This window comes from Mustela lutreola, chromosome 3 (genome assembly GCF_030435805.1).
Source record: "Mustela lutreola isolate mMusLut2 chromosome 3, mMusLut2.pri, whole genome shotgun sequence".
NCBI classification, from domain to species: Eukaryota; Metazoa; Chordata; class Mammalia; order Carnivora; family Mustelidae; genus Mustela; species Mustela lutreola.
In genome coordinates, this window is record NC_081292.1 from 108046982 (window position 1) to 108162116 (window position 115135).

At 42.0% G+C, this 115135-nt stretch overlaps 2 protein-coding genes across 10 annotated transcripts; one reads left to right on the plus strand and one right to left on the minus strand.

Annotated features, from left to right (window-relative positions):
* Window positions 1-3259: 3259 nt before the first annotated feature.
* Window positions 3260-9050, minus strand: DBI (diazepam binding inhibitor, acyl-CoA binding protein). Its single transcript, XM_059166659.1, has 4 exons — window positions 8902-9050; window positions 7746-7863; window positions 4986-5048; window positions 3260-3558 (listed from the first exon to the last, which is right to left on the minus strand). The coding sequence occupies exons 1-4, from the start codon at window positions 8908-8910 to the stop codon at window positions 3485-3487; spliced, it is 264 nt and encodes an 87-aa protein (XP_059022642.1). The 5' UTR covers window positions 8911-9050; the 3' UTR covers window positions 3260-3484.
* Window positions 9051-9086: 36 nt separating this feature from the next.
* On the plus strand, window positions 9087-65941 carry C3H2orf76 (chromosome 3 C2orf76 homolog). 9 transcript variants are annotated; one of them, XM_059166651.1, is made up of 8 exons: window positions 20611-20638; window positions 21036-21131; window positions 25031-25106; window positions 33379-33523; window positions 48970-49020; window positions 52770-52807; window positions 57416-57497; window positions 65767-65941. In XM_059166651.1, the coding sequence occupies exons 4-8, from the start codon at window positions 33391-33393 to the stop codon at window positions 65841-65843; spliced, it is 381 nt and encodes a 126-aa protein (XP_059022634.1). In that variant the 5' UTR covers window positions 20611-20638; window positions 21036-21131; window positions 25031-25106; window positions 33379-33390; the 3' UTR covers window positions 65844-65941. The 9 variants fall into 9 exon arrangements, with proteins under 9 accessions (XP_059022633.1, XP_059022636.1, XP_059022638.1 ...); XM_059166653.1 differs by lacking the exons at window positions 20611-20638; window positions 21036-21131 and adding an exon at window positions 9118-9175; XM_059166654.1 differs by lacking the exons at window positions 20611-20638; window positions 21036-21131 and adding an exon at window positions 9256-9274.
* Window positions 65942-115135: the final 49194 nt, after the last annotated feature.

Genomic DNA, 115135 nt, shown 5'->3' on the forward strand with positions numbered 1-115135 from the left:
GATACATAGGGAAGTTTGTCACCAAAGGCAGACTGAAGGTAAGAAATACCACAGGGGTGCTGGGGATGCCTCACAGGGGAGAGGGTGAGGTTGGGTGCCCTGCCCTGATCACCCCTGCCAATCTCATTTGTTCCCAAATGATAGCTTGTGAACCATTCCTGGGCTGTATGTGCATTTCCTAAGGAGCCATTGGAGTGGGCATGGTCCCAGAAGCCACTGGTGACATGTTGTCAGAACACCATAGCTTGTGGGACACCTGGGTGGCTCAGTTGGCTTCAGCTTAGGCCATGATCCCAGAGTCCTGGGATTGAGCCCCGTGTCAGGCTCCTTGCTTGGCAGAGCGTCTGCTTCTCCCTCTGCCTGACGCTCTCCCTGCTTGTGCCTTCTCTCTCTGTCAAGTAAATAAATAAAGTTTTTTTTTTTTTTTTTTTTTTTTTTTTTTAAAAAAAAAAGCAAGAACACTGCAGCTTGTTACTTTTGGAGAAACCGGTACCACTACTTTATAGGGGCGGGGCATGCTCCCAAACCTGGAAGAACCTCAGAATCACCTGAGATTCTTGAAAAATTATGGCTAGAAAAAGAAAAGAAAAGAAAAGAAAAGAAAAGAAAAGAAAAAGTATGGCTCATTGGGGGCCCCTCTTCAGCCTGGGGGATATGATCTGCATCCCTAAGCTGTTCCTCAGGAAGACTCGCACAGTAGGTGGGGGACTTCTCAGCACCTTCTGCCAGCCCAGTGGGGCCCCTGTCATTGGATGGACAGGGGCACCGCAAAGCTGAGCGGCAGCTGGTGGTCCTGAGAGAGAATGAGACAGAAGGGGACAAGCAGGGCCTTCCTGGATAGAGCCCTGGGTTCGGATCCCTCACCTCACCTGAACCTTAATCCCCTCATCTGAATAATGGGTCCAGGCATTTCCATCACCCAGCACTGAGGTGTAGCCCCCACTTCAAAGCACTGCGGGGTTAAATCCTCCAACCGAAGCGATGAGCCTGTGTAGGAGGCTCACCCCACAGGTTCTCAGGAAGTGACAGCTGGTAACTGGAGGCCACGCCAGCTGTGGGCTGATGGGCCTTTCCACACCCATGGTGGTTCTCTCCTCTCTCATCCACACCTGCATCTTGGGGAGAACCACAGAGTAATCCTAACACAGTCTGAGTGCACTTACCCTCGGATGGCCAGGCTGTACTATTTTAATCAGGGCTTCTCTGGGCTGAGGCGGGTTCTCCAATCCTGGCCCACAGCTGGGCAAAAACATGGAGCCTGAGCACAAATCTGCCTGGCTCTGGCCTCCTTTCACGGACAGGCTCCAGTACCGGACAGGCTCTTCTGCCCACACCCCCGCTGGTGTGGCCACAGGGAGCGATCATTTGCTTCTGGGCTGGGTTTTGACTTGGATGGCCATTGCAAGGGATGCTGCCAAGGGACAAGGGTTGGTTGAAAACTGGTGGGAGAAAAATTCCTGACGCAGAGTCACGCACCGGGCACCCCCCTGGAGTTTCCCACACCATTTTCTATTTCACACTGACTGTTGCCCTCCAGGGTAAGCGAGCAGAGGCCTGACCCTGGAGCCAGTCTGTCTGGATGAGAACCACACCCGGGACTCATGTAAGGGGCTTTCTTCTTTGATTTACCCCTGAAGCAGCCAAGAACTGATCAAAGGAGAGAAGGCAGGTATGGGTAGAGTTGAGTGGCTCTGGCTCCCTAGTGCCTCCCTTTAGGCTCAGAGATGCCTGGGAGTTCCGTGGCCTTGGCAGGCTGGGTACCGTGGAGCCAGGTGTGGGATGGGGGTTGGGGGGAGAGCAGAACAGAGAGAATGGAAGGACTCCTGTCTCATAGGCCCTCAGTCACCTTAGTGCCCAGGGAAAGCTAACTCCCATGTAAATGACATTGTTGCTCAAGAAGTCACTTCACTCAGGTCAGAGGTCTAGGTTTTGAACCTTGGCCCCAGTGGGAGCACTCCCCCCACCCCCCATCTATACCTGAGCTTCTGGGTTCGTTTTCCATGCACAGGCTGGGCTGGCACAGGACCATCACCATTCTCATCACTGGGATGCCGTCAGGCCCACAGTCTGAATGCCTGACTGTGTCTACTTCCCAGCAGCCGCCTAGTCCCTTCATTGACAAATTCTGTACTTTCCAACTTGATTATCAAGGTTTCTATTGGTGCTACCTCATGCTGAAGGTATGCTGCCCTCCCTGGTGTTCTGGCTTCTCCTGTTCCAGCACAAGGCACACCTTTTTCTTTTTTTGAGAGAGAGAGAGACAGCAAGCGAGGGAACTAAAGCAGGGGGAGCAGGAGAGAGAGAAACAGGCTTCCTGCTGAGCAGGGAGCCTGATGCGGGGCTCAATCCCAGGACTCTGGGATCATGATCTGAGCCGAAGGCAACAGGCCAACAACTGAGCCACCCAGTTGCCCCCAGGGCACACCTTTGAGGCTACCTTGTGTGCGACCAGCATCTGAGCCAGGGGGATGAACGCCAGCTCTTAGGTTATACACCAGCTGAGTGGCCTTGAGCAAGTCAACGAAACTCACCTCCCTGTTCTGCCGGCTGAACCAGGCCTAAGCCCAGTGCATGGGCTTCGGAGGGAATAGACAGCTGTCTGGCTTTAAGGGGCTTCTCCCTTGACCCCTTTCAGCCTCAGTATCTGCCAAGGAGGGCCTGCCAGCTATCTTTTTTCTTTCTTACTTTTCAAAAACCTACAACGCCCAGGGTCAAGCTCTAGCCTTTCTTCTCTGTAACCTTCACCCCTTGCCTCCTGGGTCCTGATTTCCTGTCTCCTTGCTGAGCACCGACATCCCCACTCGGTTTTACCTGCTCAGCTGCACGTGGGCCTGGGACCCTGCACATGCCCCGTGGCAGCTGAACATTTCATTCCTGACTGGGGCTTCTTGCCTTGTTCCTTCACTCTGGAACCAGGGACGGGAGGGACTTCAGACAAACCTCAAATACCTGTCAACTCCACTTTCCCTGGAGCTTGAGGCCAGCAATGTCCCCTGCAGAGGGTTGGCAGTCCCTGCGGCCTGAAATCTCAGCCAGCCCACCCGGTCAGTGTGGCTGGAAGGGGGAGGAAGGAGGACATAGGAAAGGCTGTTTTTGTAATCATTTTCCTCACCACCAGGGGCGTTTTGCCTGCCTTGCACCCCCGGTGGAGTAGAGGAGGGTGAGCTCCAAGGCTTCCAAACAAAATCTTCAGAAAAAGGAAGTGAGGAAGAGCACTCGGAACAGAGTAAACTGTTTCAAGAACCCAGATTACCAAAGATTTAAAGTAACAAATGCACTTTTAATAGGTCTATGGATAAAAACTACTCAGCGCAGGTCAGGAACCCAGGGCAGCCCCTACTTCTGTTGGAGCCATGCCCTGCATGGTCTTTGGGTCTGAGGTTAACAGGCTATTTGCATTATTTCATGTGATCCACAGTATTAGAAAAACAAGGCATTAGATCAGTTTTGATGAAATGCACTGCTGGCAGCTGAATCCGGTCCATTATATTCCGTATTTTTTCTTTAGTTCTTCTACTTTGTTGATGTAAGCTTTCATGGCGTCTTCCTTGGAAGTCCCTGGAAGCAATCAACAGGATTATCTGTCACAGAGGCAGCACGGTAGAAGAGCAGCAGCCTGAAAGCCCTAGATAGCCCCAGTTTCATGCTTAGAGGCTCAGTTTCTCACCTAGAAAGTGGGGTTTCTCTTACCTGCACCTCACAGGCAGTGGCCAGGATTCCCCTTGAAATACTGAAGGAGCTTGGCCCATAGTAACTGCTCCCTGAAGCACTGAACCCCTAATGTGTATGCAGCTGTCCTGAGGCCCGTCATTGGCCTGCTGGCCATGTAGGAAAGGCAGGACGCTGCAGACACATCAGAAAGCCTGTCCATGGGAAGCCACAGTGACTCTCCTGGCCCTGCTTCCTTGGACTCTCATGGCTGGCTCTGCCCTATCAGGCGTCTCTCTGTGGGGCTCTTCTCTGGTGGAGCTGCTATGTTGGCAGAGAGAAAGCAAAGCCAGGCACCCTCTTCTCCCCAGAAAGGAGCTGTGGGAAAAGTCTTAAGAACTCTGAGCAAAAGCGGCTGGGCCGTGGAGGGGAACGAGGCAGCTCTCTGCCTTCATGCTGCCATCCAAAGGACACAGACCATACCCCTCAGAGGCAGTGAACCCCGGGTTCCTGGACGCTGTGGTAAGGGAGAGACGCTGGGAATCAGGATGTTTTCTGAAACACTGCAGAGTGCCTGGGCACTGGTATACGAATGGCCAGGGACAACGGGCAGTCAGCCGGGCATTCCTGTTCCTGTTCCTTGCAAATCCTAGGAGTGTATTTCTTGTATGCTGGCCTTTTCTGAATCTGAGGGTTTTTCACTCACAGGAAGACAGAGGGCTCATTCAGAAGCTAGCTAGGCGAGAACACAAAAGCTGGCGGGCCCTTCAGTGCCAACTTGTGGGTCTTGCTGCTGCAGGTGGCACGTGATGAAGTCAGAGCTGGGATACTTCCTGCCTGCTGTTGCTTAGCATAGAAAAGCTCCATTCACGGGGCCTACGATGTGCCAGCAGCTTGCCATGCATTAGCTCATTCCTTTCCTTTATGTGCCTTTCTGGCTGGAAGGGAGCTGGGGAGAGCTGCTTGGGCTAGGGGATTGCTGCCTGCCCTTTTGAGGAAGAGAAGGGTATGAGGAGGAAACGACTCCTTCTTGTAAAGGTGTGGGCCATGAAACCACTCCAGGTCAAATATTCACACCCCCCACCCCTATTCTGGTCTCCAGCTCCTCCCCTCCAGAAGACACCACTGCTCAGAGACAGTGCTCTTGAAGAAGGCATAATACATAGGTATTAGGAAAGAAAGTAGGTGGCCCAGTTTTTTCCATTTGACCAGGCCAGGCTGATTTCAAGCATGTGCCTCACCCACTCTGTTTTCTTGCCTCACCCCTTTCACTCCATAATGAACAGTATTTTGTTACTGGGCTTCACAGACTAGGGACAATGATTATGAACAATTACCTTTCAGCTGATTCCAGGCATCCCACTTGGCCTTGCCTTTGAGATCCAACAGCCCAGGCCGTTCTAAAACAGGGGAAGGAAAGACATTAGATCTGCTTCAAGTTCTAATGGAGAACGTCATGGACTCTCTTGTCCTGAACTCATCTTTCATTTCCCTGGTTCCTTCCAGGCTCTGCTATGGAGTTAAATGGGTCTAGCATAGTGAGTTCTGCCTTTAGAAACCCAGATGTACAGGGGTACCTGGGTGGCTCAAGCCCTCTGCCTCTGGCTCGGGTCATGATCCTGGGGTCCTGGGATCGAGCCCCACATCAGGCTCTCTGCTCAGCGGGGAGCCTACTTCCCCTCCCCCTCGCTGCCTGCCTCTCTGCCTACTTGTGATCTCTGTCAAATTAATAAATAAAAAAACCTAAAAAAAAAAAAAAAAAAGAAACCCAGATGTACAGAAATCCAAACTTTTTTTTAAGATTTTATTTTATTTTTTATTTATTTGACAGAGAGAGAGAGAGAGGAGGGAGAGGGAGAAGCAGGTTCTCCGCTGAGCAGGAAGCCCAATGTGGGGCTCAACCCCAGGATCCTGAGATCATGACCTGAGCCAAAGACAGAAGCTTAACTGGCTGAGCCACCCAGGCAACCCCAGAAATCCAAACTTAAGATCTAGAGAAAACAGGAAGGAAATTGTTCTCATTACTGAGCAGTTATTTTAAAAGTTAAATAACTCCAGAATTCCTCCTTTTAAAAACCATACTTAAGAGTTTTTTGTTTTTTTTTAAAAAACAAAACAAAAAAACAAGCACTACATCCATTCATATGGCTTAACCTTCAAATGCTGTCAAGGAGAATACTAGTTTCCCTCCTACCCTTGGTCTCAGTCATGCAATTTCTCTCCTTCATATTGTTGCTATTGGTTTTCTGGGCTCCTCTTTCTGTGAACAGTTTGTTCATATCCTTGCCCCATTTTTCTACCAAGTTGTTGGTCTAATTCTTGTTAATCTGTGTGTGTTTTTTTTCCCAAAGGCAAAGCATTCTTCAAGTCAGGCCATGATTTTGTGCTTCCAGACCTGTCATCAGCTGCACTTGAGAAACACATTGGCTGCTTCCCTGCTGACCTATTTTACTGCTACACTGAGAACACAGGCAAGAGGAGCAATCCTGGTGCCCATGCCCTGGACCACTGTGCCTGAGACACCTCAAGTCTCCTTAGAGGCTTTCAGAGCAGCATTCCCAGAAATGCCGGAAAGGGTGCCGCGGAGTCGTCACCTAGGAAGAACGAGCACACCCCCGTAGCCCTTTTTGTGATGATGGACATGTACATTTGCACTAACTCAGGGCCACTGGCCACTTCTGGCCCTTGAGAGGTGGCTTGTGTGATGGAGGACTGAGCTCTGGATTTTATTTAATTATTTTCAATTTAAAACTCAATGTGGCTAATAGTGACGATCTGTGGGACAGCGCAGCCCTAGATTGAACGGACACCTCCCTACTCAGGAAGTGACAGATTCCCAAGCCAGTCTACATACTCATGTAAAAGCAGGGCAGAGACCAGGGTCTGGGAAAATCCTGTTTGGCAGAAAAGCATGTCAGTCCCTCTGGTCACCCCCACTTCCTCTTTCCTTTCCTGCCATGGGAGGATATAAGGTTTATAAATCCAGCGCAGAACTCACCTTTGCCCCAAGACTTCTCTCAGCTAAGCCCTTCCTGGGAACTTTGATTTGGCACTGCGCTGGGCACCATTTCCTGCTTCCAGATGGCTGGCAGCCACCTACCTGCTCCACTGCCCACCCCAAGCTCAGTGGAATTGGCCATGCTCATCCTCCTGAACAGAGGAGGGGGTGACCTCTTTCTGTGCAGCCATGGACATTGCTTCTGAGTCCCTGCCTAGATTGCATTGTGCTGTTGCCTCAGTACACATCCGAGTTTCAGGGACTCAGGGGCAGAATAAAAACAGTCCTAAGCCAGAAAGACTGTATCCAAAATACCGTAGTCTAAACTACTACCTCAAAGCTATACCAAGATTTTTTTCAACAGGGAAGAAACGGTTAGCAGGAACCGTTGTTAGCAAAAATGCTTCTGACCGGCCACAGGAAGCTAGCTGCTTCTCTGCCCCTGTTATCAGGCTTGGCCTGGCTGCCAAGGGCTCTGACTTTGGTTCTGCTGGTCTGGGGTGGAAGTAGTATGATTCAACAAAGCTACTACTGAGCTGAGAGCTTGGACTAAGTCTCTTCCAGGCTGGGGTCTCTGCTTCCAAAGATGGAAAATTTTAGTGATAACCAGTAAAGTACTTCCAAAAACTAGGATTTGAATTCTGCTACCTGAGCCACCAAGAACAGTGCAGGGTCTGTGAGCCCCATTCAGGGGCATGATCTTAGCCTGGTGGGGGTGGGACCCCCAGGAGCTATTACCATGTTCCATCTGAAGAGTAAGATTTTGGGTGGTTTTGACTGTGCAGTTCCCATAGATTAAGAGTTCCAGCACCCATCAAGGCTTCTGAGCCTGCCTTGATGAGTAGGGCCTTCCCAAGCTCATCTCAGCATACCTGTGCTTTTTCATTTTTTTCCTGAAGATTTAACTTATTTATCTGACAGAGAGATAGAAAGACCCAGAGAACATAAGCGAGGGGAATGCCAGAGGGAGAGAGAGAAGCAGCAGGGAGCCTGACATGGGACTTGATCCCAGGACCCTTCTGGGATCAGAGGGTCCTGGGATCATGACCTGAGCTGAAGGCAGATGCTTAATTGACTGAGTGACCCAGGAGCCCCATACCTGTGTTTACGTCACCCACAGTTACTTGTTTGTAGTGGCCATAGATGAACAACATCTCATCATCTGTTGGCTTGGTCTTCAGGTGCTTAACGTCCTCCGCAGCTTTGTCAAACTCAGCCTAAGCACGAGGGAAAGAGGCCTAAATAGAGCTCAGTAATGGGGAGACACAGGTTGGAAAAGCAGCACTCCTGGGATGCCTGGGAGGAAAAACAGTTTGTTTTCTCAGCTCCCCAACAGGCCAGCCAGAAAAATTCAGCAAAACAAGGAGGGAAGCATAGGCATTCACTGGTTCGATGGACAGCTACATACTGGACCTGTCACCATACCAGGAGCCAGGTGCTGGAAACACAGCGGTGAAGGAGGCATGCTGGGAGTGCCTGCAGTAGGCACACAAGTCACCAAAAAAGCGTGGTCAACAGCCTGACCATCCCTGGGTCAGGCCGGCGTCCCAGTAGAGCCGGGACTTGTGGATAGAGCCAGCGTGTTTGCAACTGGTGAGAGGGAGATAGGGTTTGAGTGCGGAGGTGTGGGCAGTAGTGTTTGTTGGACCCTCCACCCCCACCCGCCCTCTGGGACTGGCCATTCAGCACCGACCTCTATTTCAGTGTTCTGATTGGAGAGAGGTGAAAAGAGTCAGAGGTCATCCCACTCAGTTCAGTTTCCGCAAAGCGGCTACATTCGAAGGAGGGAAATGGCCTCTGGGTCACCTCCCCCCAAGACATCCTCTTCCCGAACGTTGGACACTCAGCCCCTATGTCCCCTGACCTCTTAAGTTGTCAGCGACGGCTTCCTCGCTTCCCCATTCTGCATGGCGTCCCTACTCCTGCCCTGACCTTCCGGATGGGGAGCCCGGTCTCTGCTTCTTCCATCCACGAAACCCTCTACCTGCCATCTTTCTACCTAGGACCCTAGCCTCTGTCCCCCCCGCCCCGTTCCCGCTTCATCGCGCAGTACACCCCACTTTCTAGCAGTTGCGGGTGGGTAGCAGTGTCCGCTCACAAGGCTTTGTGCAAAGAGTCAGAGCTGGGCACGAGTCCAGGAGGCACAGCGGGGCCGAAAAGGGAAAGACCCTGCGGAGTTCTGGCTGGGAGATACCCACCCCCCCAAGCCTGCAGCCTCGCCATACCTCTGCAGCCAGGAGAGGTACACTTTATACCTGAGACATGCTGGAGGTGTCTGGAGAAAACCGGCGAGCCCGCGGAGGCGGCGAAGAGCAGGAAACAGTAGCACACGACTCGACTCGCAGCGCCTTTAGAGGCGCAGCCGCAGGCGGCTCCAAACCCTGCCAGGCCAGCGACGGGCAGCCAATCAAAAGCCAGCTCTAAGCTGCGGGGCGTGTCCAGCCGCTGCAGCGCCGCCAAACCCGCCCGAGCCCACGTGGGTTTGCTCGCACACGCGCAGTGAGAGACCGAAGGGGACGCCGGGTACAGGTGGGGCCCGCGGCGGGCAGGCGTGCCTGTGGGAGTCAGAGCTCGGCGGCTGTGGGGAGTGGACTGCAGCGGTAGAGGGGACGGGGCGGCGGCTAAAGAGTAGAGACTTCTAAATTTGTTCAGTCTTGTGTCTGGAGTGAGGAACCCGGAAGTTGCGCCTCAGGCGCAAGTAACTTCTCAGGCCTGGGGAGGACGAGTGGGCTCCGCCCGTCGCGGGGTTCTAGAGGAGACCTTGCTGGTCCGGTCGGTGGACAGCCGCGCGGTGGTGGGATGCTGGACTGGTTCCCGGAAAAGCGAAGCCAAGGCCTCTTCTCTGAGCCTTTGGCCCGTTTTGTGACCTAGTAATCTTAAGTTTGCAGTCCTACACTGCGCATTTTATTGTGGTACATATCCTCCACCTGGTGCATGAAAGGCAATGCCAGTGACTTATTTGTCTTTAACAAACTTGCCCTGGACCCGGTACCCAGCAAATGTTTGTTTGTTATGTTCATTCATAAATGTTTACTGAACTCTTAGCTACCTAACTGGGACTAGTTTCGACATTGATACAGCAGAGTAGGAAACAGATAAATTCCTGCATTCCTGCTACTTATATTGGAGATGATAGTTAATAAAATAAGTAGAAAATTTGTTAGAGGGTTAGGGAGTTGGAAGTTTGCAGTTTTACGTGGGAGGGGGAGGGTAACATTTGAGAAAGGCCCTCAGTGAGCGGAAGGAGCATTCCAGGTAGAAAACAAGTGTAAAGTTGTGAGCAGAGAGTGGAGGGAAAGAGTAGAAAGAGATGAGACTGGAGAGTTAAAGAAGTGTCAGACTGGCTAGATGATGCAGAGCTTGGCCTTTATAGGAACTATAGGGATTGGGACTTTTATTTTGAGATGGGAAACCAGAGGCTTTTAAGCCGAGGAGGGTGAGATCCAGGGGAAGCACAGCTGCAGAGTTGTAGAGGCTGATGCTCCTGGTGGGAACAGAAAGGAGCAGCACAGGTGATGGGCAGAATTTAAAGTTGATGAGAATTTTCTGGTGGTTACAAAGCTGGGTTTAAGTGAGGTTGATTTGTTGCTTGCTTGTTTGGAATATACTCCACTTTCCCCCCAAACAAACAAACAAACAACAACAACAAAAAACCAAATTTCTACATGGTAGTTTTGTGAGCAAGTGAGTCCACAAAAGTTGGTTAATGGAACTGAAATATTTAACTGGTAAGGATTGTGGGTCCCATGGAGCATGGTGCTAAGTGGTTTTCCTTGCTCCAGGGCCCACTCTAGGCCAGGTTTTGAAATAACTGAAGATGTACTCTTTAGCCTGTGTCCTGCTTTCTTTCCTCATTCCTCAGGGACCCATTTTTTGTGATTTCCACTTAAGAAAATGCTGCCTTAAGGCCTCCATTTACTGTTTCCTAGGCAATTGGCACTTAGCTTTTAAAATAAAGAGATAACAAGCCAGCATCTGAGATTTAATTTTTTATAGTAAATTTTAGAGAATATTTGGGGGTCAATAAGTTGTATGAATTTTTAATTCTGTATTTTGATAGCATTGGAAAGGTAATTGCTCTTCATATCCCCAGAAAATGCAGCTCTTTTTCAGCTTTTTAAAAAAATGATTTTATTTCTTTATTTGATAGAGATCACAAGTAGGCTGAGAGGCAGGCAGAGAGAGAGGAGGAAGCAGGTTCCCTGCTGAGCAGAGAGCCCAATACAGGCTTGATCCCAGGACCATGAGATAATGACCCAAGCGGAAGGCAGAGGCTTTAACCCACTGAGTCACCTAGATGCCCCTCAGCTATATTTATATCCTTGCTAAAAACTAGCACACTTCATAATAATTTTACTTACAATCATTTTTATTTATTCTTCTGTCTGATTTTTCTCCCCTACATAAGCCAGGGAAAATAGGGATCATCTTGTATTGGTTTGCGCTTCTATCTCCCAAGTGCCAGGAACTTCTTAGGCACTGAGCAAATGGCAGGTGATGAACGGAGTCCTTGGCTCTCTATGAAATGTTATTCTTCTTAGCCATGACCTTGGAAACTTAAGTTTATGGAACTGAATGTGCAACTATAGACTGTGGTAAAGTAGATGAATTCTGATGCAAGGACCATGTAATCTCTTTGTATCACTCCTAGCTGGGAACAGAACACAATTATTTAGGGAAGATGGGGAACCTGATAAGCCACCTAATGCACCTACTTGGCTCTCCCCTTTAGTAGAAAGGCTCTTGTCATTGCTGTAACCTGCCCTCGCATCCTTGGGGTGCCAATTTCGACTACTCCTAGGCTACACTTGCTGGGTCTCAGTGTAAAGCCAGATGGGCAGCATATATTAACAGGTGAAAGCTGTTCTTACTTAGTGGGTGTGAATAGTAGTTTTTTAATATTGGGTTTCTTGGTATGAACTAAACCTCTAATTTCTAAAAGCCTAATCATTAAAAAAATGTACTACAGTTACAGTAAAGCTTTCCTAGAAGGCAAGGGCTAGAGTTCTCACAAATGCTGAATTCTATCCCTTTGGTATTTATTTTCACTTCTTGAAGGTGGGAGGGTATTAGTGTGTTTAAAGGGAAGGAAGCACTTGGGAAATGCTTCGGGGATAGGAGGTAAGCAGAGTTGGGGGCGTCTGTTTTGTGAAGGTGGAGGGAGTTAAGAGCTGAATAGGGATAAGAATGCAGCATTGGCTCCCCCTCCCCATTCTTTTCGATTCCTCTGTCTCTTTAACTTTTCTGATGGTATAATTCCTTTTCTAGCAGCTGCAACTCTTTTTTTTTTTTTTTTTTTTTTAAGATTTTGTTTATTTATTTGACAGAGATTACAAGTAGGCAGAGAGGCAGGCAGAGAAAGAGGAGGGAGCAGGCTTCCCGTTGAGCCGAGAGCTGGATGCAGATGCAGGGTTTGATATCAGGACTCTGAGATCATGACCCAAGCTGAAGGTGGAGACTTTTTTTTTTTTTAAAGATTTTATTTATTTATTTGACAGAGAGAGATCACAAGTAGGCAGAGAGGCAGGCAGAGAGAGAGGAGGAAGCAGGCTCCCTGCTGAGCAGAGAGCCCGATGGGGGACTCGATCCCAGGACCCTGAGATCATGACCTGAGCCGAAGGCAGCGGCCCAACCCACTGAGCCACCCAGGCGCCCGTGAAGGTGGAGACTTTAACCCACTAAACCAACCAGGCGCCCCTGGCAGCTGTGACTCTTAACCAGCCCCTCCCATCTGCCATTCTCTTGTTCTTTTGGGTGTTTAGATTCAGAGGAATTGTAGCAAGCTGGGTGTGAGAGAAGTGTGTGTGTATGTGTGATCTATGTGTGTATGATTCGCTCCTTTCCCAAGTACTGTTTCTATCCGGCTGACATGGCTGACATGGCAGGGTTGTGGTTTGGGCTGAGGTGAGACTTAGAGACCAGGGATTGGGAGCAGGGGAGCAGGGACGCTTGGGGGAAGTGTCCTATGCTGGAAGGTGAGAAGGCCTCTTTTTAAAAAGATTTTATGTATTTGACAGCACAACCAGGGGGAGAAGCAGGGAGAGGGAGAGGGGGAAGCAGACACTCCTCTGAGCAAGGAGCCCAATGTGGGGTTCATCCCAGGACCCTGAGATCATGATCTGAGCCGAGAGCAGATGCTTAACCCACTGGGCCACCCAGGCACCCTGAAAGAAGACTTCCTGAAGACTTACTTAAACATAAGTAAAGATAAACACTGCTGAGACGACTCCTGTATCCCGTTTGGAAATACAATTATGGACAGGAATAAGGAAGCACCTTAGGAAGATATCTTGATAACTACAGTCGGTTACTCTAGTTCTTACTCAACCTCATTAGAAGTATAAACCCTTCTAAATCTGTTTTCATTTTGCCTGTTTCCCTGGCTTCTGGTTGCACATGACAGACCCTTGGTAAAATGCTTTGAAACTAGGTTGTTAGGTGAGCCAAGCCGAAGGCAGCCGCTTAATGACTGAGCCACCCAGGCGCCCTGACAATGCCATTTAAAAAACTTTATTTTTGACATGATGCACTAAAAAATGACAACAACAAGAACAAAACAAAACAACCCAGCACCCTAATTTTTATTTTGAGGCAATTGTAAGTTCACGTGAAGTTTTTAAGAATACATAGATCTCTTATATCCTTTTCACATTTTTCCCAGTGGTAACATCTTGCAAAACTATAATACGTACCATAATCAGTATATTAACATCGAGATATTTAAGATAAAGAAACTTTCCATCATCAAGAATCCCTTATATTATCCTATGCTAAGGAAATCTGTGTGATTTTAAAAGGTTAAAGCTTTTGCAGGTGCCTGGGTGGCTCAGTTGGTTAAATGACTGCTTTTGGATCAGGTCGTTAACCCAGAATCCTGGGATTGAGTCCCACGTTGGGCTTCCAGCTCCGTGGGGAGTCTGCTTATCCCTGTAACCTTCTCCCTTTTCATGCTTTCTCTCACTTTCTCTCTCAAATAAATAAACAAAATCTTAAAAAAAAAAGGATAGTATTTTAAAAAGTATTAAAAAAAAAAGCTTTTGCAACTTTATTACTGGTTAAATAAATTTGGCCATTATAATGTCCAAGCAGTTAGGGGGAAAAAATCAAGTAAGTGCTTGTTTTTATAGTAGTTTTCATTAAAAATATTCATATGATAATGTCTACAAGCATCATCACTTTGATTATTGTAGATGTAGTATTGTGATAAATTGTTTAATGGGGGAAGGCTTTTCATTATTGAATATGATGTTAGCAATGGGTTTGTCGTATATGGTCTTTACTGTCTGCTCTCTTCATTGAGAGTTTTTGTTTTAAACATGTTGAATTGGGACGCCTGGGTGGCTCAGTTGGTTAAGCAGCTGCCTTCGGCTCAGGTCATGATCCCAGCGTCCTGGGATCAAGTCCCACATCGGGCTCCTTGCTCCGCAGGGAGCCTGCTTCTCCCTCTGACTCTGCCTTCCACTCTGTCTGCCTGTGCTCGATCTCGCTCGCTTTCTCTCTGACAAATAAATAAATAAAATCTTAAAAAAAAAAAAAACATGTTGAATTTTGTTAAATGCTTTTTCAGCATCTATCAAGATGATCATTATTTTTATCCTTCAGTTTGTTAATTTGGTTTATCACATTGATTTGTGGATGTTAAACTATAGTTGGATGCCTGGAATAAATCCCACTTGATTGTGGCATCTGGTCTTTTAATGTATTGTTGAATTGGGTTTGTTAATATTTTGTTTGGGATTTTTGCATGTGTGTTCATCAGGAATATTGGCTTGTAATTTTCTTTTTTGGTGGTATCTGTCTGGTTTTAGTATCAGGGTGGTGCTGACTTTGTAAAATGATTTTGGAAGTATTCTGTCCTTTCAGTTTTTTTAGGATAATTTGAGAAGGATGGGTACTAACTCTTTAAATGTTTGGTAGAATTAATCTCTGAAGCCATCTGTCCCTGGACATTTGTTTTTTGGGAGTTTTAAAATTACGGTTTAATTTCATTACTTGTAATCAGTCTATTCACATTTTTAAAAAATATTTTTATATATTTATTTGACAGAGAAAGAGAGATCACAAGTAGATAGAGAGGCAGGCAGAGAGAGAGGGGAAGCAGGCTCCCCGCTGAGCAGAGAGCCTGATGTGGGACTCGATCCCAGGACCCTGAAATTATGACCTGAGCTGAAGGCAGAGGCTTAACCCACTGAGTCACCCAGGTGCCTCTGTCTATTCATTTTCTATTTCTTCATGATTCAGTCTTGGAAGGTTGTGTGTTTCTAGGAATTTATCCATTTCTTCTAGGTTTTCCAGTTTGTTCAAAGTATTCTCTTTGATCCTTTGTATTTCAGTGGTGTCAATTTTAAGTCTTCTTTCATTTCTGAATTTATTTGGATCCTCTCTGTTTTTGTTTTGTTGAGTTTTTGAAGAGTTAGTCTAGCTAAAAGTTTGATTTTATTTTTTCAAATAGCCAGCTTTTAGTATTGTTGGTCTTTTGTTTTCTTATTGCTAATTATTTTTGCTCTGGTCTTTATTAGGTTCTACTAAATTTGGGCTTTGTTTGTTCTTTTTCTATCTAGTTCCTTTAGGTTTAAAGTTAGACCATTCATTTGTGATTTTTCTGGTTTCTGGAGATAGGCCTGTATTGCTGTGAAATTCCCTTTTAGAACTTCTTTGCTGCCTCCCATAGATTTTGGAAAGTTGTGTTTCCATTTTCATGTGTTTCAGATATTTTCTGATTTCCTTTTGATTTCTTTGTTTGACCCATTAGTTATTTAGTCTGCGTGTGTTTGTGTTTTTTTCTACTTTTCTTCTTGTGATTGATTTCTAGTTTCATACTGTTGTGGTCAGAAAAAATTCTTGATATGATTTTAGTCTTGAATTTTGGAGACTTGTTTTTTGGGCCAACATGTGATCTGCCCTGGAGAATGTTTCATATACACTTGAGGAGAATGTATATTTTGCATTTGGATGAAAATGTTCTATATATATCTATTTAGTCCATCTGGCCTAATGTGTTGTTTAAGGCCAGTGTTTCCTTACTAAGTTTTCTCTCTGGATGATATATTCATTAGTGTAAGTGGGATATTAAAGTCTCCTACTGTTATGATATTATTGTAAATTTTTCCCTTTATGTCTGTTAATATTTGCTTTATATGTTTAGGGACTCCTATGTTGGGTGCATAAATACTTATGAATGTTACATCCTCCTGTTGGATTGACCCTTTCATCATTATGTAATATTTCTCTTTGTCTTTTGTTACAGTCTTTGTGTTAAATTCTTTTGTCTGATACATATATTGTTACTCCAGCTTTCTTTTCATTTCCATTTGCGTGGAATAGCTTTTTCTATTTTTTCACTTTCATTCTGTGTGTCTTTAGAACCAAAGTGAGTTTCTTGTAGGTCACATATAGATAGGTCCAGTTGTTGTTGTTGTTGTTTTTTAACCCAGTCACTCTGTCTTGATTGGTGCATTTAATCCATTTACATTTAAAGTAATTATTGATACCTATGTACTAATTGCTATTTTTGTTGTTTTTTTGGTTATTTTTGATGTTCTTCTCTGTGCCTTTCTTTTTCTCTTGAGCTCTTCCCTTGCGGTGTGATGGTTTCCTTTAGTGTTAAATTTGGTTTCCTTTCTCTTTATTTTTTTGTGTGTATGTGTTGTAGGTTTTTGGTTTGTTGTTACTCTGATGTTCATGTTTGAGATATGTTTGTTTTAACCTGATAGTGCTTACATTTGAGGGCATTCTATAAGTTTGTTCCTTTTTATTGCTAAGTAATATTCTATTATATGGATGAACTAGTTTAACAATCATCTGCTGAAGGGCATCTGTATTGTTTCCATTTTTGGTCATTACCAGTAAAGCTGCCACTAGTCACTTATGTACAAATTTTTGTGTGAAAATATTTTCATTTTTCTGAGATAAATGTCCAGGAGTGCAATTCTGGGCCATATTGCCACTTCATGTTTGGTTTTGTAAGAAGCTGCCATTGTGGCTGCATCATTTTACATCCTTACTAGCAACAAATGAGAGATTCAGTTTTCCCACATCCTTGCCAGCCTTTGGTGTTAACACTCTTTTTTATTTTAGGTATTTTGATAGATTTGTAACAGTATCTCATTGTGATTTTAATTTTCATTTCCTAATGGCTAATCGTGTTGAACATATTTTCATGTGCATATTTGCCATCTGTGTATCTCTTCTGTGAAATGTCTCTTTGTGTCTTTGTACATGTTTTATTTTTATTTATTAAGATTTAGACACGGGGATGCCTGGGTGGCTCAGTTGGTTAGACGACTGCCTTCGGCTCAGGTCATGATCCTGGAGTCCCGGGATCGAGTCCCGCATCGGACTCCCAGCTCCATGGGGAGTCTGCTTCTCTCTCTGACCTTCTCCTCGTTCATGCTCTCTCTCACTATCTCTCTCTCAAGTAAATAAATAAAATCTTTAAAAAAAAAAAAAAGATTTAGACACGGCAAGAGAGGGAACGCAAGCAGGGGGAGTGGTAGAGGGAGACCAGGCTACCCACTAAGCAGGGAGCCTGATGCGGGGCTGTATCCCAAGTCCCTGGGATCATGACCTGAGCTGAAGGCAGATCCCCAGTGACTGAGCCACCCAGGCGCCCCTCTTTGTATATGTTTTAATTGTGTTTTTTCAGTGTTGAGTTTTGAGAGTTCTTCATGTATTCTGGGTACTAGTCCTTTGTTGGATATGTGGTTGGCAAATATTTTCTCACTGTTTTTAGCTTATCTTTTCATCCTTTTCCAGAGTCTTTCATAGAGCATAAGTTTTTTTATTTTGACTGAAACCCACCTTACCCATTTTTCCTTTTATGGATTGGACTTCTGGCATCTAATAACTCCTTACCTAATTCTATATCCTGAAGATTTTCCATTTTTAAAATTTTCTATTTTTTAAAGTTTTATAGTTTTATATTTCATAAATGCAAATAATACTAAAAACATAAATTTTATATATAGTGTTTAAGATTTGGGTTGAGGTTCTTTTTTTTCAAGTTTTTATTTAAATTCCAGCTAATATACAGTGTGATACTAGTTTCAGATGTAGAATTTAGTGATTGATCACTTACATACAACACCTAGTGCTCATCACAGCAAATGCACCCCTTAACTTATCCCCCTCACCCACCTGAGGTTCTTTTCTTTTTTTTTCCTCCTGCTGTCTAATTGCTTCAGCACCATGTTGGAAAGATAATCTTTTCCCCTATTGAACTGCTTTTCACATTTATCAGTAATCTGTTGGGCATATTTATGGGGTCTTTTACTGGGTTTTCTCTGTGTTCTAGTGATAAATGCATCTATTCCTCCATTAGTACCACAGAGTTGATTACTAGAGCTATGTATTAGATCTTAAAATTGGATAAACAGATTCCTCCAACTTTATTCCTCTTTTTCAAAATTGTGCTAGCTATTCTAGTTCCTTTATTTTTCCATATGAATTTTGCAATAATGTCTATGTCTACAAAAAAACCTATGATTTTGATAGGAATTCGATTAAATTTGTATATCAGTGTGGGGAGAATGGATATATTTACTCTTGGGTCTTCTGATATATGAACTCTATATGTTTTAGCTTTTATTTTGATCTTCTTTAATGTATTTGATCAGTAGTTTGTATTTTTTAGCATATAAGTCCTGTACATATTTTGTTAGATTTATGCTAATTTGTTTTTGAGTGATTGCAGATGGTATAGTAATTTTAATTGTGTTCATGTGTTCATTGCTAATATATAGAAATACACTTGGTTTTTATATGTTTATCTTGCATCTGTGACTTTCCTGAGCTCACCTATTCTAAAAATTTTTTTTCTTGTACATTCCTTTGGATTTTCTCTATAGATAATCATGTCATCTGCAAACACATACAGTTTTATTTCCAATGTATGTGTCTTTTATTTCTTTTTTTTTTTTTTGGTCTTACTGCACTGGCTAGAACTTCCAGGATTGTGCAGAATAAGAGTGATGAGAGAAAAAAAAAGTGATTAGGTAGATATCCTTGCCTTGTTCCTCATCTTAAGGAGAAGGCATTTAGTCTTTCACCATTAAATATAATGTTAGCTGTGGATTTTTTATAGATTTGCTTTATAAATTTGAGATAGTCTCCCTCTATTCCTATTTTTCTGATAGTTTGTATCATGACTGGGTGTAGACATTTGTCATATGCTTTTTTTGTTTGTTTGTTTTTTGCATTGATTATGCATTGATATCAGTGATTATGTGATTTTTCTTCTTTAGCTTTTTATTGTGGCAGATTACACTGATTACTTTTCAAATATTGAACTAGCTTTGCTTCCTTGGAAGAAACCCCAGTTGGTCATGACATATAATTCTTTGTATGTATTGCTGAATTCTGTTTGCTAATATTTTAAGGATGTTTATACCCGTATTCATAAGGCATATAGGTCTGTAGTCTTGGAAGATTCTGTCCCACATAACAAGCCTGGCCAGGTCCTAACTTGAATGCCCTTCATGGCAAGGTAGGGGTACCAATCACTATAGCTGAAACTGGGGACAGATTTCATACCACCTTTTCTAATTGGAGACTCATTATAGGGAAAACTACCCATAGGGTACAGTTGACATAATGAGCCTGGAGGGGCCCCCCCCCTCCCCAGTAATTGAGATTAGTTTTGGAGTGATTGCCACTATTGGCCTGCTTGTTTGTTACCCAGAGCTTGCTCACGGTGTTTTTAAAAATACCTGCAGGTCTAAGATGCAAATAACAGTGTTTTAGGGAAGAGGCAAGTTAATACTGACTTCCACAAAAAAATCACAGGCCCATGGGTGCACATGGTGTCCTTGGAAAGAAATTGCTTTACAGTTTATGACTGGGACCCACGTGGCTCACAGGGCACAAGGCGTCAAGACTTCCAGTATAATCTTCGGCCATCTGGTAGGCATGATGGTTTTCACTTGAATACACATCATTGCATTTGGAACTTATTTTTGGAGGGACTGCCTAAGGGCAGTCAGTCCGGTCTGCCTTGTCTGTGCCACTAGCTGAGAGATGTTTGTCCTTTGGGGTAGCTATGGGAAGTTGGGGAGGCACAGTGGTGAAGAAGACACCTGGAAATGTGGGCAGGTGTTTTGCGTGGGAGCCATAGAGGCTGGGATATGTTTCTGATAGACTGTTCTAGTAACAGTGATCCTATTGTGGTCACAGCCATCTTTCAGGAGTTGGGGGATTCAGGTATCAGTAAATTGGAGGTGCTTAGAATCGTTGGGGGGGAAATTCAACAGGGTGTTTTGCTTCATGAGGACTTCAGCAGGGGCAGGTAGTTTTTAAGACAGGAGACCTCTAATGAGTGACACCCCCCCCCCCTCACATCTCCTGTGGTAGAATTTGTTCTCTATGGACATGTCCTAGATATTAAGTTTGTTTCCCTCCCTCCACCCAGACAAAAAACTGTGTTTCTCATTCTAGTGCTATAACTTTACCTTTTTTCTGATCAACTCCTATTCCTTGAAGGGATTTTTTTTTTTTTTTAAGATTTTAAGCCCCCACCCCCAACATGGGGCTCAAACTTGTGACCCCAGGATCAAGAGTTGCACACTCCACCAACTGAGCCAGCTGGGCTCCACCCCCTTCTGAAGCGAATTTTTGTAAAACTCACAGAGACCTGTTATGTCCCCCACTTTGGCCTGCAGTGTGTTTGCATGATAATTATGGTTGCAATCTAGGACCTGGTCCGTTCAACAAGAGAATCCAGAATTCAAATCCCCCAAGCCCCTTTTGGCTCCTTGTCACATGGAGGGTGTAGCAATTCGGCTGGTGGGGGGCTTCTGTAGAGGAAAGAGAGAAGCATTATAAGTAATGGCCAGGGTGGAATCCCACGATTTCACATTGGTCTGCATAAACCACTCTCCCCTGCCCAGTCCTGTTTGTTCAGGTCATTACTGGGAAATGGCTGCAAGAGGAAGGTCCTTTTCTGGGGGCAGCCACGTTCGGAGCAGACCGCTGCGCCACCTCCTGGAGGTTGTGCAGGTAGATGGAGAAATCTTTTAGAGTTGTTTTTTGGGAGGTTTTTTCACTGTGTCATGATGCCAGATGGCTGTGGATGGTGGAGGAGGGGGAAAGTCTATGGACTACCTTGACTTTTAGCCCATTGTTCCTTGGCATTGGTGATAAATGTTGAACCATGGTCAGCCTGCAAATAGGGTGGAATACCAAACACATGGCGCAGACTCATTTCAAGGGTCACAGTGGCATGACTGGAGTCAGGTGATTTGGAATATTAACACCCAAACCTGGGAAAAACTGCCATTGGGAGAGTGGCATCCCGAGAGGAAGTCAGAGGTTGAATGTTGTACATCTTCTGGGAGTGGGTCAGGGCAGCGGTGTGTGCCATGTGGCCTCCCTCACTGTGGGACCAACGCTTCAGCTTCTGGCAGGAGTCCCAAGTCTGGCGGAGGCCCTGCCTTGGACGTAGAGTTCTTCTTGTGCCCATGCCTGAGGACAGACCAAGGCGGCATCCGTGGTAAGTCTGGGCGGTGTGGGCTCCAGCAGTGGCTGGTCATCAGAGAACAGGCCCTTGTGTGGGCATCTAGGGGAGTTGCCCCGGTGGTTCAGCCAGCAGCTGAGAGTTGTCACAGTTCACAGCCCAGTGGATGGTTTTACAAGAGGCAGATCAAACCACTAGACCCTTGGTGACAGCTCAAATGTCAGTAAAAACGCAAGCTCCATCTGTGGGAACATTAGCCAGGGCTGTGGGAACGGACTTGAGTTCTGCCCACTGAGCAGAGGGACTGTGTGCGTTTTTGGTTTATCACAGGGAGGAGAGGCAGGGGAGCTTGTTGCAGTGGCATTTCTCTACCTGTAGCTCTTCCCGATTGGGGAGAATCCCCTCAGGTACCGCATATAGGAAAGTATAAGCAAATGTAACATACCATTCATACGGAAGAATGACAGTACTTTGAATTGACCTGAAGGGCCCCGATCCATTGGGTCATGTTAGTCTCTTTCCCATTATGAATCCTGTCCAAACTCCGTGGGCTGAATCTGAGTACTTCCTTCCAGCACAGGACCAGGTACCTGGGTGCCTGTGTCTACCAAACCATGAAAGTTTGAGCCCCTCCCCTCCCGGAGTTCCCCAGCACTCTTGGGTGCATAAGGCCTTTGGTCTCTCTTAGGGACAGGGAGACCCCAGCCTACCCATAATCCTCCTCCTCCTTAAAACAGATGTCACGGTAGAGGGCGAGGGGAGGGGATGGGAATACATAGCAGGAGAGCAGCTCTGTGCCAATCAGAAAGGCCCACTTTTAGTTCCAAGTGGCCTGGTGGCTATTCGTGGCTCAACTTAGTGACTAGTCTCTAGATCCTCATTGCTGACCTCATTTGTTTCGGCTCTGGGGACTCCTTTGGTGTTCAACAGCTACAGCCACGTCGCCCCTCATCAGAGAGGTGGGCAGTATCGCTGGGGGGAGTGACTGACTGACTGCTAGCCAAAGCACCACTGGACAGCTCCTTTCAATCCTGCCCTTTGCTGCTCACCCCCTAGAAGTTAATTATCCCTTTCTCCTCCATACCCGCCACTTGGACAAGAGCATTTGCTACCAGATTTCAGGGGATCTTCTTACAGCCCCTAAGCCCACGAGACTTTTGCCTGGTCCAGATAGCTATGTCTGTGGCAGCATCCATTCTTGTCAGCAACAGCTGCCAAGAACTGTGAAGAACTTGAGATTTTACCCTATTTGAAAGCTGACAGTCAGACCGTCACAGTTTGCCAGACACCGGCAGAAGACAAGGCACTCTGGGTCAGAAACAAAGGATTGTCTCTATACAACATGGCCAGCAGCAGTATTTGCATGTTTTTGTCTGTGCTTCTTGCCTCACAGATCCCATGGGGGCAGTGAGAAGGTCTCAGAAGGATGCTGTCCACGCAGTGGGTTTGAGTCAGGCTGGAGAGCCCTGAGTTCGGGTAGTCCTAATCTCTTATAAAGTGCTATGAACAAATCTGCCCAACCTTAGCCTGGAGGGAGACACGACTTTTATTATACTGGACAACCTTCCCCTCTGGAGGGAGAGGGAGAGGATATCTCTGTGTTTCTAGGCTGTTTGCTAGACACACTCCCGTGCACAGAAAGTTCAGAACCAAAGCAGCCAGTTCCTCATAAGAGATGCAGATGTATGAGAGATCTGTGAAGACTCACCTCTCAGCACACAAGGATTAACATTCTTACCAATGATTGTGAATCAAGAAAACTAGAATTTATATTCCATACATCTTGTTCAAGAAGGAAAGCATGTGAAGTATTCATTCCAAAGAGTTTAGTGTCTCACCCCTTTGGAAAACTCAACTGTCCAGGATGAGTCAGTTCTCTGGGTCTTCCTTGCCTTGAGCAGAGAACACAAATTGTGATTTTGTGTATTTGCCCCAACTTGAGGGTCACAAAGGCACATCTGTGGAATTATAGTTGTTGATTTTTCAGGGGGTAATATACTGAGAGTGAACAGCATTCAACAGTTTGTTGATTAGAATTGCTTATGACCCTTCCTCAGGAAAGGGCAGCTGCTAATGGCATTATGCAATGAAGTACAACACTGAGAAGCATTTGGTAGCTGTCAGATTTAGCTAATATTCTAATATTTACTTTGTATGTATTGTGCTATGTGAACATCTAAGGTGGAAAACTTTTTCTTAACCTATCTAAGAAAAGGTTGAGGTTAAAGACTTTAAAATCACTCATAAATTAATAGATTGAAAACGACTTTCTCAAAAGTTTTATGTCCATGAAAGATGCATAAACTGAATTTGCCTTTTCTATTTTTAAGATATTGTTTATTGACTTGACGGAGTGAGAGAGCATAATCGGGAGAATAGGAGGGGAGAGGGAGAAGCAGGTTCTCCACTGAGCAGGGAGCCTGATGCAGGACTCAATTCCAAGACCCTGGGATCACGACCTGAGCTGAAGGTGGACGCTTAACTGACTGAGCCACCCAGGCACCCCCTGAATTTTCTAATAGTGATTTGATTTGAATTATACAACTGAACACCTAGAAAAAGGCAAAGGGGATTTCAAATGTTTATTTAATCCTCACATGGTCTCAGTTTATAAATGTATACTTAATTTCATATTTTAAAAATTATGCTTTTGAAAAAATTTAAAGCAAATTCCTGTTCATTTTTCCCCATTTTTATAATGACCAGCTTTTACTATTTCATTGTCACTGAGATCTATTTTTATTTTTATTTTTATTTATTTATTTTTTTAAAAGATTTTATTTATTTATTTGACAGAGAGAAATCACAAGTAGGCAGAGAGGCAGGCAGAGAGAGAGGAGGAAGCAGGCTCCCTGCTGAGCAGAGAGCCCGATGCGGGACTCGATCCCAGGACCCTGAGATCATGACCTGAGCCGAAGGCAGCGGCTTAACCCACTGAGCCACCCAGGCGCCCTATTTTTTTTTTTTTTTTGACTTAATTTTTCTTAACATTTCATTTATTTGAGAGAGAGAGAAGAGCACAAGAGGGGGGAGGGTCAGAGGGAGGAGCAAACTCCCCACTGAGCAGGGAGCCTGATGTGGGACTCCATCCTGGGACACCGGGATCATGACTTGAGCCAAAAGCAGATGCTTAACAAACTAAGCCACCCAGGTGCCCCCGAGATCTGTTTCTAGAATAAAATTTTGTTCTGCCTCTAAGAGTTAAAAAAACATAAAAAATGCTTTTCAGGTAGGTCAGAGGAGATTAAATTAACATTTCACTTTTAGTCATAATCTTCAATGTGATGTGATTTAATTTACGAATTTCATAAATTTATTCTTAAGAACTTTAGTTATATAGAAATGTAAAGTTAGTAATTGGCCAAGGTTGAGTTCTCTTTAAAAGGTGGACATTTATCGTTGACCTACTTTATTTTTAAGAGAAATAAAAATAATGGTTTTTATCTTTTTCTTCCCTGGTCTTAACTTTTTTTGTTAAAATGACCTATTTAGATGATATTTAGCAATACATATGATTATTTACTCCACAATCAGTAAGGTGCAATTTTGGAATCATTTGCATTTCAGTGACTGTCATCTTAGTAAAATTCCTTCTTTATTCTACTTTTATACCTGATTGTCTGTACTACTTTAGTTTCCTCACATAAAGGAACAATAAACTGAATTTCTTACCCTCTTTTTATTGATTTGTTTCAAAAGGAAGACAAATGGACTTTTTGCCCTGTAATATCAGTTCCTAACTCTAGAGGAAAACTAGGCATTTGGTACAATATACAATATACATTTATATTCTTTTCTTTTGTTTCTTTTCTTTTTTTTTTTTTTTACATTTATATTCTTTGTATTTGGTTAGAACAGTACTTTGGAAGTTGTACCTTTTTCATGTGGGCAACACAAACTTTTTAATTTTACTTTTAAATAATCTCTACACCCAGTGTGGAGCTGGAACTTACAACCCTGAGATCAAGAGTCACCTGCTCTGCCGACTGAGCCAGCTGGGGCCCCGTACTGGTAAGACAAACACTGAAGCCAACTTGTTATATGGCAATTTTGGTTTTATAATATTTACATTGAGGAAAGAGATACAACTTTACAAAGATTTTTAGTTTTTTTCCAAAATGATTTACCCTAGGAGTCTGTTAAAATTCATGTCCTATCTCAGAAACCTCCGTGTTGCAGGAAGGAAGGTCACCCAGTGCCCTCTTCTTTCTGGTGGTTCTAGAATATTCTCCATGTTAACTGCTTGAATGTTGAGTGCTTTCGTACTCTTACAGCTTCTAATACTTAACTGATTTTGGATTCCATTCTCTTACAAAAAGGTCAAGAGCATGCTTTCTTCTAATGCTTTCAAAGGCACATGTCCTTTTTTGGGGTTGATAAAGTCGGTCTTCCTTATTCACACATTCTTTGTGAATTCACCTACTACTAAAATTTATTTGTAGCCCTGAAAGCAAGACTCAGAGTACTTTTTTGGCTGAAATGTGCAGAACAGTGAAAAGTTTGAGTTCCCACCATTCCCAGCTGAGGTCAAACCAGAGGACCTGCTTGTCTTAGCTCTCATACTATAAACAAGTTTCTGGTTTACACTCTGTATACTACCATGCTTTTCACATTTTTGTGCTTTTTGTTGGCAATCTCACTATTTAAAATGGATCCTACCTGGAGTGATGAAGTGCCCAGGAAGGCTGTGATGTGCCTGAAGGAGAAAAATACGCGCCTTAGATAAAACTTTTTTCCCCAGACCTGAGTTATAGTGCTGTTGGCTGTTGAGTTGAATGTTAATAAGAGATGAATAATATATAAAATAAGGCATCTTCAAACATAAACACACGTAAAACAAGGTTATGCATTGATCAGTTGATGAAAATATTGTGACCAGATATACCAGAGACTCATGAGAACCTCACCCTGTATTTCTGCAGGAGCAGTGGTTCACTATTCACTAATTCAGTGTTCACGACCACTGGATAGATCTTATTTACTGCGAATAATCAGAATTGACTGCAGTTAGTTGTTTCATTTATTTTCTTTGGGCTGATGGAGATCAGTCTGATGTCTTCAAGTAAGTGTTCTGTGAGTATGCCTGTTTTGTACTTGTCATCGTGGTGGGCTCAGAGCCTTTACATACTGTGCTCAATTTTTTTCACCTCGGGAACCTGTGCCACCTGATTGACAGTCCTTCAACTCAGAATTTTGCAATGAGGAGAGCAGCCAACTTGGAATGAGCACAGTTGGGTCTTTAAGGAAGTTGGCCTGCAGCTTGACTTGGCTTTCCCTGACCATTCCATGCTGAATTTCCACCTCAGCCATCCATGCTGCTGGGGTCTGGGCCATAAAAAAAACAGCTCCAACCTGTCCTGTAAGGACCAGGGAGTTCTAGTTCAGGAGGGGAGGCTGCTGGGCTGCATCCATTCTTGGTTCTGATGAAGCACTGGTTACCTGTCAGGGACCTGGGAGCTCCCTGTGAGGGCTTTCCTACACAGATTTTGTGTTTCTTTGTTTTCAAGAGTTGAGTTTGTTTTGGATGTGGTGGCTTCTTCATTATCCCAAACCAGCTGGGTGAGTATCAGCCAGAACAGGTTTTTTTTAGGCAGGGAGGTTTAGAGACCTTCCTAACCCCTAGGCAGTGTCACTTTCTCTCCCTCTTTCTCTCTCTTTTTTACACCTCTCACTTGTCTACACTGTTCCTTTTCAAATCCCCACCCTCCATCATATTAAATACACCCATATTGTATATTAAACTTAACATATAATTATGAATAGAGTTGAGTTGCCGTTGAAATGTTATATGGTATAGGTATTTGATTATGTGTTAATTTTGATTTTTCAAAATTTTCATATTGTGAAGCAATAAACCTTTTCTTTACGGTCTCAAATATTTTTTTCTTTTTAAAAAAGATTTATTTTTGTAGGGGCGCCTGCGTGGCTCAGTCATTGGGCATCTACCTTCAGCTCAGGTCATGATCCCAGGGTCCTGGGATCGAGCCCTGCATTGGCCTCCCTGCTCAGCAGAGAGTCTGCTTCTCCCTCTCCCACTCCCCCTGCTTGTGCTGTCTCTCTTTCACTGTGTGTGTGTCTCTCTGTTAAATAAATAAATAAAATCTTTTTAAAAGTATAAATAAAAAGATTTATTTTTGTGAGAGAAATCATTTGCCTGCACAAGCCGGGGGAAAGGTGGGGGGGGAAGGTGCAGAGGGAGAAGCAGACTCCCCACTGAGCAGGGAGCCCAAAGTGGGACTCGATCCCAGGACTCTGGGATCATGATATGAGTCAAAAGCAGACTCTTAGGAAGCCTGGGTGGCTCAGAATGCTAAGATTTCAAGTATTCTCATGGGCAGTGGAAAAGCTCATAGGCCGAGGTACTGTGACTGCAGTGCAGGCAAGGATGCAGGTTTTCCCCAGCCTGTTAGCTGCACTCTGTTCTGCTGACATTGCTGAGGGCTCTGATGTGCCTCAGGCCATACCTGTTGCTAGGTGTCCCAAATAAGCCGCAGAGCATTCTTTCTCTTAAGGGGCTGATAGGCCAGACCCCTTCAACAGCTGTCTTCTTGTGGCACAGCCAGGTGCTATGGGCAACCAGACGGGCTGGTCGCTGAGCCTGGGGCAGAGGAGGAGCTGACCGCAAGGGTGTCCTGGAGCAGGAAGTCCCGACTGAGTTTTGAAGGCTGCCTGTGTGGTGGTGCAAAGGAGCGCAGGGCAGCGGGGGTGTGGGGTAAGCGGGGGGCAGAAGGGTATGGCCGAGGCTTGGAAACAATGTGGTATGTGTTGGAGACTGTGCGCTGTCTTGGCTGCTGGAAGGTGGGTGGTGGTGGTGACAGAGAGCGTCAGAGCGGAGGGAGGGGCTGGCAGTGGAGGGCTTCTGTGCCATCTTAGACAAGACCAGACCCGTCCTGGGTGTGTGACCTACTTCTGGGACCTCTGACTGCTGCATGCATTTGAGATTTATTGGTATTCCTCAACTGCATGTCAGATGCATCACCAAATTTCTCACCCTCTCCATCCTTAACAGCATTGATAAATTCTGTAATGTTTAATTTTGTCCTGGTACCTCTTAAAAGGAAATGGGTTGGTTTTGTTTTATTTTATTTTATTTAAAGATTTTATTTATTTATTTATCTGAGAGAGGAAGAGAGACAGAGAGAGAAAGCATGAGAGGGTGGAGGGTCAGAGGGAGAAGCATACTCCCCACTGAGTAGGGAGTCTGGTGTGGAACTCGATCCCGGGACTCTTCGTTCATGACCTGAGCTGAAGGCAGAGGCTTAACCAGCTGAGCCACCCAGATGCCCTGGAAATGGCTTAGTTTTGAAAAATAACTTTTTGTCGGGGTGCCTGTGGCTCAGTGGGTTAAAGCCTCTGCTTTCGGCTCAGGTCATGATCCCAGGGTACTGGGATCAAGCCCCATATAGGGCTCTCTGCTCAGCAGGGAGCCTGCTTCCTCCTCTTTCTCTGCCTGCCTCTCTGCCTACTTGTGATCTGTCAAATAAATAAATAAATCTTAAAACAAACAAACAAACAACTTTTTGTCCATGCAAATCACACCAGGGAAGCACACATATACAGTGAAACAGCTTAACTGAAAAGTACATAATCATTAAAACATCCAGCGATATTAGAAGTGCATAAAACCGAGAAGTTTCTTATATTTCTACCATTCAGAGATAGGCACTGTTAACATTTTGGTAAATGCCGCTCTGGATGTCTCTGTGCTTATGGAAATACTGCCTACCTGTGGTTTTCTAGCTTGTGTTTTCATTCACTGGTGTGTCTTAGCCGTCTTTCAAAGTAGTGTCCGTGGATCTGTATTTCCCTTTAGTGACTGCAGGGATTTTATCTTATGGTAACTGTGTGACAGAGTTTACCTGAGCAGATCTTCGTTGATGGGCATCTAGACAGATTCTAATTTTATTTAAGTATTAGAAGCACTTCAGTGAAAAACAAGTTCCTTGAATGTATGTCTTTGTGCACTTTTCTTAAAATGATTTTATTGTGAGAAATTTTAAACATATTAAAAAAAATAGGATAGCATGGCAAGTTTCCATATATATCCAGCTTGAGCACTTAACAATGTTCTGCCATTCTTTCCTTTAATCTACTTTCTCATGCTGCTTTTTCTTCTGCCAGGGTATTTGAAAGTAAATAATTCATACTGTTTCACCTATTTATTACCTTACTCTTAAGATAAGAGCTCAAAAACACAATAATATTAAATAAAGAGAACATTAATTCCTTATATCGTCATCATTCTTTTTTTATATATTTAAAATTTCTCACAATAAAAACATTTATGCATATCAGAACCCATCTAAAATGTTGCATGGGTTGATCTCTTTAAGTCTCTTTTAATTTCTAATCTTCTTCTCCTTTATTTCTTGTGTTATTTATTTATGAAGAAACCAAGTCAGGGATGCCTGCCTGAGTGGCTCACTCCATTAAACATCTTCTTACAGCTCAGGTCATGATCCCAGGGTTCTGGGATCGAGTCCTATATCAGGCTCCTTGCTTAGCAGGGAGCCTGCTTCTCCCTCTGCCTGCTGTTCCTCCTGCTTGTGCTTTCTCTCTCTCTCTCTCTCTCTGACAGAAAAAAAGAAAAGAAAAGAAACCAAGTCATTTATTGAGCAGAATTTTCTAGTCTGAAGTTGGGTGCTGACCTCCTTTTTTTTTTTTTTTTTAAGATTTTATTTATTTATTTAGATAGAACACAAATATGCAGTGAGAGGCAGTGGGAGAGGGAGATGATCCTGGGCCACAGGCAGATGCTGACTGAGCCACCCAAGTGCCCCTAAAGAGACCCGAGCCACCCAAGTGCCCCTAAAGAGACCCGATTACCTTTACTCATGTTTCTACTAAGGTATTGGTCTTTTCTTACATATTTCTGTTGTTATGCCTTTCAGCCTTTTTCTGGATGGTTGCTGATTTTTATTCACTTAGGAGGGCCTTTCTTACCTTAAGATTATAAAAATATGTGCCCCCTTTTCTGATGCCTCTCTGTGATTTTACAGTTAAATGTAAATATTTGTGCCATGTATGATTGATTTTTGTATAAGGGATGAGGTAAGGACCTAATATTACTCTTCTCTGAATATCTGACCATTTTTTCCCAATTCCATTTATTAAATAAACTGTCTTTTTCCCACTAATGTCAAAGACCACTTTTATACTCAGATCTCTAATTTTGAGTCTATTTCTGAGTTTTCTGTTGTGTTCCACTGATTTGCCAGTTTTTCGTGCTTTATTATCACTGCTTGAATTACAACAGCTTAATTGTCCTTTAAAATTTTTATTACTGACTTTTGTGAATATATGAACCATACCAGCTTATTCATGTATACTATTTTATGTCTGATTATTGCTTAATAATGTGTTTTAAAAATTGATGCTGTCTTTTTTTTTTAATAACTTTGCTGACTAAGCTCACAAGTTTATTCTTCCAGCTAGATTTTAAAAGTATTTGTGATAGGTCTCCCAAGGCACCCTTTTATATTTTGACTGAGATTTTATTCAGGTTCTAGATGAATGTAGGGGAGAGTTGATTTCTTTACAACTTTGAGCCTTCATAGTTAACAACATGGTCATTTCATTTATTAAAATTCTTGTCTGTCCTTGAATTTTTTTTATTAATTTATTCCAAAGTTTTTATTGGTTTTGGCTTCTCTTTTTTTTTTTTTTTTAAGTAGGTTGAACCTCTGGGGAAATACCACATTTCATAATCTGTAATATGAGCTTTCAAAACTCTCTTCAGTATGCCTGTCTCTCTGAACTAACAATCTGTAATTCCTTTTTTTTTTTTTTTTTAAGATTTTTATTTATTTATTTGAGAGAGAAAGAATATAAGAGAGATTGAGCGGGAGTGGGAGTGGGATACAGGTTGGCAGGAAGGGCAAAGGAAGAGGGCCAGAAAGAGAAGCTGCCACCCCCCGCTCCATGCAGGGCTGGGTTCCAGGACTCTGGGATCGTGACCTGAGCCAAAAGCCGACCCTTAACGACCGAGCCACCCAGGCACCTCTACAAGCTGTAATTCCTATAGTCCTTAAGACAAATCAGATAATGGTTGCCTCCTGTAGCTGTTATTCTCCAGTGACTGAGTACAAAGTATAACAAATTTCTAATGAAGATGACAATGCATTGCTGGCCAAAATTAGAGATTAATGCAAATTCAAAATTTCAGCTATTTGCGTATGACATTTGGTCAGCTTCTTATTAAGTGGAAGGAACAGACCTCTAATTATACAGGTTTCATAAGGCATGCATGTGCTAGTCTGCGCAGACTCCTTAGACCATTTACATGATTTATTTATTGCATCTGGGAATCTGGGATCTTCTATCTCCGTGAGCTGCCCTTATGCCCAAACCTGTTTTATCCCAAGTTGACTATTGCTAAAGGCGGCTACTATTCATTAAAAGTCTATTACGTGAGATCCAATTGTGTGTTGCCACACACAGGTGTAGTTGATTTCTAGGTAGATCTGGCCATGTCTGAACTCTTTGGGGACCAGGACTATGCAACAGGGCTTCATAACAGGTGTGCCTGGATGTGTGTGCGTGTGCTTTGGAGGACTTCTTTGTTGTTGTGGGAGCACCGTGACAGGAGGAAGAAGTGGTCATGATTTTAGCAAACCTGTAACACTGTTCTGAAGTCTTTCACAAAAATCCTGTGCAGCATCCCTTTTTCAAGAAGTATGCTTTATCAAATACTTCAATATATCTTACATTATAATTATGTAGGTGTCTGCGAGCTGCTATTACTAGATAGATTGTAGGATTAGAATTTTGGGGGAGCATCGTAATCCAAATTTAAGAAGAAATACTGTCATCACTAATATTGGAAGTATCCATTCTAGTTGATAATTTGAGGTCATTAAGTACTTAGCAAGATTATAAGGTGAGCCCTTACTTTGTTTTAGAGTGGGGAAAAATAACTAAGTTCATTAAGAACCATTCATTTAAATATAAACAATACAAATTACAATTATAAATTTTTGTGTTAAAACAGCTTGAATCTTTGCTTTTCACATATAATGAGCTATATATTCTCTCAACTGTAGTAAAATATTTGTTTAAGCATTCTATGATAGAGAGACCCTTTCTAGGCCAAATTGGTGTGGCTTGTTTGTGTATATTATTAAATAGTCCAGACACCCTAAAAGGCATAAAGAGTAACACACTATCCATGTACCTAATATCCTGCTTAAGATACGAAATTCTACCAATATAATTGTCCCATGTGCTTCTAATTGCATAATCCTTCCTTCGCCTCAGGAATAACAATTACCTCCTTTTAAAGGTCATAGAAGCTGCTTTTGAACTTTAGTATAAGTGGTGGGGTAACCCTGACTCTTCTGCAACTTGCTTTTTTTTCATTTGCCATAATATTTTTGAGATTCATTTATGCTGATGCATAGGTCTATTCATTTTTGCTGCTTGTATTCTTCCACTGTATGCCATAAAAAAATTTCCTTATCTCTTCTGTTGATGGAAGTGTTTCCAGTCTTTGCAGTTAATAAACAGTGTTCTTCTTGTGCACCTATTTCACAGATTCCCTAGGGTGCCTTTGACTGAAATTACTGGATCAAAAGATTACTGTTGGGGATGCCCACTTTCCTTGATTAAATTCTCATTGCTCTATATGCTTCCTTGCTAACACTAGGGATTATTAGATTTATTCTTATTTTGTTAGTTTGGTGAGTGATAGGTCTCATTATCTTGAATTCCTCTGATTACGAGTGAGGTTCGACATCCTTTCTTATGTGTAGTAGTATTACAGGTATTTTTTCCTGGTGTAATTGTATATTATGGCAGAAAATTATATGTAAAGTTGGAAGTACCATGAAGTAGTTCCTACTAGATAGAAATATACCATGGTTGTATCTTTAGAACATTGGCAACTTTGCAGATTTTTTTGGAGGAAATAATGTGGCATGATTTTCTGATAGTATATGAGAGCATGAACTTGGGAATTAAACTGATGCTTGAATCCTCACTGTATTGTTTTTTGTTTTTAAGAGGGGAAGGGAGGGACAGAGGAAGAGGGAGAGAGATTTATCCATTTGTGTCATTCAGGACATTAGCGACTGTGACAAAGCTGTCGTGGGTCACAGTGGATAGGTGGGAGTAACCTTGGGCCCTTGTGGGTGCCCGAGATCTGGCCTGGGTTTGGGGACTGTCACTAACTATACGATGCGAGAGAGATGGCAGGGTGCCCTGGAGTTCATAATGGAAAAGCAAGCTTGTAGATAATTGTGAATTGATGTTATTATTTAGAGTGTTCTCATGTCCCTTGCCACAGGAATAGCTCCACATGGCTTCCAAAGACGTGACCGTTACAGTTCGCCTCATTCGTTCATTCGAGCATCGCAATTTCAAGCCTATAGTATATCATGGAGTTGATTTGGACCAAACTACAAAGGAATTCATAGTATTTCTAAAGCAAGGTATGAGATGTCTTAGTCATTTTGCTTCATTAGCATTTTGAAAAAATAGCTGACTATTACATAGATGGTAATCTTTTAAAAATACTTTGGAAGATATTAATCTAGGTTCTAATCCAGGGACTAGGTCAGCTCCTGTTCTGTTCCTTGGTGTCAGCAGGAAGTACCTTCCTGAGGCTCATTTAGCCTGTGTGTGCCCACCTCAGGAATTGCCCTCAGGAATTGCCCTCATGTTTGGTTTCTCCCTTTTTTTCTCCTTTTTTGATTTTTAAATTATTTATTATTTATCCATTTATTAAGATTGTATTTATTTGAGAGTGTGAGAGGGAGAGCACGAGCATGGGGAAAGGGACAGAGGGAGAAGTAGCCCTCTCCACCCGCCCTGTACTGAGCAGGCAACCCGATGTGGGACTTGATCCCTGGACTCTGGGATTGTGACCTCAGCCTAAGGCAGATGCTTAACCATCAGAGCCAACCAGGCACCCACCTTTTTTTTTTTTTTTAATTAAAAACAATTAAGATCTAGGTTTTCTTACAATGAATTTTTGTATTTGGAGGTTGATTAACAAGGAAATGCAATGTGGCTAATTGTGTGGCCTGGCTGAGCACACAGAGGGCCTTACAGGGCAAGGTAGGAAGGTGGCAGACCTCTGTACAGCCAGAAAATCATTAGGGCTGTTGGTCATTGAGATCACAACCAGACCAACTGGTGCTATTTTATCATTTCGAGCTTAAAATTCAAAAGGCATAAAGTGAGTGAAGTCTTTTTTTCCCCTCCCCAAAGATTTTATTTATTTATTTGTCAGGGACTGGGGTGGGGATAGAGAGAGAGAGAGAAAGAGTGTGCAAGCACACAAGTAGGGGGAGCAGCAGGCAGTGGGAGAGGCAGGCTTCCCGCTGAGCAGGGAGCCTAACGTGGGACTTGATCTCAGGAGCCAGGGATCATGACCTAAGCCTAAAGCAGATGCTTAACAGACTGAGCCACTGGGTATCCCAAGTGAAGGATTTTGATAGGACCTCAATGGGTTTCTAACCCCTGTTCTCAATTATTGAAGTGTTCTAGTCATCAGCATTTGATAAAACATCTAGAATAAGCTTTTATTATTTTAATTGAAGTGTAATTTACGTATGGAGTGCAGATTATAGTTCCATGAGTATTGCTTTATACCCATCTTAATTTTTTTTTTCTTTGACAGAATTTTAGACACAGAAAAGTTGCAAAAATCAGACAAGGAATTCCAACTTTGGGCAGTTTTACTGCTCAGTATTACCTAAGTAGGGAATAGGCAAGGTAGGAGACCTATAGAGAAGACAGACCAGTCTCCTTTAGTGACTATAGTCACTCCTGTAGTGACTATAAAAGATGTCATAAGGAGAACATAATTACTCCTTAAAGTAACTGTAGGCTGACATATGGAGCATATATCGTGTTCTTAATTGTTAGGGAGGAATTGAGAGTTGGTACTAAGATATTGCCAATTACAGAGTGTCTTGCTTTTGAAAAGATAACACTGGCAGCATATTTGGATTTCAAAACAAAAACAAATCCCTCTTTCTTAATTTGAAATCATTATGCATATTGTGGATTACAGTGTTTCTTGGTATGTCATAGAATGTGCTATGATGTTCTTGGTACAGTGCAGGATAAGTTCTTCTCAAAGCCCTTGAGAATGGGGTGTAACCTTTAGGCTACTGCAGGGGCAGGGGAAGATGTACCCACCTTTCCCCTCACCGTCCCCTCTCCCCACCCCCAGTCACTATGTTCTTCTGTTCCCAGGTACCATAGGTGCCTTCCCCATCAGATCAGTGGTATAGATCACAGCTAGATGCTCAGCCCTGCCTGCCCAGATCTTTCATCCATGTTAGTTATAAAATTACTGCTGCTTTTTAAAGTTACACATGTAGGAAATGTGTCCCACTGATTAAGAGGTGAACTTTTGGGATACGGGCTCTTTTGAGATATGGACTCTGTGCCCAGGCCTATCTGACTAAAGCACTATGGAACTTCTCTGAAAGGTTGGTGAGCCACATATCTACCAATTATAATTTTGTACATAACAAATGGTTTATTTCTGGGGAATTTTTAAGGTAATAATAGCAGCAGTTACTGTGTGCCTGGTACTGTGCTGAGAACTTAAACTAGATGATCTTACTTCATCTTTTTTTTCTCCCCAGATTTTATTTATTTATTTATTTGAGAGAGACAGAGGGAGAATGCAAGAACACAAATAAGAGAAGTATTAGAGGGAGAGGGAGAAAGAGACTCCCCATTGAGCAGGGAGCCCGATGTGGGACTTGATCCCAAGACTCTGGGATCATGACCTGAACCATCCACATGCCCCTTATTTCATTCTTCTAAAGTAAGAACCATTTTATCCCATTTTATTTATAGGTGAAGAAACAAAGGAGCAAGGAAGTTAAGAAACTTGCCTGAGGTTACATGGCTAATAAAAGGCAAAGCTGCAATCCAACCCAGGCAGTTTAACTGTACAACATGTTGTCTTTAAAAATTTTTTTAAATTTTAAATCCAGTTAATTAATATTTAGTGTATTATTAGTTTCGGGGTAGAATTAAGTGATTCATCCTTTGCATATAACACCCAATGCTCATTCCTTCAAGTGTCCTCCTTAATGCCCATCACCCACCTTCCGTCCAGCAACTCTTAGTTTGTTTCCTATAGTTAGTAGTCTCTTATGGTTTATCTCCCTCTCTGTTTTTATCTTATTTTATTTTTCCTTCTCTTCCCCTAGGTTCATTTGTTTCTTAAATCCCACATATGCAGGAAATCATATGGTATTTGTCTTTCTATGGACTGATTTCACTTAGCATATGTACTCTTTTCTTAAAATTTAGATTCAATTAGCCAGCACATAGTACCTCATTAGTTTCAGTTGTAGGGTTCAGTAATTCATCGGTTGCATATAACACCCAGTGCTCATCCCATCATGCAGCCTCCTTAATGCCCATCACCCAGTTGCCCCATCCCCCCCACTCCCTCCCCTCCAGTAGCATATGTATTCTACACACCACACTAAGTTGCCTCTCTTATGTTCTATTGCTTGACTAGTAGAGTGGGGTCTCTAAAGTAAATGGGTTCACTCAGTGTCAAGAGTCTTTGCATTGAGTTCCTCTTGCTCTAGTGTTTTGAACCCTGAAAGCTAGAAGAGTGATGTGACCCCTAGTGAATTTTGCATACAGCCAGAAATGACCATTGTGATGAATCCTCTTTGGGTGGGGGGCAGGGAGGTTTTAGATGCCTTCTTGCCTTTCTAACTGTTCACCTTTTGCCATCCTTAATCTAACTAGTCTCCTCTCATTGTTATCTGTTTCTCCCTCAGCAAAGGAACTTTGGTTAAACTGGATTCATACTTATTGAGAATCAGTTTCTCAACATCATGCTATTAAAATCTTAAGTTGTATAAATATTTATAATAAGTATAAATACATCTATAAGTATAAATAGAAATATATAAGATTATGTATAGGCATGTAAATATAATAAAATAAAACCCATTATTAACATACGGGGAATAGGTGTTACATAATCTGATCACAGACATACTGTGTATACCGTTTTACAGAGATGACTAATTTTTAGATTCAGAATAGTGTACAAACCAATTACCTAGATAATATAAGACATTTTAATTATTCTTTGATTTGGAAGCATTTAAATATTTTGTAGTCCTTTAGGTCTTGATTCTGAATGTAAAATCAGTCCACCCATGAAACAGAAAAAGGCTGTAGAGGATTTGCCAGACCTTCTAGTTTGGAACCTTCCTATCCCTCCTTACTCCTGGTGGTATGTTACTCTGGAAAGCAGCTGTTCCATTGGGTGAATACTAGAAGAGTTAGTTTCTTTGTTTACTTGTTTCCGATGCTCCCTCCTGTCCACACTTTGCACTGTTACTAATGTCTTACCTTAGTCTGCTACTCCTATTCCAACGAAATGAGCAAATAGTGAGGCATCATTAACTAAAGTCCATGGTTTCTTCTGGTTTCTGTAGTTTTTACCTTGTATCTTTATTCTGTTCCAGAATCTCTTCTAGGATTCCACACTACGTTTAGCTGTCATGTCTCCCTAGATTCCTCTGGGGTCCTGTGGGTTCCTCAGATCTCTTCCCCGCTTGATGGCTTTCAGTTTTGAGGAGCACTGGTCAAGCCTCTTGGAGGATAGCCCTCTAGTGGAATTTGCCTGCTACATTTCTCATGATTAAACTGGGGTTATGCATTTGGGGGAGGAAAGCCATGAAAATGAAGTGTCAGTTTTATCTCATCATACAGCTGACAGTTTTATCTCATCATATCTTTCTATGTGATGGTGATCACTGCTGTTAGCTCCCCTGGCTGTGGCAGTGTTAGGTTTCTCCACTGGAGAGCTAGCCTTCTCTCTCCTCATCTCGTGCTCTTTAGAAGGCAGTCACTGTGTAGAGCTCACACACAGTTCATGAGTGGATAGTTCTGTTCCTCTTTCTTTTCTTTCCTTTCCTTTTCTTTTCTTTTCTTTTCTTTCTTTTCTTTCTCTTTTTCTCTTTTTCTCCCTAAATCAACTTATGGATTGTATTCATTGTAAGCATACAGTTCAGTAATTGTTCCCCCTTCTTTAGGGAGGAATATCTACGTCATTTATTTGGAATTATTCTGCAGGGGAGATGTAGTTTGGTTGTGCAAGCTCTTCTGGCTCTGGCCTTTGGGGACTTTCAGTTGTCTTCTGTGCCCCTTTGATGTGTGCCTTCTCTGTGTGTCTGCTGAGTACTGTCTCACTTTCTGGTGCTGTAAGATGCTTCAGGCTCGTCGTGTGTGTATCCTGCTCCAGTCCCAGAATCAGCCATTTCTCAAAGCAGCCCTGGTTCCTGAGAGCCAGATCTGGGTGCTGGATGTGCTCCCTCATTCCTAGGGTGTTGTTTTTTAAAGCTCTCTCAGCTGACAGAGCAAAGAAACAGATCACCCTGTGTACACACACATATCTGTATCTTCATGTCATCTATATCTGTATATTAAACCTGAGTCCTTCCTGATGTTTTCCAATCCATTCCAACATGTATCCTTCTGGCTTCCTCCCCTTGCGTATTTGTAGTCTCATTCTAAGAATGAGAAGTTTAGCTCCCATCCTCTGCCATCCATTTACTTAATTCTTTAATTCCAGTATACAGAGTCCTTCATCTGTACGCTCTGGGAAGCAACTTGATATCAACTCGAGCACAGTGCTCTTGTGCAGTTCCTTTTGCCTTAGACTTAAAAATGTCTTCATTGCCATAGTTACTGAGGTCAGCAGCTTTGCTTCCACTGCCCTTAGGAAGGTCATTTCATACATTTGCAGGATGTCTAGATTCTCTTGTCACTCTCTGCATTCTTGCCTGGGATCCTCTGTCCTCCTACATGCTGTTGGGGTTTTTTTGGTTTGTTTGTTTTTGTTTTTTACTTTGCATACGTTAAAGTCCACTCTTTGTGCTGTAAAGTTCTGTGGGCTTCAACAAGTGAGTAATGTTGTGTCACAGTACCCTGTGGTACAGAAGAGTTTCAGGGCCATAAAATCCTCCATGCTTTACCTCTTCATCCTCCCCCACAAGCCCCAGGCAACTGCTGATCTCTTTATTGTCTCTAGTTTTGATTTTTCCAAGATACCATGTGCTTGGATTTGCGCAATATGTAGCCTTTGCAGACTGGTTTCTTTTACTCGGAAATGTAATGAAGGTTCCACTGTGTCTTTTCATGGCACATCCTATCTTCTTAATTTCCTTTAACCTGGAACAGCACCTCCCCACCCTGCCTTTTGTCTGTCATTGCATTGATTTTTTTTTTTTTTTAATCCAGGTCCATGTTCTTATAGAATGTCCTATGATCTGGATTTATTTGATTGTTTTCTCATGAGTAGATTCAGGTTAAACATTTTTGGCCAGATTACTCTGTGGGTTGCATGTCCATGAGCTTTGATAAGCTAAGACTGACCTGACACCTGTTTCTGTAAATGAAGTTTGTTGGACCACAGTCACAGTTGTGACCCAGACTCTATGGCTTATAAAACCTATAATGATGATTAGCAGGCCTTTACATAAATAGTTTGCTAGAATCGGTGGAGGTAATTCCTTGCTGTTGCATCACATCAGGAAGGGTTTGCTGTTGTTTTGCCTTGTTACTGGTCATACAGATTTCAGGCATTTGGTTAAGGCTCCATCTATCGGATTGCTCCGTTATAAAAGTATCTTTCTGATTAATAAGTAGTGTGTGGAGTGATAAACATTGAAAACATTTACATATCTGGTTTCCAGTAGTTTCAGTGTCTCTCGATGAGCCTTACCTGAATCATTGATGTTTACAGAAATCAGCGTTTTGGGTGCCTGGGTGGCTCAGTGGGTTAAGCCTCTGCCTTCGGCTCAGGTCATGGTCTCAGGGTCCTGGGATTGAGTCCCGCATTGGGCTCTCTGCTCAGCAGGGAGCCTGCTTCCTCCTCTCTCTCTGTCTGCCTCTTTGCCTACTTGTGATCTCTCACTCTGTCAAATAAATAAAATCTTAAAAAAAAAATCAAGGTTTTTCTTCCTCTGTGATTCCTTCTACATTTATTATTTTGCATTCTGCTGTAAAGAAGCAGGCCTCCCGTGCCCCTCTTTTTTAGAAAGGAACAGGTTAACTTTTCAGTGGCTAAGTCACCTTATCCTCTTATCACAAAGAGACTCTTCCTCCAGTGTTGTGTTGAGGCGATGTTCTCTTGTTTGTACTATAAAATACACTGTAGATTCCTTGGTTTAAATATCTAACTCTATAAACTCAAAACACAAACTAACACTCTATAGTAATGGGGGGAGATAAAGGGATTAGAGAAAGAGAAGTTTCAACTGTATCATATTGTTTTTATTTAATAAAAAATAGTAAAGAATCTGAAGCAGTCATGACCATATATTAAATGTGGTTGGTGGGTTAAATGAATTCTGTTCTATTCTCTGCACTTTTTTTTTTTTTTTTTTTTTTTAAGATTTACTTTTTTACTGAGATAGAGCAAGCAGGGAAGCTGGGGGCAAAAGGAGAGGGAGAGAGAATCTGAAGCAAGCTCTGCACGTGCCCAGTGTGGAGCCTGACATGGGGCTCGCTCCCACGATCCTGAAATCACAACCTGAGCCGAAACCAAGAGTTGGACTCCTAACTGAGCGCCCCAGGTGCCCTTATTCTCCACACTTTTTATGTTTAGATAATTTTGTATTTAAAGTGAAAGATCTTGATAGAGCAAAACCTTGGAATCTTACTATAATATCACACAGGACCCCTTATTAGATTTTAATGTTGGCACATTGTTCTGATTAATGGTATTTAGTATTCTTGCTTGTACATATTTGTCATTAAAGTAGTCAATTTCTTTTTTTCCTGTAGGTGTTTATGCTTTCCTAAAAGTCTTCACAATGTAGAATAGATCTAAAAATAAGTTAGAGGGGTGCCTAGGTGGCTCAGTGGGTTAAGCCACTGCCTTCGGCTCAGGTCATGATCTCAGGGTCCTGGGATTGAGTCCCGCATCGGGCTCTCTGCTCAGCAGGGAGCCTGCTTCCCTTCTTCTCTCTCTGCCTGCCTCTCCATCTACTTGTGATTTCTCTCTGTCAAATAAATAAATAAAATGTAAAAAAAAAAAAAAGTTAGAAATTGTTTCTCTTCTATTTTTAGAGGCTTTACTATGAGGTAAAGAATTATTTTATTGCCCATCAATATTTTAATAATTTTGAAAGCTTTATTGATTTTTACATTGAAATGTGTGTTGTAACATTTCAGACTTTTAAAAAAGATTTTGTTTATTTATTTGACACAGAGAGAGAGATCATAAGTAGGCAGAGAGGCAGGCAGAAAGACAGATGGGGAAGCAGACTCCCCAATGAGCAGAGATCCCAATGTGGGGCTCGATCCCAGGACCCAGGATCATGACCTGAGCCGAAGGCAGAGGCTTTATTTAACTCACTGAGCCACCCAGGTGCCCCACATTTCAGACCTTTTTGGTGGCATCCTAACTGCCAGCAATGTATTTATTAAGTTGCCTTATTTTGCTAATTAATTTTTCTATAGACGCTTTTTATGGTAACCAAACTGAATGAGTTAAGCTAGTAGTTACCTTCTTGTGAACTTTACAATAATGAAATATTAAATTGATTTATTGCAGAATTCATCCTGTAATCCCAAAATCTTCTATAAAAGTTCATTAGGTCTCAAAGTTAAGTTCAAAGTTGGGAAAAGAAAATGAAAGGAAAACTCTATGCAAAATGGGAAATATTTTCCAGAATGTCATAGATTTGTCACAGACTTTTCCTTTCAGTCAACATGAACAAGAGGGACAAAACTTACTCTTCCATCTGAAATAACTGAAAAAACTATGCAAAATTTATGAAGCAGTGGTTTTCAGATATTGGACATGAGGGAGCATGAGACAGTGATCCCTGGAGTAGGAGAAACAAGGTGGTTCCTATGATTGTGCCACCTTACCACCTGGAGAGAGTCTTTAGGCCATAGAGCAGGGCAAGGGGAGTGCAGGTAGAACTTGGTTATTAGTGTCATGAGTTCAGGAGTCAGAGCTGGCAGTCGGGAGTGGAGCCTAGAGACTTCATGGGACAGAGAACTGGTATGGAGGCGCTGTTCAGAGGGAATACTCTGAACATTTGCAGAGCATCTTTGAAGATGGGCAGAGTGTGTATCTTTAGTTGAATACAGTTAGCACAAGTGTATGAGGCCAGGTAAAGAACAACCTGAAGGGAGCAGAAGGGAAAATGCTCAGAGCTCATATAGGCCTGGGAATAGTTGACCCCCACCCCCCAACTCTGGCCAGAGTGGAAGACCTTGTAATTTACAGGTTATTAAGCGGGCTATCTAGAAGGGTATTGCTGAAATTGTGAGGCAGAATTTAGAGTAAATTCCACCCTGCTGTCATTTAACAATGCTCGAAAGCAAGACTCAAATGAATCTAACAGTTTCTAAGTAATTTAACAAAGCTCAGGGTGTTTATAGAAATACACAAATATCCAGCCCTCAAGCAAGATAAGATTCACATTGACCTGCATCAAATCAGAACTTACCAGGCATGCAGAGAAGCAGGAAAATATGAATCATAATTAAGAGAAATCAATCAGTTGATGCTAGCCCAGAAATGTTGCAGATGACAGAATTAGTAGACAAGGACAATTGAAAGTTATAACTACATTGCAAATGTTCAAGAAGGTAGAGGGACCATTGAACACATTAGAGATGGAGGCTATGAACAAAAAAAAGACCCAAAAGAGCTAGAGATGAAAAATACGAATTTGAGATGGCTATGCACTGAGTAGGATTAACGAATGTTTAGATCAGATGGGGCAGAGGAAGAGATTGGTGAACTTGAAAATAAAGTAACAAAAGCCATCTGAAAGTATAGACAAAGGACTGAAAGAAAGATAAATCGAACAGTAGAGAGGGGCAGGGCAACTTCCACCAGCCAAATATACATGTAATTGGAGGCCATGAGGATGGGAGCTGGAACGGGGGACAGAAGACATATTTGAAGAAATGGTGCTTGGAAATTTTACAAATGTGATGAAAACTATAGACCCACCTGCAGTTCAACGAATCCCAAAGCAAAAGAAACATGAAGAAAGCTATACCAAGGCATATAATCAAATTGTGTATAGTTGGTTATAAAGAAAAGAAAGTCTTAAAAGTCTTAAAAGAAAGTCTTAAAAGCAGCTGGGGGAGAAAACCACATTGCATAAGGAGGAACAAGGATGAACGATATCAGACTTCTCATCAGAATCAATCCATGTCAGAAGACAGTGGAGCAACATCTTTAAAATAATGAAAGAAAGTCAGTCTAGGATTCTATTCTGGTCTTTCAGAAATGGAGGCATAAGAAAGACTTTCAGACATGCAAAAACTGAGAGTCCATCACCAGGAGACCTGAACTATAGGAAATGCTAAAGGACCTTCTTCCAGCAGGAGGGAAATGATACCAGATAGAAATTTGGAGGCACACAAAGAAATGAAGAGTACAGGAAATGGTAAACATGGGTAAATATGAAAGCTTTTTTTTTTCTTATTTTATAATTTTTCTTCAAATAGATTTCATCATGTAAAGAAAAACAGTAACAGTGTGTTGTGGTTTATGGAAAATACATGAACTAGCACAAAGGCTTGAGGGGGAGAAATGGAAGTACAGGGTTCTTTCACTATAAAGTGTTACAGTATAATTAAAGATGTATTACTACAGACTTTAAAGCAACTGTGTATGCACGCATACACACATCACCTAAGAGTTACAGATAATATGCCACCAAAAAGGTTAAAATGGATAATGAAAAATTGTGAGATAGGTTAATCCAAAAGAAGGTATAGAAGAGAAAATAATAACACATGGAGAGAACAAAAGAAAACCCAAGTAGCAAAGTGGTAGATTTAAATCCAAGCATATTAATAATCACATTAAATGTAAATAGTCTGAACAGCTTAATTAAAAGACAGATATATAACAGGAAGTCCTAAATTATATGTTGTCTATAAGAAATGCACTTTAAATATAAAGATAAAAATCAGTTAAAGGTAAAAGGATGAAAAAATTACACCATGCTAATACCAATCAAAAGAAAGCTGGAGTGACTCTAGTAATATCAGATAAAGTAGATTCCAGAGTAAAGTATATTACTAGGGATAAAGACTATCATTTTATGATGGTAAGGCATCAATTAATCAAGATGCATGATTCTAAATGCTTATGCACCTGACACAACAGAACTTCAAAAGTATGAGGTCAAAACTAACAGAACTGCAAAGAAAAATAAATGAATCTCCAATCACTGGGAGATTTCAGCATCTCTCCCTTAATAATTGATGGAGCATGTAGATGGTAAGAATACAAAAAATTTGAACACTGTTAGACTAACTTGACCAAAGTGACATTTATAGAACACTCCACAAACAACAGAATACCCATTCCTCTCAAGTACCCACAGAACATTTACCAAGAGACTATATTCCAAGCAATAATACAAGTCATGACAAATGGAAAAGGATTAAAGTCCTACAATCCGGGATGCCTGGTTGGCTCAGTTGGTTGGATGACTGCCTTTGGCTCAGGTCATGATCCCGGAGTCCCAGGATCGAGTCCAGCATCGGGCTCAATGCTCCATGGGGAGTCTGCTTCTCCCTCTGACCTTCTCCTTGCTCCTGCTCTTTCTCACTGTCTCTCTCTCTCAAATAAATAAATAAATAAATAATCTTAAAAAAAAAAAAAAAAAAAGTCCTACAATCCATGTTTTCTGACCACAGTGGAGTTAGATTAGAAATCAGTGACAGAAGAATTTCTGGAAAATTCTGAAATACTTGGAAACCAAATAGCATACTTCTAAAAACTTGTGTCTAAAACCAGAGATCAAAAAGCAGAGTATTATGAACTGAATAAAAATGAATATACAACTTTTCAAAATTTGTGGAAAGCAGGTGAAACAGTACTGAGAGGAATAGTTACAGAATTAGAAATGTCTAAATTAAAAAAGAGAAGAGGTCTCAAATTACTGATTTCAGCTTCTGTGTTAAGAAGGTGGAAAAAGAAAAGTAAATTAAATCCAAAGTAAGCAGAATAAAAGAAATCATAAAGATTGTAGTAGAATATTGAAAAACAGAGAAAAATCAAAATCAGTCAAAGCCGATTCTTTGAAATCTATTAAACTGATTAAGCTCTAGCTGGCCTGATTGGAAAAAAACAAAAGAGAGAAGACACAAATTATCAGTATCAGCTTTGAGAGTTGTTACATTACTACAGAATCTTTATAGAATAAAGGAATACATTAAGGAACTTTATGCCATAAATATGTTATCCCAGGATAGTGGACAAGTTCCTTGAAAAGACCCATACTACCAGGACGCCTGGGTGGCTCAGTCATTAAGCATCTGCCTTTGGCTTAGGTCATGATCCCAGCGTCCTGGGATTGAACCCCACATTGGGCTCCCTGCTCAGCAGGAAGCCTGCTTTCCCTCTCCTAGTTCCCCTGGTTGTGTTCCCAATCTCTCTGTGTCTCTCTCTGTCAAATAAATAAATAAAATCTTAAAGCAAACAAAAATGACCCAGACTACCAAAGCCAACTAACAAAGAGACAACCTGAATAATTCTATATTTTAAAATAAACAGTAGTTAAAATACATTTCCACACATAAAACTCCAGTCTCATATATTCGAGGAAGAAATAATCCCAGTTCTTTAGAGACTCTTCCATAAAACTCAAGAGGATGGAAATATTCATCACCTGATTTTCTGAGGCCATCCTTAGCTTGATATCAAAATCAGAGAATGTAATTAGAAGAAAAAAATAGCTGCCAACATCTTTCACACAAAGAGATAAAAATTCATAACCAATGGGCACCTGGGTGGCTCAGTCATTAGGTGTCTGCTTTCGGCTGGAGTCATGATCCCAGTGTCCTGTGATTGAGTCCTGCATCTGGCCTCCTGCTCAGTGGGGAGTCTCCCTTTTCTGCTCCCCCTGCTTGTGTTCCCTCTTTCCCTGTGTCTCTCTATCAAATAAATAAATAAATAAAATCTTTTAAAAAATTCATAACCAAATTTTAGCAAATCAAATCAACAATATTTAAAGAAGAATAATATGACTATATGGAGTTTATCTTAGGAATGCAAGAATGGTTTACTATCAGAAATCACTGTGGGTGCCTGGATGGATCAGATGAAGCGTCTGTCTTCAGCTCAGGTCAACGGTCCCAGGGTCCTGGGTTCGAGCCCCATGTCCAGCTCTCTGCTCTGTGGGGAGTCTCCTTCATCTGCTGCTCTGCCTGCTTCTACTCTCTCTGTCAGATAAAATCTTGAATAAAAAAGTCAGTGGAAAAACAAGAAAGGGCAATCAATGCAATTCATTATATGAATAAATGAAGGAAGGAAAACCAGAGGACTATTTCAGCAGGTAAGGACAAAATCCAGCATCCATTTCTGTTAGAAACTCTCAGTAAAGTAGGAATAGAAGGGAACTTACTCTACCTGACTAAGGATATCTGTGAAAAATGGACCTCCAACATCATACTTAATGGTGGAAGACTGAGTATTTTCCTCCTAAGATTAGGAACCAGCCTCATGATCACTTCTATTCAATCAACACTGAGCTGGAAAATGAAAAGACAAGCTGTGGACTTGGAGAAAATATTTGTAAAACATACAACAAAGGACTTGTGCCTAGGAAAAAAAACAAAACTCTTCCAACTCCGTAGGTAGGACATAACCCCATTAAAAAGTAGACAGTAGGGTCTGAACAGACACTTGAGAGCAAAGAAGATACATGGTACTCACCATTGTTAGTCTAGTGAAGTGCAAGTCTAAATCACAATGAGAACACAACACTCTCACTGAAATGGCTAGAGTGGAAAGGGCTTATTAATTAAAACCCAGTTTGGCTAGGATGTGGAAGGACTAGAACTCTGATGGTCTGTTAGTAGCAATGTAAAGAGGAACCCCTTTAGGAGGTGACTTGGCAATTTTCTTAAAAGGGTAAACCCACCGCTACTTAGAACCCAGCCATTCTGCTTCTGGGTGAAATGGCACGTCCACATGGGAACCCACAGCTTAATTTGTTGTAGTGCAGAATGAGAAACCGCCTCTTTCGTAAGGAAGGTGTTTGTTCTTTTTCTTTTCCTCCTCTGGCCTTTTTATATGTTTGTACACCAAAGCTCTTACCTCTCACCATAATGGGTTGAATGGCTGGTCTCTTTTTGCCACTGCAGAAAAGAACCCCTTCTTCTTGCTGCAGAATGGGGGGGTTGGATTCAAGCCCTTAGCTCAGCCACCCTGGGCCCACCGGGACCTCAGAGTTCTTAACTGCCAAATGGAAGGCTTAAGTTCTATTTATTTATTCATTCATGAATATTTTTGAGCACCTGACACGGGCCCCACACTCTTCTGGGTACTGGTAACACAATGAGGAAAATCGGCTATGGTCCCTGCCCTCCCGGAACCAGTTCTCTGTTAACCTCTGATGGGCTAGACACTGTCTTCAGTTTCAAGAGCTAGGGCCTAGAGTCTTAATCTCAAGGAATTTATGAATTAGGAGAGCAGGAAGACCAACTTCACTGAACAGACTGAACTATAGTTGTAAGGAATGTTATGAAGGAAATTATTGGAGGGGAGAACCCCTTCCCCCACCCCCCTGCCCTTAGCAGGGCTGGGAGGGCGGGCCTCTCCATGGTGTGGCTCTTGAGCGGACACCTAGAGGAAAAGGGAAGGTGCCCTCATTTGCCTGTCACTGTCTCTTCTCTCAGAAATCCAGACTGAACAGAAGACAGTGATTTGATTTCTTCCAATGTAAGCACCTCTGACAGTGAGCAGTTTCTCCAGGCCCTCTGCGTCTTACCTCACACCTTTGCAGGGCTGCGTTGTCTTGTTTGGGAACTATAAGTGCTAATAAATGAACAGATCTAACTTCCTTTTCTGGTGTTTAATTAACACTTCTTCGGCCCAGAATTCATAAGTGAGATCCGGGCTCTCTGTCCCTCTTGTGTTCTCCCACCAGTGTACCATGCTCTCCCCCACCTCACGAACATACAGGCAAATGGAAACATACATTGTTTCTTTTCCCCTGCTTTACTTGAAAGGTGGCTGGCTTTAAAAATAATGGTCTGCCTTATGCTTCCCTTTACCTTTAACATATCTTGAAGGTATCAGTAGAACACTTCTACTGCCTCTTTTTTTTTTTCCCAGTTGAAAAATATGTTTCATTTTTGACGCATGTTATTTATTTAATAAGTCTGCCTACTGGAGGACATTTGGATTTTTCTGAGTATTTGCTACTGTAAACAGTGCTACAGTTAGCAGCTTTGTATGTCATATTACACACACGCACGCACGCACGCACACACACACACACATGATCAGTCTTGAAGTGGAATTGGTAGGTCTATGCATATGTAATTTTGATACATATCAAATTGCCCTCTGATGTACATGCCCTCTCAGACATTTGAATTTCTGTTTTAAAAACAGTATTTAATTTGTTCTTCTTTTGTTTTCTTTGCTAAGTTAGTTAGTTTTATTGTAGGTTGGGTGAGTTTTGCTAAGAGTAATAACACTCATCTAGATCATTGCTTTCCACTACTGGCCTGAACAAGTTCTCAGGTTCATATGCTAAATGAATATCAGCTGTATAGAAAATAATATCTCACACATGAATGCTGTGTATTTCAGATGTACATAGATGCTATTATATTTAATAAAATGACAATTCATTTAATAGTGTTACTGAATTCTTAGTTCAGCTAGTGTTACTGAATTCTTAGCTCAGCATTTCCTTAGTGGTCCCATTGTTTTAGATGACCTTTGGATTTTGATGGCATGTTAGCTTCATTTTGTGGTCTATCAAATTTCCCAAAGTAGCTTAGTCTGGAGATCTAGGAGAATGTAGTGAAAGACTATGCATATGCTACAAGTGTCTATTTGAATATAACAAAAATAATATTTCTCTTATAGATATTCCTTTAAGGACCAGCCTGCCACCACCATTCAGAAATTATAAATATGGTAACTAATTTTACTTATTCTTTAAAAATGTATATTAATATTATTTTGTTAGTTTTGTGTTGATGGCAGTTTGAATTTGGTTTTCAAAAATGATTTTACTATCTGTAAATAAAAACCAGTATGGAAATTTACTTAGAAATAGAGGAAAAAATAAAAATTAAAAAAACCAGAGGAATCATGGTGTATCATTGAAGTAAATTGTAATAGTGTACGAAAGTGGCCTATTTGTGAGGAACAAATAACGTGTTTGGGAAATGATGTCTAAAATGAATTTGTCAGGTAACCAGGAAGGAAAAATGATTTCAGACTAGGAATTAAAAGAAGAGATTAAACATTTTAAATACCAGTAACTTGAGCATAGTATTTAGTAATTTTGTATGTTGCAGTGGTCGATTAAACAATGTAGTAATGAGGCAGGAAGTTGGGTTCCATTACTTGGTGTAATAGTTGGTACAGTTATTAACCTTCAGCTTAGTGACACTTACCAAACTTTGAGTTTGAGACCTCACTTGAAAATTATGACGCATCTAATAAATATTTCTTTTAATTGGTACAGACATTTTTTGAAGTATAAATTTTTTATTACCTTAGATCATTTTTTGGAGTGGCTTTTAATTCTGTTCCCATTTGGTAGAGCAACTTATGACCTAAAATACTTTGAAATCACAATCTTCACCGTGTGTATGCATTTTAATATCCAGAGACTAATTGTGAGGTCATAAGGGGTAGTCAAGCAGAAGCTGAAGGCACTGAGTGGAAAGTACTTTGATTTATTGGGCTTAAAGAATTTACATACTAAATATTGAATAAGAGAAAGGAATAAAAAGCATGATTAAGTAAATATGAATCTTCTCAATTTTGGCTTGCATGGCTTTCAGAGTATAATGACTCGCAATAAAACCTTGAACTTGAGTCAACCTACAGATGCCATTTCTGTTTCGTCATGGTGTGTGTGTGTGCGTGTGCACATGCGTGTGTATGCATATACATTCTAACTTGTGTTCCCTGTAAGTCATTTTGGAAGATAAGTTTTAGGTACTGAACGCGTTAGAATATCTAACTGTTAATCATCATAGTGGTAGATAGTGTACCTCTTACATTTTCCCCACCTAATTAACACTGTTTTGTCCTAGGATTTGCATACTATTCAGGTGAATTGGCAAGAGAAATGAACACATTTATCTGGGAGATGAGAAATCGGAGAACCACTGGGCTTTTGATAGACTTTCAGTGACTCGGTCTAGGCTTGGCTTTGGAAAAATCTGCCACTTTGTTCAAGAAGGAAGGCCAGATGTTAGTTTCTCATCTGTTCTCGTCCTCCGGTATTGCTACCTGCTCTGTGGGAACAGGATGCACTGGGTGCTGCGGAGTGGAAAGGCTGCAGCATCAGATTTCAGCTTTGCTAGTTGAGGTCTCTGTGCCCTTGGGCAAAGGGCTGGCTCGCTGGCCAGGACACAGAGAGTCTGAGATTTCTCAGGGCCCTTCCTTCTGTTTAACTGGCATCTACATCTATGATGGATTTATCCCAACCAGACTGTGTTCTAAAGCACACTGGATATGGTCTTATTTTTAAATCCTTATCACCTAGACACTGTGCGTGTGTGCAGTAAATATTGATGGCTGTGCAGTGTGGACTGCTGATCCTATTTGTTTCATAAGGCCGGTGAGACTAAACCACATTTGTGTGAACACATCAAATGCCTCACAAATATTCTTTTTATTCTTTTTTTGTTTATTTATTTATTTTATTATATTTTTAAAAGATTTTATTTATTCATTTGACAGACAGAGATCACAAGTAGGCAGAGAGGCAGGCAGAGAGAGGGGGGGAAGCAGGCTCCCTGCTGAGCAGAGAGCCCAATGCAGGACTTGATCCCAGGACCCTGGGATCATGACCTGAGCTGAAAGCAGAGGCATTAATCCACTGAGCCACCCAGGCACCCCTATTTATTTATTTTTAACGATTTCATTTATTCATTTGAGAAAGAGAGAGACAGAGCACAAGCAGGGAGAACAGCAGGCAGAGGGAGAAACAGGCTCCCCACTGAGCAGGGAGCCTGGTGTAGGACTCAATCCCAAGACCCTGGAATCATGACCTGAGCCGAAGGCAGACGCTTAACCGACTGAGTCACCCAGGCACCCCTATTCTTTTTATTTTCATGAGGTTACACTCCTGTAAAAGAGATTATTCAACAAGGAAAAGGACATTATTAGTACAATATTGTTTGCTAGCTTGTTGTTTTCCTGACCCTCTTACCAAGTCTTGCTGGTTATTGTTGGAGGGAAAAATCTGAAAATTTCTGTTCAAATCATTTCTTCTGCTGCTAAAAAAATTTAAAAAAAAAATATATATATATATAGCCTTCTTATTGTGGGTTTGCCGGGCCCATCAGAGCAAGGATATTTCTAATAAAGGCTCATTACCAAAATATGTAGAACGTGACTGGTATTTGGTAAGGTCAAACCACAGTTTTGCTTGTTAGTTGTAACAGACTTTAAACAGGATCCTTTTACTTAAAAAACTGTTATTGGCTTTTCTAACTTGCCTTTTGTAATAAACCAATATCTATCTATAATGAGAAAAAGATAATAACTCAGAATAATAGATAATCCAAAGCCAATTTGTTTATTTTCTTGTGTACATTCTGAACTTATTTTTACAATTGTGGTATATTTACATCCCTAGGATGCATTTTTTCACCTAAATTAGGTTTATTTTTAGTTCTTAAGAGTACATAGTTGCAGTCCTAGAATTAGGCTGACCTTGTGTTTAAAATAGTGGGTAATTCAGAGTGCCAGTTCTTAACTCAATAGCCACCCTATTCTTTTGTAGTATTAGAACAGAGTTAAATCAAGGCCCATTTTTAAAGTAGATCCTTTCATTTCATTTTATTATTGGAGCTCTTTATTGAATCGAATGGCCTAATTGATAGAAAGAAACGTTAATTTAAGGTTAGGAGTTTATCCAGATATAATAATACATATCATAATATGTTAATTAATAGTTAAGAATTAGAGTTAAGAATTGGAAGCTTTCTGACTTGAAACCCGTTGAGTGCTGAGCCTCTGCTATAATTAAGAGCTCACTGTTGCAGAGTCGGACTGCACCCAATGTGGAGAAATGGCTTATTGGAAAAGCACAGCGTAGCCTGACATCAAGGTAAACAGATTAAGGAGTGAAGGAGGATGGAATAAAGCAGATTAGGTGGTGTGAGTCTGTGCAGCATGTGAAAACCAGGAGGCAAATACTGATACTCTTTGGGCTTTAACTGCAGTGCTCACATTACCAGTGAGCCTGAGCTCGGAGCGTGGTAACAACTTGTCAGGATGGTGGTTTGACCTCCTGTCACTGCATGTATTCTGAGAGATCACTAGGCTTTTTGAACTGCTCATGTTAACATCTGACATGTTTTACATTATTTGCTAATTATAGCCTTCTGCGACTCCAAAAAACAGGATCGAGTAATATCCATCTGTCTTCTGTTCTAAGGGAAGATGTGCCAAGTTCATTGCAGGTTATAGCACCCAGTTTTGTGTGTCAGAGACCAAGGCTTTCAGATAACTTTATAGAGCAGTGACTTTTAAGGTGATGATATATATAAGTAGTTTTTAAATTTACTGTACACTGGATTTTTAAGTAAATGGATCATAAGGCAAGGACTTAAGTTTCTTACTGTGACCTCCTATTTCAGATTACTCAAATGAAGTTTTAAAATAATCTTTTACAAAAACTTCTTTTTTTCTTTCAGATAAATTAAAGATTGTTCATCAGGCACATAAAGCAAAGGTATGTTTCATATGTACAGTATCTGGCACATAACAAATTATCACTGTTGGCTGTCTCAGTGAATAAATGAATGAACACACATACTTCTAAAATATTTCCCATTATTTTTTAGCATTTTTTATTTTGTGAGTACCCTTTCTACAGCCATTAAGGGGAAAAAAAAACCACCAAGCCTCTATTAGTGGTAGATCCTTTTAAAAAGTGTTAATTTTTTATTTTTTTTAAATTTTTTTTTTATTTTTTAAAGATTTTATTTATTCATTTGACAGAGAGAAATCACAAGTAGATGGAGAGGCAGGCAGAGAGAGAGGAAGGGAAGCAGGCTCCCCGCTGAGCAGAGAGCCCGATGCAGGACTCGATCCCAGGACCCTGAGATCATGACCCGAGCCGAAGGCAGTGGCTTAACCCACTGAGCCACCCAGGCGCCCCAAAAAAGTGTTAATTTTTTAAAAAGCATGCATTTTCTATATCAAGCAAGTATTTACTGTAAAAATATATATGCAAAAATATGTTTTTTGAAATTACTAATTCACAGGCGACAGCCATATTCTCATGGCATTTTCTTTGTAATCTCTGGTATACAGTTACTTGAAAGCTGATTGAGTTTATGGTGGGTATCTAAGACTAGGGAAGACAAGGAAATTAGGTGAATTCAAAAATAAATACTACTTGGGGTACCTGGGTGGCTCATCCGGTTAAGCATCTGTCTTTGGCTCAGGTCATGTTCTCAGGGTTCTGGGATCGAGCCCTGCTTTGGGCTCCCTGCTCAGTGGGACTCTTCGAAATGCTAGTGAGGGTCATTCAGTTGTCCAGACTCATTGAACTGAACTCCCCTTAGGATCTGTGCATTTTGTTTATGTGAAATTCTACCTTAATTTCACAAGACTGTAGATGTGCCAGAAGGGAGCCAACATAAGACTTAAATGGAAATGCTTAGGATATTTGGATGGAAAGATGCACCAGCATGAGGATGTCCATTTTTTCTTAGTTTATGAATTTAATGCCACCCCATATATATAAATGAAAGAAGCTGATTATAACACTAATATGCAAAAAATATATAAGAATAGTTAGGAAAAGGAAGAGAAAGGAGAGTGACTAGCTCTGACATGTATTAGCCATAATCATTAAACTCTAGTAAATAAAAGCATGTAGTGCTGCTATATGAACTCTTAGGTCAATGGCACAGAATTAAAACTCCAAAAATTGACCCAAATATATATCAGAATTTAGTGTATAATAAGTATAACATTTTAAAGCTATGGAGAAAACATGAGGATTCAGTAAGTATTAGTGGGACAATTGTGAGACATCCAGAAAACAGTGAGCTGAATCCACATTCTTTTCTTTATGCCAAAATAAATACCCGTGGATTAATGACATAAATGTGAAAATGAAGCCCACAGGTGAGGACTGAGATGAAACTGATTGAACATGAGTATATCATTTGTTCAGGCCGGATGATGGGCGTGTGGAGGGTTCATTGTGCTGTTCTGTATGTTTTAAATTCTCCATAATTAAAAGCTTATAAAAAAAAATGAAATTGACAAAAACATTTGAAGAGAAGGTAGAATTTTAAGGTAATCTTAGAGTGATCCTAAGTATGGTAGAAAACCATAGTATCCTAAGTATGGTAGAAAACCCAGAAACTATAAAAAATTGATAATTTTACTTATTTATTCAGCCATTCAGCAAATTTTACCAGGAAAAAAAAACACTAAGGAAAATTGAGGAATGAATGAAAACAGGGGAAATTTTCTAGCTTACATTACAGAAAAGACTTAATTTTCTTAGTATATGATGCTATTTTATAATTCCACTTAAAAAATGATCCTTCAAGTTCATTAAAAAACAAAATATTTACAACTTGACTCAAAATAAATGCAGATTAAGACCACACTTAATCTCCATCTGTTAGGTTGGCAGGGATCAGATGATTTTGATAAGACATGGTGTCAGCGACACTGTGGGAAACAGGTACTCTCAGCGATCAGTAGCTTTCCTGTAAAGTGGTACACGACTACTCGGGAGCATAGTTTAGTGACATCTGCCAGAATACAGTTGCACGTGCTTTCTGACCTAACGATTCCTCTTCTAGAACTTATGTAGAAAACTCGTACATAGGGCGCCTGGGTGGCTCAGTGGTTAAGCCGCTGCCTTCGGCTCAGGTCATGATCTCAGGGTCCTGGGATCGAGTCCCGCATCGGGCTCTCTGCTCAGCAGGGAACCTGCTTCCTCCTCTCTCTCTCTCTGCCTGCCTCTCTGCCTACTTGTGATTTCTCTCTGTCAAATAAATAAATAAAATCTTTAAAAAAATAAATAAATAAATAAATAAAAAAATAAAATTAAAAAAAAATAAAAAAAAAAATAAAAAAAAAATAAAAAAAAAGAAAACTCGTACATAGGCAGAATGACACCGGTTATGAGCATGTTTGTTGCTGGGTTTTTTTTATGGTAGCAAGAAACGGAAACAACCTGAATGTCCATCCATGGGGACAGAGAGAGAGAGAGTGTGTGTGTGTGTGTGTGTGTGTGTGTGTGTGTGTGTTTGTTTGTATCCCTTCAGTGGAACAGCCCACAGCCTTGGTAAATTGAGGCTGCTTGTGTACTGATTTTGTGAGATTTTAAGCTATATATTAAAAGGAAAAAGTCAGGAGTTAGAATATAGCGTACAATAGGCTGCTGTGTGTTTGAAAAAGTTTGCCTGCGCATTTCTGCCTACATGAATGTGTACAGAGACAGCCACTGGAAGTATTCGTCAGAATTAGCCTAACTTCTCTGGGAGAGAACTAGACCTGGTAGATAGGGCTTGTGAGGAGACATACTTTTCACTCTTCCCTATGTGCTTGGAGAATTTTGTATCATGAGTATGTGCTACCTATTCCAAAATGATTTTTTTGAAAGATTTTATTTATTAATTTGACAGAGAGTGTACAAGCAGGAGGAGCAGCAGGCAGAGGGAGAGGGAGAAGCAGGCTCCCTGCTGAGCAGGGACCCTGGTGTGGGACTCAGTCTCAGGACTCTGGAATCATGACCTGAATAGAAGGCAGATGCTCAACCAATTGAGCCGCCCAGGAGCCCCTAAAATGATTTTTTTTAATAACGTTCTCCCCACCTTTAATCTGTGTGCTCCAGAGGTCAAGCCCCTGCACTCTCTAGTGGGTGAAGTTGTGGACTGTGGAGCATGCCTTCTGGGCCTTCTATTTTAGCTACTGAAGTGGCCTTTCTTTTCCCTCTTAGCCATATTCTAGAAATAGATGATGTTGCTGAGCAGCTGCATTCTGTTGACAGGTGGTACTGTGTATCCAACTAGTAGTTACCTCTGTGTGCTTTTTAGGGGCAGATATCCACTCAGAATTTTCTCCGATACTTACAGTGTTTAGCTAGATTTGTAAATTTCACTGGAGGGCCAATTCACCCACTCCCACCCCAAACCTCATAGAGGAAGGTTATAGTCAGTATGACATGGGATTAAGTTAATATGACGTGAGATCAAGTAAGTTAATATGACGTAGGTAGGACAAAGTTTTTAGATAAATGGGCTTTCAGCCATTCAGGTAAACTTGCTTCTCTCCGAAGTCAGGCTAGTCAGAGCTCAGGGGCCTCTGTGTACTCTGGGCTAGCTGGCTGGCTGGCTTGCTTGCTTTCTTTCTCTATCCCCTCCCTCCCTCCCTTCCTTCCTTTTTTTTTAAAGTGTCACTTATTTATTTATTTATTTATCATGCACTTAGAGCATGAATGGGGGTGGAAGGAGGAGGGAGTAGTAGAGGGAGAAGCAGACTCCCGGCTGAGCAGGGAGCCTGCCATGGGCTGGATCCCAGGACCCTGGGATCATGACCTGAGTGGAAGGCAGACATTTAACCAACTCAGCCACCCAGGTGCCCCGTCTAGGTCTGTGTCTTACCCTCTCTGACTCTTGGAATATTGTGAGGAAGAGACAATGACGATGACGGTGAGGGCAACAGGCACAGCACAGCAGCTGACATGGAGAGGCCTTGCTCTGTGACTGACACTCTGTTACGGTTTTCTGTACTTCATCTCATTTCATCCTCACCACAGGGCAAAAGACAAGATTCATACCTCTCCCCTTTTTTTAGAGTGAGAGATTGAGGGAGCAGGGTGTCAGGACGGTGACAGGGACAGGGAGAGAAAGAATCTTAAACAGGCTCCATACCTAGCATAGAGCCTGCCATGTAGCTCCATCACACAGCCCTGGGATCATGACCTGAGCCGAAATCAAGAGTTGGATGCTTAACCGACTGAGTGACCTACATGCCCCCTCACTTTTGTTTTTTTTAACGGAGGAGGAAACTGAGTCTTGGAGAGTCTGTGTGGTTCGTTGAGAACACACAGCGGGACATCAGTGGAACCCAAATTTCCATCCAGACCTGGCCCCAAAACTTTGTGCTAGGGCGCAGTTTCCTCAGCACTTACGGAGTATGTATACATGTATACATCCATTTGCTTCTGTCCCAACGATGATGGGAAGAGAATGTGACTTTGGTTACTGCTGTCACACAGGGTAAGAATTCTGTGTCTTTGAAACGTCTTAACCAAATATGAAGCACATACGAGTATTGATAAGATGCAGGTTTTCTTTCCTCCCAGACCAACGAGCTTGTGTTGAGCCTGGAAGACGACGACACGCTCATGCTGGAAGAAGACTGCACGCTGCGAGCTGCGGGAATTGGTGAGAAAGTGCGCCGCACGCTGCTGGAGGGGCACTCAACGTCCCTGGCCGCCCCACCGCCGACGCCTGGCTGATTGTGTTTGCATAAGTTGCTGCAAAGTAAATGCTACCCTGGATGCCCTTTACACTCCCTGATAATTATTCAGAGGAGGAGGACAAGAATGATGTACATTCAGATCATTTGACTGAGGGCAGGAGATAGCTGCTCTCCAAATGTGCAGAATGCAAATAGTTCTTTCCTGCAGGTCTGCTCAGAATCCTGCAGAGGGTTGCTTTAAGTGATTGACAGGCTATTACTCACTTAATAACCTACTTACTCTTATCAGCATCATTTGAATGGATGGTTTGAGAGAAATGGACCTGGTAGAACTAATGGGGAATAATGAACTGAGATGTTGTTTGTAGAAGGTGTAGCGCAGTTTCTAATAGTCCTCCCGACCACTCAGGGCCGCCCCGATGTGGGATTTCAAACAGGAACCTCGCGTGTGCGCTTGAAAGGGGGCCCGAGTTAGCTTTTCAGCCTAGAATGTGCAGGTAGTTCTATTTTAAAGAAATGCCATGTGGCGTGTTTTGTGACCATTAGATGTCACTCTAATTCTGTGTATGTGCATCTGGAGATTCTCTGGCAGCTGGGAGCGAGGCTTTTCAGAGAGATGGGACTGTTGAAGGTGCTGTGCCTTTGTCGTACCTCTGTGGTCCGTGACTCCAAGGAAACAGCACAAATCACACTTACTTTGTAATTATCCAGACACACTGGTTAAGGGGCACTCCAAGTGAGGTCCATGTTAGGAAGCTTGAAAGCTTGACTGGTTTTTTTGTTTTTTTGTTTTTTTTTGACAGGTGTTCTATTGAGTTATTTTAGTGACATATATCAGGAATCCAGTTTTGAGTGACACATGTGCCTAAAGTGAGTTCCTGACAGGTCTTATTTATTTATTTTTAAAGATTTTATTTATTTATTTGACAGAGAGCATGCACGCATTAGTAGGGGGAGCAGCAGGCAGAGGGAGAGGAAGAAGCAGGCTCCCTGCTGAGTGGGGAGCCCAATGCACACTCAGTCCCAGGGCCCTGGGATCATGACCCCAGCCCAAGGCAGCTGCTTCACTGAGTGAGAAACCCAAGCGCCCCAGGTCTTCTAATTTAAATAGGATCCTAAATAACAATGTTACAAAATCTTAAGCTTGCTTTCCTTGTTTGTCTACACTATTGGCTATTTTTAGTGTCTTTTCATAGCATATGGTAACTATTGCTCTTATTGGAAAACACAGTTTTTATTTTGCCATTTATTTCTTCACGTGCTGTTCTGTTATTATGGCAAATGGCACCTGTGTTACTGAGGCATGGGGCACCTAGAAGCTAGCCCCGCTTGTTGTTAAAACATAAAGCTGTAATTATTATAACAGACTGGTTTGGTATTGATGGAGGGATTAAAACCTCTGTGGAAAAGATCAGAAGGAAACTAAAAAAAGTAAGATCTCACAATATGATAAAGTTGTGACCTCTCAAATAAGTGGGGTAAGAATGAATTAGCCAGAAAATGATGTTAGGCCCGTTGCCAAAGCATTCGGGAAAATAAAATTTAAATCCTATCTCGACCTTTATTCCAAAATAAATTGTTGATTGATTATATGTCATAGTGTAAGAAAAATCTTTTTTAAATAAAATGTAGCTTAGTAGTTTCATAATCTTGGGGAGAAGAGCTCTTCAAGCGTGACCTTGAAGGCAGAGCCGTAAAGCAGGGAGAAATGATAGATTTAATTCTGTAAATAGAGTTAAAGGAGAAGCACTAAACAATGAAAAACATACTTCATATATGACAAAAAGTTATTAGCCTGAATTTATAAAAAACCCTCATAATTAGCTTGGAAAAAGGTAAAAAAAAATTTACTGATAAAAGAAATGGCTAACCTATGAAAAATAGTTCAGCCTTATAAGTCCGGAGAGAAATGCACTATGAAGGTAGATGCTATTTTATATAGTGTACTAGGCTAATGGTTAAGCATTAGAGACCAGAGCCAGAGTGCGTGGGTTTTCAAGCTTGATTCTGCCTCTTACAGGCTGGGTGACCTTGGACAAGCAGTCATTTGAAGACTAACAGATGTAAAAAAAAAAAAGTGGTAGTATCCAAGAGAGTGTTGGGAAGTGGATACCCTCTGGGTTTACTGTCAGGAATGTATACTACCTCTAACTTCCTGTCGGTCAGTTTGGCCAGTAAGACTTCCTCACTCTTAACTTCCTGTCACATCTATTACCAGGCCAACAGGAGTATGCTTCCTCAAGCTCCGTGACTCCCCCAAGATTGAGATGTGCCTTCAAAGGGGTAGCAGGGGTCTCTCACCTTCCCCATTGGTGAATCACTGATGTAGAGCTTTCTTTATTGCATGGAAATAGAATATAGTATGTGATACCATTATTGTTCATAAATGTATATATTTATGCATCTATATGTGTATATGAAGAAAAGGTCATATAATGAAATTATAGAAGTGTTTCTCTGGCTGGTGGCACTGCAAGCAATTGATTTCTTTTTTCCTTCTTGGTATTATCTAATTGTTCTTGTAATTTAAAATTTTTCTATAGTTCCCATGTACTCTAAATTAAGGAACCAATTTTTTTTTTAAAGAATATACTCCTACTACAGTTGGAGAAAATTGGTTTGAATGAGGGCTGTGTATTTTACTTATTTTGTGACTGTTCATAAGCCATTTAGTGTTGTTGAACTTCTGTTTTGATTTCTGTAAAACAAAACAGAAACCATTAAACCTTTTTCAGCGTGTTAAGAGTTGAGTGAAAAAAGGTAATGAAAACATCTGGAACCATGCATGAGGAGACCCTTAGAAATACGTATTTGGAAACCATTTTAGAGAAGGCAGCTGGCAAATGTTTTGGATTTATTAAAATACTGTGAGTTGTTGGCTTAACTGTCGTGACTTTCAGACTCGTGTAATGAATGATCTGTAAAGGTAAGAATCAAATCCATCTTTCTGTCATTCTTGTTGTAAGGCCATGGGTCTTTGATGAGCATCACGTTCTTGTCCCGAGTTCCCCACTGGTTTCAGGGTGATCCCAGAACCTCACACTGCACACCCACCCCCTACCCAGGGCCCTGGCAAGCCCACAGCCCTGGTCTGGTGTGACTCTTGGCCCGGCTGGAGTGGCTTCCTCTCCGTGTCACCTGGAGCCACCATGCTGTGCCCTGGAGAAGCTTCACTTCCGCATGGGGAAGGAAGCTGTGCTCCCTGTGAGCCCCAAGAAATTAGGAGTGGGAGTAGAGTTGTAAAAATGACACCTGCAGTGTGTGATTTTTCTGGGGAATTTCCCCTCCCTCGGTGCCTTGTCTGGTTAGGTTTTTAAGTGGTTGAAGAGAAGACTCCCAGGTCCTCATGCTCCATTTTTCCCACTTGACCTTGCTTAGAGCTGTCACTCTGCCATCACAGCCAGTTGCCATGGGAACAACGCCAATGTAACAAATGTATCATTATGACTTTTCTGCAGAATTCATGAAAGGAAGAGAAGGACTGTGAGGGGAGGGAAATTAGGGGAACAAACTTGTTTGAAGATCTCTTCTCTCACAGAGAAACTCTCCAGTTCCTGCTCTGGCCTTTTAACTGCCTTGCAGATCCCAATTGTATATTCTGCGCCCGACGTCAGGGCACATGTTCGCTTGTGGACTCTGAGCTAAAAGACCTAAGGAAAAAGATGTGGGTTTTTTTCTAAGGAAGAAGAAAGCTTTACTTAGAATTATTATTTGTAAATGCAAAGGTTTTTGTCTTGTCATTAATGATTGTAGTTTTACAGACTCGTTCCCCTAAGTGGTAAATTTGCATGTCAGTAATTTTAGGGTGCTGTTTTTATGTCTTTCCTTCAGCTACATTCTACTACTATTATCTTTTGAATCCTCTTTCCTTAGGCAAAAAATGGTGGAGGGTAACTCTTCAGGCCCATTGTGTTTTACTGGAACTATTTTAAAACAAAATATAGTAGACCAAACCCTAAGTGCTTATCTGAGAGAAGAGTTTGTGTCAAACCAGATCCTGTAATCAGTCCAAAGCTCCCCTGTGGTCGGTTTTCATTTTATGTGTCAACTCATGCTGTCTGCCCACAACCAGAACCCTGACTTTGTGCCCAGCACCTTTTGATTCTCTCAGATGTACAGCTAATATTGCAGGATTCTTGGGCTCTCCTTTCTTTATCAGGATTGTGTTTGATTTGTGTTTCCTGAATGTTCCAGGTGCCTTTCCCGTTCTCTTTTGAGTAGCAATATCTTAGGGCATACATGCTCTCCTCCCTTAATGGCATCTTACAGGGGCTGTTCTTTACCTTAAACATCAAAGCCGTGGTAGTCTGGTGCTCAGGAAAGTATGTGGGGGGCCCAGGGAATTTGGGATTCCAGAACAGGGGTATGGATTGTTCTTCCTTTTTTACCCTCCCCTTACCACCGTGGGGATTATAGGCCTGTGTCCAGTCCATCAAAGGTCAGATTTATTTTACTTTTTATTCTCTTCAAACTGTAGCTTGAAGTCCTCTCTGCCAGCTGATCTAAAAAACAAATGCTTGAAGCAAATATGAAATAAAGCACTGTGTTTGGGAACTCTTGGCTGGAGATAACTTTGGTGCAAACTTAGAAATATAACTCAGCTGTGAGCACAGTTTTAATGATTCATAAATTCAGATTTTAGGAACCTTAGAAAGATAGAATATACTCTTGGATCAGGTGAGAAGGTGAAACTTTGTCCTTTTGGTCTCAGGTTGCTGCAGAAACCAGAACTCAGTGTTCCTGTATTTTTTTCCCCCCAGTAATCTGTACTACTTATCACATTACAGCTTGCCTGATCATTAATTATCTGTACCATAGAGTCCGTGCACATGTCTCTGTCTCTCTTCTCAGACAACAGTTGCTGTGCCGTATACTACTTTGGTGCCACCTAAAATAGGCTAGGGACTTTGAAACTGTGCAAAAATCCTCACAGAGTTTTTTGGAATAAATTAGTTAGGAGCTTAAGTATATTGCCTTGAATTTTTCGTGAGCTTTTACATTTAAAATTGGTTTTTCTTACATTCTTTTATTTAAAGGCATTATTATTTTCCTGTTAAAGGGGTGTATGTATATATGTGGCTGACCTGTTTGGACACATTATAAAATTATTAATTTCAGGGGCGCCTGGGTGGCTCAATTAGTTAAGCATCTACCTTTGGCTCGGGTCACAATCTCGGGGTCCTGGGATCAAGCCCCACATGGGGGCTCCCTGCTTCTTCCTCTCCCTCTGCCTCTGGCCTCGACTCATGCTATCTCTCTCTAATAAGTAAGATCTCAAAAAAAATTATTAATTTCATTTTCAGAGTTTGAAGGTCCTGGCTTGTGTTCATTGCATTAAACTTGAAAGTCAATATTAAAATGGTGCACCGTATTTGGAGGGTTCTCACTTGAGTTCACTTGCTAGTAAGACAAAGGGATGAACCGGCACTGTATTTATTGGATTTTAGATTTTACATTCATTTCGGATTCACACGCCGGCACTCTGCACCTGAGTGCACTGCGCCTGCAGCACATTTAATTTAAAATCAGGTGCCCTAGGGGACTGGCACGCAGTAGACGTCCTCGGGGTTCTTCTGGAGCCATTTTAAATAGAATTGGGGCAGCAAGAATTTAAGAGATAATGGTCGAAAGGTTGAGGATGCTGAGGTTCTGGAAAATCTTCTGTAATTTGTTTTCACTCCAATCGACAAGTAAATGCGTGGCATAAATACAGGAAATTATTTTCAAACATTTTCAACAGAATTTTGCAGATTTTAAAAAGTATTCTGTTTGGTTTCTTCGAGGACCACATTACTTAAGTTTCAAGTACATTTTGTGTCTGACTTTTGAATGTTTATAGTAACCCATGTTGAACTTGTATGCTATTTTCCAGTTTTTGAAGGGTGTCAATTTTATCAGCCCTCACAAAGTAGTGGGACTGGAACCCATTTGTCAGTCTTGTCTTGTTTTTGAAAAAAAGTATTCATCTGAAAATCTTTCTCTTAAGGGATCTCATTTTGAGCGTATGTGAGAGATGGCGTATAAAAATACTTGAAGTAACGAATTGATCTATAAGTTAATTAGACCCAAGAAAATCTGCGTGGCAAAGCAAAAATGCTTTGTCAGTTGTTTCTTTCCTTCAGCTTATTCTGAACCTGTTATTACCATACGGAGGAACTATACGATGTATTCGTTTCTCAAAAGGGGTACAGATAAATGTCAACAGCAGTAAGTGAAAATTGTAATTACAGTTAGTGTGTATTGAGCAAAGTGCTGTGTGGGCAAAGCACTGTGTAAAGTTCTGTATGTAAATAGCACATCGTGGATAAAACCCTGCATTGTGATTCTGAAGAACAGGGTGCTTTTAGCTCACTCTCCGTTTGGAGGATGATTAGAATCACTTGCATATGATAGAGGTCTACCTTTGGGCTTGCTTCTCTTCAAAAAAGGAAACCCAGGAGCTTTTTATATATAAAGGAATAGATCTTAAGATACCTTCTCTCTGAATATTGAGTTTCCTGAAGCCCCCCTTTCAACATTTTACTCATTCCAAGTGTGGAGCCTCTTAGCCATTCTTTAAAATGCTATTTTTGTGTAAAATTCAGCTGTACATGAACTTCCTGTTTGCCCAGGGTTCATTTGTTTCCAGCCCCTCCCCACCGATTCTCAGCTTGTCACAGCCCTGTCTGCCACCCACCCACCCCCAGGCTCATTGTGCTGAGAGTTTGCAATCTGATTTTCATCAAGATTAATCTTCATTTAATCTTGAAGATGCAGTGGTCCTGGAATCAGGATCTGAGACTGTGGGCGACTTTATTTTATAATTTGAGCATTTCTGTATTTTCTGTAATGAGCACGGTAACTCATAATTGAGAAACAAGAAGTTTAATATCTTTTTATTTTTATTTTTTTTTAGATTTTATTTATTTGACAGAGAGAGACAGAGAGAGAGCACAAGCAGGGGGAGTAGGAAAGGGAGAAGCAGGCTCCCCGGGGAGCAGGGAGCACTACACAGGACTCGATCCCATGACCCCGGGATCACAACCCCAGCCAGAGGCAGACACACAACCAACTGAGCCACCCAGGCGCCCCTAAATTTGATATTCTTAAAACCAGCAAAAACCTTTTTTTTTTTTTTTAGCTCACATGTCATGCTAAGCTCCTTAATTTCATTCTTTTGTGACAAATTCTAGTGATGAGATGAGTTCGGTAAACTAAGAGACCAGGGGTAATCCTTGGCATCTTTCCCTATTATCCTATTTATTTGGCATGAAGAGTTTTTACTTGTCTGTTTTTAGAGGATATGTTAATTGAGTGATCGGTATTCATTACAAATAATCTCGTCTGTTTTCCTGTCGAGAGTCTGCAGGCCCTTTTCCTCTTTCTGTAAAAGCTAAGCAGACTGTATTAACTTCTGGTTTAATTTAAAAAAAAAAAAAAACTGAACGTGGAACTTGTTGGCACACACCTTAAAGATCTGCATGTTTAATAATTGGAAGGCTCTCCATCAGATTTGTCTCCAGTCTGAATTAATAATGTTGCTGACTTATTGTTTTAGAAGACGGAGTCCTTGACCTGCTAGGTTGAAAGAATTGTGACTGCTCTGCTCCTTTGCGGGTCCTTTAGCTGTGCCGTATCCCCAGTGAATAATTAGAGGTGTTTGAAGGTATTGCGGGAGAAGCCAATTTGTGTCTTTCACTTTGCATATTGTTGAAGCCTCATGAATTAGTCATAAGCAGGCAAAAAATTAACTTCTTCAGACACATATTTTGATGGGTCATGAGGGAGAATGTAAAGTGATCTGTAAAGTATTCTACTGATCCTCTAAGTATTAAATTATTATACCTACAGGCTAATTTCAAAGGGAAAAAAAACGTTTTTCCCTCCTCCTTCAGAACTGAGCAGCACATTTGGAAAAAAATAAACGTTTATTTTCTTGGATTGTTAAGAGGACTCTGACATGAGTAATTTTATGGTTTCCTGGAAACCAGTCTTGTACTCATTCTTGTTTTTAATTTCTTTTTGTATTTTTCTTTTTACTTTTAAATTATTTGAATTTTAAATTCTTATAGCGACAGCTGATACTTCTTGTTGATTTGGTGAAATGTGAAACCAAACAAGTAGTTCATCTTTCTCACTTTAGGCATCTGAAACACTGAATCAGAGTAATATGGATTTTAATGCTTGCTTAAAATCTAGTTTTACATTAAAATTTTTTTCCATTATCATCTTCTTTTTTTTTTTTTTTTCCAGCTCATGAAACTGAAATTGCATTCTTCTGTGAAGAAGATTATAAGAACTACAAAGCTAATCCCATTTCATCCTGGTGAAAACCTCTTGGGGGCTCTCTTTTTGCATACCTGTATTAAGCTCTTTATTCCACTAGTGAGTTTTGGAAATTGACAAATAAACTTAAAAATTAATCTCAGGCTCTGCTATGTGAGCTCAAGTCTGTGGTGTTTTCTCTTTCTGCAGGTCTGCTTTTTTTCTTTCTTTCTTGTTGTAAAATAATATAATATTTATGAGAAAAACATTTTTTTTAAATGATAGAAATAGTTATTCAAAAATTATCATGGAGGGTGCCTAGGTGGCTCAGTTGGTTAAGTGTCTACCTTCGACTCATCATGATCCCAGGGTCCTGGGGTGGAACCCCAAGTTGGGCTCCCTGCTCAGCAGGGAGTCTGCTTCTCTCTCTCCCTCTGCCCCTCCCAGCCCCTGTTCATGCGCGCGAGCTCTCTCTCTCTCTCTCTCTCTCATAAAAATCTTAAAAAGTCATCATGGAATGATGATTGGTTCTTTTTTTTTTTTTTTTAAGTTTTTTTTTTTAAAGATTTATTTATTTATTTATTTGACAGAGAGAGATCACAAGTAGGCAGAGAGGCAGGCAGAGAGAGAGAGAGAAGGAAGCAGGCTCCCTGCTGAGCAGAGAGCCCGATGCGGGACTCAATCCCAGGACCCTGAGATCATGACCTGAGCCCAAGGCAGCGGCTTAACCCACTGAGCCACCCAGGCACCCTGATGATTGGTTCTTTAGTCATAACTTACTTTTCTGAAATTAGGGGTTTCTTGGGTAGCTTACATGTCGGGTTCTTTAAAAAGATTATAAGACTAAGGTCATTCTGTTCATTTTATTTTTTTCTCACAGTTTCTCTTAAAGCCATTGTGCACTCTTACTGTCTGTGGTTAGCAGAGATTCTGAGTCTCTGATGACCACAAGTGCCATCTTTTTGCTCACAGTGATATGCTGCCATGCATGCATTGAATTGTTTTATATTTTGGGGAGGTTTTCTGATGTAAGAGATTTTCTTCTTTTCATATTTCAGCCCACACAAATAACGTGGCTGAATTTTTTTTTTCTTTTCCCTGAGCTCTGTTCCCTTACTTCAGGAACACACTATAATAGAACCAAACTCATTTCTTTGGAGAGAGAAGGTAGCAGGATGTTTGTACTTCTGGAAGAAAATTGTTCATTGAGAATAAGTCTAAGCCATGGAAGATACATTCTTTCAAAATAATACAATACTCTTGATTCCTGATAAAGGCCAAGACCAATACCTGAAGACTGGTGATTTCAAAGGGGCCTCTCAGCCAGCGTGTATATCTAATCAGAACTCCTACAAGGTTAGTTAGCTCTAGAATTATTCTAAGAACCCTTAAAATTGCTTGTAGGGCGAATTGGTTTCATTGTGGTAGAGGCTAGCTTAAAAAAAAAAAAAATCAGCTTTGTAAGTCTGGTTAACATAATCAGAATATGCTTTTTTTGCTTTTGCTTTGTTAAAAGATGTAGTAGAGCCTTATTTAAAACAGAAAATTTATTTTATTCATTTCATTCATTAAAAAAGGACCAATGTTGGGACGCCTGGGTGGCTCAGTTGGTTAAGCAGCTGCCTTCGGCTCAGGTCATGATCCCAGCATCCTGGGATCGAGTCCTACATCAGGCTCCTTGCTCTGCAAGGAGCCTGCTTCTCCCTCTGACTCTGCCTGCTACTCTGCCTGTGCTCGTTCTTGCTCTCTCTCTCTCTCACAAATAAATAAAATCTTAAAAAAAAAAAAAAAAAAAAAAAGGACCAATGACTGAGTCTTCTGGGGAGTTAAAGAATTAAATAAGACACAGTTTTTGCCTCACTGAGTGGGGAAAGATATTTAAGCAAGTGCTATAATGGCAGTGAGAACTGCTGTGGGAGCACTGATGGTGGGGTAGGTAGTTCTGTGTGGGGTTAATTTTTATTTTAAAAGAGGTATCAGTTGAGCTTTTTCTTAAAAGGTTCAATAGGGGGCGCCTGGTTGGCTCAGTGGGTTGAGCCGCTGCCGTCGGCTCAGGTCATGATCTCAGGGTCCTGGGATCGAGTCCCGCATTGGGCTCTCTGCTCGGCGGGCAGCCTGCTTCCTCCTCTCTTTCTCTCTGCCTGCCTCTCTGCCTACTTGTGATGTCTCTCTGTCAAATAAATAAATTAAAAAAAAAAAAAAAGGTTCAATAGGAATGTTTGCTTAGTAGAAAATAAGGGAAAGGCTTTTAGGAAAAGGGACCAGCATATGCAAAGGCAAAGCCCTGTGAGAGAGCTTGTGATTTTCTGTAAAGTATAGTTTTCGGTGTACTGGCGTTGGAAAGCCATTAGACCAGAGAGGAGGAGGAGAAGGCCAGAGAGGAGGTTGAGGTGGGCCTTGTCCCTCATGCTAAGGAGTTAGACATTTATCTAGTATCTAGGTAGTGGGGAGCCAGTGGAAAGATTGAAACAGATAAAATCATGTTGATTTGTGTTTTAGAAAGGGAGTTTTGACAGCCATGTCCCAATGGCAGAAAGAGAGTTGTCATGGGCCAGATGAAGACTGGAAGGCCTGACCTAGGGCCCGGCACAGGCGAAGGACAGGGGAGGAGACTTTTGTGAGATTGTGTCAACATTTGAGCATTATATAGCAAGCATCGTGTTGGGTGCTCTACATATATTATCTCATTTAATGTTGACCACAGCTCTTTAGTCTTGATAATATCCTATCTATTTATAGATTAAAAAAAATGGGGCCCAGAGAGATAAAGTGGTTCACCAAAGCAGGGCAGGCATTGTAGTGGGATTGGAGCTGGGTGTGTCTTGATGTCCTCACCTTGCCGCTTCTGCCCTGTGGTCTCTAATTAGAGATATGGGGTGGAGGGGCTGGTGGGTTCCTGGAACCTGGTGAATGCTGTGTGCAGAGGGTATAGCGGGGTTGGGGGACTTTGGTGACGCTTGTTCGGGTGAGTGCCTGATGGTGATGACATTAACCCAAATAGGGAATTTAGTGAGTAAAACAGGTTAAAGCACACACCGTTTGCCCATTTTGCACACATTCAGTTTACACACATTTCAGTTTTCTTTTCTAAGAAAAATTAAGTCTATCTTAACCTGTATATTTTCTTTTTTAATAAAAACACAAAAATATGCATATATAACCCTTTGTTCTGTTGTCTCTTTTCCCTATTAGACAGTTACATATAGTTTTAAGCACAGGCAGGAAATAAAAAACAGACTTATATTATGACTAAAAAGGGCTATTACAAGGAATGGAAGATTGGTTCAAAACTTATAGAAAACTGATCAAAGTAATTCTCAAAACCTACAGATAAAAGGAGAAAGAAATTATGGTTATCTCAATAGATGCCAAAGAAGCATTTAATGATCTGCAACCCATGACACGAATAAAAACTAAAACTAGAAGAGGATGCCCTTCACTTGATGAAAGATACCCACAAAAACTGCCTAATGGAGACGTGTTTTAAGCAGACCTATTAGGGAAGATACGGGACCAAGATGACCACTGTTGCCAGGACTATTTAAAATTGTTCCACAGGTCTTATTGTAGCCAATACAATAAGAAAAGGCATAAGATCCTGGAAAAAGCACAGATCCTGGATAGGAGGATGTAAGCCATTCATTTGCAGACAATAGGATTGCAAGAGGATCAACTGACACATTATGAGGAGTACTGAGAGACCTACATGTGCATAAAACCTACAGAAATGTTACTAGAGGATATAAAGACCTAAATAAAGAGACCTCCCGTGCTTATAGAAGGAAGCTTTGGTATAGTAAAAACCTAGATTTATACTGCATCTGTAATTTAGTGTGACCTCCATCAAAATCCCAAAGGGTTTATACTGAAATTTGACAAACTGATTGAAAGATTCATTTGAAAAAGTAAGTATACAAAAGGAACCAAGATCACTTGGAGAAGCAAGAAGGAAGGGGGATTGCGTACCACATTGTCAAACTAGATCTTAAATGTGTAGTAATTAAAACAGTGGGGAGTGATACAGAAATAGACCAAACAAAAACAAAAACAACAAAAAACAACAACCCCCCCCCAAAGGGATAGAATAGCAAAGTAAGCTGACTAATGTATATGGAGACATTATATAATAAAGATATTTGTAAGAAAAGAAAGATATTTAGCACCTGACTAGGCATTAAAAAAATGATTAAGGGTCCTACTTCCTACCATTCACTAAAATTTCAGATGGATTAAATAACATGAAAAATTAGATGATGAGCTTATTAGAGAAAAAAATGTGGATTATATTTATGACCATGGGATAAAGAAGTCCTCCCTAAAACACAAAATGCAAATACTTGAATTGACTAAATTTGATTTATATGTATGAATATCTAGCTCCCCCCACCCAAAAAATCAAAGGTTGAAGGACAAAGATGGGGGGAACTACTTGCACTCATAAAGGAGATAAAGGATTAGTTTCCAGAATTTGTGAATGACTCTTATAATAAGTCTATGAGAAAAGGATAAACATGCAGCAGAAAAAGACACATTTTATAGAGAAGTAGTTTATAAGAAAGGAAAGCTATATGACTTATAAACGTGAAAGGATGCACATCCTCTTGTTCAAGGAAATTCAAAACAACAGGATACATTTTCATTTGTCAAGTTGGCAAAGAGTAAAAAGGGTTTGGTAATAAGTATTGGCAGTGATGTGTGCCCACACTGCCAGTGGGAATTTAAATTCGTGTACAGTCACTTAGGCAAGCAATTTGGCGTGCTATCTACTAAAATAACAAATGTGCAGATTCTATTGACCCAGAAGTTCCACTGCTTAGAATCTGACCCAAGGAAACCTCTCACCTACAGGAGGAGGCATTTTATAAGGGAATCCACCACGGTGTTATTTACAATAGAAAAAGACACTGTAAATGTCCTAATTGAATTCAGTAGCAGAGTAGCCAAACAGATGATGGGATATCTATGTTCTCAACTAATTAATCTGAAACACTGAGAGACATATATCTTATTTGTGGACATGGGACCATCTTTGAGACATCCTGATGGATGGAATTGCAGAGAGACACAAACTGTGATATCATTGTTTAAAAGCACAAAATACCTATAGGTGTGCCTGGGTGGCCTAGTGGGTTAAGTGTCTGACTCTTGATCTCAGCTCAAGTCTTGATCTCAGGGTTGTGAGTTCAAGCCCCATGTTGGGCTCTATACTGGGTTTGGAGCCTACTTTAAAAAAAAACTGTAATGTGTATATATGTGTACACCTATATGAATATACACATTGTATACACATCTGTACATATGCAATAAAGCATATACACCAAATTGATCACATTGGTTACCTCTGGGGAGGGGACTAGTACTGGGAGGTGACAGTAAGAAAAGCCTCCTCTGTAGTGTTTATAAGGAGAATGTACTACTTGTGTTAAGAATTAGTGAAAACTAATACCTGTATAGAAGTTAAAAGAAGCAAGAAAAAAAAATTAGGCAATGGCCATTACCATTTTGGCATATTCTATCTAGGTTATTTCTTCTATATATGTTTTTCAGTGTTTCTGGTCTTTTTGGTGTGTTTTAAGTTACACAGGTCACCTGTGCTTTTTATTTATGTATTTATTTTTAAAGATTTTATTTATTTGACAGACAAAGATGACAAGTAGGCAGAGAGGCAGATGGTGGGGTGGGGGGAGGAGCAGGCTCCCTGCTGAGCAGAGAGCCTGACATGGGGCTCAATCCCAGGACCCAGGGATCATGACCAGAGGCTTTAATCCACTGAGCTACCCAGGTGCCCCTTTAAAGATTTTTTAATATATTTATTTGACAGAGAGAAAGAAGTGACAGAAGGAACATAAGAAGGGGGAATGGGAGAGGGAGAAGCAGGCTTCCCGTCAAGCAGGGAGTCCAATGTGGGTGGGATGCTATCCCAGGACCCTGGAAGGCAGCCGCTTAACCGACTGAGCCACCCAGGCGCCCTCACCTCTGCTTTTTAAAAACAACCAACTCTAAGGTGACGTGAAAATCCCCTTCTTTAAAGATCACTGTTTTGCAGAGCCTGATAGTCCATACATTTTTATGCGCATATGTCATTATTTAAAATTATTTAGCATTCTAAAGCACTATCCTTTGATATTTAAAATGTATCATTAAATATAGTTGAGGTGTCTCATTTTCCTTTTTTTTTTTTTTTAAAGATTTTATTTATTTATTTGACAGAGAGAGATCAGAAGTAGACAGAGAGACAGGCAGAGAGAGAGAGGGGGAATCAGGCTCCCTGCAGAGCAGAGAGCCCGATGTGGGACTCAATCCCAGGACCCTGAGATCATGATCGGAGCTGAAGGCAGCGGCTTAACCCATTGAGCCACCCAGGCACCCATCTCATTTTCCTTTTGAATCTCACTGTATGGGGTGTCTAGGTGGCTCCCTTTGTTAAGGAGCTGCCTTCAGCTCAGGTTGTGATTCCAGAGTCCTGGGATTGAGCCCTGCATTGGTCTCACTGCTCAGCAGAGAGCCTGCTTCTGTCTCTCCCTCTGCTTGCTGCTCTGTTTACTTGTGCTCTCTCTTTCTCTATCTCTCTCTCTCTCTCTGTCAAATAAATAAATAAAATCTTTAAAAAAAATCACTATGTACAGGACACTGTATGTGCTTTACGTATTATTTCATTTAACTTGTCTCTTTGGAAGAACTGGGAGCAGTCCCATCTTTAAAATGGAGAAGACAGTGCCCCCCTCCTGAAGTTTTGAGGATCAAGCCAGATTGTCTACAAAGCCCTTTGTAGACAGGGCCTTGCATGAACTTAACATGCTCAGTAAGTATCTTATGATGCAGCATCAACTTCATTTTGGAGCCAAGAACCTTGACGCTGTTGGACATTAAGGCACTTGACCAAGATCTAAAATTTGGTTAAGTCTGAGAGTAGCTTTCTTTTGGCTTCAGATCCCACATTCTGACACTCTTTGAAGACACGGGGTGTCAGGCCCTTGGAGAAATGTGGTAGGAGGGGTGTTAACCACAAGCCAAGAGACAGTGTCCCACGGTTGGTGGTTGACACTCCTTCTATGTCTTTTGCCCTTTTCATTAGAAGAGAACTTACTTTCTCTTCTTGCGCCACAAGAACATACAGGCCCTAGTCCCGCTAACAAGCCAAGCCTAGTTGTATGCCTACTTGGGACACCTACAGAGGTGGCCTTGCCTGGGCCCCTTTGAAAAACTCTTGCTGCATGCAGAGGCAAGGAGGGCGTGTCTGAGGGCACCTCCCTAGTGGGAAGAGAAGACGTCCAAGTATGAAGGTGTCCAAGGACCCCCATTCTTGTCATCTTTTCTTCGTGTGTGTATTGGGGGCAAGGCCCTGATTATTGGTTCTTGGCAATTGCCCTTCATTTTACTCAAAACTCTTAGGATTCATCAGATTAGCAAAGGTAATTGAAGTCAGCAGAATAGTTCCTTAATGAGTTTGAGGTCAGTATTTTGAACTCCACTATCGAGACAGTGACTCTTGGGTTCTGCAGACTCAGGCAGTTGCCATCTCTGACATTGGACCCACAATATAAAACTCATTGCCACTCTCCGTGTTTCACTCGGCATGGCCAGCCCTTACATGTGAGGGGTGCTGGTGGTAGAGGAGAGGGCAGCTTTTGTCGTTTCTTTCCATCAAAGGAGATCTATTTATTCACTGAATTAGGCCTGAGACTATTCCGGTCCCCACCCCCACCCCCAAAGGTACATTTTGGGTTATAATACTAACGTTGACTTTAGATAAGGGCCTTTGGAGACTCGTTTTTTGATCATTAGTCAGGGAGAGGGCTATAGCGTGTGTAATGATTTAAAGGAAACATACAGGATGAGTGTCCTGCAGCTCTGTCTGCCGTGTGGTGTTCAGAGAGCAGTGACCCTGCACTGCTGGGTGTTTCTGGCGCTTCACGGTGGTATGCAGTAAGTAATGTCTTTCACTGGGTGGTGAGATTTACGATGGAGCACATCCACTGCGGGTCCCAGGTTATGCCCTACAACTCTGGAAATAAACGAAGGCAGATGGTTTGGGGAATGCTGCCTTAGAGACTCAAGTTTTTGGTTCTAGCCTTATGTATAGGGAAAGATACCACGGCCAGAGATGCTGTTCTTGGGGTCAAAGCAGTGACCAGAGTATTCTGACTTTTCCATTTCTTCAACAGGACCAAGACAAGTGGGGAGGATGAGGATCATGAGGGCTTCTTCCCCCTCCATTTCTTACCTCGTGGGCTGTTTCCTATCCTTTCGCTGTTCAATTCTCTTTAGCCAAAAATAACTCGTTTCATTTCCTAACTATTGCCCATCCTCCTCCCTATACCCCCCAGCTTTGCTCCTTATGCCATCTGACTATGCACTGCTACCTCCCGACCCCCTGTTGCAGACACCTGCAGGCCCCCAGGCCACACCCCCTTATTCCTTCACCATGTTAGCTCCTGGCCCACTTTCTCCTCTCCAGCCCTGCTTCTGTTGCAGTTCGGCAGAGACAAGACTTTCAGTCCCACTGGGGCTCTTAGGCCACTGACCAGCTCGACCGCAATGTTGTGATCATGGACTCGGTCTCAGCCGCCTGCTCCTGTGGTCACACCTTAGCTGGAGTCACCACCAGTAACCACACCCCAGTCTATAACTGGATCTTCTTACCATGCCGCCTGCCCTCCCCTCTCCCTCAGTCTGGTGGCCCCTCTAGCAGTTCTTCAGCCTCATCAGACCTGGAGTTTACAGCCCTGCTACCTTTTCATAGCTCTTCCCCTAACCTGAGATTCTCTGGTCCTCCTTCTCCTCCCCTCACTGCCCCCATGCCCCAGGGTTTCAACCCACTCTGTGCTTGGAGGAACTGCACACGGCTGCATACAAGCATGCAGACTACGGAGCTCTGGTTCATGACTGTCAGGTTTGGGAAAGTCCCTGACCTTGCCCTGCAGCTCTGCACTCCCTAGGTTCCTTCGTCCTCCAGGTTCTCTTTGGCCATTGACACTGACATCTCCTCTCTTCCTCATTCTGGGCTGCAGCCCTTGCTTCCTATTTCACTGAGAAAACAGAGGCCATTGGCAGATGGCTTGCCGCTGCTCCACTCCTGTGTCCCCCCGCTTGTGACAGTGGTGAGCCAGTAGTGCTTCTTTCCAAGTCTGTCCTCCGTCTGGGCATCGCGCCCAGAGCATCACCGCGGGGCTGTCCTCCCCATCTCTTGCGTTTCATTCCCAGTGACATCTACCGTCTTGACCCCTGCACCAGATGCCTCCTCTTCCCTTTCTAGCAAGCCCTTAACAGAGTTATCCACACCCTCCTTTTCCCGCTTTCTTCTTGTTTTCTCTTGAACTCCCTCCAGTTGGGCTCCTGTTCCCATCAGTTGACTGAAACAACTCTGATCTGTGTCACCAGTGGTTTCCTTGTCATCAAAGGAATATGATTCTCCATCTTCAAATGAAGCAGTCAGGAACATTTTCCATGAACCAATGGACACCTTCCTTCTTGCAGACACTTTTTCTTCTCTTTTCTTTTTTTTAAAGATTTATTTCTTTGAGAGAGACAGAGCACAAGCATGAGCGGGAGGGGCAGAGGGAGAAGGAGAAAGAATCCTGAGCAGATTCCATGCTGAGCACAGAGACTGACAGGGGGCTCAATCTCATGACCCTGAGGGCAAACACTTTCTTTATGTGCTTTCCTTGTGCTCCACTGGCCACTCATCCTCATTTCTTTGCTGGTCCTTCCTCTTCTCCTCCAACACCAGAACACCCAGGGCTGGGTCCTCAGGCTTCTCTAATTGCATGGAACCCCCTTGATGAGCTCGTGCATCTCACAGCTTTAAATAACAACGCTATGCTGTGGACTCCTGATTTTATCCCACAGCCCCAATCTCCCTGCTGAACCTAGCACTCGTTCATCTAACTGGCCGCTCTTCATCTCCATTAAGGTAGCTAATCAAGTAATAGATCTCTCAGATTTTAACATGTCCGGAAACAAGCTTCAGATCTGTCTTCTCTCACCTAGTCACTCCTCAGTCTTGCCCACCAAAGGAAAGGACTCCCACCTGTTTGTGTAGGCCAAAACATTTGGAGTCGTGTCTTACACGCCGCATGCAGTCCATGAGCCAGCTCTGTTTGTTCTGCCTTTGAAGTATATCCAGCATTCAGCCTCGACTCACTTTCATCACTGTTACCACCTGGTCGGAGGCACTACCGTCTCCCACTGGGATTATTGCAATAGCCTAACGGTGCTCCCTGCTCCTGCTCCGCCACTGTTTTCCACCCAGCAGCTACAATGATTGTTCTAGAACATAAATTCTGTCTTGCTTTACTTTGAACAAAAGCGAATCTCTTCCTGAGTCTTGCAAGGTCCTGTATGATCAGCCTCTGCCACCTCCGTGGCTTCATCCAGCATCTCTCCTCTCTCTTTATGTAGCCACCTTGGCCTCGCTCCCCGTCCTGGTACATGCCAAACACATTCACACCCCAGGGCCTTTGCACTTGCTTTCCCCTCTGCCTGCAATGCCTTTTCTCCTAGTTGTTTTTGTGAGTTTCCCTCATTTCTGTCAGGTGTCTGCATAAATGCCATTAGGAACACTTCCCTGGTCACACTATATAAAATAGCAAATGCCTGCCCTCTGCAGCACTCCCTGCCCCTCTAACTGTAAAATAAAATAAATTCTTTTTCTGATCTCCTGCTATTTGAATGCTCCCAAGGTATAGAACAGTCTCTGGCACTGAACAGGCCAGCATAAATTCTTCTTGAATGAGTGAGTGACTTTGAGATTGTCTTTGCATCTTAAAGCAAACCTTACAGATTCTCGGAGCTCATTTTAGGGCAAAGTAGACCCGTGCAGATTGGATGAACTCTAGAAGTTTCTGCCCTTGAAGAATGGTCATTCAGATTTATATACACGGCTGTAGACTAGGCTCTGGAGTAATTGGTCAGCAGTCTTGAGTGCATATGTGTTTCAAATGGACTTGAGGAAATGAGATTAAAGAGCTCATCCACAGTTCTTGGTCTGAAGCTGATTGCTACCGCACCCGCGTATTCATGGAGCAGGCGGGCTCTTTCCGGTGGTGCTCTTGCTGTGTATGCCTGGAGGCGAGACTGTGCCTCCTGAGGGCTTTTTACCAGGTGGAAAAAGCACCGTGGTGGTTATTCACAATAGACAAGATAAGTGTCCTAGTTTGTCATTTGTTTCTGTTTGAACTGTCCCTGGAAAGCCAAGCAGAAGACCAAGCAGTGGATTCTGCAACCGTACAAATTGCAGCCGGTTCCCCCCGTCCCCCAACATCTGCCTTAAAGCAAAGTTGCTTGTAAAAGTGACCTAGAAGTGAACTTGTGACATTTAAAATTACACCAGCTGAAAAAAGGCAAATGGTGCACTTCTGCATGTATTGGGCATTCTTTTCTCCTTGGTGTTTGGTTTCCACGAGTGTGAGGGGGAGGAAGAGGGTTGGGTTTTGAAGTCAGATGGCCCTGGGGTTGGAGGAATGCACACACTGTCACTAGTTTGCAGGTGTGACCTTGGGCCAGCCACCTGGTCTCTCTGCATCTCTGTTTCTTTCCCCATCAAATGGGGGTAACAGCCCAGACTTCACAGAAGTGTTCTGAGGTTTTGGTCAGATGACCGGGCTCGGTGCTGAGTACACACATACTCTGTTTTGGGGACAGTTGCCATGGGGCTGTTGCACAAAGGAGATACCCCTATTGCACAGGGGCAAGGTTTAGGCACAGAATGAGACATTGGGAAGGTACCTCAAACACTGGGGAGCAAAAGCCAGACCTTTTCCTCTGAGTCAGGTGTTTCCCGTGGCTTGTCAGCTCTCTCCCGTCCACGTGCACCTGTCAGCCCCACAGCCCCGCCCAGCGCTGCTCCTGGGACCCAGGGAAGGACTCGCTTCTCATTGTCTAAGAAATCCTCCATCCCCATTCCCTTGCCTTGGGTGCCTTGCCCTTGGATGCAGCTCACCCTCAGTGTGTTTCCTGTCAAATGTTTCCTATACATGTCCTCTTTCTCCAGGTTGGAATTTTTCCCAATGAGGACCGAGTTCATTAACAACAGCAGAATACTGCAGATTGCCTTTTTGTAAGAGTAAGGCCATTCCTTTCTCTATTTTCTGGATATAACTTGCTTAACAGGAGTGGGATGGGGTGGTAGAATGATTGGATATGGAGATGGATTCAGAGGCTATTCAAACAAATACAATCTTTGGGAAGAACAATCTGGCAAGGGCAGGCTTTGCAGTACGAATCTTCTCGACATTTGCCCGGACTTCCTCAGTGGTGTTCCTGCCTGGCCATTAATCTTTAGATTTTGTAGAACAGCTCTTCCTCCAGCAGAACACCTTTCCTGCTGTTCTGGCCAGTTCTTATTACACAGACTAGAAATCCAGGCGGCAGTTCCAGTGGAGGGAAATCGGCTGGGGACTAAGCCCTGCCTGCCTGCTCTCTGCCACCAGGTGTCAGCAGAGTCCGCCTGGGCCTCAAAATCTCCAGGGCGAGTGGGCCGGGCATTTGTCAGTGACTCTGCTCGTTGGGTATGTTTGTCCACCCGTCCAGTCAGTGTCTAGCCGGACTCCTTTAGCTGAAAGTCAAAGCCTTCAGCCTGTATATGGTATGGAGTTTTGTACTTTTGTTTAAAAGTGATCATATGGCTGCTACTGCCTTAAATTCAGATTTATTTCCAAAGTCAGTGCCTAATTATTTCAAAGCTGATGCCTTTCTTTAATCAGACCTCAGTCATCCTACTTATTCCTAAAAAGAATACTGTAATGTGTCTTCGCTTTTGCAAAATGCCCCTGCTTATTTGTCGAGCGTTATTTTTTTAAAGCTCACGATTGATAAGTGACAAGCAAGTTTTGGTAGGTCCTTTGTTACAGCTACCAAGGATACTGCATTATGTGCAACTTCCTTTGTTTAGCTGAGCTTAGATGGTTAACCAAATCCCTTTCCAAACCAGTGATATTAGACATAACACCCTGCTTGGCGGAAGGGCCTGGAAGTAATCCTTCTGCCCGTGAAAAGGTGAGTTGGCCACAGAGACCAGAGCCTGGGAAGCAGGGTGATGTGCACCTCAGGGGCATGGCAGTTGATTGCATGGGGTGCTGTTTCCCTTCTGCAGGCTGGAAGTGCTCACAGGTGACTTCCCATTAACTCTCCAAGTAGTTTACAAAAAGCCTTGTGTTTATTTCTAGGTTATTTAATAAGTTAAGAAATATAGCTTTAAGGTCATAAATGGAATAAAAAACCAATCTACCAGGGTGCAGAAATGCCTCTGCAGGCTTTCTTCATGATTCCTCTCAAGTCTGGCGGATGGAAGCAAATTGTAGGGCAGAGGGCTGGTTTGGTCCAGAACCATGGCCCAAGATGATAGGATCTCTGTACAGCTTTGGGGACTCTAATTTCAGCCCCCAGTCCTGTCAGTGCCACCTTGCTCTTTAAGATGCCAGGGAGAGACTTGGTCACCCTTGTGTTGACAGGCAGGAGCTGGGAAGGAGAGAGGACAGTCCCAGGAAGGCTTGCACAGGAAGGCTTTTCTCTCCAAAGTCCTCCCCAGCTCTCCCTTTCCCAAACTGTCATTCTTCCCTGGGCAGAATGGGGGTCCCCTGACCTCGAGAGCATACTGTGGTTTTAGGTCTCCTCTGTGTGATGGAAATGGGTTGAGACCTGTATGCAGAGGTTCTGTTATCTGGCCTTCCTCAGATCTCCAGACCAAGAGAACAGAGTAATTTATTGAGATGGGGGCTTGGTGGGATTCTCTGTATTCTCTTCTCCTCTCATTCCAAGGTAGTCAAGGCTCTTTGGTGATTTTTGTTTGTTTTTAAGATTTTATTATTTATTTGACAGAGAGAGAGAGAGAGAGAGAGAGCAAAAGAGGGAACACAAGCAGGGGGAGTTGGAGAGGGAGAAGCAGGCTCATTGGAGAGCAGGGAGCCCGATTTAGGGCTCAATCCCACTGAGCCAAAAGCAGATGCTTAACAACTGAGCCAAACAAGTACCCCAAGGCTCTTTGGTGTTTTAACCCAAAGGTACTTGAAGACTGAATGAAGAAGCAGCTTGAAGACAGATTCTTTCAGTCTTTCCTGGAGCCTTAGCTGGTCAGGCAGATTTTGCTTCGAGGCTTGGGGTGGAGGGGAAGGAGGAGCACATTGGAGGGCTGGAATGATTCCACAAGGCAGGTTATACTCCTGGCATGGGTCTTTGTTCTGGGGAGGAAATAGCTACCCCCAAGGGGGTGAGCCCCCCAATCTGCCCAAGACTCTGGACCTCCACTCCGCATAGGAGCCAGCAGGTTGCGTAGCTTCCCAAAATAAGATGAATAGGGACTGCAGGCACCACTGGGAAAGCCAGTATGAACTGAAGATTGAAAGACTTTCCCTGAATACTTTGCCCCAGGACCTTTGCATAGCCTAGAAGTAGAGGAAAAGAAGCTCAATAATGACTGAGACTGAATTTCAAGCTAGGTGGGGACCTGGAATCAGACTTAAGAAAAGAAAGAAAGTGGCTATTCACCTGAAACTAATAGTGCACTGTATATTAACTAACTGAAATTTAAATAAAAACTTAAAAACTAGGAAATTTCTTTCTTACATATTTGTGATCACAAATTTATATACAGCATGCTACGGTTGGCCTAACCTAGTATTTAAGGTAGGACAATGTAGCCTGGAGAACAGAATGAAATTCCACTTCCAAATTATCAAAAGAAACCTCTCTTCTTTACTGAGAATTTAAAAATATGTGTAACTTTTTACCAAGTTAAAAAAAATATATATCATTCATACTAAAAGACTTCTACTGGTTTCCTGATCTAACTCCTCTCTCTTCGGTGAAGGATGTGTTTTAAATTTGCAGGGCTGGGCATTTGGTGGACAGTTTTAACTTAGAAACTCCTGTCTTTCAGTTTGGGGAAGTTTTCTTGTGTAGGTTCTCTGATGATTTCTTCTTTTTCTTCTTCTTTTCTCTCTGATATTTCTATTAGCCAGATATTAGACTCCTGGGATTGTTTCTCTGAGCCTTGATCTTTTTTCTTTTGGTTTCCCTTCCTGGGACGTATACTAAGTTTTATCTTCCCATTTTTTTTCTATCATTAAATATTTCTGCTATCATATTTTCAGGTTTTTTTCTAATTCTCTATTTCTTTTTTGTAGTATCATTTCCTTCTTTTATGGGTGTAATATCTTTTCTCTCTAAAGATATTATTAATTGTCATTTTATCTAACTATTTTATTCTGCTGCCTGTATTGTTTCCCTTTCCTCTGTGTTCCTTTTCCCAGTGGTTTGTTTGGGTTCTTTGTTACCCAGATGGTAAAGGCATACCCTAAATGTCTCTCCAATTCTATTTAAACTTGAGGTGCTAAAAAGCTGTATAGTAGAGCTCTGTGTCTGGGTGGGACCTGTTTCTTATGACATTTTGGGTCCTGGAGCCCAGAGAGTAAACCTCCAGACTGTCCTGGGGCTCCCAGGATTTGGAAGGGCGAGTGAGCCAGGTTCTTAGGGATGTCCCTGTCTGTGAACACTCCAGTTGGAACTTCCTCCAACTCAATTCTTTTTTTTTTTTAAATATTTTATTTATTTATTTGACAGAGAGATCACAAGTAGGCAGAGAGGCAGGCAGAGAGAGAGAGAGAGAGAGAAGCAGGCTCCCCGCCAAGCAGAGAGCCCAATGTGGGGCTCGATCCGAGGAGCCTGGGATCATGACCTCAGCCGAAGGCAGAGGCTTTAAACCACTGAGCCACCCAGGTGCCCCCTCCTCCAACTCAATTCTACCGTGGCAACTCTTACTTCTCTGTCCACTTTCCATCTCCAAAATGGGATGAACTCTGTTGTCCTTTTATCTTCTGATTTCTCTGTCTTCAAGGGCTTATTATACCTGTATTATCCTTGTATCCTTGTACTCCATTTTAGTAGGGTTTCCAGAGATGATATGGTACATATAGTCATTCTATCACACTTAACTAGAAATCTCCCTCCCTCCTTCCTTCCTTTAAAATAAATTAAGTATCATTTACATGCATTAATATGCAAAGATCTTAAGTGTATATAGTTCAAGGGTTGTGACAAATGGGCACCCTACAGCCCAGTCGGTATTTCCATAGAGCGCGCCCATGACCGGACGTTTCCTTTGCACCCCTTCCCAGTCACCTCCCTGACTCTCTGCCACCAGCAGCCACTGTGCAGATTTCTGTCACCATAGGTTAGTTTTGGGGCCTCATTTTTGGGTGTTTGAGGGAAATATGTACACAGTCTAAATTGTTCTCCCAACTGAACTCACCGAAGAAGAAATTGGAATCAAAGAGAGAACAATGCCATTTTACTGTTTTAAAAAAGATTTTATTTATTTATTTGACAGAGATCACAAGTAGGCAGAGAGGCAGACAGAGAGAGAGGAAGGGAAGCAGGTTCCCTGCTGAGCAGAGAGCACGATACAGGGCTTGATCCCAGGACCCTGGGATCATGACTTAAGCTGAAGGCAAAGGCTTTAACCCACTGAGCCACCCAGGCGCCCCCCTCCCCTTTTATTTTTTTTAAAAGCACAAAATCTGACCAACTCTAACCTCATCTTTTAGGAATGAAGAGAGATTTATTCTCTCCTAGATAAGGTTATGGAGATAGGGTTATGGAGAAATCTGTTTCCTCCATAACCAATAGAATTTTATATCTCAGTAATATAATTCAGTAATCAAAAAAGATCCTTAATGTCTTGGAACAAACATCATGCCCCCTTTATAGATCTTCAAGGTCATACTCTTTGTTGTTTTGAACAAAAAGTGAAATTTCCCTTGTTTTCAAATGTGTATCTGACCTCTTATCAAAAAATACATGATTAGGATACTTGGGTGGCTCAGTTGGTTAAGTGACTGCCTTCGGCTCAGGTCATGATCCTGGCGTCCTGGGATCAGATCCCCCATCAGGCTCCCTGTTCCGCAGAGAATCTGCTTCTCCTTCTCCCTCTGCCTGCTACTCTCCCTCCTGTGCTCTCTCTCTCACTGTCAAATGAATAAGTAAAATCTTAAAAAAAAAAAAAAAGAAAAAAAAGATGAGAGTGTCAAAGATGACCAGTGACTCCCTGGTTTAAAATGTATATCCGTACAAATAGATATATATATGCTAGTACCTTCTCTATTTTTTTTTTTAAGATTTTATTTATTTATTGAGAGAGAGTGCAAAAGCTGGGGGAAGGGACAGAAGGAGAAGCAAACCCCTTAGCTGCGCAGGGATCCTGATGTGGGGCTCAATCCCAGGACACTGGGATCATGACCTGAGCCAAAGGCAGATGCTTAACGACTGAGCCACTCAAGCACCCTCTTCTAGTACCTTCGGAAATGTGTACACTCATGGACTTAGCGCTCTCACAGCAGGGGTGGCAGTGAGGGGTGGATCTTGGGGGGATGCCGTGTGTATAGAGGTAGACTATGGTATTGCTGTGTTAATAACTGGGGTGTGCTGGGGCGCCTGGGTGGCTCAGTAGGTTAAGGACTCTGCCTTCGGCTCAGGTCATGATCTCAGGGTCCTGGGATCGAGCCCCACATCGGGCTCTCTGCTCGGCAGGGAGCCTGCTTCCTCCTCTCTCTCTGCCTGTGTCTCTGCCTACTTGTGATCTCTGTCTGTCAAATAAATAAATAAAATCATTAAAAAAAAATAACTGGGGTGTGGGGGTGCCCGGATGGCTCAGTGGGTTAAAGCCTCTGCCTTCAGCTCAGGTCATGATCCCAGAGTCCTGGGATCGAGCCCCGCATCCGGCTCTCTGCTCAGCAGGGAACCTCCTTCCCTTCCTCTCTCTCTGCCTGCCTCTCTGCCTGTCAAACAAATAAATAAAATCTTAAAAAAAAAAAAAAGAACTGGGGTGTGCTAGTTGCTTGGCTTCTGGCTGGTAGTAGCTCCCTTCATGTAGAGCTCCCGTGAATGGCAGGAGTCGTATTTTAAAAGGCCATGTCTAAGTTTCTTTCCTACGGCCGAGTTCAGCAACCTCTGCAGGAAGAGTCAAGCCGTGGGAAGGGAGACCTCCCGCAGTCTTGCAGGGACAGGAGGTGTTTAGTGAATGTGTGGTCCATGCGGGGCCTCACCAGAGCGCATTCTGTAGGTTTCCTCACTCAGTTATCCTGCCAGGAAATACAGAGCGGGCATTGAGAGCCTGCGTGCAACCAACTACACACTATCTTTGTAAGGAAGGCAGGAGGGAGTCTAGGGGTAAAAGGGAGGCTCCTTTTACTCTCCCTGGATGTGCTAGAAAAAAAAAAAAATCCCTAACAGTATCTACCATGAGTGATACCTTCTTTGTTTCTTAGCACTTTCTAATGCCTCCTCAGCATGAGTCAGCTCAGAATTCGGGAATTAACACCGCACCAGAACGCCCTTCCTTCTCTTTCCACGGCTCCTGCCCTGGTTTGGGCGCTCATCATTTCTCATCTTGACCATCGAGACACTCTCCTGTCTGGTGTCCTTACCTGCAGACTCTCATCCATCCGGTCCGCCTGTCACACTTGCTGCTGGAGTGATCCTTTAAAAATGCAAGTCTGACTGTGTCCCTCCTGTTTAAAACCACCTGATCATCCTCATTTCCTTCAGGATAAAGTGCAGACTCTAGCATGGCCCTGGGGACTTCTTGGTTTAATCTCAAGGCACATCTCCAGCCTTCTGCTGGGGATTTGGCAACCCCCTCCCCTCTCCCATAGCCGTCTTCTGTCCCTACCACGCGTTCTCTCTGGACACCCCAGGCTTCCATATAGCTCAGGTTTCTCACTCTGTTCTCTGGAATGTTCTGTCCCCTCTCCACCAGACTACCATTCATCTTAGAAGACTCAGATCTTTTCTGACCCACCTCTGTTGCCATCTCACAGCCAGTAGACTTCGATTATGCTCTCCTTTGGGTCCTCACCATGTCGTGGCCAGTCTTCTCTAGCAGTTAGAATACTCTGCTGCCTTGCTTTTTAACATGTGGATCTTCCCCACAAGATGGGGCTCTCTCCAAGTCTGGGGATCAAGTCTTATTCACAGTTATAGCTCCACTGCTTGGCACATATTAGGGCTTAATAAATGTACAGGTCTGTTTATTTACATATGAACAAATGGGTTTCACTTTCCCTATTGTATCTATATTCTTCTGAAAGCTGCTGGGCTTTGTGGAACTTGTATTAAGGAATTCACATACCAACCATAACAAGCAGATAACTCAGCCTATGCCCAAATTGCCTGACGAGATAACCTGTGTCTCACCGGTAGGACCACAATTTCTGTTGCTTTTATATTCTCTCCATGTCCTGACACAGTGCTGGATATGCACTATCTGTTTAAAATGTATTTGTTGATTTGAGTTGGCTAGGCTAGGGGATACGAAAAACAGGTAAAATGTGGTCCTGACCATTGAGAACCTGACACATCAAAAGGGAGACAGGACAGGTCCTATGAGGGGAAAAAAGCCTCATTAAAACCAATTACTGAGGGCTCCTGGGTGGCTCAGTGGGTTAAGCCTCTGCCTTCTGCTCAGGTTGTGATCTCAGGGTCCTGGGATCCAGGCTGGTATTGGGCTCTCTGCCCAGCAGGGAGCCTGCTTTCCCTTCCCTCTGTCTACATGTGATCTCTCTCTGTCAAATAAGTAAATAAAAATCTTAAAAAAAAAATTACTGAGACTTTCTTCCAAAGTACCCAAGGATGGCTGCAGTATCCCCAGAGAAGCCCTTCCGAATTGCGTGACCCTGATGAAGGTCTTCCTTCACCCTATGATTTGTTGCAGGAAAAATAAGGAAGGAATTTTGAAGCAGTTAAGGTCACTTTGTACTAAGACAGTGGTTCTCGATCATGTTAAATAAAATGTCAGTTGATAGTTACTGTGTCATTCTTTTCACATGATTTTATGCACAGTGGATAATTTTATTATATATCGGTATCTATATACATGAATTGGATTTGACTAAATTATTGATTTTTAAGAATTTAGTAAGAATATGCAAACAAATGTATGTCCCTTATTTAAGGAACCTGAGAAGGAAATGACAAGATACTGATGTGTTGTGAGGACTGCCATGGTTTTTTTTTTTTTTTTTTAACATTTTTTAATCATTTGACAGAGATCACAAGTAGGCAGAGAGGCAGGCAGAGAGAGAGGAGGAAGCAGACTCCCTGCTGAGCAGACAGCCCAGTGCGGGGCTTGATCCCAAGACCCTGGGATCATGACCTGAGCTGAAAGCAGAGGCTTTAATCCACTGAGCCACCCAGGTGCCCCTGCCCGGGTTTTTTTTTTTTACATATGAATGCCTTTATCTGATCTCGTGCCCAACACTGGGCCCTAGATATTGCGTCACCTCCTTATGGATGAAAAGATGGAGGCTCAGACATACTCATTTGCCTCAGATCTCTACAGCCAGTATCATAGAGCACAGGCTTGAAATTTTAGAGGTTTTTCACATTATGCTCCCTAAGATACTCAAATCTAAATTCATTCTCATGAAATTCTGGGTTAAATCCTTTAGCAAATTGTCAACCATAAGATTCTCTTGGTGACTACCTGTGATACTGTGATATATAGAGAGAAAATAAATTATATAGATATATAATAAGTCATATACATATGATTTATTTATTTACTTATTTATTGAGAGAAAGTGCACATGTGTGTACACACGTGCAGGAGCGAAGCATCTGCCAAGGGGGTTGGGGGAGGGGCAGAGAAAGAGGGACAGCCAATCCTCAGACTCTCTGCTGAGCACGGAGCCCAACTTGGGGTTCAATCCTATGACCGTGGGATGGTGACCTGAGCTGAAATCAAGAGTCCAGTGCTTAACTCACTGAGCCAACCCAGACATCCTTGTGTATTTATTTCTTATATGTGAACATGTATTTAAGTTTTATTTTATTTTATTTTTTATTTTTTATTTTTTATTTTTTTTTTTCCCGTGGTCAATCATTTTAATTTTAGACATTCTAGGAGTATAGTGGTATGTCAAAGAAGCATTCAGCATATATAATTATTTTTTATTTTTTAAAAGATTTTATTTATTTATTTGACAGAGAGAGAGAGATCACAAGTAGGCAGAGAGGCAGACAGAGAAAGAGGGGGAAGCAGGCTCCCTGCTGAGCAGAGAGGCGGATGTGGGGCTCGATCCCAGGACTCTGAGATCATGACCTGAGCCGAAGGCAGAGGTTTTAACACACTGAGCCACCCAGGCGCCCCATATTTAAGTTTTAAACATGAGAAAGGTCTTAGCTGTTAGATTGCAAAAAAAAAAAAAAGCATAATATATGAAATGAACACGGGCTGATATACCTCAGTATTTCCGTGTAGTAACAGCATGAGGAAACCATGAATAGTATTTTCAGTATGGCGGTAATTTGACAATGTACCTAAATCAGTATCACACAAACCCAGTGACTCATTGAAATCTCTTTGGGATCCTATGGGCACAGCAACACTGTGGTTAAGAGCACAGCTTCTGGGGTCTGTGGGACTCAGGGCAGTTTACTTTGAGGTCCATTGTCCTCATCTGTAAAATTAGGCCAGCAGGGCTGGCAAGGGCTGTCATTGGGATTCACTATCAGGATGTCTGTCAGGTGCTCAGTGGGGACCTGTTCACAGTATGGCTCAGTGATGGGTAGATAGCTCTTGTCGTTGGCTGGATACACACTCTCCTTAGCCACCACCTGAAATCATGCCCTGGGATACATACCAGGAATGGGCTGTACATACTCTGGAAAGTTCTGGAAAGGCCAATAAGATATTAGTGAGATGCACTCTCCTGGTCATGAATATTGAGAGGGCATGGGGAGGCTGATGTTGGGAAGCTTCTAGGAACCCCAGTATTTGGAGGGAGAAAAAGATGTGGCACAGAGGAGGAGTTAGTACAATGGCCGAAACCGTTTTCATATCACTGTGAGCCGGGTGAACAAATCCGGATTCTCCCAGGTAGCCAACTTTGAATGTCTCAGCTGTGTCCTTGAATGTCTGTGGGCATTTCATCGTGCAGTCGCATAGAGCTCGTATTCTGGACTTTCTGGGAAGTCTTAGTTTCCAAGATTCAGTTCCAGCGGCGAAGCCCAATTTCTGATTTTTGGATTTGGCAGTATGGAACCTAGAAATGGGAGAAACCTCCAATTTCAGTCTTTAAACACTACAATAGAAATGAGGTATGGGGACGCCTGAGTGGCTTAACCAGTTAAACGTCTACCCTCAGCTCAGGTCATGATCCCTGGGTCCCGGGATCAAGCCCCAAGTAGCCTCCCCACTCAGCGGGGACTCTGCTTCTCCCTTTCCCTCTACCCCTGGCTTGTGCTCTCTCTCTCTCTCTCAAATAAATAAATAAAATCTTACAAAGAAAAAAAAAAAGAGAGAAGAAATGGGGCTTGGAGAAGAGATGGGAGCAAGAGGAAGAGGAGGGCGGCCTGTAAGGACAGTGGGAGGAGAAGGAACCTATGCGAACCTGGGGCTCACACCCAGGCATCGGGGCTGGGCAAGCACATCGCATAGAGCAGAACACGGGAGGGCTGGCACCATGCTGGGCGTGAAACCCCGTGCACGCGTGACCCCCACATGCCCAAGCTGTCCTTGGTGCCACCACTGGCCTCCACCCAAAGCCTGGAGAGAGATGGTTGCCAGCATCTTTCAGGGATCCTGGGCCTCCCGCCAAGGGCCCCGTGGACAGATTTCCCGGGTTGGGAGAGGGGCCACAGCTTCTCGCCTCACTGTGAATGGCCCAGTGAATTAGTCCTGACAGTCCCCTCAAGTGGCCAGCCTCTGCAGTGTCTCCACAAAGAGAGGACCTCAGAAGTGGGCACTCTTGCAGAGGGACTTAAGATAATTCTCCAAGAGCAAGGATGTTCTTTCCTACCTTAGCCTTGAGGTTTTAAAAGACTCAGATGAGAGGGTTTTGTGATTCTGGGCTTAATGCTTTCACCCTATTTCCCATTCCATCACACCCCTCCGGGCTATGAAATTTGGATTATTTTTTAATCTTCCCTTCCCATTTCCATTGTTCTGGTGTTGAACTGATTATGCAGAACTGTGTGTGGATGGCTCTGTGGCCCCTTCCCTCTAGGGATGGAGCTCTGCTTTCTAAACATCACTCTTAATCCTCTTATTGGCAGGCTTGGGGGGAGGATGGGGGGGGTAAAGTACTCACCCCATCCATCAGGGCCCACAGTGACTGAGGTTGACAGGCACTGGGAACGCCCGCCACATAGAACAGGAGGTCGCCAGGTGCCGGGACCCCATATCTCCTGCCCTCCCCTCCAGCTACCCTCTCAGGTGACGGTGGTTAAGAGAAGACATACAAGGCAATTGAGCCGGCCCTGCCCACGGAAGGGAATAGGAGGCAAGCCGGCTGGGAGCTGTCACCTGGAATCACTTACTGGGAAGTGCTGAGTCACCCTCAGATGAAGGACAGCGAGGAGGATAGGTGAGTGACAGTCCCACCTGCGGTGGCGGACTTGTACAGCAACACTTCAATTCAAAGTGAAAACAGATTCTTTGCCTTGGAACCAGCCTGGTGCAGTGTAAGATCTTTTGCTCCCAACTCGGGGATGTTTGTGATCAACGGATTGACACAGGGGTGCCTGCTTTCATTTTTCATTTATACGGGCTACTTGGGACACATCTCCCTTTCCTAAACTTTGACCTCTGATTGACCCTTACAGAACTTTCCAGAGTCGGTACAGCCTAATCCTAGCACCAGGGAATGATTTCAGGGAGAAAGTTAGTCTTTTACATTTTTAAGAAGAGACCAGGGCTACTCAGCTAAGTATTTTAGCAGGTAACTATCTCGCTAGAATTTAATTGCACCACTTTGTTTTTCTTTTTAACGTTTTATTTAAGAAGTGAGTGATCTAGGTTTCCCACTGATGTTAGAGGTCTCAGTCAACTTCCATAGCACCTACTCTGTGGGAGGCTCGTTTTAAATGCTTATAAAGACAGATTGCTGATTCTTATCAACTAATTCTCATAACCTAATAAACCTCCAAGATAAGAACTATAATTGCCCTCATAGATGGGGAAACCGAGGCACGAGGCAGTTCAGTTGGGTTGAGAAGTAGGGAGAGGCAGCCAAGGGAGGCAGCATGAGGGGGTTAAATCAGGTTCAGAAGTGGGGGGAGGCAGCCAGACCTGCCAGTCTGGCTCTAGATTCTGTGTCCTTAACCTCTGTGCTATGCTGTTTCTCCACAGCAGCACATTAAAAATTAATGCATTCAAGGAAAAAAGTGAGTCGATTTGTAGAAAACGTTGCTATAAAGGCAATAGGGCTCCTGCACCCTCTGGAATGACAGAAATAGGGAAAGGGGAACTAAAATGAGTGCAAGCCGTGAGCTACCTTGACCAACAGAGTCAAGAAGTGCCTAGCCAATTAAGCACCTGAACTTGGACAGGGCACACTCCACCCAAAGGCTCCCTGGAGCCTCAGATCCAACTCCTGGCAGGCTGGTTGTGTAATGGAGACATCTTACAGGACTGGCTGTATGTGTAATAGTACGCGCATGCGTACACGAGCGTGTGTATACACTCACACTGGTTCTCTCGGGTGCCAGGAATCGAGCCAACCAGTGCTCTCATCACATGTGTCTCTTCTTTCCCATCCATGTAGTAGTCCCTTAAATTGTCGCAACAGCCTGGGTGGTGGCTTTCATCCCGGGGGCTGGATGCAAGCACTAAGACCAGGAGAAGCTGCTGAGCTTGTCCACTCTGGTGAGCAGTGCTGGGAGGTCAGCCCAGGTGGCTCCTGAACCCAGGCCGGTTCTCTCCCAGCACGTGACACTGCCAGTTATGTGTGATTAAGGGATGACTGCACTTTCCCACATTCTCTTTCCTGAAAGTGTGGGATTCAAATATGACTCTGGACAATGATTCTCAGACTCTGAGGTTTAAATAATAAATAGTTTAAATCTTAGAGATTGATTTGGATTCATCAGCTTTCTTTCTTTTTTTTTTTTTCCTTGAAGATTTTATGTATTTATTTTACAGAGATCACAAGTAGGCAGAGAGGCAGGCAGAGAGAGTGGGGAGGCATGCTCCCTGCTGGGCAGAGAGCCCAATGTGGTGCTCGATCCCAGGACCTTAGGATCATGACCTGAGCCGAAGGCAGAGGCTTTAACCCACGGAGCCACCCAGGTGCCCCTGATGCTTTCTATTCTACTGAGTAAGGACATTTAAAACAAAACAGTACTTCCCAAGAGTGAAACGAAGCCCTGTTTTCATCCATCCTCACTGCGAATACGTAACTGAAAGGAGATCCTAACTCAGCAGCAGGGGGAGGACATAATCTCGGAATAACCTGCGTGCGTGCCTGTATGTGCATATATGCATGTATATATGTGTACGTGTATTCTATTTTTAAGAAAATTAAATTTTTTTCATGGAGCCGAATCGGCAGGGTTGCAGTGTGGGTCGGCCCTTTCTGCTCTTTCCTGTTTCCTGTTTAATTGCCTTAATTTTAAAATCGCCTCCTTCAGGGAATACCGAGAAGGGATCTCCCACTCATCCTGACCCCGATCATGCTCACTGTGGATGTTCCTGGCTCTCACCTTCTATGGACACGTGGCACCATCTCCAGTCCTGGGAGCTTGTGCTCTCCCCGAGGGTAGCACTGGGGTCTGTTTTGTTCACTGCTCTGCTCTAGAGCCTTGCGCAGTGCCTTGTGTACCATGGCCACACAGCAACGGTCTGTTGAGCCACTGAGAAAGGAGTGGATGGATGGCTGACGAAAGGGAGAATTCCAAGTTCATTTCTACTCCTTGTTGTGTGCGGATCTGATAAGCTCCTTATGGAGAATATGTTTGTCAATTATGAAACAGTAATGGGAAGTACACTGCCACCCACCTTATCACCTAAGAAGGAAGTTCATGAGCACCTTCCTTATCTCATCCTTGTTGCTTCCCTGGGAATGAAAACCATCCTGAATTTTGGATCTCTCATTCCCTTCCCTTTAAGCCTGTAGTTTAAAAAATCCCATATGTACGTATTCCCTCCTAAATTTTGTATTTACCACCCTTGCTTCCCTAAAATAGTTTTTAAAATTACATATGTATGTAGACTCTCAACAATGTATAATATAGCTTTTGCTTAGTTTCTGAAGTTTATAAAAATGGTATCCTACAGCTTTTTCTTGATTTCTATTATTTCTTTCTTTCCCTCTTTTTTTTTTTTTTTTTTTTTTTTTGCCATTGGCTTTTTTCAGTCTATATTTTGTTTCCAAGTTTCACTGGAGCAATGGTGGTTTATTTTCATTGCTGGATAATTGGCCATCGTCTGAATAGTACAATTTATTCATGCGTTCCCCTGTCAGTGGGATTGGTGCTGTTTCCATTTTGGAGCAATTATGAATAATACTCTGCGAACATTCTTTTCTAAAAGAAGTTTCGTTGTTAACATAGCATTATATGCTCACACACATACACACGTATATAGAGCATAAAACAAAATGAAAGTTAATGACTTAACAAGGGAATGCCCTTAAACACCCCCATGGCAAGGAGACTGGCTCTGACCCCATCAGCCTGACTTGCTTTCTTTTCCAAACACAGTGCTCTCCCGCCCCAGCCTGGTTTTTGTGCTGATCACCTCTGTTGTGTCTGTATTGTCATCAGTCCAAAATGCTAACAGTTTAGCTTTGTCTGTGTTTTCTTTTTTTTTTTAAAGTGTCATTTAAATCTCCCTTGACCTGTAGGGTCTCATTCATCTCCTTTCTCTTACCATTTTGAAGAGGGAGGGCTCCAGTGGCACCTGGGTGGCTCAGTTGGTGAAGCGTCTGCCTCCGGCTCAGGTCAGGATCCCAGATTCTGAGGGATCAAATCCCGCATGGGGCTCTGTGCTCAGCGGGGAGTCAGCCTCTCCCTCTCACCCTCCCCCCTCTCATGCACTCTCTCTCTCTCTCTCAAATAAATAAATACATCTTTGAAGTATTAGGCTACAGTTTGCATCTGTGTGTTTCTCCATCATGCTTCCATTATCCACAGGGATGTTATTCAGCTCCTTACTTTTTTCTTGAATAACAGTATGAGATTTCACTTTAATTTTTTTACTGTGACTTATGTTTACATAATACTAGGTTCCCTGAACTTTAAGAAAGGAGGTCTAGGCATTGTTCTAATTTCACAAGTTTAGAGTCCCTTCTTCCGTCATTTTTGTTAAGCAATGAAGAACTATGGCACCTCCCTTCCTGAGATCCCCTGACTCTCTTTGCCTCTCCCCTGCTTTTATCTGGGTCCTTTTTCTTTCTCGTCTCGTCTCGTCTTGTCTTGTCTCTTCTCTTCTCTTCTTTTTCTTTTCCTTTTTTTCTTTTCTTTTCTCTATGTTCCTGACCTGCTCCCTTTGGATTTTGTTTTTGGCCATTACTCCTCAGCTGGGATTTGTCCTGGTTGAGAGCCTGGCCTGGTCAGTTCTGAGTGTTTCCTGGGCCCTGTCTTCCCCAGTCGCTTTAGGCTTTTCCCCTTGAACTCACCTGTTGTCAGAGTGAGCAGATCCCTGCCCGGGTCACGTCCCCTCCCCAGTTGGCCTGCTGGCTTTCCCTTGGTTGCCCGTTGTTGCTTATTTTGAAGTTCTTAGATCTGTTGCCAACTCTCGTTACCTCTGACTCAGCCTCTCTGCCATGAAGGTCTTGTAGGTCTGTTTCCACCCGTTAAGTTTTAGGGGTCACGGGATCTGTGGAGTTAGTCTGTCCTAGGTACTACCCATGGGATTTTAGTTTTGCAATCTTGGCCTCTCTGTATATTTGTGGGAGATCTGGAGAAATTACACATCTACAATACCGAGAGTGTTGTCTTCCCAGAATGTCCAGGAATACTTGGATAGACATGGACTGTTGTACACCTACAGGAGTGATTCAAGTGTCCCTGGGGGCAAGAAATGATACATTCGTAGGGCAAATATTTGGCATTGCAGGATAGTACTAAATTGTTTTCTAAAGTTGTTGCATCTTGGAGCCTCTGGATGGCTCAGTCCATTAGCGGAGGCCTTCGGCTTAGGTCATGATCCCAGGGACCTGGGATCAAGCCTGTCGGGGTCCCTGCTCAGTGGAGAGCCTGCGTCTCCCTCTCCTTCTGCTTGTCCCCCTGCTTGTGTGCTCTCTCTCACTATTTCTGTCGCTATCTGTCTCTCTCTCTCAAGTAAATAGATAAAATCTTTAAAAATAAATAAAGTTGTTGCATAAGTTTATGGTGTCCTCAGTCAACTATGAAAGCCCTCACAGATCCACAGGTGTGCTGATACTTGTCAGACTTCTGAATTTTCCACATCTGCCTGGTGGAAAAGTTTGTTATAATTTGTAGTCTTCATTGCATTTTCCTTCATTTTCATTTCCTCTTCATATGCTTACTTTCCCTCTCATATATCCTTTTCCATGAATTGCCTATTTGTATCTTTTTTCCAGTTTACTTTTGGGGTATTGTTTTTGTTTTAATTGACTTTAGTTCTTGCAAATTATTTTTCTCTGTTTTTTTTTTTTTTTTTAAGGAGACTTTAATTTTTTATTTTAATTCCAGTATAGTTAGTATTTCATATTATTTAAGGTGTCTTTTGGTAAACAAGAGTTTTTAATATTTCTTCTGAGGTGAAATTCATGTAACATCAAGTTTGCCATTTTAACATGTACCATTCAATCACATTAAAGAGTTTTAATATAGTTGAGTATATTTTTTCTATTATGCTTAGTGCCTTTTGTGTCTTGTTAAAGAATCTCTGCCACTTTGTCATAAAGATGTTCTCTACTTCTGTAAGTGTTAGTGTTTTACCTTTGAAACTTGTGTCTTTATTTGGAATTGTTTTCAATAAATGGTGTGAGGTGATATTTGTTTTTTCCCCCACATATGTAATTGATTGTCCAAGAACCATTTATTGATTATTACATCCTTTTCCTCAGTAACCTGCAATGCCACATCTGTCACGCCATATTTCGTTGACTCTAAGAAGCCATCTATGTAAGAGGTAACATTATTTTGGTGCAACAATAAAAGAAAAAGTACTTATATAATGCTTTCTTATGATTTAACATTTTGTGTTTCTTTGAAACGTCTTTTCATCATAAATCTCTCTTCTGTATCCACATCAGGAAAATATATGTGAATTAAATTGGTTAAGGTATTCTTAAAGTTTCTTCATATTTACTTCTGAATCTCTTTCTTTTAATTGGGATATATAATTCATATACCATAAAACTTACCTATGAAGAATATAATCTGGGGGTATTTAACATATAATCAAGTGTCTTTTTATTGTTGGATTGTAAGAGCTCTTTATATATTCTGGATACAAGTTCCTCATTAGATAAAGGATTTCAAATACTTTTTCCCATTCTGTGCATTGTATTTTCGCTTCTTGGTGGTATCCTTTAAAGCACAAATGATTTTAGTTTTGATGAAGTCCTTGTCATCTATTTCATCTTTTGTTTCCTGTGCTTTACATGCCATGTCTAAGTCATTGCCTAATCTATAGTCATGAAAATTCACATCTGTGTTTTGCTTTACAAGTTTTATAGTTTTAGCTCTCACAATTAAATTGTGTATCCATCTGAGTTAATTTTTATATATGGTGTGAGGTAGAGGTCCAGCTTCTTTCTTTTGTGTGAGACCATCAGTTGTGTCAGCACCGTTTGTTGAAAAAAATCATTCTTTTGCCATTTGGTCTGCACCCTTGTTGAAAATCAAGTGATCATAGTTGTATGGGTTTATTTCTAAATTCTAAGGTCTATTTCATTGATGCAAATGGCTATATTTATGCCAGTCTTGTTTATTTATAGCTTGTATAAGTTTTGAAATTGGGACATGTGAGTCTTCCAGCTTTGTTCTTTTTCAAACTTATTTTGGCTATTCTCTGCCCTTTGCATTTCCATATGAATTTTAGGATCTCCTTATTAATTTCTGCAAAAAAAAAAAAAAAAAAAAGGCCAGATGGAATTTTGATAAAGATTACACTGAACCTATAGATCAATTTGGGGAATGTCATCTTAACAATATTAAATCTTCTAATCCATGAATACAGAGTGTCTTTCTGGTTGCTTATGTCTTCTTTGATTTCTTCAATGATGTTATATAGTTTTCAATGTATGTATGTATATCTTGTTATATTTATTCTGTTTTACTTATTTTTAAATTTTTTTTATTTGAGTAGAACTGATACACAATGTTACATTAGTTTCAGGCATGCTACAGTTTACATATTATTCTGTGCTCACCACAAGTGTAGCTACCATCTGTCACCATATAATGCTATTATATCATTGACTATATTCCCTATGCTGTACCTATTATTCCCATGACTTCTTCATTCATCCCATGACTTCTTCATTCCATCACTGGTAGCCTGAATCTCTCACTCTCCTTCATCCATTTTGCCCATCCCCCTACTGTAACCTTTGGCATCAGCTTGTTGGCTGTATTTGTTGGTCTAATTCTGCGTTTTGTTCCTTTACTTATTTACTTTTTTAGATTCTACATATCCGTGAAATCATATGGTGTTTGTCTTTCTCAGCTTGACGTATTTCACTAAGCATAATACCCTTTAGGTCCATCCCTATTGTTGTAGATGGTAACTCAATCATTTTTTGTGACTGCGTAATATTCCCAAGTGTGCACACATGTGCACTTGTGTGTGTGTGTGTGTGTGTGTGTGTGTGTACATTCCACTCGTCTTTATCCATTTTCAGTTGAAGGACACCTGGGCTCTTTCCATAGTTTGGCTATTGTTGATAATGCTGCTATAAACATTGGGCTACATGCACCCCTTTGAACCTGTATTTTTATAGTCTTTGCTATTTTTCTTTTTTTGTGTGTGTATCCTAGTAGTACTATTGCTGGATCATAGGGCAGTTCTATTTTTAACTTTTTGAGGAAACTCCATACTGTTTTCTAGAGAGGCTGTATAAGTTTGCATTCCCACCAACAGTTTTGTAAGAGGGTTCCCCTTTCTCTGCATCCTCACCAACATATGTTGTTTCCTGTCTTAATTTTAGCTATCCTGACAGGTGTGAGGTGGTATTCCATTGTGCTTTGGATTTGTATTTCCCTGATAATGAGTGATGTTGAATATATTCCCATGTGTCTGTTAGCCATCTGGATATCTTCTTTGGAAAAATGTCTATTCATCTTTTCTGTCCACTTCTGAACTGAATTACTGGGTTTTTTTGGTATGAGTTTGATAAGTTCTGTATAGATTTTGGATACTAACCCTTTATCAGATAGGTCATTTGCAAATATCTTCTCTCATTTTGTAGGCTGCCTTTTAGTTTTGTTGGCTATTTCTTTTGCTATGCAGAAGCTTTTTATCTTGACAAAGTCCCAACAGTTCATTTTTGCTTTTGTTTCCCTGGCCTCTGGCAACACGTCTTGTAAGAAGTTGCTACAGCCAAGGTCAAAGAGGTTGCTGCCTGCATTCTCCTCTAGGATTTTGATGGATTCCTGTCTCATATTTAGGTCTTTCATCCATGTTGAATTCGTAAGAAAGTGGTCCAGTTTCATTCTTCTGCATGTTCTTGTCTAGTTTTCCCAGCACCATTGATAAAGAGACGGTCTATTTTCCATTGGATATTTTTTCCTGCTTTGTCAGGATTAGTTGACCATAGAGCTGTGGGTCTATTTCTGGGTTTTCTATTCTGTTCCAATGATCTATGTATCTGTTTTTGTGCCAGGACCATACTGTTTTGATGACTACAGCTTTGTAATAGAGCTTGAAGTCCAGAATTGTGAGTCCACCAGCTTTTCTTTTCTTTTTCAGGATTGCTATGGCTATTTGGGGTCTTTTGTGGTTCGGTACAAATTTTAGGATTGTTTGTTCTCTGAAAATGCTGGTGGTATTTTGATAAGGATTGCTTTAAATGTGTAGATTGCTTTGGATAGTAAAGACATTTTAACCACGTTTGTTCTTCCAATCCATGTCTTCTCTGATCTTTATTATTTCTTTCCTTCTTCTCACTTTGGGGTTTCTTTGTTCTTCTTTTTCTAGTTCCTTTAGGTGTCATGTTAGATTGTTTGTTTGAGATTTTTCTTGTTTCTTGAGTTAAATCTATTCTTTTTTATTTATTTTATTTTTTTTAAAGATGTTATTTATTTATTTGTCATAGAGAGAGAAGCGAGAGCAAGCACAGGCAGACAGAGTGGCAGGCAGAGGCAGAGGGAGAAGCAGGCTCCCTGCTGAGCAAGGAGCCCGATGTGGGACTCGATCCCAGGACGCTGGGATCATGACCTGAGCAGAAGGCAGCCGCTTAACCAACTGAGCCACCCAGGCATCCCAAATCTATTCTTTTTTAAAGATTTATTTATTTATTATTTGAGAAAGAGAGAGAGAGTGCATGAGCGCACAGTGGGAGGGGCAAAGGGAGAGGGAGAGAGAATCTCAAGCAGACTTCGTGCTGAGCCCAAGGCCCAACGTGGGGCTTGATAGCACAACCCCAAGGTTGACCTGAGCCAAAACCAAGAGTTGGATGTCTAACCAACTGTACTACCCAGGCACTGTGGGTTAAATTTATTCTTAAGTATTTTAGCATTTTTAGTGATATTATTAATGAAATTGTTTTTTGTTTTTAAAGATTTTATTTATTGGGGCACCTGGGTGGCTAAGTGGGTTAAACCTCTGCCTTTGGCTCGGGTCGTGATCCTGGGATTGAGCCCGGAATCAAGCTGTCTGCTCAGCGGGGAGCCTGCTTTCCCCCCTCTCTCTGCCTACATCTCTGCCTACTTGTGATCTCCGTCAAATAAATAAATAAAAATCTTTTTCATAAAAAGATTTTTGGGGCGCCTGGGTGGCTCAGCAGGTTAAGCTTCTGCCTTCGGCTCAGGTTATGATCTCAGGGTCCTGGGATTGAGCCCTGCATTGGGCTCTCTGCTCAGTGCGGAGCCTGCTTCCTCCTCTCTCTGCCTGCCTCTCTGCCTGCTTGTGATCTCTGTCTCTCTGTCAAATAAATAAATAAAATCTTCTTAAAAAAAAGATTTTTATTTATTTGAGAGAGAGTGAGAGAGAGCACAAGTGTAGGAGGAGGGGAGAGGCAGAGGGAGGGGAAGCAGACTCCCCACTGAGCAGGAAGCCTGATTCGGGCTTGAACCCAAGGCCCTGGGATCATGACCTGAGCCTAAGGCAGACGGTTAACTGACTGAGCCAACCAAGCGCCCCATAGAATTGTTTTCTTAATTTCATTTTTGTATTGTTTATTGCTTAGATATAGAAGTCCAACTGATATATTGATTTTGTATCCTGAAACCTTGCTGAATTCACTTATTAGCTCTAATCTTTTAGTAGATTCCTTAGGATTTTCTATATATAAGATCATATCATCTGTAAACAGAAATACTTCTTCCTTTCCAATTTAGCAGGTTTTTTTTTCTTTTCTTACCCAATTGCCCAGGGTAGGACTCCAATACAGTTTGGTGAAAATGATCATCCTTGTCTTCCTCTTGAGTTCAGGAAAAAGGCACCCAGCTTTCACCATTAATTATGATGTTAACTAGAAGTATTTCATACAAACTCTTTATCAGGTTGAAGAAGTTTCCTTCTATACTTAATTTATCATATATTTTTATCACAAAATGGTGTTGGGTTTTTTCACATGCTCTTTTTTTTTCACATCTAGTGAAATGGTTATGTGATTTTTGTCCTTTATTCTATTAAAATGGCATTTTAAATAGATTTTTCCACTTGGCTGTGAGGTGTGACATTTTTTAATATGTTACTGGGTTCAATTTTCTAGTATTTCATTAAGGGCTTTTTTTGTATATGTATATCTATAAGGGATATTGAGCTGTAGTTTTCTTATGACATCTTTGTCTGGTTTTATTATGAGGATGCTAATGATTGCACAGAAGGAGTTGGGAAGTATATTTGTTTGTAGTACATTGCTGTAACAATGTATTACAATCTCAGTGGCCTAAACAATAAAAATGTACTGCCCCATAGTTCTTGACTTATATTATCTCATAGTTCTCATAGGTTTAGAAGTCTAGGGTCAAGGTGGCAGCAGGTTGGTTCCTTCTGAGCCTGCCAGGGAAGGCTCTGCTCCAGGCCTATCTCCTTGGCTTGTAGATGACCATCTTCTCCCTGTGAGGCTTCACATCATTTTCCTTCTGTGCATACATCTGTCCAAATTCCCCCTTTTTGTAAGGACATAAGTCATATTAGATTAGGGCCCACCTTAATGACCTCACTTTAACTTACTTACTTTGTAAAGACCTTCGCTCTACGTAAGGCCACATTCTGAAGTACTGGGGATTAGAACTTCAACATGTGAATTTGGGCGGGGTGGGGGGTTGTGTGTGGAGGAGATCCAATTCAACCCATAACAGGAAATGTCTTATATTTTCTATGTCTTGAAAGTGTGCGTGAAGGGCTATCATTGATTGTTGTTGTTTTGTTTGTTTATAACTTAGGTAGAATTTACCAGTGAAGCCTCCTTGTCTAGGGCTTTTCTTTGTAGGAAGTCTTTTTTCATCACTAATTCAATCTTTTGTGCTTGTTATGGGTCTGTTCAGATTTTCTTATTGACTTGGTGTCAGTAGTTTGTGATTTTCTAGGAATTTGCCCTAGAAATGCATCTAATTTGTTGGCAGACAATTGCTCATTGTATTCTCTTATAATCCATTTTATTTCTGGAAGGTTGGTAGTAATGTGCCCACTTTTTTTTTTTTAAGATTTTATTTATTTATTTTACAGAGACAGAGAGCACAAGCAAGGGGGCAGGGATGGCAGAGGAAGAGGGAGAAGCAGGTTCTCCACAAAGCAGGGAGCCCCTGGATGTGGGGCTCCATCCCAGGCAACTGGGATCATGACCAGAGCTGAAGGTAGATGCTTAACCATCTGAGCCACCCAGGCACCCCAAAGTGCCCATTTTCATTTCTGATTTTATTCCTTTAAAATTTCTTTCTGCTTTTCTTCATCAATCAAGGTTTGTCAATTCTGTTGATATTTTCAAAGAGCCAAATTTTTGTTTTGTGAATTCTTTGTATTGTTTTTCTCTTTCTGTTTCCCTAATTTCCACTCTAGTCTTCATTATTTCCTTTCTTCTGCTTTTTATGGGTTTCATTGCTTTTGCTTTTTTAGTTTTTTCAGGTTATTGATTTGAGAAGTTTCTTCTTTTTAAATATAAGTATTTACAGCTATAATTTTTCTCTAGGCACTGCTTTAGCTGTATCATACAAGCTTTGGTATATTGTGTTTTTGTTTTCATTCATCTCAAAATATTTTCTAATGTTCCTTGTTATTTCTTCTTTGACCAACTGGTGTGTTGTTTAATTTCCACATATTTCTGAATTCCTAAAATGTATTTCTGCTGTTGTTTTCCAATTTTAGTCCACTGTGGTTGGAGAACATACTTGGTATGATTTCAGTCTTTTAAAATGTATTGAGACTGGTTTTATAGCCTACTGTATGGTCTGTCCTGGAGAATGTTCCATTTGTACTTGAGAATATATATTCTGCTGTTGTTGGATGGAGTGTTCTGTAGATGTGTGTTAGTTTAGTTGTTTTATAAGGTTGTTCAAATCTTTGATTTGTTGATCTTTTGTCAAGCTTTTCTACCTGTCATTGAAAATGGACTATTGAAGTCTCCAACTATTATTGTCAAGTGGTCCATTTCTTTCTTCAAACCCAACAGTTTTTACTTCATGTATTTTTGTTGTTAGGTGCATATATGTTTATAACTGTTATATATTCTTGATAGGTTGACACTTTTATTGTTATAAAATGTTATCTCCAGTAACATATATTGTCTTACAGTTTATTAGTCTTTTATCATATAGCCTTTTATGATATAGTTCTCTTTTGTTACTGTTTGCAGAGTTTATCTTTTCCCATCCTTTTAGTTTCAGGCTTTTTGTAACTTTGAATCTACAGTGTATCTCTGCAGCCAATACTTAGTTGGGTTGTTAAAAAAAAAACATCCATTCTGCCAATCTCTGCCTTTTAATTGGAGTATTAAATCTTTTTACATTTAATGTAATTACTGGTAACATAGGATTTATGACTGCTATTTTGCTATTTGTTTTCTATATCTTTTTCTTTTCTTTCTTTTTGAAGAGAGGAAGGGGGAGGGGCAGAGGGAGAGAGAATCTTAAGCAGGTTCCACACCCAGTGCAGAGCTGGACACAGGTTGTGATCTCACAACCCTGAGGTCATGACCTGAGCTGAAATCAAGAGTTGGGTCCTTAACCAACTGAGCCACATATGTGTTCCTATGTCTTTTTTTTCATTCCTCAGTTTCTGCATTTTTTTTTCTTTTGTGTTAAATAGGCATTTTCCAGTGTGCCATTTCAATTCCCTTGTCATTTCTCTTATTATATATTTTAACTCATTTTCTTATTGTTGTGTTGGGACTTATAATTGATATACTAACTTACAACAATTTAGTTTGGATTTAATACCAACTTAATTTCAGTAGTAACTTAATTTCAGTAACTTTACTCCTATTTACTCCTATTACTCCCTCCTTTGTGCTGTTATTGTACAAATTACATCATTATACACTGTGCCCATCCACACAGATGTGTAATTATTGCTTTGTGTTTTCTTTTAGATTGTAACTGAACTGGCATGAGTTCATTCATTGGTGAGTCATAGATAGAAACTACACAAGGTGAGTTTTACACAAAGGAAATTTTATTTGCAGCAAATAAGGAGATGATGAGGAATGATTTCCAAAGCCATGAGTCCTAGCGCAAGGGTGAATGGGTTACTTTTATTTAGGGTTATGGTGAATATATAGATAGGGGAGATTGTTCTCATATGTATAGGTAGGCCTAAGTCGTGCAGGCACTTTAAGACCTATGCATACATTGTATATTATGTAAATGAGGCTTGTGTTCCTTGTTGGGTGGGGATTTTAGTATTATAATGAGGTAAAGATGACTGTTGGTCACTCCATGGGTCACTCCCTGGTCCAATTGCCCTGGCATGAGTTGAGGGTTAAGTTCAAACTGGTCTGGGTGGTCTGAGCCACTAGAACTCTTCCTCTGAGCCCTGTTATTGCCTGAGAGGTAGTTTTGTTGGTTTCTATCACTGGGATATTAAACCTTTAGGGTCTTTTGCCTGAGTTAAGAAACAAGCTAGGAGGAATAACTTGAGGAAAAATGTGGAACAGGTCATTGGGTGGAAGCAGGTGAGCAGTAAGTCAGGTCTTGGGGTCTAGCTGGTGACAAGATGGGAGAAAGAGTTATAAATAAAAAATACACATATATTTATATATTTACCTCTGTGGTTACCTTTACCAATGTTCTTTATTTCTTCATGGGAATTTGAGTTACTGTCTAATGTCCTATTAATTCAGCCTGGAGAACTCCCTTTTGTATATCTTGTAAGAGTAGGTCTGCTAGTGATGAATTATCTCTAATTATATTACATATAATTAATATATGTAATTATATATAAACTAATCATATTAGTTTTTGTTTACCTATGAATGTCCTTATTTCTCTTTCATATTTGAACATATTTATAATGGGTATTTAGAAGGCTTTTTCTGTGAAATCATTTATCTTGTCATTTCCACAGGCAGTTTTTGTTGCCTTATTTTTTCATTTTCAGTGTATGGGCTATATTTTCCAGTTTCTTGTGTGCCTCATGTATTTTTGTTGGAAAGTACACATTTTAGATAATATATTGTAGCAACTCTGGGTACCTCCCTCCCCACCAGGGTATGTTATTTTTATTTGCTTGTTTGTTTTTTAGTGACTGGATTATTTTAATGACATCTATTTCCTCCTTCTTATACAGTGTTAAGCTTCTGATGTTGCTCCTCAGGGAGATCCAACTTGGAAATACCCATAGTCCCCTTGGGATGACAGTGGTATTGGTAGACTTCTCTTTCTTTCCCTGACCACACCTAGTTGTTAAACTCCACTAATTGCTAGCTGATTGTGCTATTGTTTCCAGTAATGCCCTGGGGCATAAATTGTTCTGCAGAGTAATCCAGTCAACGTGTGGCTCCTTGGAAGGAATAGCTTCCTAAGTCTGTGTTTGATCCTTGTTTTGATCCTAGGAGGGAGAGTTCTTTCCAGCCATCTTATTCCATGGTTCTCTTGTAAACTACCCAGTTGACATCCCAGGCTGTGTTTTTCAAAAATCCATGAACCTCCCCATTGCCTTTGTCCAAAACCTGTAGTGTTCTTGACAGTGCCCCTAAGTTTGAACTTCTCCATGCTCTGTGCTGTTAAAAATGACGTCAGTTCCTTGGGAAGAGATTAGGAGCTATCTATTTATAGCCTGCTTATCCATTTAGGCTAATCTCTGAGCCAAGGCTCTAGAGCTGCAGGGGGAAACAATGGCAAGCTTCTGAGTCATATCCCTGCTCTAGCAGGTGAGTGGTGGAATGTTGGCAGCAGCCTGACATCCTTTTGGTTTGGCTCTCCTGCATGGAACCTCTCTACCTGATGAGTCGGAACAAGGGTAATGGGGGCCCCACTATTTTTAGCATGCCACACCCAAGGTAGGGCCTCAGTTGTACAAGGGGGAACTAAGCAGAAGAAGGGAGCCCACAGCTCTCAACAATACTTGCTTGGAATTAGCTTCAGCAGCTAATTCTGAAGTTCTACTTTTCCTAGGAAGAGAGCCCTTCAACTGGTGGCTTGGGAAGAGGGAGCCTTGGGTCCTTGGCTGTAGCATTCTCGAGTCTTCTGAGCTGGAAGAGGGAGGAAAGGAATGGTCTTAGTTCAAATACCACACTCTTGCCTTATCAATTTTTGGGGGGTAAATTTTCTTAATACCATTTTTAGAGGCTTTAAATGCTTGTTTTCAAAATTAATTTCCACCAGTTTCACTGGGGAGTGGTCAGTGGAGTGCCTCACGCTGTCATATTGGAAGTGGATCTCCCTGTCCCTCATTTTACAAGTACAGTTTTGCTGGATTTAGAGTTCTTGCTTGACTATCTTTCAGCAGTTTAAATATGTCATCTTTCTGTTTCTGGTCTCCATGGTTGTCCTTGTTGGCTCAGGCTTCCATAACAAATACCATAGACTGGGTTGGCATAAATAAGAAATTAATTTCCTCTTAGTTCTGGACACTGGAAAGTTCAAGATCAAGGTCCAGCGTGGTCAGTTTCTGTCTCTTTGTTGATACTCTATTTGGTAAGGAATCATTTTCATGCTTTCCTGTAGTTATTTAGAGATGGTCTCCTTTAGTTCTTTGAATATGTTTAATAACAGCTAGACTCTCTTACTACTTATAAAAAATTCTATATTCTTTTGGGGTTCCAGTAAAGGAAATTACTATTATTCGTTTTTTTTTTCCAAAAAATTTTACTTATTTGTCAGAGAGAGAGAATGTGCACAAGTTGGAGGAGCAGCAGGCAGAGGGAAAAACAGGCTCCCTGCTGAGCAAGGAGCCTGATGTAGGATTTAATCAGGACCTGAGCTGAAGGCAGATACTTAACTGACTAAGCCACCAGGTATCCCAAGAAATTATTAGTATTTGTAAATCATCAGTTTTTACAAATATTATTATTTGTAAATCATCAGAGAGAGTTTTTCTCTCCTGTTCTATATGTAGATAGATATCTATATTTATCCATATATATATATATATATATGCCATACATCTATATCTATCTATAGATGTATGTAGCATTTATTTCATGTGTTATTTTCTTCTTTTGCATTGGCTAGTACCTCTGGTACAATCATTTTCTTTTTTTGAAGATTTTATTTATTTATTTGACAGAGAGAGGGCACAAGTAGGCAGAGCAAAAGAGAGAAGCATGCTCTCTGCTGAGCAGGGAGCCCACTGTGGGGGTTGATCCAAGGAACCTGGGATCATGACCTGATCCAAAGCCAGCTGCTTAACCAACTGAGCCACCCAGGAGCCCTCTCTGGTACAATCTTAAATAGAGCTGGTGATCATGGGCATTTTTGTTCTTCATTTTAAGTGAAATGCTACTAACATTTCACCATTAAGAATTATATGTGCTGTAAATTTTTTTCTGTAAATTTCAGATAGATTATCAGGTTAAGGATATTCCCTTCTATTCCTATTTTGCTATGAGATTTAAAAAAAAAATTAAATCATGGATAGATACTGAATTTTATCTTGTCTTTTTCTGTATCTACTGAGATGATAGAAAAATTGGGGGGTCCCTGGGAGGCATAATGAGTTAAGCATCAGACTCTTGGTTTCAGCTCAGGTCGTGATCTTAGAGTCATGAGATTGAGCCCTGGGCCGGGCTCTGGACTCAGTGCAGTCTACTTGAGATTCCCTCTCTTTCTCCCTCTGCCGCTCCTGCTTGTGCTTACTCTCTCTTAAATAAATAAGTCTTCAAAAAAATTTAATATAGTGAATATTTATAGAGTTTATGTTAAATTATACTTGTATTCTTGGAATCTGTCAAGCAGTCATGGTATCCGATCTCTATATGTCACAAGATTAAATTTGCTGATATCTTTATTTGGGATTTTTGCATTTATGTTTATGCGTGAGATTGGCTTATAATTCTCCTTTCTCATATAGTTCTTGTCTATTTTTATTATCACTTATTGCCTCCTAGAATAAGTTGGAGAATAGTTTATCTTTTTATAGTTTTTGGAAGAGTTTATGTAAGATGGAATGATTTGTCCTCTAAAAGTTTAGTAAAATTTTGCTGCTTAACCATCTGGGCCTGGGTTTTTTTGTGGGAATTTTTTTTGGGGGGGGGAGTGGGAAAATTTTAAACTATAGATAGAATTTCTTTAATGACTGAGGAATATTCAGACTTCTTTTTCTGAATCAGTTTTGGTAAGTTATATTTTTATCCATTCTAACTTGTCCAATTTAATCACATGAATTCATGTGTAGTATTCTCTTACTATCTTTTAAATTTGTTTCATCTGTAGTTTTGCCTTCTTTTTATACCTAAGATTATTCCTCAGTTTTTTTTCCCCCATGAGTGGTCCTACAAAGATGGATCAGTTTGATTCATCTTACCATAAAACCAGACTTTGACTTCATCATTTCTTTCTACTGACCTTTCTATTTTATCAATTTCTACTCTTACATTTTTTTATGCCTTTCTTTTTACTTTTTTTCTGGGTTCTTAGTGTATTAATTCTTAGTGCATAATTGAGACTATTGATTTCCTTCTAAGAAATATTTTTGCTACATCCTCGAATTTTTGATGAGATATTACCATTCCATTTTAAATTTTTGAAAAAATTTTTATTCTCATTTCCTTTTTGATTAATGATTTATTTGGAAATCTTTATTTTAAATTTCACAATGTATGGGTATTGAAATACAGCTTTATGGGGCACCTGGGTGGGTCAGTGGGTTAAGCCTCTGCCTTCGGCTCAGGTCATGATCTCAGAGTCCTGGGATCCAGCCACACATCGGACTCTCTGCTCAGCAGGGAGCCTGCTTCCTCCTCTCTCTCTGCCTGCCTCTCTGCCTGCTTGTGATCTCTCTCTGTCAAATAAATAAATGAAATCTTAAAAAAAAAAAAAAGAAATACAGCTTTGTATTCTTGATTTTTAACTTCTTTTGCACCAAGTTTGGAATTTATATTTGTGTGACATTTTTTCTCTGAAAGTTTTGAGATTTGCCCAGGTCTAATATATTTTCAGTTTCTTTTTTTTTTTTTTTTTTAAGATTTTATTTATTTATTTGACAGAGATCACAAGTAGGCAGAAAGGCAGGCCGAGAGAGAGAAGGAAGCAGGCTCCCTGCCGAGCAGAGAGCCCGATGTGTGGCTGGATCCCAGGACCCTGGGATCATGACCTGAGCTGAAGGCAGAGGCTTTAACCCACTGAGCCACTCAGGCGCCCCTCAATTTGTTTTCTTGAGAAGAACATCATTTCCTTATTCTTTATGATACCAAGCTTATTGTTATAAACAAACACATTTTTGTTTGTTGCGATTTCCCAGTATAATGATGAGTTTATCTACATTTTTTTTTGCTTTATATATTTTGAAGCTACATTATTAAATGCATATGCATACAATTCTAAAATATTTAAATCTTTATCATTATATAGTGACTCTATCCCTAATAATGTCCTTTGTCATAAAGTATACTTTGTATAATTATCTAGCCACCTCAACTTTCATTTGATTTCTTTTTGCCTAACATTTTTTACTATTGCTTTATCAGGCCACTTTTAAATAGTATATAACTATATAGAAAAATCCCAATCTGGTAATCTCTTTCTTTTAATTCAAGAGTTTAATCCATTTGTATTTATTGTGATTATTGATACATTTGGATTTGTTTCTAACATTTTACCTTATTGTTTTTGATGTCTTCTGCTTTTTCTATGTTATTTTTCTCTTTTCTTGCTTTTTTGAGAATTGAAATTTTTGTTTGATTTCTTATTTCATTTTTTCCTCTCCTAAGGATTTGGATTTTATATTTTTAGGTTTTTAGTGGTCACCCCTGGCATTTTTCCAGGCTTACTTAACAAAATCTAAATTAGTCCACATTTTTTTCCACCCCAAATACAAGAGTCTTAGAACTTTTTTTTTTTTTTTTTTAAGATTGTATTTATTTATTTGGCAGAGAGAGACCTGGAGAGAGAGGAACACAAGCAGGAGGAGTGGGAGAGGAAGGAGTAGACTTTCCGCTGAGCAGGGAGCCCAATACAGGGCTCGATCCCCTGGATCATGACCTGAGCTAAAGGTAGATGCTTAATGACTGAACCACCCAGGTGACCCAAGAGTATCAGAACATTTTAACTCAGTCACCCTACATGTCATTGTTGTTTGGTCTTTCAGTGTGCCCTTTAAAAAAAAAAAAAATCACGTAAGTAGACCTTGTTGTTATTTTATATAGACATGGCTTGTTTAGATTTATCTTCACAGTTACTATTTCTTTGTTTACCATTCCTTCTTGTTTTTTGGCTTCCCCTGGGACCACTTTCCTTCTATCTGAAGTATACTTTTAAGAAGTTCTTCAGAGGGGCACCTGGGTGGCTCAGTGGGTTGAGCCTCTGCCTTCAGCTCAGGTCATGATCTCAGGGTCCTGGGATAGAGCCCCACATGGGGCTCTCTGCTCAGTGGGGAGCCTGCTTCCTCCTTTCTCTCTGCCTGCCTCTCTGCCTGCTTGTGATCTCTGTCTGTCAAATAAATAAAGTCTTTAAAAAAAAAAAGTTCTTTAGATAAGAACTATTGATAAACTCTCCAATTTTTGCATATCTGAAATATTCTTATTTTGCCTTCTTTCTTAAAGATCAGTTCTGCTAGATTTAAAATTCTAAGTTGGGAATTATTTCCTCTCTGCACTTTCAAGATGTCAGATCACTGTTTTCTGATTTCCATTGATTTGTTAAATTTGTTACAACTGTGAAATGATTTTGAGCTTCCTAGTGTGTCTAGGTGTGGTTTCATTTTTCAGATTTTCTTTCCTGCTCAGAGGTATACATTGTACTTTCTGCTTTTCCAGAGTCTAGTATTTCATACCATTTGAGTTCCACTTACTTGTATGTTAGACTTTTTCCTTTTAACCTCTATCCCTTTAACCTCTCTTTTATATTTTCTGTCCATTTGTCTTTTTTTTTTTTTTTTTTTTTTTTTTTTTGCATCCTGGGTATTTTCTTCAGCTCCATTTCAAAATTCACTGATTTTCTCCAGTCAGCTATTAAATCCATCAAAATAGGTTTGTTTCCAACAATCTCTCATTTCTGAATTTTCTATTTTTCATTGTGCCTTATTTCTTACTTATTTTTGTGACTCTATTTTTTAATCATTTAGTATATCATCATTTTCTATTTCATAATTCTGTTCTTTGAAGTCTTTGGGCATTGTGTTTCTGTTGACTCTCACCTGTGGCTTGTTGATCTTAGATACTTAGCTCCCACTTGATTGGTCTGAATTGAGGCAGAAAGGACTTAAATTTGCCTCTGCCAGGAGCCAGGGACAGCATTGTCTGGTTTATTCGTATTTGCATGCACGTCCCCATTTATTTTCTGCCCTAGTGTTTCTCTTACCTCCTGAAAGCTTAGCAGTACATTAAAAAGTATATCTTTCATCCAGGAACTAGTTGCTTTGTAGCATGAAGACTCCTCAGGAAGTGAAAGCCTTAAATGAATTCTCTAGTTAGGGAACAGTTTTAATTGTTGGATAAATTAGATTTTTATGAGTAGGCTCTGCATATGATAGAAATTATAGAAATAAGCTAGGTTTCTGGTCTGGTAAATGAAATTAACACTCAGTAAACAAGGGGTTGATTATTCACTTGATGGGAGAATTGGCATAGAGGCTTTTGGTTGGTAAGTGCATCAAAAGTTCCATTTGTGGGGGCACCTGGATGGCTCAGTGGGCTAAGCCTCTGCCTTCAGCTCAGGTCATGATCTCAGGGCCCTGGGATCAATCCCCACATTGGGCCCTTTCCTTGGCAGGGAGACTGCTTCCCCCCACCTGTCTCTGTCCCTACTTGTGATCTCTCTCTCTGTCAAATAAATAAATAAAATCTTAAAAAACAAAACAAAACAACTTCCATTTGCGACTGTCCATTTCTCAACAGAGAAAACAAAAATGAATCTAAAGCATTTTGAGTAACTATAAGAGGTCAAACTGAATAAGATAAAGTACCTGGAGTCATTACAGAAATTGGTGGGGGAAAATAGAATTTACCTAAGCAAAAACTCCACTTTGCTCCCAAACAAAATTAGTACGTTTCACCTTAGACAAAAAGAATGTTATAAACAAGTTGTTTCTTTTCATTTTGGCTAATCCTATCAAGGTTCCCTGGACATCTCCTTTTGGACTTTCTCCAATGATTATTTGCAACCTTTTCCTCCCTCTTCAGCTGTAAGAGTCAAGTCTTCCCTCATGGTTACACTTAGCAGATGCCTCTGACTTTTTTTTACAAAGGATACAGACATCATCAGAAGAGAACTTCTACACGTTGCATCACCAAAGTAAATCCTCCACCCAGTGGCACCTATCCTCTTCTCCTAATTTAATGTAATTAATTTAATTGGGGGGGGCAACAGGAGGGGCAGAGAGAGAATCCCAAGTCGGCTCCATGCCCAGCACAGAGCCCAATGTGGGGTTCCATCTCACAACCCGGAGCTCACGACCTCACCGAAATCAAGAGTCAGACACTCAACTGACTGAACCCCCCCCCAGGTGCCTTTCTCCTAATATTAAAAGACAAGCCACTCCTCCACTCCTCACCGAAGCCAGCATCTCTTTACACATCCTCTGGGACTTTGATCCCCACTCTCTTTTTCTCATCTTCAACTACTCCTGTTCATCTTGTTCTTTTCCAGGAACACCTATAACGTGTTCAGGTTAAAACAATGGGGAAAAAACCCCCAAAACCAACCAGCTCTCCTTCTTCTACCCCCCTATTTCTCCCCAGTTACCAATCCTCTCTTTCTCCCACTTCATAGCCAGATCTCAGATGAGCTGTCCACTGCTCTCCATTTCTGTACTAGAGTTCCGTACTGGAGTCCTCCAGTACTCCACTGACATTCTTACTGTAAAGTTCCCATATTTCCAAATCCAGTGGACATCTGTTGGTCTTCACCTACTGCTACTTTACTGTTCCACAGCACTGAACACTTCAGACATTCAGGGCACACTTGTACATGCACACACACTCATACACTTCTTTAGATCTTATTTAATGTCAGTTATAAAGAAGACTGATAATGTTGAGTATCATTGTATTTCTCTTAAAACCAATTACTGGGGGTACCTGGGTGGCTCAGTTGTTAAGCGTCTGCCTTCAGTTCAGGTCATGATCATTGAGCCCTGCATCGGACTTCCTACTCAGCGGGAAGCCTGCTTCTCCCTCTCCTGCCCCCCCTGCTTGTGTTCCCTCTCTTGCTGTGTCTCCCTCTGTCAAATAAATAAAATTTTCAAAAAACAATAATAAAACTAATCACTATTCATCATTAGTGTTGTATATGTTAGTGTAAATTATTTCTCCTTTATATTGCAATTAAGACCTTCTTGATTAAGAAAGTATATGCATAGGGGCGTTCCATTTCTAAATTTCACTTTAGGTGAGTAAAAAGGGTTTTCAAATGATCTATTAGCAAAAGTTGGTGCAGGCCTGGTGGGATTGAGAGTTTCTGCACTACTTTCCTCTTTATAAAGAAAGCAGGGCAGTGACCCAGTAGAAGCTAGCATCTGCACTTCCAAGGGCCCATGTCATTGCTTTTGAAAAAGATGCAGCTTGTCAAATAGCTGCGTGACGAATCTTCTCTGAAACTTTTATGAGTTATTTTGGTTGTTCCTTACTTAGTTCTGGTGTGAACCACCTTAATAATGGACATAATGGACATTCTTTCATCACTTTTTTTTTTTCCCCTTAAGATTTTATTTCTCTGAGAAAGACACAGAAAGAGAGGGAACACAAGCAGGGGAGTGGGAGAGGGCGAAGCAGGCTCCCCGCTGAGCAGGGAGCCTGATGCAGGGCTTGATCCCAGGACCCTGGGATCATGACCTCAGCTAAAGGCAGATGCTCAAGGACTGAACCACCCAGGCACCCCTCATCACTTCTTTTGAAGCTTAACTCTCTCAGGATCATGTGTGGGAGGACACGGAGTTGAAAAACAAAACTCCAAGCATGAGATGCTTTTTGCTGTTGAAAATGATTTGTAGTGAAGTTGTTTTCTGACCATGGTTCTTTTCTTTGGAAGGCTCTTTTCATGGGCTCAAGGCCATCTTTTGGTTATTGTTCCCAAGAAATGGATTTTAGCTACTAGACTGCTTTGGGCACATGGGTTTCTTTTTCCCTTTCACCCCTATCCAGTAAGACAGCTCTGCTTTAGTGGAAAAGCTTGGCTACCTGATAGGTCGGCATCCTGCCTTTCAGAGATGGGGGGCTGTGACCACATCAGCAGTGTGTACAGCCTGTCTTTCTAGGGAGCTGACATCCTGGGGAGGGTTAACAGGGCAGCCATGCAGCCCAGCAGGGACAAAGGAAGCCATATAAGCCCTTGTTACTTAAGAGTGTCAGAGGATCAACACTATCCGTGTCACCTGGGAGTTTATTAGAAATGCATAGGCTTAGCCTCACTCCAGATCAGTGACTCAGACCTGTGTTTGAACATGGTCCTTACTGAGACTCCTGGTGCACATTCTAGTTTGAAAAACACCATTGCTCTAACCTACATTCAAAGCCGCAGCCTTCCAACAGACCGCAGCGTGGACGCTGCTTCCTCCAGGAAGCCTTCCCCAGACTCCCCCAGCTTTGGCTTGAGTGTTCTTTCATACACACAGTGGATGCCCCCCCACCCTCGCCACATTGTCACCTGGATCTCATCTGGCCTTCCTTGCCTGTTGCTGTAGGTATGCATACCTGTCCTTCCCCAGAGGTGAGCTCTAGCCCAAATCATTCTGGCCTCGCCTTGCCTATTGCCTGACTCAGAATAAGGACCAATCGGAAGGCTCATGGAGCCAGTGAATGAATGAGTGAGCAAGTGATGAGGAGGACAGAAATAAAAGCCTGAAATTCACAGAAGGTTAGGTGTTTATTTTTTGCTGCTGCTTAGACAAGCTCTACAAGGTCAACACAAAATACACAGACTGTTTCAATGACATTGATTTTAAACATCCACCTCAGACCACGGCATTTAGGATTTCCAGAGCACATTGGTTCAGGCACTTTTGTACCCAGAGGCACATAGAGTTTACCAGGGTGAAAGGGAGTGACTCGCTCTCAGGGGGATGCTGTTGCCAGCTGCCTGGTGAGGTAAGGAAGAGCAGGAGACACCAGATCAAGCCCAAGTGCATAGCGCACCCTGCCTTTCATGAGTTGATTGTCCAGCTGGTGGGTGGCCAGGTCCTCTACTACACCTGTTCCCTCCTGCCACCCATCTTGGAACCAGTTCCTTCCCCTGGGAGCACCTGTGGCAGAAGGTGGGCAGGGGGAAGAGGAGGAAGCCTACTGGATTTTGCTGAAGGTCAGCATCTTTGGTATAAGGAAATTCCCCGGGGCCCAGGGAGGGTTAGAGAAGGCAGGCAGCCAGTACAGACTGGGGTTGAGATCCCTGGTGGATCCCGGGTGCCCCTGTTCTCCCTGCTTCCCACCAGCGGGAAATGGATGGGCCCTCAGTTTGTGAAGCAAATGTTGGAACCTGTACTTCGCCCGCCTCCTTTTCAGCGAGCCTCTCCGAGGATCAGGGCCTATTTGGAAGACAAGCTTCTGCCACTCAGCCTTCCTGCAGATGGAAAACATCTGCAGGAAGCAGACAGCTTTGCCTGCACTGCCTTCCCTCCAACAGTCACTGGCCTAATGAGATATCCTTGCACTTGCCCCGCCCCCCTTTTCACTACAGGACGCTTCCGTGCTCTACAGACATGAAGAGCTAATGAAGCCTCCCTGGGGGAGGGCAGGGGCCTTCTCTTCTTGCAGCATGGTCTTGTCAGCCTTTGCTGGCTCGACTCTCTGTTCCTGAGATCCCCTTTGGCCTAGAAGACCTGAGACATGAGCATGACCAACACTCCCCATTCAGAGCAGAATTCAGCATTTGCCTCACTTGTATCTTCCATTGGGACTTCATCCCCTCTATGTTCAAAGCTGCTTTTTCTGTGGAGGTGACAAGATCATCCTGGTTCTAGAGGCGGGGGTGGGGGGAGGAGGGCTTGGCCAGGAACAGCTGTTTCACCACAGGGGACATAAAAGCGGTTTCGGTAGGAATGAGCAAGAGATGACATGGGATTTGAGGCCACATGTCCCATGACCCTGTCTGTGGTGCAGCCTCTTGTGCTTTGGGGCAGAAGCACTTCAAGTCTGTAGCTTTGGTAGAAAAGACCCTCCCGATGATTTTGACCCACCTGGGGTTGGTGATTCTTGGATGGGGGGGTAGGGGGGGTCCCGTCGCCCACATTCTCCCTGTTTCCCTGGAGCAGTGGTGAGCTTGGAGCCAGCCTGGTCTTCTGGCAGTTTCTTTCCCTGCCAGTGGAAGACATCTGACGAGGTCCCCAGTGTTTTTTCCACAGGCCCAATCCAGTGGAGACAATCAGTCATCAGTCCTTCATGCCCTGGGTGGGCCCCAGGAAAGCCTTAGCTGGGATGCCCAGCGCTGTCTGCCTTGTTTTCCCCTCCCCCTCCAGCTGACTTCCAGAGGGCCTGCTCTGAGCCTTCCTAAGAGATATCCAAACTAATGATCTGAAAGGTGAGAAGGCACAGTGGTTTAAGGAATGGTCATCAGCAACTTAAAGGAGGGAAAGAAATTACACTTGTTCTCAAGATGGTTCATTAGTGGCTCCCAAACGGAGGTGACTTCACACTCCCACAAGAGAGCAATGTGCTGCCACTGCTGGGGACTTAGGACTTCCAGAGGAAAAAACTCTCCCCAGCTAGGGAAGGACAAGGGAGGTCAGCTTGGGCCCCGTCCCCCGCCCCCTCCTACCTGGCAAAGGAGCCCTCGACACGTTGGCTCCAGGGTCCAGACAGCAGGCTCACCCCCCCCAGGGGCCCTGGCTCCCATCTGACCTCCAGCTGCTGCCCAAGGTGAATGAGGGAGGCGGTCAGCCCCTGCTCTGCCTGCTGGGTCTTGACTCTTTAGCCCTGTGCAC

Coding starts and splice junctions, on each gene's coding strand:
- DBI (XM_059166659.1), bottom strand. Junction 5,049..7,745: donor TGTGGGTGACGTAAACACAG/GTATGGGGCTCC, acceptor CCCCTGTTTTAG/AACGGCCTGGGCTGTTGGAT. Junction 3,559..4,985: donor TGCCTGGAATCAGCTGAAAG/GTAATTGTTCAT, acceptor GATTGCTTCCAG/GGACTTCCAAGGAAGACGCC.
- C3H2orf76 (XM_059166650.1), top strand. CDS start 33,391: ATGGCTTCCAAAGACGTGACCGTTACAGTTCGCCTCATTCGTTCATTC. Junction 33,524..48,969: donor CATAGTATTTCTAAAGCAAG/GTATGAGATGTC, acceptor TTTCTCTTATAG/ATATTCCTTTAAGGACCAGC. Junction 52,808..57,415: donor ATCAGGCACATAAAGCAAAG/GTATGTTTCATA, acceptor CTTTCCTCCCAG/ACCAACGAGCTTGTGTTGAG.